This window comes from Oreochromis niloticus, linkage group LG22 (assembly GCF_001858045.2).
Source record: "Oreochromis niloticus isolate F11D_XX linkage group LG22, O_niloticus_UMD_NMBU, whole genome shotgun sequence".
NCBI lineage: Eukaryota > Metazoa > Chordata > Actinopteri > Cichliformes > Cichlidae > Oreochromis > Oreochromis niloticus.
Genome location: NC_031985.2, coordinates 14,839,511 through 14,950,867, shown reverse-complemented (window position 1 = coordinate 14,950,867; position 111,357 = coordinate 14,839,511). Strand labels below are relative to the sequence as shown.

Genomic DNA, 111,357 nt, shown 5'->3' with positions numbered 1-111,357 from the left:
GTATGAAAAGTGCATTTCCATATTTCATATGTGGCAGCCTCATCATGTTTCTGTGTTTGCACTGGTTCACATAATGAAGAAATGTCACCACATATAAGGAGGCTGGACCAAACATGGACTGGGTTAAAAAAACACTGTGTTGTCAGCTGGTTTGCCCTTTTCCTCATTTTCACATCAAGTCATGCGCTCCCACAGGAATTGAAAGGAATTAGGGTGTTCTGCTTTTGTTTTCTCGTTGCCTTTCACCACATCGATAATCACTCCATATAACATAAGGTTTTCCAGAGTTTCCCTTTTTTGTTTCCAGTCTGTGTTGTGACGATGACACAACCTTACTGCAGATAAACTGAACAAAAAAATCCAATATGTGATTCACATCTTCGGACATATCTCAACTAAATCTTAGGTCATCACATCAACTGGGATTAAAAAGGGCAACATTTTTATGTCTACAGTCAAATTCAATGTAGTTTGAAAAGCACAAGTCACATAATAACTTGCTAATGTGCCTGTAAAAGGAGGCTTTTACAAGCTCTTGGTTAAAGTCAACCAAAACATGAGCGCAAAAACACTGGAACCTTATTTGTTTTTACCATGTAGGGTGCAGAGATATTACTTGGTGACCAAACATACAGTATATGTGGCGATAGCACAGCACTGATTTTCTGCTGTGCGCTGCCAAACTCGGTACTGTGCCAAGATTTGATTTATAGCACTCTGAAAGGATATGTTTTGTAAAGGATATGCTTTCAATATTATATTTTTATAACAGCCATTTGGAAAACAGGACTCAACAGATACAGTACTGTGCAAAAGTCCTGAGCCAGCATTTATATCTTTATGTTTTGATAGGAAAATTGTAAATAGGTGCATGCATTGACTGAAAGATGTGCAACATATATATGTAAATATAGTTTATAAGGCAAAAGCAAATTCTGAACAATTCTAAATACCTTTATTCCACAACACAGCCTGAACTTTTTTAACCAAGCTTTCTTGTAATGTTTTCAAGTAGTTCTTCAAGCTACCTAAAGCACATCACAAAGCTCATCTTTGGATGCTGGCTGCCACTTACTCTGTTCGCTGTCGGGATGATCCCACACTGCTTCAATAATGTTGAGGTCCGAGATCCGTGGAGGCTAATCCATGACTGATGATGTTCCATTGTGTGTTTTTTTTCTATCTAGAGATGCTTTTACTGGACTTTTGCTGTGTTTGGGATCATTGTCTAAAAATTTAAGCTCCCGCTTTGGTGGATCACAATCTGATGATACTTTTTCTACAGCCCCAAGCCATAACAGAGCGTCCACCGCGTTCTCGCTGTTGTATCTCTCTCCTCACATTCTCAGAACATATTCCCAATGATTTGAATCAGGAATTTCCAATTTGGATTAATCATGCTACTGATTTTCCATCCAATTTGTGTGTAATTCATCATACTTCAGCCTGTTTACCTTTGACCAGAAAATCATTCAAATCAAGGGCCAGATTCATCTCTTGCATTCTGTGTCCAGTCTTCAGGGGATTTTTTCCCCTTTTCTTAAAGTTCATACATCTTCTTAAAGTTTTTCTGAAGTTGTCTGTTGTGAGGACACTGGTTCCTTGAGTTAAATGCCGTTTTTACGCTTAAACGATTCATAATTCAAGTAAGTGTTAAAGGGCTTAACAAAAACAAAACAAACAAAAAAAGTATTGTGTGACCACAACACTATGCACACTCATAAAGTCAAATACTGTTGAGCCAAAGTTCAAATGCCTGTTGCCAAAGTCAATCATGTGCACTAGAAAGAGTTTAGAAAGAGTCAAATAACACATTAAACTATTGCTGACAGTATCTCTTGCCCCTCATAAGTGGAGGCATCACATGTTTTACTACAAAGTCAGGGAGAAAACTGAAAAGAAAACATACAATATAATGCCAAAGTTAAATCAGTATTTCCACCTTGAGACATAGATATGGTTTTCAACAGCTTTTCTGCATAAGGAAAGAACCTATGAGGCGTCAGTGTCTGGTGACGCTTGCATCAACCTATAGAAACACAATGAGGTCAGGGGAGTGAGTGACACGGCGTAGCATGGACCCTCAATACCTCCCAGAAAGCAGTCCTATTAGTTGCCTATTAAAACTCAAATAGCATCAGAGCGTGTCTAACATGTCTGGCAGAGAACGGGCAATCATTCACCTGGTGATCTGGACGGGTATGTTTCAGTGATCTGTCAGAAACACTGAGTGTGCTACAAAAACCAGATCTTCACGCCCCTCTTCACACTTTACGCACTGAAACACTTGAGGTGCTTCTCAGTGGTGATTTTCATGGCTGCTGATCAGAAACAAATGTCTCATTAAACTGTCAGAATTGATGAATTGATTTCCTCAAACCGGAGTGATTCGTGCTCACGTAAGTGATAACTTAACTTTATCAGTTTCATGTCACGAAGTCAGTTGGAAGGTGGGGAATGGTCTAAACTTGCTCTTGCTGTGTATATGTTTACAAGAAATATGTCACATTAGATTAAGCCAGAAGTGCAACAAAGGTTTACATCATGTCACATTGTTGTATGGGTCAAAGGGCCAGCACTAAACACAATCAATGACTGCCTCGCCTCCAGGACACACGACAGAGGTCCTTAGTGGTTATTTGAGTATTTGTCTATGAACTTGTCACGCACTAAAGCCGCTATTACCAAGTGAAAATAAATGGAAACTAATTTAGCAAATGGGAAGCAAAAGCTCTACCACATGGTACTTGACCTCCGCAACACACTGGTTTGACCAACTTACCGATCCTTCTGGTTCTGTTTGTTGCTTCTAGTGTTTTAACAGTTGACAGAGCTTGGGCTTGGAGGTGCACAGCACTTTCCACTTCTCACAGATGGCTAGGCAGCTCCGGCACATTGCCTGCCATGCCTATAATGTCCCAGTGAGAGCCACCCACCGCTCTACAGTACAAGTTCAGTTGTACAGACAGCTGACTGAGCCAAATCCTCTGCATTTTAGCACTAGTACTGAACTATTTTTTTAGATTCTTAAAGAAGATTGGATTTAATTATTTTACTGCATTATGATTGTATAATTCAGTGATATGTTTACACAGAATGCTGTGTAATTGCAGTTATCCCATACTGCATAGCCTCTGTTGCTGGAAAGTTGGTGGGTGTCTGGGTGAAATCTGTTGCAAAGAGGGTTTGCCAAAAACCTCCATGTGATTTCTTTGGGTCACTAGGGGATTGCTGCGGTCAGCTGTAGTTTGCAGGGAGGACGCCAACTCTCCTGCAAGCACTCATTAACTAACCACAAAGTGGTGGTAAAACTGTGAAAATTGTACTGAAATTGAGTACATTCACATTCAAGTTTTGTGTTACCACTGAAATCAACACTTTAAAAAGACCAACTTTTACTCTGAAATCAAACATTCTTGCGTTTTGTGTATATGCACCTAATTTCTTGTAGCAGCAGCCATCAAACTCCTGCAACCACTTGCCAACCTGTTGCAGTGACCAGTTGTTGGAAGACTATTACCAAGCAGTCTCGAGGCTTGCAACACTGGGGCATTAGCTATCAATTTCACAGCAACAGCAAGAGGCCTAAAGCAACCATTCCCCAAAGGTCAGCGAATACTCATATTTCCCTGGTGGCTGGTGGTTGCCAAGCAGTTGCCAACTGGTCTCTTGCCTGTGTGACTGGGCCCCATATGTACACTGACCAAATGTAGTGGGGGCCAGACAGCTTAGCTTAGATCGCTGTTAGTATTCGCTGACCTTTCAAATGTGAAAAATCACACGGCACACCACCAAAAAAATATGTCACAAAAAGCCTATTAATAATTTTTCCAGCATACTAGATATAGCGGAATTGGAGTCATCTCACAACACAGTCCAGTTTTTTTTCTACTAACTATATCCATCAATCATATAAAGCAAGAATTCAGCTAACATTACGGCTCACTTGAGGGGAGATATTGTAAATGTTTACATTCTGTTACACTGCTGTGAGCCTCTCGACTCAAACACTTTGTCCTGTAGAGCGATCCAGCTGGTGGGTGTAGTTCACTAAAAGAGAAAATGCTCCCTACTTTAAAATGCTCACAAGGTGTTTTTTTTTGTGTGTGCTTTGGGCAATACTAGTCAAGAACCGTTTAGTTCCATTATAGTCATGAAATACCAGATATCACCAAACCAGAATAATCTGGGTGGATAAACAGCCCCACAGCCCAAAGGCAAAGTACAGAAATGTTATTTGGGGGGAAATTCTTTCTTTAACAATCAGACATGTTGACTGGCCTCACTCGGAGGCTTATATGTTGAGCTATTTCATGACTGGGTGGAAGAAACTCTTGGTAAGTAAACAGGTAAAGTGTAGTACCAAAAATATTTAACCGCTATTTTAGCTTATTTTTATTCGATGGATTTGTGATGGCGTGGTCTGTCCAAGCTTTGACTTTTGAGCATTTCTGTGAAATACATATGCTCGGCAATGACAGATTGATGCGAAGCATATTGTTGTCTGTAGAAAGATCACAGCTGAGCTCACGAGGAACTGAAGACGTAACCATCAAAATGTTGTTTTGATGATGTTTTATTGAAAGCCAATGAACCACACCCAGTTTCTTGGGTGTGGATGGGAATAGTGTTTTCTTTCACTGCCATACTAAAGTACTAAGAGTCGTCTAGTATAAAGTAAGATTTTTGGAAAAAGTGAGCGCCAATTGATCATTGGAATTTATTTCTTTTTTGTGTGTTTCCCTCCAAAACTCAAATAGATAAAACATCTCTAAAGGTCTTTTCTAGCCAGCTTTCGTCTTAACCCATTTGAAGTCTACATTTAGAAGCAGAGTTGTATTTATTTGAGGCAAAAGTAAAAGTTAGTTTGCCTGCCGCTAACAAAGGCTTGTGAAAAGCTTTTGGATTGTTATACTTTTTCAACACAAAAGTGCATTTTCAATTCCTGACCTTTCACACTTAAATTGTAATCACATTTGGGCATACAGCATTCGCCATACGTCTTCTTAATGATGCCAGATTTTATGATTTCTATATCTGACAACACAGAATACATATGCATCAATCAGGACCCACCAAGCAGATAATCAACAACAAATGTGTGGGGTGGAACATTTTATGTCATCCGTATCTCGCCTATCACACAACACCACACGGGACACTGGAAACGAGCCAGCCTTTCAACACTACATCAAGTGGTTGCTACACATAACATGCTAGTCCTATTAATTCTCCTGCCACGGTGAGGAAGACATTTTGTACTAAATACCTTCATATGCTGTGTTCTGCTTGCCAAAAAAGCTCTTCATGTATGGAGATTGGCCTCTTTAAGGGCTATTAAATAGTCAGATTTGGCCTGTCAGTGCCATTTTTCAGGTTCGACAAAGACCATTCCATGCTGGATCTCCAACAGAAGAGGAGGAAGGAGATAGGTATAAATCCCAGAGTTACTAGCGACGTAACTACAATCGTCTATGCATGCCTTAGCAGGGCTGGCCAACTTGAGAAGGTGATGACCAGCCACTTGGCAAAGGCGCCACAGGAACTTATCTTAAGATCATAAATCTGTCGTGGTTCCTACCTTTGATACAGAATATGTTTTTGATTCCAGGAATAAAATTTACATCTGGAGATTTCAAAATGAAATGACACAGTTTTAAGAAAGGATTGTAAAGAATGAATCACTGTCTTGTCACTGTGCCCTTTTGATGGATGTTGATCAGCTCAAAGAAAAAGAGAGAAGATATGGTTACAATAGAGGTCTTGACCTCTGATAAATTATGTGGTCATCAGTGTGATTTAAAAGGAGCAAAACCATAAATTGGTGGAAAGCAAAAAGACAAAAGCCTAACAAATCCTAGTTCTCTCCATTTTTGGCTTCTCGAGCACACAATGCAACTTTTCTGTCAAGTTATTTTGTGGGAAATTGGCTGGCTTCAGTTATTATTGTGCAAGTTTAAAAAAAACCCGTCTACAATGACTAAAGGCTAAACATTTACTTCACAGAAAGGGGTGAAAAGCTAAGGACATTGTGTAAAACTTGACTTCCAAGGAAAATCTCCTCAGAGGGTTTGTGTGCAAATGAAGTGTTCCTCATTTTTATTCTGAGGTTGTTATATTTTATAACAGCAGTCATAACCAATACTGACTGCTCACCTTTCCCTGTGACTTCTCATAGAGTCCAACTTTCAGCCCGATTTGATTGTACTGAAAATCTTTAGTCTTTCTATCTAAAATAATTTACGGTTATATTTACATGGCTATCGTCATTACTCCCTGTTATGTTTGAATAAAGCATTTTATTCATTCGGTTCAAGTCCTTGGGATTACAACATGGGTTTCTTTAATTGTGCCATGAAAAGGAATGAGAGCCCACAATGTTTTCCTCCTAGACCGCCGACTGATGCTTAATTAATCATATGCGATGCTTGAATCATTCCATGTAAACATATTGTTTCTTTTGCAGCTATGATAAAGGTTTATTGAAAACAAATCTCACATGTGACGGGATGTTTAACAGGAAAACATTCCCGCCTTTGATTAATTTTGGGGCATCCTGTTATTATAACTACTGCTGGTGACAAGCGTCATCCTAAAAAAGAGCTAGCAAGGAATCTGTTACAGTTATAGCAACCCTTACAAACAAGACTTTCCATGAACTTGTAATGTTTTTTTAAGCCCACAAAAATGGCAGCAACATACAGACTAAAACGAGAAAAATGTTGGACACCAGTTGTGACTCATTACCTCTTCCCCTGGGCAAGACATTGGCAGGACAGAGCAGAAAATGGGATTATATTAATGTTCGGGTTGCATTTTTATATCAACCCACCCATCTCCGACTAACCACACAAACAAATAAATAAGCACACATGGCACAGCAGCAGGGAACTGGTGACAAGAGAAAGACAGAGAGATTAGGCTGGTGCATCACGCAAGATTTCCGAATGCAACGCCGTACAGTTCAGGAAATAACCGTTAAAAAGAAGATGGGAAGTTCAGTTCACTCCAGTTTAAAGTTCCTATGCAAATTTAAATTCCAATCTTACGTAACAGCCAAATAATATTATTTCAACCCAAATAGCAGCTCTGTAACAAATTCTCAGTAATGCATGTAGTTAAAACAGACCTCAAATGGCCCCGAAGAAGCTGGCATCAAGCTGCTTCCAGATGTTAAACTGACAAGGTTACTGCCAAAGACAAAGTCTAATGCTGACTCATTAAGAAGTAGGAGTAGATCTTTATCCTCGCTCCACTTAAACCCAATGGTTTGGATTTCAGGACAAAATAGTTAAAAGCCGTTGATTAATAATTGCAAGGTAACAGTTATTCATCAAGTCGAGGACAGTTAAATCTCGGGTCATCACCCAAGGTGTCATTGACAAAGTTGGATAGTGAAAGGAGCTTAAATAGTTTCCGTTTTGATAGTTTTATACTTTCTGTTTTGTGATGAATGAGCCACAAACTGGCACATCTGGCTCCAACAAGCAATTAATTGGAATTAAGTTCACAGCTAAGTTTTCTGGGTAACGGGGTTAAAAAAATATACAAAGGGATCGGCCACTGGGTTTTAGCATTTAAAAATGGTCCCCTGCAGCCAACTCTGTGGTCAACCTAGATTGTATTTAAGACAAGCTTAAGAAAATTACAGAGGCAGCCTGTTGACATTGGTGAGGAAAATGCAATTGCAAGCCCACAAGTTATTAATGTATGGAAATTAGATAATTTGACTGTGGCAGGAAAGTAATAGGGCATGAGATTGTGATTAAAACGTTTACTGACCACAATGGGCAAGGTTCCATTATTTGTTTTTATTTTGGTATGAATTATATTGTTTTCCTTCAATATTCCTGGTAGTCAGACAATGCTAGCCAATCAGCTGGTATGTTGGGCTCTGTGAAAGGTTTTAATTTGAGTCCCACTGTAGGCAGTGCAGGAAAATCTGCTCAACAATCAGAGAACAATAACGCTTCTAAGACTAAGCATGTTTGTCATTACAATTTAACAACCACAGCATTCACATTAATAAAATCCACATGAGGAGTTGCAGCCATTTACAGCTTTACTCTAGACAGTGCTGACAGGAAGTGCTTTTATTCTGAGTTCAGCTTGTCGTAAACCCCACCCTGCTTAATTGTCCTTCTGTATAATAATGAGGACAAAATAAACATCATGCTGTTTTACATTAAAGATTTTAAAACTAGTCACTGAGACCATAAACTAACCAGGAAAGTGTTTAGAGGTAATAAATCGAGGGTGTCAACAGCTGTTTTCCTATAGACTTCTACACAAACTGACTTATTTTTAGCAGCGAGACTAGCTGCCCCCTGCTGGTCATTATAAAAATGCAAATCGTTTATTTTTAAGTACAAAAGTCTGTTTGTAAACTTTGTTCTTTGTCACATAGTTGCAGGCATGTTAAGTCTGAATGACATAACTATTTGAAGCTTCCACTATGCACCATTTTTCTGATTTATTGATTGCTTATTGCACACTAGACCAGGGGTAGGCAACTCCAGGCTTCGAGGGCCGGTGTCCTGCAGGTTTTATATGTGTCCTTAATCCAACACAGCTGATTTAAATGTTTAAAAGACCTTCCCAACATGTCTTGAAGTTCTCCAGAGGCCTGGGAATGAACCAATCATTTGATTCAGGTGTGTTGACACAGGGTGAGATCTAAAACCTGCAGGACACCGGCCCTCGAGGCCTGGAGTTTGACACCTCTGAATAAATGGAACAGCAACTTCATTGCGACTAGGAAAATTTGGTTATTGCCTGGTGACTGCACTGACTTTCTTTTTCACCAATTACAAGTAGTTGCAGTGACCAACTGATTGCCTCATCTCAACCTCCTGGCAATCTGTCTCCAAACGACTGCTGCCCACTAACTGCAATCACTCTCCGCCCCAGTATCACAGCAAAGCGTGTAACCTGATTTCAGATTCCACTCTCAGACAGATTGTCAACATGCTGCAATCAGTCAGAGTCAGTCTAATGCTAATGAGTGCAACTCGACTGCAACATATCTCTTTGCAATAGCAGAGATAACTCAACTGGTTGTATTCTGTTTATATTTCTATATAAAAGCAATGTCTTGCAGTTAAATCATGATACGGCAGCAACTACATCACATTTTCTGAACAGACTTCTGAATTTACGTTTCAGATCTATGAGGTTCCGGCTTGAGTCTGAAAATACATAGTTTATTTTGAATTTCAGTGTTTACATAAACAGATTTGCAATTTTCATTACTCTAATCACAGTTAATTGCTGCTTTATTACAAACAGATTACATGTAGCACGTAGATTACAAGCTGACACAATTAAACTGCAAACTGAGTGCAGATTGCAGACTGATTCTATCTTATTGCCATTTTATTGACACACCAAAGTCACTTTGAAGACACCAACTGACTGCAAGTTGTCACAGACGTGGTCCCTGTCTAAAAAGCAACTGTTTTGAAAGTGAAATAATTGCAAGTTGATTGTGACACAACAATTGTGACTGCAGTATTGTGTGTGATTATACCACTACGCAGCACATCACACGGTCTTTACTGATATACATTATGTCATTTGTTGAGGAGAAAATGATGCACCAGCTGTAAATCAACAACAAAATCAACAACCCATTGATGGCTGGGTAAGGCTAAGGTTGCTCAAGTGTTTCCTTCATTTTTATCTTCAAACAGCTGAATGCTAATTCTTTAACGCATAGAAAATAATAATAAAAATGTAAACTAGTTTTTCACTGCTATTAAAAAAGTGGATTTAAATTGGTTTCTGTGTGTTTCTCTGCCTCTGTTTGCTCTTTGATGCTGTGTATGCTTACTAGCACCCTCTTGTGTCATCACTGCAGCCTTTTTGTCACCTTAAAGCTGTTTAATGGCCGGATAAAATCCAACTTTGCTTGGAAACTAAGAACCATACGCCAGTGCTAGCACTCGCTGCCAAGCTATTTGGTCTTTAGTCTGTTGATAATAGGCAGTCTCAGTGGCGCTGTGGGTGAACTTTGTGATTATACAGAAAGCTATCTCAAAAACATAATAAATGTCTCAGATATGGACCTTTCAGCTTGACCAACAGTTTCAAATGTGTTCTGATATAACCTAGTTACAAGGATTCATATCCTTTGCTCTGGCAAAAGCAACACTGCACTGTTAAAAACAAAATATTCCATGACTCCAAAATGTCCCACATAAACATGTATGCAGCACTTTAATGGTGTAGCCAGCTAAAGTCAAGCTCCTTGTAACTATATAATTCACCATTTTACAAAGTGGACTTAATGAAATTAAAATGTCGCATTTCATAGTCATATATCACAGTGCGGTTTGTATGTAAATACATGGAAACACCCATTTTAAAGCCATTTTCTGACATAACACTTTCAAAATGCTCATTTTACATCAATCGCTCAGTCCTGATGTAATTTTATTTCCGAGTCCTAACACCAACACCTTCCCTGTTTAACACAGGTAGAAAAAGAAAATAAGACATCAAGAGCACAATAAGCTCACAGGGGGAGTTTAGCATTAGCCAATATGCTATGGGGGCTATTTAATGAATAAGGCCATCTCTGAAGAAGGGAAACATGTAAATCAGAAATCAAACCAGATGCCATTTATGTGCAGGTTCTCGGTCGTGTGCATGTGTGTCAGGCGCTGGTGCTTATGTGCGTGTTCGATATGATAAAATAATTCAAAGTATCTGGAGGGGCTTTGGTTTATTCCACTCCCTAGTGCCTGGTGTTGTTGACGTGTTTGGAGATAATGTGCACACACTTTGACTTCCTTCTAAGTGTAAGGACGAAGTGCTCAATTAATTGTGTTTCATATCTGCTGAAAGGTCTCAGGATATCAGCAGCACGAACACCTTTTTCTTCTCTTACACCCTCTATTTTTACCGACCACTGACAGCCGTACAGCGCAGCTGATTTGGGTAGAGGCACCACATGGTATCCATTCCGACAGTTCGAGACCAACCGGATGCCTGACGCCTGTGCGCTCTGATCCCACTGGTGCAGATTAAATGATTCTCAAATATTGATGCAGTCCTGGTTTTATGCCTCGTGCAAAACCGACACCAGCGGACCACCTCTGCAACATCCTCATCAGTTTGAATTGCACCTTTGGGATGTAAGAACTCATTTCTCAGTGGTTACAGTCAAAGTAAAGTAAATATATAACACAACACTGGCCATCACGTTTCATTATAGAGGCTTGCATTTTATTTCCTAAACAATTCACTTCAATGGCCAATTTGTCCTAATCTATCTAGGAAGTCGTGCTGTGTTAACAAACTGCCCTTCAGAGCGCGCTGCTTTGGGAGAACCAGAGTGTGAGATGTCTTAGTTTATCTGCAATTATGCAATCACTTTCACAGCTGCTCGAGATTATGCTCAATTTGCGGCACAAACCTTGATATGAGCCCGCTGCACTGTGGCACACTCCACCTACGCAATGATGTATTTCATTTGGCATTAAGATGCACACAACTGTCTGCTTGACATCTCTAATGTGACAAGAATCGCTGAGCGTGCGCCACGGGCTCCGTCGGGGTCGGCGCGATCGATGCAGAGATTTAACTTGTAACTGCAGACCGGTCCCTTGACTCTGCCAGCATGTGTGGTGTGTGTCTGCACATGTAACCATGAGTAAATGTGATTAATCTGAAAACCTACACGTTCCCTTGAGTGGCCCTTAATAAATCTGATCTCAATTTAGCGGTTTCGTCCAGAGAGTTGCTTCATTTCATCTCAGTGTTGTGTTTTGCTCCCTTTTTCTCTCGACCACACATACCTGAGTTGTGTATGTCTGCAAGCTGCCAAAAGGTTTCCACGCTTGTTACAGCCACAGGCTCTTTCGCGTGTCCTGTATGTGACTTGGAGGGGTGGCATCTGCGTTGAAAGGATACTTCTGCCGTGGCAGCTGAATGGGCTCTTTGTGCGACCAGCTCAGACCTGCGCTCTGCAGAGTGTTATGAAAACTTCGACTCACGACCTTATCTGAAAACTGACAGAAATGAGTTCCAGACTTCTGCGGGACATTTGGAGGTAAAAGAGGAAAAAGCTTGCTATCTTAGATCTTCTAGGTGATTTGTCATTCCCCCTTTGAAGGCTGTTTTTAAATTCTGGCATCATGTTTTAAAATATTGTCATTGTGAGTCACACTGTAAGTGCTGAGGAGAGTTGCAAATTACATTTTCATTTGGGTTGGATTTGTTGGAAATCAGATGACTTGCGATGATAGAGGCAAAAGTAATTTTTCCGTAATTCAAAGCTGGTGGAGCGGGTCACTTTAAGGGCCTCTCGAGTACACATAGCATTCAACTTTACAATTCGTTGGGTTATTTTGCATTTGGAATTTGTGCTTTCATCAAGGCATAAACCTTTATAATCCTATCTTTTGGCAGCCAATTTGAAACAGTTTTACCTCCACTTGCACATCAGAACTTTCATTAAAGCCTCTAAATAATGAGCACATATTGGTACTGAAAAATGCTTAAGAACTAATTTTAGAGTGTTAGACTGCGAGGTACTTAAGATAAATAAAATCAAACCTTCAAAGTGCTTCATTCTGCAGAGCTGTTTACATAAAACTGAGTGTTGCTGCATATCCGCTAGGAAAATTGCCAACCATATATGGGAATTATTACCTAATTAGTTACTTTTCCTTCAATCACTTCTTCAATTCAATTGAATTTTATTTATACAGCACCAAAGCAAAACAAAAGTTGCATCAAGGCACTTTAGATTGTAAGGTAAAGACCCTACGGGAGGGGTGTCCAACTCCAGTACTCGAGAGTCCTGCAGCTTTTAGATGCGTCCCTACTCCATCACAGCTGAATCAAATGGTTGGATTACCTCATCAGCATGCCATCAAGTTTGGAAAGGCCTGATAACACGCCATTCATTTGATTCAGGTGTGTCGGAACAAGGATTCATCTAAAAGCTGCAGGACAGTGGCTCTCGAGGACTGGAGTTGGACACTCCTGCCCTACGGTAATAGAGAAAACCCCAATAATCAGCAAGCACTTGGTGACAGTGGGAAGGAATAACTCCCTTTTAACAAGAAGAAACCTCCGACAGGCTCAGGAAGGGGCAGCCGCCACCAGTTGGGGATGGAGGGAGGGAGACAGAACAAAAGACACAATGTGGAGACCAGAGATTAAAAATAACTAATGATTAAATGTATAGTGGTGTAAAAACACAAGGTGCGGTCTGCTATACTCTGTCTGCTTCAGGGCTTGAGGTGTTGTGCTTTCAAGGATGCTCTCCTGCATACCATGGCTGCATGCAGCTCCAAGTAGTCTGGCAAATCTTCTCTGATCTTTAGTATCAACAGGGCATCTTTTTCGCTGACACCTGGCGCTCACTGAATAAATTTTCTCCTTTTTTGGCCCAATACTAGCTACCATGCTACATTCAAAGTCACTTAAAGCTTGAACTTTGGCAGGTCACCTTTGCTAAATACACTGTTTACTTGTACAGGCTGAATTACATTAACAAACAGTTGAGCAGGCATACCTAATAAAGTGGCCAGTAAATTCATATGTCAACTGTTGTCTTGCAGTGGTCCATTTTATTTATTTAATAATATTACTGTTAATTTCATTTTCTATTAGCAATAACCAACCATAGTTATTTTAGGTATAAAAATGATTTGCTTCATGAATTCAGAATCTCTCTTCTATGTAACAATGATCCCAACAAATGCTCTAACATGGCATTTTCAGTCTGTTCAACTGGAATCGGATGTTCCAGGTTCATTTGTGCTTCACAAAATCAAAAAGCCAGACCAATATGAAATGCAAAAACTCTGCTTGATATGTTACCCTATACTGTCATTCCTGACCATGAACCATTTGACCTTTTAGGGAGTAAATTTAGTCATTATTAATAAAAGTGACTAAGAAAGATAGTTATCATGGTTAGCTCAGGAGGCCAAAAGTGAGCCCTAGAAGCTGTATCAGGGGAGAAAATGTCACAGGGAATTTAAATAAAATTAAAACAATTACATTTTTGTGTTAAACCAGTCGACCTGTAACATTTTTAATTTATATATTATACATAATTGGATAATTTAATAAAGTCATATGAATTAATAATCAAGGTTTTATAATTATTATAAAAAGTTTTATTAAGGCATCAGTGCTGATACAGATAATGGGATGAATGATGGGCTTCAAAGGAGTTCTGCACCCACTTTACATGATCAAATCTCTAAAATCTCCTTCTACTCAGCAGCACAATGTTGCCTACTACACTTTAAATGTCGTTAACATGAAAACTTCACAGAGACAAAGTTAAGCTGCGGATAAATACCTTGGTTTATATGGCTGAATAATTTCAACAGCAACAAGCTGATAATGATAGTTTCAGTAATGTGTGAGGTGGTCGGCACACAGCAAACTTCTTTGCACTAACAACTGTTGATTGCAGAGCTACGATGGATTTAAGGCAGCTGTTCAGAACTAGCAGCCGTGCTAAATGAACTCTAAAGGCTCTGAGCTTACAAACTCTGGCACGTTGCTGAGTTTTAACACTTGTGTTAAATTAACATTGACAATTTATTTGTGCTTTTGTGCACGAGTGAGAGAGAGAGGTGAAACCAAGTTTTCATGCTTGTTTAATCACTGACTCCACATCTGTCATCACTGATACAAAAATAGCAGCTATAAAACACAACATTCAAAAAGACCACCACCACCAGCCTAAATTCTGGAGGTTGAATGCAAATGTTAAATATAACTGGGGGAAATGCATTGCAGTACAGTGAATGTATATTTACTGTAAATTTACCATATTTTTTTTCCTTTGTTTTCTTTTTACAATATTTCAATTTTTCATTTTGTGTCAAGGTGCAGGTGTAGTAACAGTGTAGCAGTACAGGTTAACATAATTCCAATATGGAGCACAATGCGCTACACACAGAGAGTGTATCCTGTAGCTATTGCTAATAAAAACCTTGTCCCTTGTCGGGCTTTTGCAACAGTCAGTTTAATAAAACCATAATACACTATAAATAAAAAGCTTTAATAAATACATAAATTTTAAAATATAGTGTAAGAAAGACAGAAGGATAGTGAGATAGAGAAATTAAAATTATTTCCAAAAGTACAGATAGTTGTAAAATTATAATATAATCAGTTAAAATGACTACAGCTCTTTAACCAACCTTTGACCTTTACTGTGAAAGATTTAATTGGAAGTGTGTTCTATAGATGACAAGCTTGTTTGGAGAATGCCGACTGTCCAATCTTAGATCTGCAACGTCATATTTTACACTTGTCGTTCACCACGGTCCTTGTAATGTGATTACTGTCTTCTCCTTGAATGTACCTCAATTCTTACCTGAATTCATTTCTCCGTTTGTCATATTTTATATTTAACACAAATATATTTTATGAGCTTCTCATATTTTGGTTTTCAAATCTTACTCAGAGCAAAGTAAGAAAATGTATTTCCCAAATTTTTAACCTGTCTCAGGCTTGCTTAAGTAGAAATCTCTTCATTAGTTTGCATATTTCTTTTTGAACATCCTCAGTGGGAAACATTTGCAGACTAAATGAGACTTGGGAGCCTCGAGTGGTCAGGCAACATGAGTCCGAAACTACAAGTTTGAACATGAAAGATGTCTAAGGGTTCAAAAGTCTTAAGTTCAAAACAAATAATAAAAGCACGTCTTCACAGCCAAGTGGGGACAACATTCATTTAAATGAGTGCTTTAAAAAAACACTTTTCAGAAAAAAGATGTGCGACTTGAGGAGAGCAGTGCTTTATAGCGGTAGTAGCTGAACCATAGTAAGCCAGTTACACTGGGTCAAAGCTATATGTTGTACAACCATGAAGCAAAGTCTGATTGGAACGCTCCCTACAGAGATGACTGATTGGCGAATTCTATTTCAAATGATGTAATGGTTGCAGGGCCAAACCATCACCTTTATTTTCTTCAGTGCTATGTTTTTGTGTGTGTTTGTGTCACTTTGGATGCGGTTGGTTGGTGGGTGTGCATACGCATTAGTGCCACTCAATGTAGACGTCAGAACAGAGTGAGCTTAAGCCTGCAGTATCCAGGGCCTCAAATGTATTGCTTGGAGGCACGCAGCTGAATTGGGGTCAGAGGTGTGTGTGTGTGTATGTCAGATGAGATTATCTGGGATGATGACCAGACAACTGATAGTGCTGTGCAGCAAACCACGGTTTACTGGAGAGACACAGGGCCACCTGAGACAAACTGCCTAATTGTCATCCTTGAGTTAAACCCATTGAGGATGTTTGATCGTTAGCTTGAACAAATTGCTTTGCTCTTGTTGTCCAGGTTTAACTTTACTTTGCTGGTGAGAATCTCTTTTCCCTGTTTTCCCTCAGTGATTTTTTTTTTTCTTGCTAGATTTTAATGGGGTTAAATGAGCTGACATTTCAGAAACATGCATCTTCACTTTCTGGAGTTCTGTTTGATGCCATTTAAACCAAAATCTATAATTTGCTCAGTTTTGTCTATCGTAAAACCTAGCTTCATGTTTTGGATGAAGATAATGCGATTAGTCTCTTTAACAATCTTATCTGGCCTTGCTTTGAGCACAATGTGAATTTATGTACATAAGTATCGTGGAATGGAATAGAAATCAGTCAGGGAAATTACCATAACTCTCCCAAGTTAGAGTAAAAACAAAACAAATTATTAAACAAAAAGCTATTAGACATGTTAGGAACCAGGGTTCTGAACAATGCCTCGATTTCTGCAGTTACTCTGCAGGCACATTTCTGGTTTCCCGTTGAGTCACAGCCTGTTCTGTAAATGACTGAATCTAATCTGGAGGTAACGGCCTCCGAGTGCTCAGTGGCAGAGATCAAAGGAGTGTGTGTGTCTTGCAGCTTCGGTCCGACATGCCTTTGGGGCAGATGGGTCATAAAGACCTCTGATAACCACTGGTCCAGGAGTGGGGAAAAAAGAGGAGAGTTGAAAGTATTTATTAGGCCTGCATTATCTACGCAGATAGACAAAGGGTACCGCTAATAACAAGGAGATGGAGAAAAGAGAGAGAAAACTGAACTGGGTTACGATGGTCATTCTGCAGCTGGCCCACCTACACTACATGAGCCCGTAAAAGAACTTAAGCCAATAAATCATCTGCAGAACATATCTTTCCCCCGCCTCCTTTCTCCATCTGTCTCTATCTCTATTTGGAAATTCTGTATCTACCAAAAGAAAAGGGATTGAAGAGCTGTATTGTAAATCCTTGCTGTGGGAATGGAGTCAGTAAAAGGCAACAACGGAGACAAGGTTCTGATTTATTGATTTATCTGAGCTGTGGAAGAGATTACAGATAGGATATGGAGTAGCGCAGGGGAATATTTCGCATCAGTCACCGCAGCTGTCATTTGTTGGGAATCCTTTATGTTTCTGAAACGTTGTTGTTTTACAGTATAGGCTTAGGTTCTACGTGACATTAAAGGGAGTTTGTAAGCATAGAAGAACATAGGAATAGGAATTAATAGGAATTAAAATCTAATATGAAAATAAAACTCTAGTTTGAGTTTTCCTTTAACTGGTTTATTCACAAACTCAAATGTGGGTCAAGTGTTTCATGGGGGAAAAGAAACAGAGAAGCACAGTGAAGCATTGCCACCACCTGCTGACCAGAAAAGGTAATGTCAAACAAAGCTGAAATCACTTTAAAAATACTTTTCTACGCGCTGCAGTTTCGTTTGCTATCTCAGTAAACACACTCGACTCTCCTCCACAAACCCTGTCAAACTGACACAAGTAAACTGAAAACATAATAATTGTTTCATCTGGGCAAGTTCAGTAAAACATTACAAAAATACTGCATGCTTGTGAGATGAAGTGGGTTCATGACGACTTCACACACACACACATGCACACACAGCTGTGAACTATGTCACTGCTTAGGGAGTTAAGTCCCAGACATGCTGTCTAGAAGAGGGCTCATCACTCAGCAGCCTAGGGGGCTCTGCTGCTAGGCGTGTGTTGTAAATACGGGGCTATTAGGGGTTTTAACCTTTTGTCCGTGTGTGTGTGTGTGTGTGTGCAGAATTAATGTGAATATATGCATAAAAAATCCTTGTCGTTCTCAGCCTCAATATGTTAGCCGCTGTTTGAACTTTGCTGCATTGTTCAGGGACTTAGGGGCGAATAAAAAAATTATTTCTATTCATGTGAACGAATGCATGACAAACAAGGCCTATAGCATATATGAAATACTATCTATTCTTGCATGTGTATGGTAATAATCAGCATGTCTGCAGGCCAGGAAATTTCTGCTTATGTTATTTGTTTGAGGAAGTGGCTGCATTACTGAGGGATTTACCACTACTTCCCAAATATCCTTACTTACTTTCCCATAAGTATTACTACAGTTTGTTCTGGCTCTGCACCTCAGCATATTATATTGGAAATGAACAAAATTACTTGTACTTACTCTCGGGTTCGATCGCAGGGTGATTACATCCACACTCAGTAAACTGTAGTCATGTTTAAACATCCATTAAGGGAAATTTCATTATTGTCCACCCAGTAGGGATTTAAACAATTCTACATATGATACAGAAAAATAGAATTAACAACTGCAAACAGGTACAAATACATATGTATATATATATATATATATATATATATATGCACATTTACTCATCCAGCTGGAAATATGCTTCTGGTTTGAATGTCAGTCCAAAATGGACTGTCTTCTCTTAAAAAAGGAAAAAAAAATTGCTTCATGTTTTAAAGTGAAGAACAATTTTTCGAGTGTTTAAAGTCTGACTTTTTCTCTTGATTCAACTAGGAGATCGGGGATATGTTTAAAAAGGGTAAAAGCAGAAAATATAGATTTATTACATTGTTACTGTTGTGATTTGTGTGTGTGTGTGTGTGTGTGTGTGTGTGTGTGTGTAATCAGTCCTAATATGTCAGTTCAGTTTAAAGTTTTCTGATTAGCTTTTCCATTATTCATTGCTCGTTTATTGTTCATTACTTTCCCCTGTGAGTTTCTTCTTCTTTACTGAAGCTGGTTAACTTTGGCTCACTTTACCCTCATTTTATTTGATGAACACCAGCACAAAGAGTCATAAAGTAGCAGCTTTGGTAAGTCAAACACACAAGGCAAACTTTTCAGCAGGCCTGCGTATTTTAATCAAAGCACCGATACCTGACACCACTGTATAAATAGCTGTATCACGAGAGGAAGCATTATGATAAACTGTGAGATATTTCCACCCACAGTATGAAATATTTGGCTTTTAAGCTGCAAAATGCTTCATCGCCAGTGAAGCTTTCTCGAGATTAAACTGACACAGCAATGCTACACTTCCATTATGGCTCACATACCCTTAAAATCTATACTTTTAAAAGGTTTCACTTTTTTAAGTGTAGCACATGATCCAAGGTCAACGCTAACAGACTATTAAATGCAGTGTTTGTGGATCTAAAGAGATTCTGCTGGGTCAGGGTCACAGTGGAGGCAGAGGATTAGCTGGTCACTGTTAAGTACGATGATGAGTTATCTTCTGGGCGGCAGTAGTGCAACCTCCCACTTTTGCACACACTCAGATACACACACACGTACCTATTTCATTTCATGTCCCAGTAGGATTGAAGGAAACAGTTTTTCATTTCACCCCAAGGGAGCAAGAGGTGGTGGTGTTTAGTTTGCCTGTGTCCTGTCTAACCTTCCATAAGAGGGCAGCTAGGGCCCAAAAGATCCCAAAGTATCCCTGCGTGGATTGCTGGACAGAAACCAGACTGCGTGACTAGTAAAAACCGGAGAGGACAGAAAGGTTCTTGTGTGCCAGCGTTCATTTGTGTGTCCAGAAGCGATTTTAACAGCTACAGCTCACAACCACTAGATGGCACTACAGCACTGAGTTGCAAAACAAAACGTACTCCCATACATAGTCACACATACACAGAGGACATAGAGCGCAGTAAGCTCAAGATGCTTATGGCATATGTAAAGTCTGCTGCTTAATTCCAGTGTTCATAAAATATGCTGTCGATCAGATGGATTGGAATTTGCATTCAGTTTTGAGGGAAGCAAATATACATTGCATTAAAATGCAGAACGTAGCAAAAGTATCTGCATATAAAAGCGTTCTTGCGTGTTTGATGTTGATAAGGGTGGGAAGTGAGTGGGTGAAAACGCTGTGGTGATGCTTGGAGGAGAAGTTTTTTTGGGTTTTTTTACCTGTTTCTATGGCACAACAGGCGAGAGAATAAATCCACCCTTCAGCAATTTGACTGTGAATAAAACGAGCTGTTTTACTGTTTTGGAGGAGAAGGAACACAATAGTCTAATGTTTCGTCCCTGTAAGTCTGCTGTAGAGAGGCACTGGCCTGCTGCGTTATAAATGCCAATCCTGAAAGATGATATCTTAATAGTTGAGTGAAAGTGAATGTAAACACCATACACACATCCTGAGGGCCTAATAGCTCGGTAGTGGACGTAAAGCACTCACGGACTGCTCAGTTAGGTGAACGTGGTGAATTTATGTTTTATGCATTATTGTGTGAGCTTTGAGAAATAAAAGAGCAACTATTAAAAAGCACAAGTTCCTAATCTGTACAGTGTGTATATTTACTGATTTATATATATTAAAAAAAGATGAAAAAAGAATTCGTATTGAGTCAAAGGGCACCATTTGAGTTGTTTTAGTTGCCTTTTAGTTACAGAAACTACACAAGCAGATACACTGAAAAGCTTTACCTCTAAACCTGCTTAATTTTTTTTTTTTTTTTTTTTATCATATAAGCATTTGTTGGTATGGAAAGTTCCGAAAATCTTAGCTTTGGAGAAAATTCCTTGATTCCAGTCCAGAAATGAATGGCATAACATGTATCTCACTTGTCTTTGCAACTGTCTGGCATTCCACTAACAATGATTTACATTAAACTTTATGACTCTATCTATTTCTACATTAGAGGATATTTACTAAAAATCTACAGAAAAAACAATCTGGTTACTCACAACTGTAGTTGTTGTTTTTTATTATAATAACATGATAAACGTGCAGTAGAGAACTCTGGAGTGCAGGTAATTGTTGCTAAAAATGAACATATGTAGATAATATACTTGTAAATATTTATTAGATTAAAAGAATATGCAAAAAAAATTATTGAAAGGAAGCTTAACCAAATGAAGAGATATGCATTTTACTTCAAGTTAAAAGCTGATATGGAAGCAACTGGTTTCTGCTAAACTTCCTTTACTTATTATTTTGCTGTCACATGCCCGTTAATCATGTGACATTACATTGCTCATCATTTTGGATGTGTGACAAGCATGGTGACATGTGGATAAAGCTCCAGTCTTCGACCATCACCAGCAACAGGGAAAAGATTCTTGCAGTTGCCAGTAGTTTGAATGCAACATGCTGAGCTGTCAAACGCTTGCCAGCTTCCACAGACCATTTGGCTTCAAAGTAAAAGTTGCGCCTTTTGAAACAAGTTGGCACAACTTTTATTTTGAAGGCAAATTACCTCCGTTTCCAGCTTATGTTACAGTTTTCACAGTTTCACTACCACTTGATGGACAAGTCTGTTTCTGCCTTGCAAACTATGGATGATAGTGGCAATTTGCTAACAACCAAAGCAACAATCTTACAATGAGGCTGTTGGTTTAACACCCTCTCTATGAGTAGTTTCACCAAGCAACCTCACTTCTAGATTTTGCTTTTGTAAAACGAACTGTTTTAAAATCATGAAAACCTAACAAAATTGCAATTATGTACTTAAGTGCAGTAGCTCTGGTAGACAGCATACAGTCCAAAATCTTCCTGAATATTAAACTTTGTCAAGTTTGAATTAGGGGAGGAAGGCTACTGAGGATGCCTGTGCATAAACATCTGTGATGCACATACCGAACATTCAAAGTGCTTCTACAACCACCTTCCAAGCCTTCTACACTGCCCCAAAAATGTTGTTTTGGACGCGGGATCCTGTGTTGCTCTGCCAGTGGCACACAGGCCACAGAGCACTGCTCAAATATTTGAGCTCAAATGCAGCCAAGTAAACTTAGCTTGGAGCTCGGCGTTCCCAGAGCTTTGATGAGACGCCTCGTCCCGAGCATGGGCTTTTAGGCAGGCTGCACTGCTCGCCTCAGTTGCCTCACTCTACCTTGTGTCTGGTGGGTTTCAAAACAGACAGGCTGGGGCTGAGGGGCAGACAGCCACATGAGAGAGGACTGAGGTTTCCCCACCATCAGACACAGACGCAGGCACAGGACTTCAGATGCAGTGTTGTTAGCTGGTAAAGATCAAAGTTTTGGGTTCACAGTTTCAGAGGATGTCAGAGAAGGTAGGTTGCTTCAAAGTCTCTATTTTCAAGAACTGATGTGGTAAATTACATCCCAATACAGCGGTCTAGTTCTTAAGCCTCCGCGTGGCTGGGGAATTTTTTTATATTGTGCGTCTGTCCTGCTAACATTCGTCTGGCCATTCTTTAACGCCATAATACCAGAACACTTGGAGAGATTATGATCAGGGGTTAAAGTGGGATTTAACAGGAGGGGAAATCTTGAGATCTTGTGTAGCGTGGGGAAAAGAATTGGTTTGAAATACACCATGTAATAATTTGTTTTATGAAGTCCAGCAGAAATGCAGCAACTGTACATTTAATATACTGACACAGTTTGGGACAAACTCTCCAGAGACAGTTTGTTAAGCTTTTAAACAAGTTTCATTACCTGGAACTTCAACAATATTACTGTCATGACAATTTCCTGACCCGAGGAGCAGACTCAGACAGCTAATAAAAGGTTTTAAAGATTTATTTACAGAATGAAGGAAATTAATGGCCGGCAGGTGAGCAACTGGGCTGGAACTATTTCCATTAGGATTACTCAGGAAGGGTTTGTTAGCACTGGAATTTGATGCACAGGAGGGGTAACCAGTAGACAGGTTGGGGTCCAGACAGGACAGAAGAAGTTCAGCGGAGAGCAGGCAGACAGGTGGGTAGCAGGTAAGTGACGAGCGAAAGAGGAAAATGGCTGGCCATGATCTTCTGATACCTCATAGGAACACAGGTGAGTTCTCCAGAGAACCAACACTTAACTCCAGGCAGGAAACTAAAAAACAGAAATGGTGGAAGCAACAATCTGGTAGAGAATAAAAGCCCATCCTTAAATTCTCAGCCTTGATATGGCAATTCACTGCAAATGCATCAGTGCAGTATGAAAAGGCACAGGTAGGTTTGACTCTACACCCAAGAGAGTGAAGGAGGGAGAGTGGCCAAAAAGAAGAGAGAGAAAAAGCCTGCCAAGACTGACAATTACTCACCTAAGCTTACTCATCTTCTGCAGCTAGTTAGCTTAACTTAAGTACAGCGACTGTGACTTTATGTCTGCACCATGAACGCATCACAGGGATGAGAAGAAAAAAGAAAGGTGCTGAGGCTGTAAGTGGATCATGTCATTATTTGGTTATTATTGAGAAAGTATCTCCATGCCATCAGTGGAAGTAATGCCAAGCTGCAGCACATATAAAAGGAACTAATTCAAAAGTAACATGCATAAACCTGCCAATCAGATTTATTAAGCCCAGATCATATTTCACCCTTCACCTCAACATGAAATACCGGTGTTTGTATATTTGATTACATTTTCCTTTTTTCACTTCTTTGCATAGGGATTTTCTCTTTCTCTCTTTGCCAAGCACAAGAACACATCTAAGAAACATTACTGTTTTTATTCTCACAGCAAGGCTTATTTTATACCAATTCCTACATTACAAATCCGAAATGTTGCAATCTGTACAGAAAATGACATCATCCGTCGACAGCAGCCTTGCAATTATTGGGCAAAATGGAAACTTAAAACTGCAACATCGCTGGTTGGCAGATTTATTCAGCCACAAGGCTGTAATTCTACTTTCCAAACTAATGACCTTTCCAAGCCTTTTTACAATGACCAGCTCTGATGATCGCTTAAATGCCTTTGTACAGTTTCTTTACATGTATTTTTTGCAGTATATAAACTAAACAGCAGTACTGCAATGCATTTCCTTTTCACTGAACAGATTCTGAAGACTTCGAGGTTATTCTGAAAGACATCTGACATAAATTTGAGCTGACTCAAACTGAGTTCCCTTCAATACTGCTCAGCGTCTAGTAGTTTAAAAATCCATCAGTGTGATTCCCTTAACAGCAATTACTCAATGAGTTCAAATCAGTTGCACAGACTAAAAACACTCCTTTGACATCCTGAGGGGGGATACGGAGTACTTATTCAATATGTAAGGCCACAGTGAAAGCTTTGCCTCAGGCACATAGGCAGATTCTACCTCCCAGTGGTGATCTTGTCAATTATTTTCATGTCAGAAAATTGTTGAGGCACATTTCTGAGTTTGTTAAACCTCTAAAGTGGATCCTCATGTTGTTTTTCTTCCCGTACGGTCTAAGATTTAATGTTATGGTATATTGTGTGCTGAACTGACAGGCCTCCTTTGTGCTTTAAAACTTTCATGAACAATTTTAATATCAAGAGAAGAGACAAATCACAGTTAAATGATTAAGTATTTGAAATACAATGATGTTTTCTCCCACCCGGTTTCCAGAAAGCAGTGGGAAAAAAGTGACAATCAGTCAAACACATTTGACAGAGTGACAGTGGAATTTAAAGCTTGCATGGAGGCAGAGAAGAATAGAATGATAATAGACTCGTATTCCCACCAGCAAATTCTCTACAACAATAAGACGGAGAGGCTAAGTAGGCATAGCCGAGAGAATGAAATGCCCTCAATACCTATGAAAGGGTTTGATTTTCTCAGAAAGCCAAATCCATCTTGCTCACAGTCTAGGTTAAACAGAAGATGTTTGCAGTCCGAGGAAATTCCCTTGGTGGACTACAATCCTGTTGTTTTCACGAGAAAGAGGAAACCAGGCCTACGCAGATACAGCAGAGCGCTGCAGCCCACGGTGAGCGAGCTGGAGTTCATCCAGATGAGTCCTGCCAGAGGATCAGCACATATGTGTCAAACCATGTGTGGTGACAGAAAAGCCTTTTTTCTTGTATTGTTTCAATTAAAAAGAGAGACAACAAAGTGTCTGTCTTTATTGCTCACTTATTCATTTTTTTTCTTTCCTGTGCAGAGACACACGGCTAGCTGCATCTTGGATAAATTCTCCATTTGTCTTTTCTTGCGTGACTTAGTTTTCCAGTTACGGCTGTTTAACGTGTCATGTCTGATTTTAAGGGAAAGGTAGTGAAGTCTGGCTGCAGGGCGAAGTGAAGGTCCCACCTGTCCATCTCTGAATCAATATGAGTTCATGTGACCTCAATATGAACCCATATTTGCTCCTTTTCTTATGTTTTTTTGCAGAAACCTTTGCCCTAGAGTTTCACTGCTCTCATCGTCTCTCCTCAGATAAATAAGATATTTGATACATATCTCCTCAAACAGTTTCCTTCTTTAATCTAGTAACATTTAGCGAAAGAACACAGTGAGGTCAGTTTGGCTCTATGAGTCACTACAGCCACTACAACGGGCCACATTCGTTCTGACGAGTGCTCTGAAACCTCGATTTACTCCTGACTCATTTAAAGATAAATAAGTGGTAAAGAAATTGCATGCTTTCATTTCCTTAATTTCCTTCTCTCTGTGTATCGCCATCTTGTTTATCCCTTCTTTGCTGCATGTCAACTTCTATCACATCTTATATTTTTTAAGCCTTTATATGAAGTTTGACACAGTTTTGGAGTTATGCTCCAAAAACTCAAAGCTCTATATTAGGCTAACATTAGCATCACAGCTAGCTAAGATTATAAAAAAGCCACTGATTTCAATGGGATTCACATTTCTCTTTCCTGATACACCTTCAGTTTTATATACACTCAGTATACTTTATTAGATACACCTTGCTGGTACAGTGTTGGACCCTCTGTCAGAACTGCCTTAATTATTTGTGGCATAGCTTCAACAAGGGGCTGGAAACATTCCTCAGGTATTCCGGTCTATATCGACATGGTAGCATCACAAAGTTGCTGCAGATTTGACAGCTCCTGATACTAATCTCCTGTTTCACTACATCCCAAAGGCATTTTGATTGATTCTGGTGACTGTGGAGGTTTTTGAGCAGACTGAACTCATCGGAATGTTCAAGAAACCAGTTTAGCACGGTCGGAGTTTTGTGGCAGGGTGTAAACAGTCATCACAAGACTGTTACACTGTTGTCATAAATGGGTAGACATGGTCGGCAACAAAGCATGATATAAGGTGGGTTCATGTTTTTACGTTGTTTACAACAAATTCTGACCCTACCACCTGAACATGGCAGCAGAAATCAAGACTCAACAGACCAGTCAATGTTTTTTCAATCCTATACTGTCCAGTGTTAGTGAGCCCATGTGAATTGTTTCTCAGTTTTCAGCTCCCATACGGTAAAAAAATACATTTTTCCTGGCCAAAATATATTTCAAATATATGGTAAATATATTTTGTATTTGTGATGCTCCAAAAAATATATTTTTGAAATTGAAAATATATTTCTTTCAAACCAAAATACATTTCAAAACATATTTTAGGGTGAAGAAAATACATTTCCAACCTTGCAGTAGAATGTATATCAAAGTATCCTTTATTTAAAATGTATTTAGTGCAATAATGATGATAATGATAATAATACTAAAAGTAACATGTTTTATGCACATCTGCAAAAAACAGTTGGATTCAAACAAAACAGAGTCAAAGGTCTATCACGAATTATGTTGTTTATTCATTTGCTTACAGTATTTCACATTACACAATATCTCACTATAATGTAGCATTCATTGACTTTGAAATTATCTGTCAGTGATACAGTAAACAAGATACAACAACTGCTATGTACACTTTAGTTTTTGACAATATATACAATATAGTACTTAAAGGAACACACTCCACTTTTTTTGGAAATAGGCTCATTCTCCATCTCCCTCAGAGTTAAAAATGCAGCGTCTTCTTTTTAGATCCGTATGTTAATAGAACTCTGGAGCGTGATCTTACGGGATGGGGCGTAGCCAGGATTTTTGGTCGAGGCGCCATATTAGCAGGCCAAACAAATGCTTGCTGTGTGGCCGGTTGTAATGTTAGATTGCACTACCGGCAAAGGAATAAGCTTGAAAACAGGCTCTCTTTTCATTGTTTCCTCACCTGGAAGCATCATGAGGGAGCTTATGTGTTGGATGTTACCAAACAAAAGCGTCTAGCCTGGATAGCAGCTGCGAAACGAGCTGATATTCAGTTCTCTACCATCCACAGATATCTGTTGGTGTGCTTCAGTATTTTCATTCAGGTAAGTTCTAAATAAGTTCATATTATTCTTTATAGCCTGTTAGTTTTATTTTCAATGCGCTCTGAGATCATAGCACAAACTTAGAACAAACATGCAGAACTACCTTCTATTTATAGAGTTGCTAATTATTTGGCATTATTGCAGCAAACCAGCCTATGAAATGAATGAAACAAATCCTGACTGGGTTCCAACACTACACATGGGGCACTACGAAATCCCTGCTTCAAACTACATGCTACATACCACCATACCAATCAGATTACTTCTTCCATGTGTAGGTAAAAAGGTGACCCTCCTGGATAAGATGGCAAAGGTTTGCTGCGTTTTGGTGAACATGTGCCCCAGTGTGGTAGTAAAACCAGGGAAAAATGCTCTTGTTAAATACTCTTAAGTCTTGTGCTGTTTATGTAGTGATAAGTTTTCAAAAGAGACAGTAAATTACAGAATGCTAGTAGTGGGTGATATTATTTAAATGCTGTCATGATTTTATGTGAACATTTTGTCATTTGTAAACTATACATGACATTGATTCTACATTGTAACTGATTTGATGTTCTACAAAGTGCTTTTAATTAAAAATAGGCAAACATTTCTTTGTTTCTTTATTCAACTTTTGAACAGTGTTACTTAGTAAGTACATATTCAGTAAATGCAAATTATTTACATGCCCCCCTAAATTAAAACATTATGGGTTATTCAGAACAGAACTATGCTTGGAAAATATTGTCCCATCAGTTGATCCAACTCCTCCACAGTAGCAGGTGGAACTTTTCTTTTTTGAGGACGGCTTCTTTTACCTGTCACTACAGATGGTCTGTTTATGTTTTGATCGAGAGCCTTTTTTGGGCAGCTGAAGAGGAGAAGTCTATCTTATGGCCAACCTCTGGCTGTGTCTTGGTCATATTACCAGGCAAAACCCAGTATGCAGGTTCATCTGTAACAGTCCTTGTGCCACAGATCAACACTGTTGCTTCTACATTAAACAGAAGAGCAGGGACATGGCTGCAGGTCTCCACGACTCCGGCCATAAAGGTGCAGTGGGCGGCTTCAACCTTCCCTGTGATGCTCACAATCACCTGTGGCTGCAATGCTGCAATTCAGTCTTTAAGAGTGCAGTACCTGAAACACACACAGACAAAGTTCATTTAAAGACAAGAACTTTAATAAGCCAAGGCCGACATGAATGTGTTTTATCTACTTTCATATCCATTTATCATAAATGTAACAAATAAAGTGTTTTTATGTATCCATCTATAGAACGCTGCATGTTATATTCTAAATCTGCCTGTTTCTTTTTAGAAACCTAGCAGCAGAAAATGAACCTAAAGTATGTAATGCAAGGATGTCATCACTTTCAAGAGGGAGAAAGCATAAAGTTCGACTTTAAGTGACAATTATGGACACCTAATATGATAAGGAGATTCTGCAGGTCATTAATCAATGTATAAAACTAAAACAGAATGTATTTTTAGTGACACAGGACACAAACAAGGAAGCAAGATGTGTAATTAGGATTATTTATAATAAATATGAATTAATTAGGGCAATTTCTTTAACCATAAAGAATAACTAAATCCTTCAGGACAATGTCACATCAATGCACTGAACTCACTATGTTATCCCTCTAACAGAGCCTCCACATGTTCTCACTGTAATTTCCCCCTCATGAATGAATTTATGCTGCACTAATCTGAATGTTCGGGGGGAATCAAACGCATTTTACTCGCAGTACTCAAGCTGACTTACCTTTGCTTGAATGACGGCGTACTCACAACGTGGAGGCTTAAAAATAGCCAAATCTTGTACCCAGTCCTTGGTGACTTGGATGTGCGCCTCCAGAGATTTATAATTGCGAAATTGGTGCGCCGTGTATGCGCTGACTCCACAGACAAGGTACCAGAGTAGATCATGCTAAGTCAATAGCGGTTTGGTCTTCAGGGTTTCTACTCCACGGCCGTATTTCATACGGGTCCACATTTCAGCAATCAAGTACCATCTCTTTGCATCTGGACACAATCTGTCTCTATACCGTCATTTTCTTTTGAGCTACGTTTCAGAATGGTTCGTGGCAATCTTGTTTTGATTCGCAGCCTGCCAAGATGGTGCTGCGCTCCCACAATGCATTGCGACATTACGTCAACTCCAAAGCCCTTTGCGTGCAGGAGTATGCGCATGTGCATTGCCATGGTGGTTTAAAAAATAAAGATATAATGAAAAGTAATTAATAAAAATTTAATATTTAAACATTCCCACAAATGTGCAATGAACGTGCAAAAACTCTCTTTATTAGTTGTTGCTGTTTCTTTCTTTTTTCTTTCTTTTTTTTTTTTTTGAAAAATAACGACGTCTCTGAGGCGCGAATTCCGACAGCGAGAGGAACGGCCGGATACAGGAGACGGGAAGAAACAAGCCGATTATGTTCGCGTTAATTAAGTGGTTGGAAGATGTAAAATTCTCAATCCTGCCAACTGAACATATACGAGATTTTAATGAGGATGAATAATTAGCCGGCATGGAGGAAACGGACCTTTATTTGGTGGAGTGGCGACAAGGAGCCAAAAGACGGGTGGCCGGTCTATGAAGCCTCCATCATCAAGCTAGCAGGTGCCTTTTCTCATATAATATTACTTTATTCTCGCTTATTTGGCACGGAAGCGTAGAGCTGCCACCCAGGACAAAGAGAAATATAAGTATATCACGTTATAACGTGAAAAGTTTATCGTTCTAACAATATACTATCATGTTTATACAATATACTTTTCGTGTTTGGACATTGTATGAACAATGTACATAATTATCACATCCGTACAATATTGTGCGAACGTGATAATTATGTATATTGTAATAACGTGATATTATATTATACAAACATGCAAAGCATAATGTTAGAACAATAAACATTTCACGTTATAACGTGATATAGCTCTATTTGCTTTTGCCTGGGTGGCAGCTCCACGCTTCCATAATTTGGTAATCAAAATATGTAACTTAATTAATTATGTTGTGACGTACTTTTGCCTTTTCTTATTATTCTGCCTTCTCAGAAAGGGAAAAAAATACAAATAATATTGTTTACACTTGTTATATACAATAACTATCAAAACCTATTCACATTTAATTTGGCTTTCACAGAAATCCCACCTCTCCTTCTGGCTACAGAGCACTTACTTACCAAGGTTAGAAACAAAGTACAGTTATGCTTTATTAATGTTCGCTAATTACAATGTTCCACATTTCCTTGCTTTTTAAGTCATTTTTAGGCTTTTTAGAGTTGTTGTTTTTTGTTTTTTAGCAGTAATGTTTCTGCCTATTATTTCAGCCCATGAAATCGAATGCAGATCTTCCTGATGTGAGATTTACATAAATGTAAGTAATTTTGTTTGTCATTGTCATTAATGTTGTTGCTGTTGTTGTTTTTGTGAAGTTTGCAATATAAACCTAGCAAGCATCAGTCAGCACAGTGACTAACCTAAACAGATTCTTGCTTTATTCACATATATTATATGTAATTATATATACCTGCACATTGTACCTAGGGTTGCAGCCACTTGGCCCCACCCCATTGTTGTGACAGCCCTGACTGTACACTGCATCTGAACAGGGAACAGTCTGCCACATTAATGTATTTTTAAGTGACTTGTTTGTAATACATGAATTTTCTTCTTACAGATGTCAAAGTCTCAACCTCATGCTGCCCTCCCCCATCCTCCTAAAGTAAGTATTTGTTGTTGTAGTTTTTTATGCAGTGTCTGTGTCACATGCTAATCATAATTATTGAAATAACTGTTTTCTAACAGATTTTCCAAAACACTAGCTGTGTTTGTTGTCATTCAGACTAATACTACTGCTTAGACATTGCTTAGTGGTCATGCATGTTTGACAAGCTTGTTATGATACCAAAACAGTAGGCCTATCACAATAATCGATATATTGACTTAACACACAATACATGTACATGACCTCAATAATTGTTGATGATGCAATTTATCTGCCATTATATTAAAAAAAAATATAATAATAACAACACAATAACATTAAATAACATTGTTTTCTATTTGTTAGAAAATTTACTATTTATTCAATTTTTATGGTATCTAATATTTTGATACCTAATTTCCATGATCTAAATATTTTCAGAATTAGATGTTGGTTTGTCAATTGAAAGTGTGTAGATCTTGCATTATTATGGTGTTATATTATGATTATACATTCAAAGACATAAAATGGTCTTAAAATCACAATGACATAACTTGTCGCAATTGTTTATGGGGCAATATACAAACCAACAAAAAGTTGTTATCGTAACAGGCCTTCAAAACAGACGGTTTTATGATTGATAAATTCAAAAAATAAATACATTTAATTTCTCTGAGATTCTCTAATATTCAGTTACAGTTCACAACACAGCTACCTGTACATGCAGTATTATACTGTAAATATAAATCTCTGCATTTAGCATCCCACTAGAAGAGTCACAGTTACTGCCTCTTTTTTTTTTTTTTTACAAATACCTGTACTATTACTAACACATTTACTGTTTTACTTTTAGCCTGTGGATACAAATGCAGATTTCCTTAATGTAAGTTGTGCATTTTAATTACATCATGTTATTTTTATTATTATTTATTTATTTTATTTGACATTCAAATATTTCAAGCTTCTTGGTTAAAGAAGCTTGATTGCTAGTAGGTAAAGAATAGTTCACCTATAATTGATATTCCCAATTAATTTCTCACCTCTGATTGAATGCCTTTGTTTGTTTGCCTTTTTTGACTATAACAAAACATTTTTGCAGGATATATATGGTGAATTTATATGCATAGATACAGTCGTAGTGCTTGACACATGCACACAGCAGTAGATGTACTAAAAAGGAAATAGTTACAATCATGATGTTGATTGCTGATGTCAGTATATATATTTTAGAGGAATGTTTTGTTTTTCACCCAAAATGAACTATATTGCTTCAGAAGAGATTTATTACCCTACCTGACTCTTATATATTGTTTTTTGTTTGTTTTTGTTATTTTCAGGTTCAATGGTGCGTGTTCTTCTAATGGCCGCCTTCCCACTGGAGGTTTTGATCCACAGCAATTTAAAAGGTAAACAGCTTTGAAAGTCAGTTCAAATGGTTAGCTAATAGTATTCTAAAAAGCCTACTTCTCTGTCACCAGTTTCTTTACCAAAAAGTACCCATAAAAGTATCTCTCAATAGCATATCATTGTAGTTCAAATGTTTAGTTGTACAAATGTCAGATTTTTGGAAATCTAAAACTAGTCAAACACTCAAATGTTTATGCCTTTTATAGGAGGACAGAGCAAAACGGACATCGGCACAGAGTGAAGAACTGCCCTTCACAAGGACACTATGACAGCCATATATAGTAAGTGAAGACTTTCTGTGTATCTAAAATTGCATACAGCACAAGTAACTTACTGTTAGCGCCATTTATAGTTATTACATGTTTTATTTTGAAAAGCCTGAAAAAGATGTGGTGCTTTTGTTGTGAAAGGTTTTGTGAGAAATAAAACAAGCGAATGGCGGAGCGACACGATGGTTTTACTTAATGTAATGGCTATGTTGTTTCTTCTTGGAGTTCTCTATTTTTCTTATATCTAAAATAAGAGTCTGGATGGACAAGAGGCTGTTTTACGCGTCGTTGTTGTACAAACCGACGCGTAAAACAGCCTCTTGTCCATCCAGACTCTTATTTTAGATATAAGAAAAATAGAGAACTCCAAGAAGAAACAACATAGCCATTACACTTGCTTTGCAACCATTAAAATAGGTTGTAAAGTAAGTTACCAATACAAATAGGTGATGATGCATTGTGGTGGGTGGTCTCAGACAAAGAAGGTCAACAGATTTATGAATGCTGGAGGGTAAGGAGAGACAACCAAAAGGGGTGTTAGCATTACTGTAATGTGAACTGGATAGACTTTCCATCTAGGAAAAAAAAGAGGTAAAATTATGCGTAAAATATATCTGTATTAATATCTGTATCTATATAAACAGAAATATCTGTTTGCTAAATGAAGCCAGCTAACATAAATCATATTTTTATTTTAACTCTGATAAAAGTAATAGAACTGTGACTTTTGTTTGTTACAGTGGCGGTAAGGAAGAGGTTTCCCAATGTGTCCAGAAGGGCTTTGAGGATTGCAGTGAAAGCTGGGGGAACTGAGACTGCTGGAGAAGGAAAAGAAATTACATTTTAAGTATGTTGACTTATGTTAATACAATCACACAGAAAATATACACATACACACACACACACATATATATATATGTATATATGTGTGTGTGTGTGTGTGTGTGTTTCTTTTAGAATGTTTAAGTATGTAATGAGAATAAAATTATAAAATGAATATTCTTTGCTTGATTGATATGCTATATGTATGTTTTAAACATCAAATAAAGATTTCTTTCAGCTGTTACATGTGAATGTGTTTTCTTAGAAATATATGAAGGGTTAAATTGATATATTTTTGAATGATTTTAAATAAGTTTAAATTGTATTTTGAAATATATTTTATAAATATATTTCAAAATATAAAAAAATAGCCAAAAAATATATGTGTTAAAATACATTTCAAAATATATTATAAATATATTTTTAAAATATATTTTAAAATACATTTTGAAATATATTTCAAAATATACAAAAAATGGCCAAAAAATATATGTGCTAAAATATATTTATATTTTAAAATGTATTTTAGCACATATATTTTTTGGCCATTTTTTGTATATTTTGAAATATATTTCAAAATGTATTTTAAATATATTTATATATTTTGAAATATATTTTAGCACATATATTTTTTGGCCATTTTTTGTATATTTTGAAATATATTTCAAAATGTATTTTAAAATATATTTTTTTACCGTATGGGCTCTCCTGTTCTCTAGAGATGATTGTGTTTGAAAACCTCAGTAGACCAATAGGATAGACCGCAGGCTATCGTGAGCATGTAAAAATGGATTAATATGCTTCCATCCAACTGGCCTGCTAGACATTTGCATTAACAGTTGCGCCTAATAAAATATCTGGTGAGTGGGTGCAGCAGGCAATGATGTCACTCTTTGATTGGCTTTGGAGTCAGCATGAAGACTAGGGATCAGCTTTTTTTGGACAACCATTAATGTGTTATTGGTAACAGCCAATATACTTTGTACATACTCAGCTCTAAAGTGCATATGAAATTCATTAGAAGTGGAAAACACTTATCTGGCTATTCAACAAAAAAAGACCTTAGGCCTGTCTTTGAGATCTTTGCACAATGATTCTACAAACAAGGCAACTTTGTTCAAAATAACCAAGAGCTGATTAAATCAGAAATAGCAAAAATGGGGAAAATATTCATATAAACTGTAATGGCAGCAGAATAATAATCATTTTAAATTATTAAAACACTATGAATGCATCTTTAGCCATTGTTGTTGCTTCCCTAAACTATATCCCTGAACCAAACTGACACAGCAGTGATTCAGAGACAAATCTAATCTGAACATCTGTATAACAACACTAAATAGATCATCTCCATGTGGACAAAATCAGCATTTCTGGGACTAATCATTGTGCTGAAATGCTGAATTTCATATTTTAATCACTTTCTGACTTTTGAAAATCGCTGTAAATTACTGTAATGCATTACACTGAGTAGGAGACATCCACACTACAGATAATCTGTTACAGCGTGTTCCAACATTCTGTGTATCTGAGATGAAATGCGATTCTAGTCGCCCACAGGAAGTTTGTTCCAACCACTGTTAGTCTTCCCCTGCTGTTAAAATTGAGCTTCCTGTAGCAAAAATGTTTTCCAGCTTTCCTGTGAGGTACCTTGATGAGCCACATATTCCTGCATCTGCACTCCCCTCCCGCTTAGCAAAGCCAGCAGAGAGTAAGCAAGAAAAATGCGCACTTGTTAACTTCCCCCCAACACGCTTGAGTGGCTCACACTTTCCAAATGCTATTGGACCAGTCTTTTCATGTGGTTTGCAAATTTACAGCCGCTTCTTCTCAAGTGATTGTGTGGGAGAACTTCTCAGTGTCCATTGCATGATGAGTGTGAAAGGTGTGGTGAAGTGTTTGGGCCACTACACTAAACACAGCCCAGTCCAGAACTGTTCAAAGAGCTTTATTATCTGATTTGGAAAGTTCAATGAGTGACATCAGACTTGAGCCACTCCTCATGTTTTTTCATGTTTTGCTTCCAAGGAGCCAGACTTTCTGGTCTTTTTTTTTAACTAAGCTTGAGCAATAGTTCTCCATTCTTTCTGAGAGTCTTTCAGATTTTTTTTATTTGGCCATCAGGTGCTTTTTCACTCATTTTCAGTCTTGTCATACTATGCAACCATTTTCTAAGCCACTTCAGTTGATTCATCCACTTTTCACTGATGCCTCATCAGGAATTGTCTCAGTGGAAGGACGGCTGTCACGAAGCCATTTTCCAGGAAGGACAACAGGGAGAAAAGAAGGTCAGGAGATATACAGTAGTGAGTGCCTACAGCCATCTGTGCAACACTGTGGAGTCTTCTTCAAGTATCTTGGAGAGCTAGTCTTAAAGATAACGTAAAGAGATTACAAGAAAGCCTGCCTAAGAGCATTCAGGCTAAGTGGAAGAATAAAGGCGGTCATCCCAAATACTGACATTAGAATTTTTGTCTTGCCATGTATGTTTGCATGTGTCAATCAATCATTGTATGTATTTCTAATTTTTCTAGCAAAATATAAGAATTGCTAGGAAGTCAGAGCTTTGCACAGTACTAAACATAAAGATATTGTTATAGTTTAGCAGGACTAGTTTTCTTTTCTTTCCCCCTCCTTCCATTTCTCCTCTATGGTGGAACTGCCAGGCTGGCTCTGTTGGTGGTTTCCACCCTGGGGCGGAGCCTCTCGGTGTGACTGATACTTCCTGTACCTGTTTGTAATGAAGTCATCAGGCAGGGAGTATGTCAAGGGTAGGTGTTGCCAGACCGTCCCAATCTACCTGGTGACATTTAAGCTTCCTTTGTTTGAAATCTGTTTTTATAAAGACTAGTTTACTTAGCTTTTGTCTTGGCGCTTCCTGCAGTGGCCGACCTGGCAACCTTGTCTGGACCCCGTTTGTTTGCACCTGATCTGATATAGACATCTATCTGAGTTTAGTAACATGCCGTTTGAGACTTGCAGTTAAGACAAAACTGTCTCCTGAAATCTCACATTTTAAATATCAACACAAAATACAACACATCTGTTTTCCTTTAACATGATTTAAGTCGATTTTATCATACAGTGTCACAATTGTAAAATAAGGATCTTAATAAAGGACAGTGCTGTATAGTACAACAGCCTGCTAATGACTGCTGCTTCATCTAGCATTTCTGGAATGCATTTAATTCAGACATATGGCCTGATAAGAAAAAAAGTAGAATATGTAAATCAGTTTTTACTGACTAAAGTGATCAGAGGGAGCGCAAGGATGCAGAATGGAAATGTTACGGATTGTCACTCAGCGGAGTAACCGACTATGTCTGCAACCTTCGCAGTCTCCAGAGAATGTGCGGCAGCAAAACTTTCTGTTCTTTCCGCTCATTTAGCTGACAGCATAGCACGGCTGTTGACACTACCCTATATTTATCTTGATTTTGTCAAAATGATATCCACAATTAAAAAATAAATGCCACCCTGTCTGTTTCACAGCTTACGAGACACTGTTTAATTTTTACTTCTTGACTACTGAAAGCAAACAGTTCTAATTAAGGTAATTCTTAGAGTACACAATTAAAATGACATGGTGTAAAAGTAGGCCTCTTTTATACAGAAACAGGTTCTACTGCACTACCTGCATCTGATAAGCTGACCCAAACGAGCATCACACGAGGGTTAAATGTAGCTGAAGCTGCAGGGTACTCTGAAGGATATGTTGACTGACTAATTAGATCCAGTTAAGGCAATTTCTGTCAAGACCTTACTGTGGATGAAATGCTTTCAAAGAATTGTAAGAACCTGACACGTGAATGCCAGCTGCAGACATGCAGAGATTAATTTCAGCCTTTAAAGTCTGAGTGACATTAACAAAGTTTCATTAATTGTCCTTCCTTGCAATTTAATCATAAAACCTCACAAGTCGCCACTCAAACCGTTAGTTTGATTACCCACCTTCCAATAATACAGCCTCCGCACACACATGCACGTGGCACACACTGCTTTGTCCAGTTCCATGTCAGTTAATGTGTAATTAGAGGGAGCTTCATTTGCATTTTTAATCAAGAAGAGGATAATAGGGATACAAGGCTCAGATATTGGTCTGGTATTTAATGGTGTAGAGGCAATCTGAGAGATGACTGTTAATTACAGATACACACTCTGATTGCTTTCTGGTATTTAATGAATTGTCTGCCAGGATAAATGGCTTCGATCTAATGGACGTGGGACCCGATGAACCCAGCTGACCACCAGCTATAAAAGTTAAAGTTTACTTCCCTCCATGAGAGAAATCTCTTTTATTGATATTTAACAGAGAAATCACTGGTAGATAATTAGCAGCACTTATGTTTGATTTCTGGCAGAAGTCCTGCCAGAAAAATCCTACTTAAAGTAAAAGTATTCAAGTGTTGCCAGCCATGTGTGATTAAACAATTAAAACTATTTGATTGTCTCCTCTCAGTTAGTTATTATTATATGTGACAATATTAAAACTGAATCAAAGAGAAAACACAAATACTTTAGAAATGTGTTGAAATATATCAGAAATTGATCAAGCATATAATTCAACCACTAAACTGTTTTTTATGTCCAATAATCCAAGTAAATACCTGCAATTTGACATTTTAATAAAAATGATAATAATTATGTACTTTTTAATTTTTGTAAAATAGTACATTTCAGTATTAAAATATAATTCTGGATGGATTTGATTATAGAAACAAAAAGTCATAATTTTGGTAATTACCTTTGCTGTTACTTTAGGGCAGCTGTGGCATAAACCTTACACTGCGTGGTGTCTAATAATAAATGTAAATATGAGGGACTGTAAGATGATTCAGTGGCAAAACAGGAACAAATCCATGCACATCCTCAACACCATGTGGGGCACAGAGGCGAAGAGATATAACACTAATCGTTTGATCCAACTGTCTTATTTATTGCATCTAGTAGTGACATTTTGAGCAATGAAGCACAATGATTAAGTGGACAGTAAGTTATCTGCTTTTGGTTGTTATTTTTGTGAGATTTTTAGAGAGAGAAAAAAATTAGTATTTTGCTGTCCCATAATTGTAACAACTGCAAGCAACTTGTTAATGAAACAAGTTGCAGGGGGAAAATGATTGAGGTAGCAGTGGCACTCACAAAGGCAGCGATAAGTTTAGAGCAGCAGGAGCAGCAACAAACATGATTTATTCACAAAATAAAACAGGAAGTAAATGTAACACACAATACACACTGTTATCACTTGTATGTGAAGTTATATATATGCGATATTTCTATAAAACGTTCCAGTCAAGCCAAATTTATATAAACATTCCAAGTACAGCAGGATCTACATATCATATAAGGAGAGACAGAGAAAATGAAACAGGACAAAAGAAATACAATCCTTTGAAAAAGAACATTTTCACTGGATTTTGTGTCTTCCTGTTAAAAAATGAGTACATCCTTACTGCTTCCAGAGTAGGAGCCACAGACTGCTCATGAAATATACGTGATTAACTGATCATCAGCATGAGTGACTGCCCTGACCACTCAACAAACCGAAGCTGTGGCTGGTTGGATCAGGTGTGTGCTAACACAGTCCAAAGGAGGAAAGAGGAAAGACACCTTAGAGAAGCAATTGTGGCCAGTGAGTGCAAGTTCTCACAATGTATACCTGATGGGTTTATGACAAAACGGTAAAACACAAAAAAACTTTATCATTCATTTAAAAAACTTTATTCAGTGTAGCTCATCTTTAGACTTTAGTGCCACTTTGTAAAGTGTAATAACACTTTATAATTTCATACAGCCAGTGACTAAGTGTGTCATTTCCTCAGATGTACTGTAACATTTTTGTAAAACTTGGATGTGATTTAAAGGTTCTAAAATGACTTATGTAAGTACACTTCAATTCACACTTTTACAGGAAAAACAAAGAACTTTTACTGTAAGTCAGAATTAACTATACCATATTATACTGTAATACTATACTGTAACTATACTGTAATCAGAATTTAACTCATCTTGCATTGCAAATATGCTGTACTTTCAAGGGTGCAGAGTAGCTTACATTTTTCTCTCTCCTGTAAAAAAACCTATGGTAAGAATTTTCAAGTGATTTGATGAGACCCTAATTTAACAAAAATCACATCGACATTTCATTTTAAATGCGGGGGAATTACACCCTTAGTTTCAGGGCAATATTACAAAGTGCTACCGAAACTCTAAGTTTCCTGTATTCAACAGTCATCTTAAAATTTCCCACAACTGCTTTGAACGTCTGTCCCCAGCTCATCCCCCCCCACAGCCTTTTGTGGGGGAAGATGACACTGAAAGCAAAATAAAGATGTTTTTTTAGGGCATATCGGTGGCAGGTTTTTTGCACTGAAAGCATGTCCTTTTCTCCCTGTTTTCAGTATGAAGCAATTTATTCCATGATGATTTGAAAGATGATGACATATGGCAAGATGACTTTGCAAGAACGCACAATAAACCCGTATGTTTATTCACAGTGGTGAGGTCAGGATGATCTGACATACAGGATGTCAGGTTGTGTGAATGTCATCATTCCACACTCAACATTTCTGTGCCAGCTTACATTACACACTCATTCTGACACGTGCCTTGACAGAGGTAACACCGATATACAAAAACTGAGTATAAAAAGCTTAGATGATACGGTCCTTTGGCCTATTTCGTCAGTATTTTTCCTTTACAGACAAAAACCATGAGCAGCACTCTTACACGAGTACATGCATATGCAGTACACACAAAAGCAGAGCTTCCAACATGCATATCCCTCTGCTCTTGTTAAAAATGCATGTGGTGCTGGTATTCCATTTGGATAGTGGAAATAGAACGGCAAGGCGGTGAAGAGTGGAAAGGGGTAAGTGACATTGTAGAAAAAAAAAAGTCAGTCTCAGACATCTTTCTAAATTGCTCTAAGGGGGATGAAATTAAATTAGGATGATGGCTAAAAGAATACCTTAGTGGCTTATTTAAAAGAGGAGAAAAGAAAAATAGAGGCAATTATGGTTAAATAGTGCGACAGGTGGAGAACACCCTCATCAGCCTCCGTCACGGTGAATATGCGCGTTTAGGGAGCGCTAAAGAGAGGCAGCCAATCAGGATGGGAAGTTGATTTCTGGGACAGAGACGGATCAAGGAATTATAAATTAAAGCCGGCAGAGAGCTGTTATGAAACGGAAAGGCAATTTGTGTTTAATGTTGAGTGATTATCAATGATTTAAGATTTTTGCCCACTTTTTCAGGCCTTTGGTTAGTTCAGATGTTGTGGGGCAAAAAGTGACATTCTGTCAGTGAAACACCTCAGCTGAATATTTCAGATGCACTAAATAGTATTACACAGCAAGTTTGTATATTTATATATTTTTCATGCTACATGATGCTTAGTGGCATGAAATACTGAACAAAAAAGATATTCTTCAGCAGCAAAAACTATGAAAAAAACCCTAAATGCTTGTAGCAATGAGCTAAACGTTTATCTTTATTCAATCAGTTCTATTCAATTCCAACCAGATGTATTTCTCAATAAAGTAGCTGTTGTGTAGCATATGTATCAATGTAGAGGTTTTATGTATGTGTTATCCGTGATTGGTGACTGTCTGTGTTTCATGCTATAGTCACACCTGGGAAAGCAGTGGTCAGAGTTTGTGAAACCAAGGCAATTATTGCAACCATGTGCAATAAAGTTGCAATTTCATTGCTATCGAAATGAATTCTTCAAAGACAAGAATCAGGTCTGTGACCACTTGCAGTGGTTGCTGTCTTTAAACCATCGACACAGTGATAAAACAGCAATAACATGTAGTCAGTCTGCCATCTGTTTCCAACTGAACGAGGTCAAGTTGCCAATTAGATGCAATAGTTGTGTTAATATTCTGATTAACAGTGATAAATTGGTGAAAGTTCCAAATCTGTTGTTTGCAACTTTACATTAACTACTTACATTCAGAGTCCAGTCAGAACCTTATAGATTTGAGACATAAATTCAGATGTTCCTCCTCAAACAGTGAGGCGGTTGCTACATGATGCAAATTTGACTGCAAACTGACATAGGCACTCAGCAACCTCACTTAGAAAGGAAAACAGAAAGCAAGCAGTTGGCAACCAGACGTGTCGAGTCCCTTGCTGCAAAGAGACCCTTCCCAGCTGAGTTGCACTTACTGATCCAGACTCACTCAGAGTCTTTGCAACGTGCAATCTGTCTGTGTCTATAAATTATACAGCAGTTATTAGAGAGTCTGCAATTGTTTGCAGACAGATTGCCTCCCATCCAGCAACCTGTGTAAATACCTTGGAATCAAAAGTGGTCACCCAGAAGTTGAGGGTGTTGCATGCTAAACCACTAGGTTGCCGAATGCGAAAAGATTCAAGGAAATCACCAAGCAACTACCAGTTTTTCCAAGTTGCAAGGGGGTTGCCATTCTATTTTTACTCCAGTGTTACTCAGCTATAAATCACAGAGCTCTCCAAATATCTGCAAAAGTGGTTAGTAATAGTTAAAAGCAGCATTATCAGATTGTAATAGCTTATTTTAATGGGAAAAGCACCATGTTTTCCTCTAAAGTTGCTGCCCACTGTCTATATATTTAACCAGCTAAATACATAAATAAATGCAATTAAGGCCAGGCAAAGACGGTCTCTTGGAGACAGGGTAAAGTATTTTTGCTGTCATGCATTTGAATGTTCCAGGTTATTTTTGCAGGCAAACCATCACGTAATTGTCAGTCAGGCTAAAATTACCAGTGTTCCTGTGTGTCATGGTCAAGAGCTCAGTCACTCTGAAAATTGCTAACAGCAGCTTTAATACATCTTTACTAAAAGCAGTTGTTGCGCTGAGTCACTTTTCTAAACGCTACGCTAAACGCTACATACTTTCATCTGCAGCTGAGTACACTCCCCAATAAAATGTGCTATTTACAAGAGTTTCTGTTTTAGAAACATTTGCTTAAGATTACATTCTTGGTTAATAATCTAACTCTAAAAAAAAAGGATTCTGGTCTTCAGGATGTATGAAGGGGTTATGACTCTTTGTTCCAGGCAAGGTAGGGAAACTTGAGACTCCAAAGAAAATAAATCTAGTCTCGTCATTCATTCTGCACTGGAGTTGACCATTTCAAATGTATTAAATGCAAAAAGTGTGATAACAGCTAAACTTCTGGAGTCATGTCATCACACAATAGCTCTCTTGCTACAGGTGCTTGTGTGTTTTAGTAGTAGAAGTTTCTTTAAAAGCTGTCTGTGGTGGAGAAGTGATGACTGATATTGCTGTCTGGTAAATGGAAGTCAAAGACGAGAGTCATGTAGGCTTAAAGATTTGTCACAGTGTTTTGCCAGCTGGTTCCGCCTGAGATTTGATACTTCACATTTACTTGTCCTGTAGCTGCACCCACTGACAGTCTGCCCGAGGACCTGAGCAGCCAAGGCTCTTCTTTTTGAGAGCCCTCACCGGAGACAAGCCTTGGATGGTGTTTCTTGACATGTGGCTGGCTAGGTGGCTGGCTGGCCGGCTGGCTTTGACATGGACCCTGCGGCTTGTAAAGGAAAGAATTCGGCCTACGCCTCAATTTGCACAGCCTCTGAGCACGTTTCTTTCCTTTGAGTTGCCAAGGTAACCCCAGGGCTGGAAGGAAAACATCCCACTTACTGTCGACACTGCTGAGAGAAAGAAAAAGGGAGAAAAACTGACAGCGAGAAAGAGCAGACCAGGCTAAACGGACTATGATTTTGGTCTAGTAAGTGTGTTGATCACACTGGTATGTGGCGCTGTTTATTTCCAGTCCAGCCCTGCAGTGGTTTTTATTGTCCTCTTTCCAGTTCTATAAAACACATTCTCATAAACTGACAGAATTTAAACTCTTCGTGGTGCACCTGTAGACCAGTGAATGTGGTCTTTCTTAACATGAAAAACCACACACGCTGAAGCAGGCTAAAATGGGAGAACAAACTGCCAGGTCCCAGGTTTTGAGAACGTCTTCAGTGAAATAACATCCTTCCCTCCATGAAAAGCAGACGATTCTACACGCAAGTCATCTGAATAGACTGTGTAAAGCAAAATGCATAGAAATCATTCAGTGCAGACATGAATTCTACATGTCATCTGTTTTATTTTTGTGGTTTAACCATGTCAGTGGGTTATTGGTCAGTCTCTCTAAATATGGCTGAATATTCTTTTGTTTTCTGCAGCAATCTGCCAAAAATAACCACCAGTATTTACACTGAGAGAGAGTTGCTTATACAATCATTCTTGACCCTATATCTTGCCTTGTGGTTTTTCCTAAAATTCTAGTTACCACCAGCATGTCACAGGAGGTGCACAATCAGTGGAAATTCAATTCCTGCCAGAAACTGCTAGGCGAGCTTTCTTTCGAAGGAGGGGAAACAAGATGAATTAAAGCGTTGTAACCTGAAATTTTTACTCATCATTGCTCCGCATCCAAAACTCTTTCGGTTTTGTGGCAGAAGATATGGATGTAACCTGTAAATATATTCTATTAAAAAGACTGAAGGTGGAAACAGTTTTTCAGCTCTAAGCTTTCTATTCATACTCGACTACAAATGAATGAAAATGCTGACAGTTCAATTCGCAGGTTGCTGCCTTTTTGTCAGATGCTTTTCAGCATATTGCTGAGTGTCAAAATAACACAACATTTAGGTGTAACAAATTATATGATGGAGTTTAGGAGCTTTTGTTTCCATTTATCATCTTAGGCTACAAATGTACAATACTGTAAGAACTGACTGCAGTGTTTGATGGAAGGATTTACGTTGCATGAGGTACATAAATGTGAACGTTACTGCAAAAAAGTCCTATTTGCTGTCAACAGCAGCAAATATCCCACTTGACCATCATTTTTCATAGTGAGACCTTGATTTCTCACTAAATTAAATACAGTTTGACATGGTGTGGTTTTCTCACTGGTTTCTCCAGTGAAGGGGAAAGATCCCCTGTGAACCCAAAGGTATTTTTCTTGCAGACCACCATGGCTCTGTCACCCCCAAACAAGGTTGTTTTGTGCTCTAGGCTATTAATTGTGAATTTTCGAACCATGGGAGTTTTACACCTGTCCCTAGTTTGGTAATTAAGATCCCAGTCACACAGGCATAGAGGCGAGCCAGCGCCCATCGAGGTTGCTGAATCAGGTGGGAAGTGGTTGGTGGAGGTTACTGGTAGTCACTGTGAAAATGAAAGCGTCATTCACAGTGACCACAATGGCAACCACCAGTTGCTAGGGAAAAGTATTTATTCTTCAAAAGACTAGCGAGTGGTTGCTGGCAGTTGTTAGAGTTATACTGTTTGCAAAGAGATGTACAGTGCTGCACTCATGGCAGTTGTTTTGGTCACCAGCAGGTTGCCTTGGTTTCCAGTAGTTTGCATTGAAGACACCAACGTGTTTGAAAAAGCTTGCAAACCTCTTGCCTAAAAGTGTGAATCTGTGAAAATTGTGACGCAAACCAGAAGCGGAGAACGTTCAACTTCAAAGGAAAAAATGGGCCTTTTTGAAATGATGGTTGTGGCTGTAAGGCATGCTTTTAATCTGAAAGTAAATCTTTTCCATTTCCTTTTTTTTTAAGTTTCACTAAAGCTCAAGGAGTAAATGAAGCAAAGGTTTCTTTCCAAGTAGCTAACATTCATGTTTTTCCTTTTCTTTTCTGTTTTTTTTAAGAGAACCCTGCAAGAGTTAATTGTAAAAAAAAAAAAAAAAAGTGGAAACAGCGTCATTTGACACTGAAGGTGTTACAAATACCACAAAGATGCTGTTTTGTGAGTTAATGGGTTTTAGTAGATATTATAACCAAGCATCAACAATATTCCCAAAGGGAGATTTTATATTATGAATACTTATTCATTCATTTTAGTGCTGTTAGTGCTGCTTGGATAAAGCTTCAAAAAACACCAATATTTAATGTCACTTCTACTGACACAGTGTAAATCATATTCACACTGTGACTGAAGCACAGTAGAAGAAAACACTCAGCATTTCAAAGTTTTTAGTTTTTAGTGTCAAATACTTGTTCTTAGACCACCCTGGTGAGACAGAAGTGTCAGTTTGTAGCATTATTTTCCCTCCAGGCTGGAAGCAGAAAAGGAAAATTTAGATAGCGTCAACTCAAGCAGATAGCAGCAAATGCCACAAATACCTTCACAGGCCAAATTCACTCAGAGACAGATGGACTTGGGTTCTCGTGGTAGTCCTCTCGAGTTAGCATTCATGCAACCAGCTCATGCAGTATTTGACAACAGATTTTAAATACTGGATTACACTGTTGTGTGAATAAGTCCACTCAAAATGTGCAAATACAGTTTCAAATGGGTCACAGAAACTTTTAATCTGTGCCGCAATTTTTTGGAAGATACAGTTGGAGCTAGTTTTATGTGACCTAATCATGCCCAAATATAAACACAATATCTAGTAATATAGTGGCATTTCTCTCTCTGTTTAAAGCTGTTTATCTTTTTCCCTTCAATTATTCATTCCAAGGACTTATTTTAATCTTATGTCAGGTTTTTATTTCATATTTCCTACATAAATGAGTATTGGGATAAAAAAAAAAAATTTTTCCTATGGGTATTACAGTCTCTTGCCTGAACAGACTGAACAAATTGGTAAAATAATTTGCCTGTCACTGCTATTATATTGTTTCCTCCCACAGTCTGCTGTCAATTCTAATACGGCCAAAGATGTGCATGTGAGTGTGAATTATTGGCTGACTCTGTGTAATATCTGGCAACCTGTCCAGGGTAAACCCTGCCTTTACAGCCTACTGCTTAAGAAAATGGATGAATGGATGCTGGGATATATTTTCGGTAGCACTGGCAATATGCAGAATTAATCCATCTCCACACTGCTGGATGTCTCAGATCAACAGAGGGCTAGGCCTCATTGGTCAGGGTGGAGTTGAGTCAGAGCAGGTGTCCAACTCCAAAATAGTCAAAACACCTTTATGCTTTAATATTCCCACCAGTATTTTTAGTGTTTAGTTTTGAATTATTTCATATCACTCTCTTCTGTTTCTCTTCTTGCACTTACTCCTTGTGTTACCAAAAAAGTCAAACTTGGGCTGATCAGGACATAAAACTTTTTTTCCAGTCATCCACTGTGGTATGCTGACATTAGGCCACACAAAGCGTTTTGTTAGCTTTACCCGCCAGGCCTGAGTGGTTTAGAAAGTATTAGACAGTCTGACTGGACCTCTGATATCTATATTCAGCAAAATCAGGAAAAATCTAAAAACAGTTAGAAAGCAACACACAAGGAGTTCAACAGAAACATAAGAGAAATCAAACGGACCATTGGAAATTACTGCACTACTTGACTACCAGGAGCACAACCACTTCAGGTGAAAAGACGTGACGTGAATGTAATCATGGTGCTATTTTAGCATGAAAACTACCACTAATTAAATAAAAGAGAAATGCAAATCATCACATTTCAAGGAGACCAATGAAAGCCCCCATAAACACTTTTGAGTTTCACTTATGCACAAGGTCTGCCGTCTCACTTCCAGCAGTTGGAAAGACAAAGCTTGCTGTAAAAGTTCATTGGGCTTGGAGCAGCTTCTGTGATAAACACTCCTGTGGAGAAAAATTAATCCCAACCTGACCATCGTTTGGAAAGGTTGAAAGTGCACTAAAAAGCCAAATCACATATTTATGGATTTTCAAACTCACAAAGGCACCGTTGATGTCAATAAATGAACAGGGTGCCTCATTCCCTGTCTGGAGATTTTCAGATGTGGTTGACAGAGGGTGACACGCTGGAGACGATGCTCCACAGCATCATCTAAGAAAAACCTGTTTTCTTTTGAATTTACTGTAACATACTTACATACTTTATTTATTATTTCATGAACTGAAACTGATTTGATTTTGTGCATTTGCATTCTGATGTTATTTCATATTACAGTAAATGCTGACGTTCAGTGTTACCGCTGGGGAAAATAGTCATCCAATCCAAAGTGGAAGTTAAGCAGGGAGATTTAATTCTGCAGCGTTAGACTGTTTGTTTTATTACATTTAACTGGATTAAAGACTGAGAATATTGTGCATAATATTATTTTTATGTCAAAATATTCTTGTAAATGCTGCAGTTTTATGCTGAAGTTCTAAAATTGTTTACTTCAAGTTCATAGTTATTACACATAGACATCAGTAATAAATACTCTAATATGATTCAGAATATAAAGGGCCGCTCTGGCTCCTTAATTCTATCAAGGGGACAAAAAAGCTATTTTTTATTATATATTTATATATTTTTTAGTTGTTTTTTTCTCCACAAATAACACCTTGTATATTGTACACAGTGGGGAACAAGTCCTGCAGATTAAACATAAACTAACAAGGACAGCATAGACAACAAAAAAGAACCAGACGAGGGGGGAAACTTCTAAAAACAGGAAGTAAAACTGACAACAGTGTAAAAATACAATTACAACCTGTAATTATAAGTAAATACAAGTATAAAATTAGCCAAAAGATAACTCAAAACTATGGCAGCCTGCAAGTTGTAGGGTCAGAAAAGATACTTCTGCTATTCCTTGTAGTTTGACGGCTAGGGTTTTTTTCCCCCCACTCATGTGGTCTTTTTCAACAGTTTCCTGTTTAGCATCAAATAATTACTCATTTTGCTCGCGTAAGCTATAAAGTGTAAGTAGCAGCACTTGTGCTTCTGAGAGGATCACTGATACCCTTTCCAACCATGGTCAGCAATTTGGAAAAAAGTAATTTTGTCATCACTTGCTGGAGGTTTGTACTCTATCAGACTGCTGGAGTTTCTGACCTCAATTACTGTTTTAAATCTGCGTCAAGAAACAAACAACTGTCCACTTTTAATGAGGGAGTGTTGCGTTTTGCATAGTTTGTTTCAAGACAAAATAAGAATTTGTAAATCAGTATGTTATGGAATGTTTTTCTTTCTGTGTGGAGGCCTTAAGAAACTGAGCCTTTATTCATATTTATCACACCTCTCACTCTGGTGATTTAGGATCAACTGCCATGTCCCGTGAGCCTCTTTCAGTCATTACACTCGTAACCACAAAACAGAGACTAAATCATGGTGTCATGCTCTGCAGCGCTTAGGTTACAGTGACTAGTTAAAGTGTTCACCGAGCCTTGAGGGTCAGAGGAGACCGAACCATATAACAAGCTGTCAGCAGAGGAGGGAGGGTATGTCAACATGTGGTTACACACCTGTAATAACACACTGTCCACGTTTTATATACACTGTCGCACACCTGTGAGCCACAGTCTGCCTCAGTCAGCTTTTTATTTGCTTGCATAGCCCTGCTTTTTGTAGCTGAGGTAGTCGTCTGTATGTATTTTACCCTGTGGCCGACAGACAGCACATTTATTCCGTTGAAACTGTATTTGATTGAGGGCTAACTCCCTGAACTGAACGAACGGGAATGCAGTGGTGCTTGGAGAATTTTCCATCATTCTACAGACAGGGTATTGTTACATGGTTAAAGCAGATTTTGGAAAAGCCTAAATCGTGGAAAACTGTAATTAACATAAGAAATATAGGCATGCTGGTCTCCATTTTCTAAACTCTTACTGGGCTCAAAATAATCTGGCAAGATGAGTGCATCGACTGTGCTCCCAGAGAAGAATTACATTATGTCTTGCCGCATAGAGCGCTGTGGAGGATTCTTTATTATTACAAAAAACATAAGTCTGTGTGCATGCATGATTTATGTCCTTTCACTAATAACAATGACTCACCCAAACCAATGTTTCTGCAGGTAGGAAAATCAGCAAGTGGACCTCACAGGCAGACCATAATTACATGTGTGAAGATGGGAGATCTTAGACTAATACTATTACACTGTGTTATCAAATTCTGGCCAGGATGGTCTGATGATCATTGTGAATTGATAGTTTGCTAAAGCCATCCCTTGAATAGCAATTTTCCAATCACAGCTTAGCAATCCTTATGGCTAACCTCATCCTTATGGTGGTGGATTTCTGCAGATACTGAAGCTGTTCACATGAGGATGCAATAATGATTTATGCAAAAAAAGAAAAAAAAGATATAGGCATGGTGTTTATTTTGCCATTTCTGAATTATAACCTTAGAAGCTAACCTCAGGCGATATGGCATTATACCAAAATACCATGAAAAGTACATTATCCTCATTCTTTTTTCTGGGGTTACTGTAGCTCTGGAGGTAGAGAGGTCATCTACTAATGGGAAGGTTGGTGGTCTAATCCCCCGACTGCTCCAGTCTGCGTGCCAAAGAATCCTCGAGCAAGATACTGAACCACTAGTTGCTCTCCGATGCATTCGACAGAGTGTGAATGTGTGTGAATGTTCGACAGAAAGCACTTAGGCATAGAAAAAAAGGGCTTATATGAATGCGTGTGAATGCGCAAATAAGACATGCTGTAAGTACTTTGAATGCTCGACTAGAGTAGAAAACTGCTATATGAGAATCAGTTCATTTACCATTTTAAACTTATACTGAGATGCTGTATTGAAGTGATTTGTTGCTATAAACTGCACAGCACGCACCACCAGCGGGAAGCCTGTTGGTAAAAACAGGCAGCAGTTGTTGTGAAGCAGATGAATGTGAGTATTTCAGACAATGTTGCAAGTCTAGTAAAACAGGAAATGTATCTGACCCGGTCTTATAGTATTTTTGGATTTGTGATGATAAAATGAGCTAGCCAACATATTACCAAAATAGTTTATTTGTCATATTACTCATCATCATTTCCATTTAGCCCACTGATGTGTCATCGTGTCCTCCAGGAAGAGTATACGGACGGAGGACACTCACTGTTATACTTAGTGCCAGAAAAATAATAGCCGGAAACAACAAAGCTGACTGTGTGTATTAGAGCCTTTTGTTAATTTAGTGCTATTAACCTGCTATAACTCATCCTGTGTAGAATAAATGAAAAGCCTGAGGTGCATACATACAGCTCTTAGTGGTGTTTTTGTGTGTTACTGATGACAGGAAAAACACTGCGAGACACTAAAAAACTGACTGACCAATTAAAATGAGGAAAACATAAGTAGTAAATGGAAAGACATGTAAAAAATTGTATTTTTATACGTTAAGGCACATTCATGCATTTACACATGCTTTATGCTATAGGTGCATCATTAGATATAAGCACATCTAATCTAATGCAGACTTGTTGTGGTGTGTCCGCATCTAATGCAGACTTGTTGTGGTGTGTCCGCATCTAATGCAGACTTGTTGTGGTGTGTCCGCATCTAATGCAGACTTGCACACCTATGGATGCATCATGAGCAATGCGGCATGAGGATTCAGGATCTTGCTCAAGGACATATAGTAATGGTGTAGCACTCTATTACTATATGTCCTTGAAATATGATGCAAATCTCCCATTCCCCCTCATCCCAAAGGTGATTTACTGGATTGAGATCTGGTGACAGTGAAGGCCATTTGGGTACAGTGAATTCATTGACTGAGATAATCTGAGCTTTGTGACATGATGCACTATCCTGCTGGAAGCAGCCATCGGATGTCAGTATACTGTGGACATAAAAGGATGGACATGGTCAGTTACATGTCCATCTTTATTATTACAAAAAACATAAGTCTGTGTGCATGCATGATTTATGTCCTTTTGCTAATAACAATGACTTGGGTAGGCTGTGGCATTATAGGCAGGATAGATTTCATATTGTTTAGACTAAATTCTACCATGCAACTGCTTCAACAGATAAGTGAGACTCATCAGACCAGACAGCCTTTTTTCCATTTTTCTGATTCTGATGAGCTTGGGTGAGTAGTAACCTTAGTTTCTTGTTATTGACAGGAGTGATACCCAGTGTGGTCTTCTGCTGGTCTAGCTCATCTGCCTCAAGGTTTGATATGTGAGATGCTCTTCTGCATACCTTGGTTGTAAGAAGTGAGAATTTAAATTATCTTGCAACTCAAAGCAGTATGACCATTCTCCTCTGACCTCTGATATCAGTTGTGCATTTTCACCCAGAGAATTGACGCTCACTGAATGTTTTCTCATTTTTGGACCACTGTCTATAAAGATATGGTTGTGTGGGAAAATCCAAGCAGATTAAAAGTTTCTAAAATACTCGGACCAGCCCATCTGGCTCCAACAACTGTTGCAAGTTCAAATTAACTGAAAGCATCATTCTTCATTTTGAACTTCAGCAGGTCATCTTACCCATGTCTACTTCCTTAAAGGCACTAAGTTACTGCCATGTGATAAATGGATTAGACATTCGTGTTAACGACTACTTGAACAACTGTGCCTAATAAAATGGCCAGTATGTGATGCTACATTTGTTTTTCCTTATGCAGCCGATACAACAACTTGGCTTTGTTCCTAGGATATGCACCTTTTGCTCAAGTGTGTTGCTGCAAAACTTGTCCAAAGAAAATATAAAAATAAATCTTGACTGACTTTTCTGATTTTATCATGTCTGGGACATCACATTAGTGTTTAGAAATTCGCAAATTAAGAAATAAAATTGACTTTCCAAAAAAAGGCTCCTCAAACAAATGCCCTCTTTCCATAGCTCTTCCAGTTCCCATGAAGTACAGTCCGGGCAGGGAAATATCAAGTAAGATGATGTTTTATACTCCCTGGCATGCTCAGCAAACTATATGTCAACTTGAATGAACATTATACCCTCAAAAGGCGACGAACAGAACAAGTTAGTAATGTATTTAGATTTTTTTCCCCCTTTTTGTAAAAGAATCTGACTCGTTCCATTTCCCTCAATAATGAGCTGGAGGAAAATCAATACACCCTCACTCATTCAGTGTGTGTGTTTGGTCTATAATTAGCTTATAAAACATGGTAACTTCTGCAGTGGTTTTGTGTGGCTCAGAACACACAATCTGCATCTCAGAGGCAATAAAATGCCCATAATAAAGAAATAGTTTAAAGCTGAAACAGATAAATATTTCTGCAGATTGTTCATTATTTTGCCAAGTACTTTATCTCCCTTTTTTTGCCCACCAAACAGGCCCTGGTGGTTGTAAGTGGTTATAATTGTACATCTGGTAGCAGTTAGAGCTGCGTACTTGGCACCACCGAGGTTTCTGTCGCTCTAGGAGAGCGGCACGCATTCCAAGAGAAACTCGGGCCAGCCCTTTTCTCTCACTTCATGTCCTGGATAGAAGCTAAAGAGCTGTTTGATTCAAATGACTGTTCATGGGAGGGGAATATGGAAGAAAGAAGTCGTCAGCTTCCCTTCATATCTTTGATTGCTTTTGTGAATCCTCAGGTGATACTGAGTGAGCACACAGGATAAAAAATGGAGATTGAAAGCAGGAAGTTTGAATGTAAACATGAGATAGTAAGACAAGGGATGAAGACAACAGTGGAGATAAATGATGGCAATGTTCAAGGCCTGGCCCATGCTGTGGAAGAGGTCATACCTCATACCTAAAAAAAAATCTGGGGCTCCCCACCATTTGACGTTAGAACTGAAGAAGCATCTCGGATAAGAGGTGAAATATCTTCAAGAAACTTAAGGAGGTCCAGACGCTTTTCCTTCCAAGCTCCTTAAACTGCAATGACATGGGTGACTGAGAACCTCATACCTGTGTTAAAAATGGACATCCCATTGGGCCTAAGGACTACAAACCCATGGAACTTACATGACACATTATGAAGACCATGAAGACCATGGGGAGACTCATCCTGCACCAGCTGCAGCCCATAGGCTGCCCACTCCAGTTTGCTTACCAGCCCCAACTTGGAGTTGAGAACACCATCCTCTACCCACTCAACCATATCTACACCCACCTGGACAAGCCATCCAGCACTTTGAGAATCATGTTATTTTTACTTCTTCAGTGCCTTTAATACCGTCAGGCCTTCTCTGGGTGATCCCTCCCAACTTGACTATGTGACCAGTGGTAGACCACAGTATGTTCACCTGCTGCCACCTGTGTTGGACAGCGTAGTCAACAACAGAGGACCCCACAGAGGAAAATCCTTTGACCCTTCATCTTCTCCCTATACACCACTGAGTGTAGCTACTGGACAGAGACATGACGCCTTGAGAAGTTTTCAGATGAGTCTGCAGTCATGGGATGTATCAGAGAGGATGACGAGGAAGAGTACAGGGCTACAACTTTGTTACATGGTGCAAGCAAATCCATCCTCAGCTTAACGTGGCAAAAACTAAGGAACTGGTTGTGGACATGAGAAGGAACAGAAGACTGGTAGCCTCTGTTTCCATCTATGGGGGTCTTTGTGGAGACAGCAGACAATTACAATACCTCAGTGTTTACATTGTTAATGAACTGGACTTCATTTAAATCACAGAAGCCCTCTACAAGAAGGGTCATCTCTACTATCTAGCCATTGCCATTTTCTGAGATGACTGAGGTCCTTCATCTACAGGATGATGCTCAGGATGTTATATTAGTCAGTTGTGGTGAGTGCTATCAGTGCTATCTATGCTGTGGTGTGCTTGGAAGGAACCTGAGAGTAGTGGACACCAACAGACTCAGTAAATTGATCCGCAATATCGGTAACATTGTGAGTTTGGAACTTGACTTTGTGACAATGTCCAAGTTGAAGTCAGTATTGGACCATTGCTCCTTATGACTCCTGGGTTATTTTCAATATTAACATCATAATTACATTGTACATTGTATTGTTTAACTCTGACATATTTAATTTGACATTACACTTGGAGTGCCTGCTATTCCTTATTTTTTATCGTTCATATTTATATTTTAATTGTGCTTCTGTAACAACCCCCCACCCCCCCACCCTGGAAAAATAGGTATTTCTAGTGTGATTATCATGTTCTGGCAATGTCTCCTAATGGTAGGAAGGGGCTGTGTTTTTCTATATGCAGCTGACTCTGAGAATCCCTGTCACTTTAACAGGCTTTGTTTGTGCTCTTCTTCCACCATTTTTAACAACCTTGTCTGATAAGAGCAGTTAGCTATTGCATCCAAACAAAATGACTTTCCAAAGATGAAATAGATAGACCTCGTACGTAGTGCAAATGGCATCATCCCCAATAGTGTCATTACTATTTGGGTTATTTTGTGCCATTTCTCATCGCAGATGAGTCCCCTGGCTTTTAGCTAAAGCCAATGTTTGCTGGAATAAAACAAGTCTGTGTGCAACGCCAGCCACGAGGCACAACACCATGTAAACATAAATCACACACCAGTACATAGCAACAAACCAATTACAGACAATAAAAACAACACTTTTAAGAATCCAGATGTTGCTTAATTCAAGTGTTTGAATCAAAACATTATACAATATACCTACAGCAGACCTAATCATTAACATGTATAATAAAAAATAAATATTCAGGGATCATTTCATAGCTCTGGGTTACCTAATAATAAGGAGAAGAAATAGTGAAGCTTATCCTTTGAGGTGGAAGTTAAAGTTTACTCGAGTACTGTAGTCTAAGGAGTTTGGAAAGAAAAGCGTCTGGACTTCTTTTAGTTGCTCGAAGACGTTTCACCTCTCATCCAAGAAGCTTCTTCAGTTCTGCGGTCAAATGGTGGAGAGTCCCAGATTTTATGCCCTATGGGAGTGTCCCCAAGAGGGTCATGGACCCTCTACCTACCTACCTCTACCTAATCACATGAGCCAAGGTGTGAAAACGGGTTTTAAGTCACAATCAGCCAAGATTTCAGGTGAACCGGCTGTGAAACCTAGCTGCACCCTATCATGTGATTTCCTGAGGTCAGAAAGCCCAGGATGTACTGTATTTCCATTTTTATTGGCCATTTTACAAGGCTTAAGCTTGTGATCTTCCCCTAATTCTACATTAAGATGTAACAATTAAATTGTACATGGTACTTAGATAAAGGTTGTAACTGAACTGTAACACTAAATTTCCAATTACAAGGTGATATGTTAACATTTTAATATGGAGAGAAGAACTGGGAAGAATTGAACAAAATAACATTTCTACTGTTTTCTAGAAAACAGTAGAAATGTACATTTTTTTTCACAAATGATCGATGTGTGTTCATTGTGTTTTAGCTTCTCAAACACAATTACCTTATTTTCATAGGTTTCTTTTAGCTGGACAGAACTGGCACGGATGCAAAGTGACTACCATTACAGGGCGCATTAATGTTTGCTTTGAGCTGTCAGTGAACAGGCTCCACTCGTCTGCCTCGTACTGAAAACCCACTGCACCCAAAAGACCTTCAGCATCAGCTCAATAGACAAAGTCATCATCCATTTGAAAGAAAGGAATAACATCCTTCACATGAAGCCTGTAAAAAGAAAACATGGTTCCTGAAGCCAGCAGGTTTTCCCCACTGAGCCTAGACCCAATCAATCCAGCTGCTTCCTTTGACAAATCAACATCTTGTGCCAAGTCATTTAAGTCTGGCTGAGTGAATAACTGGGGGACAGATGAGCTAATAGAAGCTGGATCTCCACAGTTCCCATCTCTAGAATGTAGTGCAACTCTTCTCTCTTATCGAATAAGCCAGTAAAAATGGGTAGTGTGTCTTTCATCCGAATGTCCATCATTGCTGATGGAAGGTTAGGCTAACTGACTGGCTAACTGATTTAGTTTGACAACTGTATCCAGAAATATTCACTAAACAGAAGTGTCTGTCATCAAAGTGATTCTGTGGCTCCCTGTACACCACTGGATCACCAAAACCTAAGGTCTTTCTCTTTCCTCTAGTCTTTGCTCAGAGAGCTTTTCAAAACATACTGGGATAACTGAATGACATGCCCATAGCTTGTCCTGGTCTCCCAATTTCATACCAAAATAAGCAAAGTATACATTTTTCACAAGATCTGTTCTGGAAAAAAAATAGTAAAAAGTTTCATTACTGTTTGTATGCATCCACAGATATAGCAAAAAAGTCATGTGGGTCCTGTTTAGAATTGCCAGATGTGGAAAAAATGTGATGTAGGAGAACAACATGGATATTATTTTTGAAATCAACAATCAGCTGGTGTTGGTGGATATGACCAGGGTGAGGCGGTGATAGGAAGAAGGTGGATGGCATGAACGCCAATCTGAAAGGCAGAATGGCAGAGGAGCACTTAATGCACACAGAACAGAGGCTGATTGGCTCGCAGAAATGATGCAAGGAAATCACTGGACTACAGTAATGATGTCAGAGCTGAGTTTGACAGCATGAGGAAGCAGAAGTGCTGTAAAGAACAGACTATAGATCTTCCTTAGGGAACTTAGATGTAAGCATCATTTTCTGCAGACTAACAATCTCACTTTTGATTCAGTGATATATTTTATCCGTTTACCTAAAGTGCCCATCCCACAGTGTATTCAAAAGGTCTGCAAAGATTTCAAGCCCAAATCCATCCCACAGTCAGTCTCTCAAATAAAAACCTTTTTCCTGAACTGCCTGAGATGCTGCACTGGAGTGCAGTGTTTTCCTCAGTGACCTGTCTCCGTCACTATGTAACACATTTATATAATAGTTGCTGGTTTTACCACAGACACTTCAAATATGGCCACAATAACGAGGATTTTGATAGTGGTTCATGCTGTAACCACCCTTTGCCCAAAGTCAGCACAAACTTTGTGCTGCTAAATGATTCTCTTTGTTGTTCAGCGAGTCGCTAATTGTTTCTGCTTGTTTTTTTAAAGCCGAGCAGGTAGTGTACTGTGGGTGATTTGGCTTTTTTGCAGAAAAAAAGCTTTCTGCTGTGACCGAAAACAGCATGCAGCGTGAACCTAAACGGTAAAGTTGCATAACAAGAGGTAAACAATGAGCTGTAAACCATTAGGAAGCTTTTTAAAGCTTAGAGCTGGAGATTGAGCTGATAATTATTTGTAGCTCCATCTTCAGACGTTACACAAGTGTGCGGGTTATCATCAGGTTTTTAAAATGTGTTTCTATATGTAATTTGCAGCTTATGCAGGCCTCTAATTCCAGAGGCCAGCATGACCTACCGTCAAGTGAAGTAGGTGATAGCCAGGGAAAAAAAAAATGCTATGATCACCCAATCATAATTCAACTGTGTTGAAATGTAATTATAAAAGCATTATGAGGTGCTGAGAGCAGCAAGAACAAGGCATGCGAGGGAGAACAGCCTAGTCTCTCCGTGCCACCAGGCTACTTTACATATCTGCAAAGCAAGCAGCTTAGCACTCCCACCACCCCTCTGGCTCCTTACTGTGGTAATGGGTAGGAGTCTCCTTGGCAGAGCCCATCTGTTGTTTTTGTTTTTCAGATGGAGAGGTTAGAGGGGAGTGGGTTGATGAGTGGGTTGGTGTTGGCCAGGGTGAGGAATGAGAAAATGATGGGTGCCTCTAACCGCAAACTGTTGCTGGCTTGTTATTACAGTAGGTTGGACGTTAGCAACGGTTGCATACCCTAACAGTCTGACACAATGGTCATCTCTAAATAAAGGTTTAGCCTTCTGACGCAGTTGCTCGGCCACTTTAGACTCAGTGACAAGGATAAAAGGGAGGAAGAAATGTAGCCTGACTGTGTTTAAGATTTCCACTGAAACAAACATGGAGACTGTCCAAAAAAGTTTGAGATGTCGCATGAAATGCAAATGCACAATAAACACAATGACTTGCAATTCAGTTAAAACACAAATTTATTCAAAACAGAGTACCAATGAAACAATTAGGCACTCTAGTTACATGATTGCACATAAAAAGAACATCTTAGAGAGTCTTTAGGTAGAAAAGTGGAGAAGGCATCTCAAATAGTTTCATGAGAACATTTAAGAATAATGTTTCTCTGCATTAAATTGCAGAGGATCTGTATTTATGTGCCATAGATGATGAAAATACCAGACTCTAGTCTCTGTAGAGACATGGCTGAAACCCAAAACTGAACATCTGTTATCCTTGGGAAAATTAATTACCCACCCTTGATTCAGAACCATCTCAGCGAACATCGTTCATCACTGTGTTCACAAATGCTTGATATTAGTGCACAATTCAAAAGTCTGTATATATAAATTGTTGCAGAAACCGACTGTATCTACTTAAGGCTACTCCTGGCTACTAAACATGGTGGGGCGAACATTATGGAGGCTGAAACATCAACTAGCACAGCTAGTTTGGCAGTGGGTCAGTAATAGTATTGGAAGGCACATCCTGGGAAAGTCACACAGACATCCACATGCTAGACATCAGTGACTGACTCCTGTCAGGTAGAGTGCAAACCCCTTTGACAGACAGTCAGAACCATGCACAAGTAGGCTGCTGGATTTTTCTTTTGTTGGGATCTCACCGTGTTCCTCGTTGCCCAAAGGAGCAGATACAGATCCCGCTGCCTGGTCAGTGCCCTTCTACATCCCTGTCCAGTTCTTCCAGTGTGATCACTCATCTTCTGGTATCTTCTCTATAATCTTGAGTCTGTGTTAAGAGAATCAGCAAACCTTATTTTGTCTGCATGCATGGATGTGGCATCCGAAAGCAGTGCACTTACACAAACACACTGGGCCTGGGCACATGTTTCTCCCTGCTTCCAGTGTGGCGTTTACTTTAAAATCTTATAGGCAATCTCTTTCCAAAAAAGGTCTGCCTTTTACTCTGAGGACTCCACATGTAGTTTTCATTGTGCCTTTTCATTTTGTATTTCCAGATGCTGACTTTTTATGTATGACTAGAGAGATACAAAGATAGTGAAGAGGCTACAGCAGCAGAGACGGGGAGTTACAACTGAAAGACTCCTTGATGAAATCCCACACTGTACCTTTCCCCTCAGGGTTTTAAATTTGGTTCCTTGAGCTAGTGATACTCCTGCAAAACTCTAACCTTCTCCTTCTGGACAAACTTGCTTTTGTTTGCAATGTAAGCACACCACCGGTTCCTCGCTTGCTCTCTTTGTCTCACACACAGTCCCTATTAAAGCCAGCCATTGTTCCAGGCTAAGATAATAGTATCAGTCCTTGATGAGAGAGTTATACTTGGACTGGCACCAGCTGTTAAAGCAGTCATACTTTGTCAAACAGATTAGATTACAAAATTACACACAATCTCGTCTGGCTTTAATTATCAGACCACACTTCATAAGTTACCCCGCACAGTGCTTTACAACCCAGAACTGCAAACAAATTGCGCGGCGCAGTTCATCATGTCCACAGTTAAATTAAGAGAGACATGTTAATCTGTTGTCATATTGTCCAGAGATTTGGTGGCTAATGTACTGTGGAGGGTTTAATGGGGGAATTCAGACAGCTTAATCGGCATGCACCCGTCCCCAATCACAAATTCCCAAGAAAAGCAGAATGCTTTACATTGTTGTTTCCAGGCCACCTTCTGCGACTGTTCCACATGTCGAGGAGCTGCTGAGAGCTTGTGTTTCTTCACTAGTGGACCGTGCCAGTTAAGCTGAGCTGAAATTCAACAATTTCCTCCTGTTTGCATAGTGATATAACTACATCAGTGTGTGTTTAAACGCATGTTTATCTACAGTGGTTAAAGCCTTGTCGCAGGACTATTGTGTTATGATCTGGCCAGATGGCAGATTCATGGTGCTACACACCAAAAATACTGAAGAGGGATAAATGATGTTTCTATGTCAGAGAGGAAGCAACGGAGTCATTTAATTATAGGGCATTGTAGATGTCACACGAAGCTGAAAACAGGTAAAGTGATATGTATGAAAGGTGTATAGGTTATATATTAGAGAGAAAGAGGTGACGTAAAGTGGCTATTAAAGGTAATTAAGTGGGCATTTGGATCCCATTATACATTTGTTTTATTCATGTTTCTTTCATCAGATTAATCATCTCTCTTATCCCTATTTTTATTTTTATTTCAAAATATAATATGGAACAAGGAGTCAGGGCTAACCCTTATTTCTTTATATTTTGCTTACAAAGAGCTAGATATTCTTGGGCATTAGCTGCCTTTTTGCGCACAAGAGTGAATTTAAATCGGATGTTTACGTCATTTTTAACTTGGACTCTGCCTCAAAAACACAATTTGTTCCAGTTTCTTTATTTAAAAAGATGAAAAATGTCAAAGGTAACTCAGTTTGAAGGCACCAAATGTTATTTTTTATACCAACAAGGTCATTCCCAAAGAGCCATTAGCCAAAAACCTGACACACTCCTTGTCATGATGTGCTATGTCTTTAAAATAATTTGGAGAAACTGGAGAAGTGGAAGATGAAATGTAGAGGTAGGCCAAATTACTCAAAAACTAATTACTCAAAAAACTAGCAACAGGCCTTATAAAGCGATGAATCCAGATTTCAAACAGTTCAAAACTGTTGTCAGTGTATTGACAAGATTAGCAGCGTGTCTGCAGCCATCTGTAAAACACAGTGGAAGCTCTGTCATGGTTTGTGGCTGAATTTCAGGCAGTTGTGTTGGAGATTTTGTTTAAAATTGATGGAATTATGAACGCAGAAAAGCAGCGTGAAATTTTGATCCATCTGGAAATCATCTGATTGAGAACAGCTTCTTTGTTCAGCATTACAATGATCCCAAATACACTGCCAATGGACTAAGAGCATACCTGGACAGAAAAACACAATAGAACAGTATTTGGCATTCATGGGCCTCCTCAGAGCTCAGACATCAACAGTATTGAAGCAGTGTGGTATCATGTTGACAGAGAACAGAACAAAACGCAGACATTTAAAGAAAAGCTTTGAATGCCCTTCAAGATCCCTGGAGAACGACTCCTGAACAATATTTAATAATTTAAAAAAAATTACAAGAAAGCTTGATCTATTTTGATTGGAAAATATAAAAAAAAAAAATCGGGATGGTTAAAGTCTTTTGTACAATAATTTAGTAAGACAATTGAAAATATTCTGTGTACAGAGTTACAACATTTTACTGTTTTGAATTATGTGTCATATTTGAATTTCATTTTACCTCCAGGCAGAAAGTTAGAATGTAACAGAAGCGCTTCATGAGCCAACAACACAAAAAGCCTTTGACACTGATCATGTTGGCCTGTAACAAATGATGAAACACAGATAAAACCATGACCAAAAAGAAAAATTACCATATTAGTAATGGCATGCACTCAGCTTGATATGACTAAATCACTAAAAGGGCAACTTTAAAAACCAACCAACGCACCATCTGGCATAAACAGCACACATCTTGAACACGGCCCTGTTCTTCTGTAACCTGATATAAACAGTCTCTCTAATTATTACAGCCTACAAGATCCACGGTGAAGAACAGACAACAGGCAGCAAGAAGAAATGTATGAAGTTCAAGGAAGAGGCAGCGGGAGAATTACTGAGTGTTCCAGTGGAGAGCATTGCCTCAGATCTGCTGTCACTGAAGCAGAGACACCTCTAGAGACGAGCCGGCTCATTTCTATAAAGATTAATAACGCTAGTGGTAAGGCCCAGATCAGCCCTCGGAGTCCCAAGGCCCTCCCGGTGCAAAACCGCTGGCACAAGACAGCGGAGGTGGTGACAGAGATGAGGGAAAGACCCGTGTAGAGTGTGGGAGTAATGGAGTGAGGAAACAGTGAGTGCCTCATTGCATAGATACATCAGAGCTTATTTTATGATGCGTTTAATTTAAAAACCGATGCAAAACTTAATTTTATTTCATTGTATAATGTTCAGTGAAAGGTGCTAAACCTTTTAAACTCACGAATTTGCTTTTATTTGAAGGAAACTAGCACTCTATTAAATGTAAGACCAACAGCCACTTGGCTTGGGGGAAAGAGTGGAAACCTCAAAGTAAGAAAACATAACTACCATCATCTCTACAGCTTATTACTTCTACGCTCATCCCATTGGGAAAAAAAAAAGATGTTAAAATAATTGCTGGTAACCTGGCAACTTCACTATAAAGATTAGATCTAACTTGTTAAAATTATTGTGGTGTATTTCTGAAGAACATTTGTGCAGAAACACTTTTTAATGTGTGTGAAGGTGAAGGTGTTTGACATGCAGGCATAAACGCAAAAGAGACAAAAGTGTTATCTTCAATAAATACAGTGGTTTTATTTACATGGTTTAGTTGCTGTAAGAAATATATGACCTTGTTGTTAATATTTTACGTTGTGATTAAAAAGTTGATACATACTACGTGATTATGTAATACAAAAAAACTTGAATTCACCAAAACACATGAAGGCATCTGATTCAGTGTCTCCTTATGAAGGTGTTTTCTCTAAAAGTCTTGGATTGAATAAAGAAACATGAGCACGGTGCAGTTTACTTACTTTTGCAGAGTAGTTCAAATCCTGTACACTGAAAGGAATACATCTAGTCTAATAGTTGTATTCTATTACACTGTAAGGCATTTTTCTTACTGGTGAGACTCTGATTGAAATGAAGCCTTTTTCTCTTCGTCACTCTCCAGTGGAGCATAGTCGAAGTCACTTGGCTCTAAAAGATTGAGATTTGCCTGCACTGCGACAAGTTTCTGCACCCTCTCGGGTGAGACAAAGCCTTTCACCTTCATACTACGGAGGTGCTGCCACAGGCGCTCGCACGCACCTGTTGTCGGTGGGATCTGGAGTATAGCGAAGGCTACGGCAGACAGCGGCTCAGAAGAGCACAGGCCTTTCCACCACGTGGATGCGGACACGTGCTGACACGAGCTCCATATTCCGGCCCCCTTCCACAGTCCCTGCTTGGCCGAGAACCTGGCAAAGCTGCCGAGCACTTTACCCTCGTCGAGATTCAAATGGTGCGACAGGTTGGATATCACGTAGTAAGCGCTGTTTATCTGCTCCCCGGTGAGCGTCTGCTGTCCGACGTGCTTTGGATCGAGCATGTACGCTGCTGCGTGGATAGGTTTCACGCAGAACTCCTGACACCTGTCTAATGATACCATGACCGCTTTCTGCTCGGCGCTGTGCAGCACAGATGCTGACAGAGAAGTCCCGATGACGTATCTTAGCTGACTGAACATGTCGACAACACCAGAGAGCGCGGCATCTTCTCTTTTCAAGAAATCAATATAATTCCCAATCAAGTACAGTAAGTTCCGACTGCTGCTCAGCCCTTTCCAAAACGCGGCATCCTGCAAGGTAGCCCTGACAGTCACTTCAATATCCAGTGTGGTAGAGACTGCCATCTCTCGTAGAGAGTTCTGACCCTCGAGGAGGCTGCTGAACATGTTAACCACACCAGTCCAGTTTGTGCCAGAGGGCAGTTCCAGTGCTGTCCCTTTAAAAGTGTGGTTTCTTATTTTTGTAGTCTGCCAGCACCTAAAAGTCTCACTTAACATTTGCCGCTCTTGAACACACCTCACTACCTGCTCAGCTCTCCTGCACAGTGACTTCATAGACGGCTGCGCCACTATGTCGTCAAAGAGACGCTCGACACCGGACGCTGTGCAGCCAATAGCTGATATGTGCGGGAAAGCTTCCTCCACTTGAGCCCACGCTGCCATCATTTCCGGGACATCGTCGGTGACGACAGCGAAAACCTTTTGTGAGCCGACTTCATTTATGACGCCTTTAAGTTCCTCAGCAATAAATGCGCTTGTGTGTGTCTGCTCCTTTGTCATCGTGCATTTGTAAAACAGCGGTACGGGAGTAGCAACAGCATAGATAATAGTCCCAGTTTCTTTCACGTTAGACCAGCCACTGCTGATGATGGCGACGCAGTCTGCTTTCCCTATGCTCTCATGAACCTGGCTTTGTACTCTGTCAAACTCACAGTCCAACAGATGTGAGGAAAGAGCCTCTCTAGGGGGCGGACAATAAGCCGGCCGAAGCACACTGAAAAATCGTTTCCAGTAAATATTGTCTGTGAGAGTGAGGGGTGAAGATGTGGCGTACACAGCTCTCGCCAGGCACTCGTCGGCATACGCCTGGCTGCGCTGGTCCACAGAATCAATGAGGAACTGTCCCCCAGGAGTGGCAGATGGCAAGAACGATAAGGAGGGAACAGGGATGGAGGCAGAGGAGCTCCCATCTGGGCCCGGCGACTGCTGCGAAACCACAGAGTACTCCTTGCATTTGTCTAAATGCATCTGCATCTTAGTCGCGTTCTTTGTGTATGTCTTTGAGCAGTAGTTGCACATGAAGGTCTCTCTTCCATCTTTGATGGCTGGGGTAAAATGCTTCCACACACCGGACTGCAAGCGTGGCATCGTTCTGTATTAGCACAATAAAGAAAATCATTAATCACAAATCTTGCTGCTGTACAGGCACGCCTAATCACAATGACTGTGCCCCGAAATAATTTCCTCCTTAAGCACATACCTCAGTGTGGATAAGAAAAACCTTTTAATATAATACAGCGCAGATTGATAGGACCAGACTCCACGGACATGAAGATAAATTAAGCACCCTCCTCACAGAATATAATAATCTCCATGATTAAACAGCTTTAATTTTAGACACAGACGGTGTTTCTGTTAAATTTGAGCAAAACATTTACCTCTGTTTATAATGCATGATTAAACAGACCCATTAGGAAATAAATTAAATTAAGGCAAACATGAAAACATATATTTTACAATATATTTGCTAGTCATAAAAGCCAAAGGTCAAAGTCAAACGTCAGTGAGTCTAAGTATTTTCTGTTGGACTATTAGGCTGAAAATACTTTCATTGGCCACTTCATTAGGTACACCTCTTCAACTGCTTGTTACCAGAGCTATCTAATGAGCAAAACACAAGGCAGCAACTCAGTGACATAGACATGAGTGGCAGTTCTGTGGGTGAAAAGACTACTGTGATTGTGACTCAAAGTGACAACTACTTCGAGCTGATAGGAAGGCAACAGTAACTCAGGAGCACATTCGTTACAACCACGGTATGCAGAAGAGCATATCTGAACAGACAGCACCTCAAACAAGAAGACCATAAAGAGCGCCACTCCTTTCAGTTGAAAACGGGAAACTGATGGTACAGTTCACAAAAGATCACCAACATCGAACAATAGAAGACTGGAAAAAAAAAAATGTTGCCTGGTCTGATGAGTCTTTATTTTTGCCGTGACATTCAGATGGTAGAGTCAGAATTCTGTGTAAACAACATGAAAGCATGAATCCAGCTTGCCTTCTCTCAACAGTTCAGTCTGCTGGTGATGGTGTAGGGGATATTGTCTTGGCACAATTTGCACCCCTTAGTACCAGCTGACCATGATTTAACCAGCACAGCCTACCCCAGTATTGTAGCCATTTCAATCTCTTTACGATCACAGTGTACTCATCTTCTGATAACTGCTTCCAGCAAGATAACGCGCCAAGTCAAAAAGAACAAATTACCTCAAACTAGTTTCATGGACAAAACAATGAGTTCACTGTACCCAGTCACCAGATCTCAATCTAGTGACCTTTGGGATGTGGCGAAACAGGAAATTTGCAACATAGATTTCCAGCCGACACTTCTGCAAGCAACTGCGATGGTATCACATCAATGTAAGTATCAAAGTATCTGAGGAATGTTTCCAGCACCTTGAATCTGTGCCACAACAAATTAAAGTAGTTCTAAAGGAAAAAATGGGTCCAACGTGATACTTAAAGTGTACTTAACAAAGTGATGTACAGTGAAGTGTAGAATGATAGCTTTGGTGTTCAAACTTGTCATTACGTGGTTGCTTTCTGTTTGAGAATTCCAAAGGATGGAGTCCCAAAGGTTTTAGATTTATTTTTAGCTTTTTCAAACACTAAGGCATAACCTATCTTCTGATTCGTAACTAAATAAAATAAAATATTACACATGGAAAAAACTTTTTCCTTCTCAGTTTTGGGACTCTTGCACATCTCAACCTGCAGGTTAACAATCTTTGCTCTTACTGTCCAGTTCTTGCAATAGTACATTGTTTATTTCTACAGTAAGCACTTTCACTTCCCTGGAATGAAATCAAAATATAACACAAGTTGATGTTAAAAAACAAACCAGAAAATCAAAGAAACAGTAGCTTATTTTACCCACCTCTATGAACACACACTACTCCACTTTTACTGGAAGGTGCTTCAGTTTCATCGGATGCCCAGACTTGATGGAAAATCTTCCTCCAACTTAAGTCACTGGAGGATTTAAGTTAGCCGTTTCGGCTAACTCTGTAGCCTGCCAGAGACCTTAGCAAAGTGGTCTAAATATACGAAATAACAGCACATTGTTCAGACGGTAAACTTTGACAAGATAACAGACCGTCTGCATACTGAAAGAAGTTCACGTTACAGACTGACTGACGATAAAAGACCGGGAAATGGAACATAACTTGTCAACAAACGGCGTTTCTTAACGCTTTTGTTATGATAGTGAAGCTGCTTCCTGAATCCCCAATGCAGCAAGTAAGGGAGCTCAAATGGCTCAAAAAGTTGGATTTGACTCACAGGGAAAGTTGACGAGAAACAAACTGTTTGAACTCAATACTGTTAAATGCAAAATATAGCAATAAAATTGTTCAGCATAACATGAAACAACATGAATAAAAATATCAACAGACCTGCTAGTTTGCAGAAGAGAAAAATGCACAGTTGCTCCTGTAGTTTTCGTGCAGTGTTACCTTACAAATACATTTACTCTCACAGCGAGGTTAAGCGTTATAATTAACCGTTTTATTCTCATTTGACCAGCTCTGGCCTTTGCGTGCATTGAATATAACCTCTTTCTCTACTATCTTTGCTTCTGCCACACCTTTTTGATTCAAGGTTAATAAGATGATAAAGGTCTTAAATGGATTAAATGGGAAACGCCTGGCACTCTCATTATGTTTCTGATATGAAGGGAAACGCTGACTTGTCATTTGAATGTCTTTATCCTTAACAAGGTTTCCCACATCATGACATGTTGGAAAGCACGGCTGTAACTGATAAGATAAATTATGCCCAGGTTTTCTTTACTTTGGCATGGTAGCTGGTTTAACTTCTTCAAAGTGTCTACTCAGACAAAGTAATTCTTTTACTAATTAAACACTATATTTTTTAGACATCAGCTATGACAATTTTTTACAACTTGATTTAAAAAACTTTTTTGATTTTAAACATGATGTAAAAATTAATGAACAGCTATGCTTACACATTGCTTCCAAACGCACGTATGTAATGTTTGAACTGGTGGCTGTGGATTGCTTCTGTATTGCTTCTTTGATGATGGATGGGGTTAAAGAGACATTCATATTAGCAGCTACAGGTTGACATCATCAAATATTTTTAAAATTTAATTAAAGAGCATAGGTATTTATTTGTTTTGCACAACAACAACTAAATATTTGCTAATGCATTTTACATTATAAAACACCCGTTTTACATTGTGGTGCTCGTAAAGCCCAGTTTGATCTTAGGTGGGCCAAATCAGTGAAACTCCAAATTATTTCAGTGTAACTACACATTTAATTAATAATATCTTAGCAGAAGACAAGCAAGAGCAATTTTAACAGTCTGTCACAGGATTTCTATATGATAAAGAAAAAATGTGCAGTAAATGAAAGATATGTGTCAGTATGACTTTTTGGGGTTAAACCGTAAAAAGAAAATGTGTAAAATTAAAGAAATCTATCTTTCTATTATTTTATTATATAAGAATTATATAAATACTTTTGTGTATTGTGAAGTGCCATGGGGGATTTTATCAGTAGGAAAAGCTGTAAAACTTGTGAAAATACACTTAATGTCCCAAATTTATCTCTTCTTGCAGTAGCTGGTCAATTGAATGCTGTTCTGCAACTATCAGTGTTTATATCGATGACAAGCAGTAATAGATCCACTAGCACTGTAACTGAATGGTTGTATTCATACTTGGTTAATCTGAAACTCTTTTCTCAATTAACCCATGAAATATTAGCTCTATTAAAGGTAAAAAACATAAAAAAGAGTCTACCAATAAAGTCCAGTATCTCCAATCACATCTTTACCAACAATGCCTTTAGACCCACACCCATTCACTCAGTACATGATCTACACTGCCAAATATTTAAATCGATCAATTGATCAGTCTTAGTAGAAAGTCAGTTTCATGTTTGTGCCTTTCCTGTCTCTAACAATCGATTTTTTAAAAAAGGATTTCAGTAAATGCTTAGAAATTGCACTCATTTTTGCACAGCCCCCAAATTTCAGAGGCTAAAAATGAATTTCACAATCATATTTTTAAATATAAGGATTGCTTGGCTGAAAGTCCTTGGCAGTTAATGGCTGTCTGGTGCCCTGCCAGACCTTTACTGCAGCCACCTTCAGTTGCTGCTTGTTTGTGGCCCTCTCTGCATTGTCTTTTCTTCGCTCATTGAAAAGCATGCTCTGTTGGGTTTAGATCAGGTGACTGATTTGGCCATTGAAGAGTACCTTTCTTTTAATGTTGTGTCTTGAGAAACTGTTGGGTTGTTTTTGCAGTATGCTTTGGGTTATTATCCATTTGCACTGTGAATCAGTGCTTCACATGCAGATTTCACCCTGCTGCTTCTATCAGCCATCACATCATCAAAAAACACTAAGGACCTGGTTCCACTGGCAGCCGTACATGCCCATAACATCACGCTGTCTCAGCCATGTTTGACATCCTTTGGATAATGAGCCGTACCTTTCCTACTTCATACTTTCTCCTTCAGTCGTTCTGGTACCAGCAAATCTTGGTTTCAGCTGTAGAGAAGCTGCATGCTTTTTAGATGTTATCAGGCAAAATCTAATCTGTCCTTCTTTGTTAAACCCCCTGAATTAAAGCCTAAAGTCTGCACTTCAATCACATATTGACTGTTTATTTTAAAATCCACTGTGGTTGTGTACAGAGGCAAAAAGGTAAAAAGAAATCTGTATTTTTGTCCAACAAATTACGGCCCCAACTGTATGTTAGAGGTATAAGTATGAAGTATGTCGTGAGTTGCACTAATTTAACTGTTTGTCATGGATGACAGCAATAAAACTGGGTATATTTTAGACAATTTTAAGCACCATAATCAAATTAACCAAACTGATCTTTTACTGCTGGTGTAGGCCTGTACTGGTCTGGGTGTTAATGGTCGACTCATTTGCTGTAACATTAAATGACAGTGATTACCTCTAGCTCAGGGGTACATTTCTGTACCATATGTCTGTCATTAGAGACATTTCTGGAGTTTATGCAGTATCCAGGTTTTTGTGGAGCGGCGAGTGCTGCCAAAGCAAACTAACTCTATCTAATTTGGGGGCACTCCAAGTTGGTAATGTCAGGTTGTATCGCAGCACTCTTCAGAGGAGGAATATTCATGCTGACACACAGCAGAGAGACAGAAAAGGCAAGAGGACCTCACTAAAGCTGAGCACTATTATTTTCTTGTCTCTCATCGTTGGATTAATTCGCCAAGCCCGTTTGAGAACTTCAGTGTTTAAGCCAGAGATTTAGGAGTCCAGACCACAGGGACACCAGCAGAGAGGAAGCAGGATGATGTCATGGCATGGCAGTGATGGAGGGTGATGTTGGTTTCCTGGTTAGCTGGTGGATTTGGCTTTTCCCAAACATCCTCTGGTCTCATAGGAATTATCATTTACTCTACTTGTATCTAAATTTCTTGATATAGGAAAAAGAATCCACTTGGGAAAGAAAAGAGGCGCAGAAAGAGATCTCACAGTAACAGGATTTAATTCAAAGCAAATGTTGAACTATAATAAATGTTTCTTTTCTCCCTTTTTGTTTCTTTGGTTCCACATTATGTTTTCCTTGAGCAAAATCTTGATTTCCACTCACATTAAACGCTAAAGATGATGGAAAGACGGCACACTGAAAGCTGGTTCTTGTTGCCATTTTGATTTAAGTGTCGCTCTCACACACAAGTAGCCTGTTTTCTTTTTTGTTGGAATACAATCAAATCTGCCAAAACTGCAACGATGACACATAAGCTCCATTTATCTGGAGGTTGTTGTGGGAAATTTGGCTCCGAGATTAAAGTTATCACCGAAGATCCAAGAAATGCTTTCATGTGTTCTCTGTGAAATGCCCCCCTCTTTGTAATGCTCAGAGTCTGGCTTAATCCATCAGTGCGAGCTTTGGACTCAAAACATTTTGTGACATAAAAGCCTTTCAATTACTGCTGTAAAATGCACTTCTTTAAACATGAAACAGCGCCACACGCTCTTGACTTAAGAAAGCAGTAGGTCAGCGAAAAGCCAATTAAATCGTATCATTTCATTTCTCTTTAATGGCCAATCTTTGCGTTCTTTGAGCTCGAAGCTAAAATAACATCATGGGACTCTGTTAGCAATTACTTGATTTATATCAGCGCTTGGCTACTACTAAACAGGCTGAAAATAGCTTTAGTGAGGTCTTTCAGAGCACTTTATGGGAAAGCATCTTTTACTGTATGTGTATGCCGTGTTTTCAGACAATAGCATTTGTTGCCGTGGGAGTTTTGCTTTTAACGGCAATTTCATTTGTTCCCTCTGTCTGTGGTTGACATTTATTCTCATAAAAGTATTTCCATGTTGTCATAAAGTTTGGCTTCAAACACACTGCTAAATAGATTGTTGGAACATCTGGATGTACTCTTGCTGCTTTTCTTGTGTCGTGCCAGATATTAGCATTTCATATTTTCCACCGTGATAAGATCCTGTGAGAATATATGCTTGATTCCCATATTTGACAACAGTTTAGATATAATTTGATGAGGCGCATTCACAACTGTCTTCTGATTCAGTCGTGCAAACGCCACTGCATTCCGCTTCAATTAAAAAAGCCAAACACTGCTGTCATCACTCTACAGCAGCTGTGCAAAGGCAGGACAGATGCATCCCACAGCTTCTCCCAGTAAGCAGTTGGGATCCATCCATGTCAATTATATTCCGCCACAACAGTTGGCTGAGCGTGATTCATTATCTTAAGGTAATCATGAGCGCATAGTTTAATAAAGGATTAAACCAATTAGTGATCATCAACCCATTTTCAAATAAATGCCAAGGCTGCGCTGCTTCACGCTTAAAACTCTCAACCTACCTCTGCCCGCAGTACATTTACCCGTCAGCAGAGGCCACTGTGGCCAAGCACCTCTACAGGATGTTTGCCGTCTCTCTTTTCAGTCTCAATAGTGACCTCAGCTTGATACCCACTGGCAGAAATTCAGGGACCTGAAAATGACTTCAACACATAATAACTCAATGCACTTCTCCTGAAGTAGATGCCAATTTGGTGAAGCACATAATGTTTTTATTTGTCTCAGAGCAAAACTTCACCATGTTTGAGGCTGTAGATTGCAGTGCCTTTGCCATGTCTTTGATCTGTCTATATCGTCATGACTTTTAGAGACCTATGCCCTGGTCCGACAGAAGAAAATGTGCATCTTTGAGTGAACTATAGTTCACTCAAAGTTCACCATCAGCAATTGAAGAGTGACTGCTGGGAAAGTTGCACTGACACAGGCGGCTACAAAGGTGAGTCATAATCAAGTTTAGCATTTAGCCAGGGGTGTTCTGGGAATCCATCCTACCTGACAAACCATCCTACCCATTGTTTCTACGCATGCGCACAACTCGAAACTAAGTGGCGAACCGTCCTACCTTTGTGAATGTGACCTACAAGCATACTTTAACAGCTAAAATTAAGTGGCAAATCATCCTACCTTTGTTAATAAGAGCTAGAAACATACTCTCACGGGTAAAATTAAGTGCCAAACCATGCTACCTTTGTGAATGTGACCTACAAGCATACTACGGGTAAAATGAAGTGGCAAACCGTCCTGGCTTTATGAATATGAGCTACAAGCATACTCTGATGGGCAAAGTTAAGTGCCAAATCGTCATACCTACATAAATTTGTGCTGGAATTACTCTGTGACAGCAGAAATGTGCATAAACTACTTACGGTAGGACATTTTGCCAAAGTAGGATGGTTTGTCAGAACCAGATCCGTCCTTCTTTAACAAATATTTAGGCTAAATGGGCCCAAATAGGATCTCATCCTTAGCTCCATGTACTGTGTATCAATATTCAAAATTGAAGTTGGTGACCTACAGCTCGAAGTTCAACAAAAATGCTTTATTTGACTTTTATTACATTTTCCAACCATTAATGCCTGTTTAAAATATTGGTTCACAATTTAAAGCATTAGCCAACCATTTATAGCTATAATAATTCCTCCTGTTTGCAATAGCCATTAAGCTGATTCTGCTTTGTGCTGCTGTCTATGTTTTCTCCCTCTCTCTCTCTCTGGGTTATTTTGGTTCAGCCACATTTTGGAATATATTTCAGTGAACAAAAGCAATAATGTCAGTCTTTCTTCAAACAACAATTGGCACGGGTACCATAGCTCTCTGTTCACAGAGCAGCTGTAGACATGAGTTTGAGGCATTGACAAACAGAGGCTGAGAGGTAGCACACCTAGCGTTCCATAAGAAAGCAGGTTTGTTAAGCTGGGCAGTTCAGGACTGAAAGGTAAAGTGTAATGGACCCTCCATCTGTATTTTTGTTTTCTGCATGAGAATGACAAGCTTGGGCGCCTCAATGACTCATCACTTCATTCAATCTATGTGGTGGAAAACATCATAGCCGTTTCTTTTGGAAATGATCTCGTATCCAAATGGAGTTTTATGTGTGCACCCGACCGGCTACGAAATCTCCTAACAACCTGGAGATCTCGCTGAAATGGAGCAACATGAATGATTAAAGCAAATTCACAGTTGAACCGTCTGTGCAGATAAACAGCAAATCGTTTGCTGCAGCAGGCAGAGAGGCGATGTCTTCGTCATGTCCTGGACTCTAAAAAGAAGGAAGAAAAAAGAGAGTAGAGTCTACAAGAGAAGTCCTAACCGCATTGTCTCTGTTAGTAATGGGTTTGAAGCAGCAGCCTGCTTTGTTCTATAGTAAATTCAGGCGGGAATCATTCTGTATGAAATGAAGAACAATATTTAAATAACAAAGTGAGTTGAACTGCCAAGAAATGTGAAATAATTGAACAGAATAATTTTCCCACATTGTTCTTCCAGTAAAGCCAGAATGTTTTCTTTTTAGAGCCATAACGCCAGCATGGGTGAGGGCATAATTAACATGTGCACACACGCATGCCATTATTCCATTCTTGGATAAATTAACCTTCCTAAGAGTGTTAATATTAATAATGGATGTAATATGGAAGGTAACATTGTAAACAAGGAGTGTTAAATCTGACGGACAGTGCATACACGGCTGGATTATGATGATGAAATGATGTAGAATTGGAGCAGATCTGCAGATTTTGGATAAATCCCGTGTTCGTGAGTATATTTGCTCTTCCTGCCACAGTGCAGAAGCACGGGATCTGATGTGGAGCCAGACAGTTGTTTGTTGTCAGTCTTATCGCTCTCTAAGACATTAAACACATACTGATAGCACCGAGGTCCCGAAAGCATCGCCACATCTACAGTCTGATTCTCAGACGTTGGGGGGAAAAAAAGTATGTGAAAGTTTCATCGTCACACCTTTTCATCTGGGAAGAATAAAGAAAGAGAAAGCAGCAAAAGAAAATCAGTGACCACATCAGACACATTCTTGAAGTGTCAAGGGTTAAAAGGAACCCGTTGGGTTGAGTGCACATGCTTCCAATTAAGTCTTAAATAGGCAAGAGGAAACAGTTGATTTAGGAATATTACTGAAGAATGACTTTAATTAGCCCAGAGACCAAGGGGCCCTGAATGTGGGCACCGCTGTCAGCACCAAACACTACACAGCATTAATCAGCAGCACCAACAGGGGCTCACTGGGGGCTGAACTCTCCAAATAAGACAATGAGCAACGATATTTGTTTATCGTTATTGTCCTGGCAAGTCATATCTATTGACTGCAGGTTGAAAAGGAAAGATGAAAGTATAGTAGGTGGAAGAGGTGATGATTGTACGAGAGGAACCAAGATTCAGCCCTGCTTGTTGTGTTTTACTCCGCAGTAGAAACCACGGCGTTGTCGTTTCCCACTGACACAGCTGGATTGCGACCGCTGTGACTTTCAAACCATCAATAGGCTCATTTGAAAGGCAAATAGGACTAAATTGAATGTCACTATATTGCTTCATGCAAAGCCTTTTTATTAGATTGCAAAAGCTGTGATTCATATTTCGAGCACTTCCAAATGCGGTGTTGTTTCTTGATGTACGGGAAATTAGGCACTGTTTTTGATTGTTTTCATTAACCTAAGCTGCTTTGTTTCTTCAATCAGTTTGTTTTGTGTGTGTGTGAAATGCTTCATTGACGGATTTCAGCAGGCTTAAGTCTATTTAGATGAAGATTATAGTGATGCTCAAAGAGGATCTCATTCCCGGGAAAATTTTCCTCTGTTGGTTTGTCAGTTCAAAGAAGTCGTCGTGATTTATCAACTTAAATAATATTTTCTTGTAACATACTGATGTTTGGTCAGGATCCTTTAGCTTTTTTGGCTGTTTGCCTTCCAGAAGGAATGCTAAAATATAAAGCATACCACAAAACTGGTGTACTAAAATATTTCTCCTGTGCCACAGCTAAAGCAACATTTGTGTTTTTGCAGCATTTCAGTTCCGACTTACTGATCTCTTCTTCTTCCTTTGACTGCTTCACTTAGGGATCACCACAGCAGATCATGATTGTCTCCTCCTTACTACATCAGTCAGTCTCCATTATGGTCTTTCTCTCTCTGTGCCTCTGAATATGCCTTCGCCCTCACTTTTACTTTGTTTAACCTATTAAAATGTTTCCAGCTGTACTGAAGTCATCAATTCCCATTTATAAATACCAAAACAGTCTCATATAACATACCACTATGTGTTTTTAAAGTCTCGCTGTTTCTGTGTCTTTGCAGTAAGGATAGCCGAAACGGTCACATGCCTGAGATGACAGCTAATTCAATCGAAAACCATACGATTTGTATGCACAAAGATTAGCTGCCCACACCTCTTAAATCAAGCTGCGAGTAGCCTGAGGCTGCTCTGACAAATGGGCTGAAACTGTTTTTAGTGTATAATCAATCTGATAACTTGGGTAACATTAGACAATGCAGAAAATACAGTGGTTCGTGTAGTGCTGTTTCTCTAAATAAAATTTGAGGGTCTTGTAAATTCTGGGAGTTTCCCAGGAAAATTTGTTAAAAACAGAAGGCCTGGAGGAGGTGGTCTCAAAATATGGGAGTAATATGGGAAAAATGGGAATATGCCTTGCATTGTTAATTCTGATATGCAAAAGTGACAACACCAGCAGAAGATTTTTGACCACAATCTCATGCTTCATTTGCTGCTAACCTTGGAGCTTTCCTGGCTTTCATGAGCTGATTGCACCCAGCGCCTTCATCTAAAATAAGTTAAAAGATGCTAAAAGATATCAGAAATACCAGCTTTGTATCTTTTGTATTACCCCGCCATCTCCCCCATGTTTTTGTGTTTAATATCAGTAATTACATAGCAAGCTTCTTCTTATTTGAGCAACCTGGCTAATAGTTTGTAGTGCTTGAAATTAGTCATATAATCTGTTGTCACAGTCATTCCTTTTAACTGTAGTTATTTTGAATGAATGCCATTTACGGCTTTTTGCTGTCAAGGCCTGTCAGTGGTGAAGAGCAGCTAAAGCTGCGTCTACTAGGTTTTTATTTGCAATTACGTTCTTTTTTATTCTCTTCCAGAGTGTTTCTTTTAACGCACTCTTTGTACATCATCTTCACTATATTACAAGGGGGAGTTTTTGTTCCGTGTACGGCTATAGATGATACTAATGGTTACATTTATCTGAGCCTCTGTCAGCAACAGGAGTAAAATATACGACAGGTAATGAAACCATAATCCAATACAGTAGCGTAATACACACTTTCTTGGCTAAATTTCAAGTAAATTTTCTGAATGTACTTTTACCACCATTGCAATTTACATTTCACTGGGAGTATTTGCCATCTGTAGTATTGTATTAATTTTAAACAATGTTCTTCTTACAAAAGTTTTAAAACATGATACATTGTTTCAGAAGTTTAAAACAGGAAAATTTTTGAATAGTTTAATTCTGTAGTTCTGCCAACTGAGCAATTTATTACAAGTAATGCCAAAAAAATAAACTTAATGCATGTAGCTGATCAAATCTCCGGGTCCCTTTAATTTTAAGATTCATACTTTTAGTTGGGTAAATAAGATATTTGGATGAGTTCTGGCATTTTTCACTTTTTTATTTATATTTTTTTTGTTTATATCACTCATTCAATTAATTAATTAAGAAAATAACCATAATTATTAACCATATTTTACTTGTAATGAAATTTCTTTACACATTCAGTACGTTTACTTAAGTAAATGATCTCAGTATTTCCACCAGCAATGCTTGTTTCCATTTTTCCCTCCCTCGCAAATCAAATGTGTCAGTGCCTTTTGAAGCTCTTCTCTGATTTCATCTCATCTTGTTGCAGGTGCACTGCTAATCATCACTTTATCAATTCAGTTGTATTATGTATTCCTCTGATGGCTCCCATGAGAAGTGCTTTGCTTTCAAACAAGTCACCCGAAACTAACTTTCTACACATTTATATTCAGGCGTGGACTTAACCAGGTAGAGAGCTACCGAAGATGATTCTGGGTAATTATGTAGCAATTACTCAGGCGATTCAGTGGGCCAGTGAAAGAAGCAGCACATTAAAACCATTATGGGGCTTTGACAGCTTCTCTTAATTGATTGATGCACAGCAACTAGCTGGTGATTACCATGCTGTGTGCTCATATGAATCATCTCACATTAAAAAAAAAAAGGATTTCAGCCATACCTCACACTGCGGAGAGCAGACGAACATGGATTAAAAAATTTACATGTAAGGGAGGGCGTTAATGAATCCACAGATGTTAGAATATTATCATCATGATGGTGTGTTAGCGTGTGTGTGTGTGTGCATTCACACAGGTGTGTCTTTGTGAATATGCTGGTCCATTATGTGTAATAACCGCAGAGTTTCCTGTCAGAACATTTTGTCTCTTCGCTTGACTTCACACTCTGACTGTTTTTATAAAAACCTGCAATTTTCTTTCCTGTCCCTAAATAGACTTTGTCTCCGAGGAATGGTTTCTCTCAAGACTGATGAACAAGCGAAGTCAGAGTGAATGATCACAAAAGCTCACGAGGCTTTGTAAAGTTGATAATTGCATACATGAAACAGGTCGGACAGTAGTGAAACTGAGACGGTCTTAGAAGGTTTTCTTCTTACTTTTTAAGTACAGACTGTGTCGTTTCATTCATAGGCCTTTTTAAACCAATAAAGCGGTGCTGTAGCCTAGTTACCAAGAGTCCTTCAAGGTCACATAGTCAACAAGAAGCAAAACTCCACTGAACCAGTTCACTGTGTGGGCAGCATTTATTTTTTTATTTTGTATATATTCAATTTTTTTTTCTTTAAGTAGTTTCTAGTGCAGTTAAAAAGAGTGCAAAATGCATGCTTTTGTTATTTGCCCTGTTTAAACCCATTTTGATATACTTGGTATCATTTTGAGTATAATTACTTGCAGCATTCATTTCACTTTTTAGCAAAATTGACATTACACGCCACACTTGTAACAATCATAAGGCAGAGCAAGGCAAGTTTATTTCTTTATTTTTTATTTATATAGCACAATTCAACAACAAGGTGATTCAAAGTGCTTTACAGAGACGTTAAAAAATAAAAGCATTTAAAAAGCATTTAAAATGAAAAAAGAAAAAGAAAGGAGCAGTAGATAAAATCAGTAGTTAAAATGTAAGTTTTAGAATTTAAGCTTAAAAGTAAAACAGTGCGGATTTGGTACTTTATTCAAATGCAGCTGAGAACAGGTGAGTCTTCAACCTGGATTTAAATAAACTGAGTGTTTCAGCTGATCTGAGGCTTTCTGGGAGTTTGTTCCAGATATATGGAGCATAAAAGCTGAATGCAGTTTCTCCATGTTTGGTTCTGACTCTGGGAACTAATAAAAAACTGGATCCAGATGGCCTGAGGGATCTGGAAGGTTCATACTGTGTCAGGAGGTCACTGATGCATTTTGGTCCTAAACCATTCAGAGCTTTATAGACCAGCATCAGAACTTTAAAGTCTATCCTCTGACGGACAGGCAGCCAGTGTAAAGACCTCAGAGCTGGACTGATGTGGTCCACTTTTTTGGTCTTGGTAAGAACTCGAGCAGCAGAGCTCTGAATGAGCTGTAGTTGTCTGACTGATTTTTTAGGTAGACCTGTAAAGATGCTGTTACAATAATCAAGCCTACTAAAAATGAATGCATGGACTAGTTTTTCCAGGTCCTGTTGATACATCAGATCTTTTATCCTTTTATCCTTGAAATATAGTTTAAGTAAATCATTAAGTTGCCCTTAATGGATGTAAACCAAATTTATATGGATTGTTAACATGATCCACTATGCACCCCTACAAAATGATATGAGAATTTATTCAAAACTTCAAGATATCAGGTTTACAGACAGCAGGACATGCATGCATGCAAATGCTACTAAGCACACAGCCTCCTTTGTATAAGTTAATGCGCCACAACATAAGATGCTACAATTGTAGACTGTTGTTAAAACAATTTGTTCACTTTCTTGTGAGAAGTTTGGTGTGACAGAACAGAGGTGATGCCCTCCCTCTCATGGTTTTTATTTAAAAAGAAGTAGAACCTATATTCTTTACATATAACTGAATGTGATTGTCACTATACAAGCATTTCAAACTTGATGTGATAGCAAAATTCTTGATGCTTGCTATCATTTGAATACCGCAGTGACAAATGGCAAATTAAGAAGTCTAACAGTGCTTCATTCTGGGAGTTTTATTTACTTTTTAGACACAATTAATTGTGTTATTCTGTCAAATTAACACGATTAGTGGTGGTCAAGATGGATAACATTTTCTGCCTAGTGCCAACAACAATATCATTTTATTACAGGGAGTGCAGAATTATTAGGCAAGTTGTATTTTTGAGGAATAATTTTATCATTGAACAACAACCATGTTCTCAATGAACCCAAAAAACTCATTAATATCAAAGCTGAATGTTTTTGGAAGTAGTTTTTAGTTTGTTTTTAGTTTTAGCTATTTTAGGGGGATATCTGTGTGTGCAGGTGACTATTACTGTGCATAATTATTAGGCAACTTAACAAAAAACAAATATATACCCATTTCAATTATTTATTTTTACCAGTGAAACCAATATAACATCTCCACATTCACAAATATACATTTCTGACATTCAAAAACAAAACAAAAACAAATCAGCGACCAATATAGCCACCTTTCTTTGCAAGGACACTCAAAAGCCTGCCATCCATGGATTCTGTCAGTGTTTTGATCTGTTCACCATCAACATTGCGTGCAGCAGCAACCACAGCCTCCCAGACACTGTTCAGAGAGGTGTACTGTTTTCCCTCCTTGTAAATCTCACATTTGATGATGGACCACAGGTTCTCAATGGGGTTCAGATCAGGTGAACAAGGAGGCCATGTCATTAGTTTTTCTTCTTTTATACCCTTTCTTGCCAGCCACGCTGTGGAGTACTTGGACGCGTGTGATGGAGCATTGTCCTGCATGAAAATCATGTTTTTCTTGAAGGATGCAGACTTCTTCCTGTACCACTGCTTGAAGAAGGTGTCTTCCAGAAACTGGCAGTAGGACTGGGAGTTGAGCTTGACTCCATCCTCAACCCGAAAAGGCCCCACAAGCTCATCTTTGATGATACCAGCCCAAACCAGTACTCCACCTCCACCTTGCTGGCGTCTGAGTCGGACTGGAGCTCTCTGCCCTTTACCAGTCCAGCCACGGGCCCATCCATCTGGCCCATCAAGACTCACTCTCATTTCATCAGTCCATAAAACCTTAGAAAAATCAGTCTTGAGATATTTCTTGGTCCAGTCTTGACGTTTCAGCTTGTGTGTCTTGTTCAGTGGTGGTCGTCTTTCAGCCTTTCTTACCTTGGCCATGTCTCTGAGTATTGCACACCTTGTGCTTTTGGGCACTCCAGTGATGTTGCAGCTCTGAAATATGGCCAAACTGGTGGCAAGTGGCATCTTGGCAGCTGCACGCTTGACTTTTCTCAGTTCATGGGCAGTTATTTTGCGCCTTGGTTTTTCCACACGCTTCTTGCGACCCTGTTGACTATTTTGAATGAAACGCTTGATTGTTCGATGATCACGCTTCAGAAGCTTTGCAATTTTAAGACTGCTGCATCCCTCTGCAAGATATCTCACTATTTTTGACTTTTCTGAGCCTGTCAAGTCCTTCTTTTGACCCATTTTGCCAAAGGAAAGGAAGTTGCCTAATAATTATGCACACCTGATATAGGGTGTTGATGTCATTAGACCACACCCCTTCTCATTACAGAGATGCACATCACCTAATATGCTTAATTGGTAGTGGGCTTTCGAGCCTATACAGCTTGGAGTAAGACAACATGCATGAAGAGGATGATGTGGACAAAATACTCATTTGCCTAATAATTCTGCACTCCCTGTATCAGCCATATCTGCTATTAACTTAATGGTAACAGTGCAAATGTATCATTTTCACTCAGTGGATCAGAGAAAATCTAATTTGTGCAATTTGTCTAATTTGTTCTTTTTTTTTCATCCTGGAAAAAAAATAGTTTAAAGAAATTTTAAAACCCAAAGCATATGTAAACTTGCAGACCATAACTGTAAACATCAGCTCTCATGACTTACTAGGGTGAGTAAATAAAGAGTTTCGGTAATCTAGTGTTTATTGTATTAAACTACAGTTCTAAATATTGTACATTTATATTTGGAGATATTTTCTAAAACAAGAGAATATTATTGTCCAAATCCTGAAGCCCATAATGATGCAGCTAATATAGAGTGGCCAAAGGAGCCGTATCCCCTCCGTTTGTGTGGACTTTGTCCTACATATTTTTACTGTACATTTCTCAGAAGCAGCTCCTCTGGCTTCAACTGCTTCCACATGTGGAATGCCAGAGATAATCTGTCCTACTGGATGTCAATGAAAGGGGGTGTCTCGCAGAAGAGTCAGATCCCACTTCCAGATTGTAACCACCCTGCACGTGCGCATGCTAAGTAGAAACGCACACCTGGGCCTTGTACATACACACACACATACTAATGCTTAGGACAACGTCTCAAATCTTTAAATCTGAAAAAACAAGCTGAGTACTTTAAGATGTATTATACTTAACCAATAAATACGTGTACATTGTTATTTAAAGGCAAAGGCAGATTTGGTGGCTCCAGAACTGGCTGTATAGTACGCCCACCGATACTTTGAGAAAAAAGCACACTGACTGAAAACAAGTGACACACTCATACACTCCTTCAAACCCAATTTCTTGGTATACTTCTGTTTCGTGTTTTTTCACATAACAGGACACATAACAAACATGGCTTTTGTCAACAAGAGGAATAACTTCCTTGTGTTTAAGAGAGATTTTTTGACGAGGAAGAAGTCACATTTTCCAAACACTGAAGATGGTGAGTATTTATGGGGGGGGGGTTTCTGTTTTGGTCTTTGATTACTATTTATTCATCCCACTTTACCTAAAGGTTTGTTTTAGACTGTTGCTTTTGAAGTGGTGTTTTGCTGATGGTTAACAGATGCTTTGAAATAGAGGATACAGACAGAGAACACAGGAAGCTCCGAAAACTGGATGCCTGTCAAAACGAAACAACCCTGCCTATTTAATGTGCGTCATCGCAATAAGCGCTCTTTGAGCAATTTGTTTGCCACTTCTGGTTGCTAGTGACGCAAGCATCTGCACTGCATGGTAACACAGAGGTAGATTTTCTAGATTTATTTTTAGTAAATGCTGTTTATGTAGTACCACTGGCCTCCAGTACTGATAGATGAAATAACCAGTGCTGCAAGCTGGGTGCAGCACAGAACTCCAACATGTATATGGGAATAGAATAGAACACAACACAGGTAGCTGGGTCACTCATTGTCCAATCAGAATAAAGGTTTCCAGACTGGAAAAACTGCCTGAGATAATTATACTAGTTTGTGGGGTAAAGGCATTTAGCAACAGACTAAACAAGAAATTAAGGAAAATACAACCTTGCAGAACTACAGAATTATTGTTATTACTGTAAAGTTTGGTATTTTGCTGGCTGTCGAAAGATTGGCTTAATGTGATTGACTTTTACAGATCAAATTAGCAAAATTACCCATTAATTCATTCCGAATGATGTAAGGTGGGATTATCCTCTTTTAAACAGACAGAAACAGCTGAAAATACATGTCCAGCTTCAACCAGCCTTTTGTGTTTGAGGCTGCACGCGACATTGAGTTATATTATTGAAGGGATTTTTTGTTGAAGGGCAGGCAAAATGTCAATAAGATAGCAGACTGCAGATCATAAAGCATAACTAGCTCACATTTCTCCAAACAGTCTTTTTAAGCTTGAGGGGAAAAAGGAAGTTCATGTGAGAGAAAAGAGGAAGTGAAAATATTCTGATAGATGTTGGACTCCAGACAATGTGACTGAATATTGTTTTTGCTGAAAGTGTAGCAAGATTTCCGGCACTATTCAGTCTCTTGTATAAAAAAAAAAAAAGAGAGAGAGACGATGATGAGACTGCTTTGAAATCAGCTGCTAAAGCAGTAGAGAATGGTAAGTGGCGACCTTGTAAACGCCAGTTGCTAGTTGAATGTGTATATTGCGACTGTTTGGCAAGTGGTTACTGGAGGATTGCTGGACATGCTATCGTGAGTTTTTGCTTGCAAAGAGGTTTATGGTGGACCTTGTCTGTTCTCCACATGTTCTCTCTGGGTGCTCCAGCTTCCACACACAGGCTGGATGGATGGAGGATGGTGGGAGCTCTTTATGTGATTGCTTTGGTTACTACCAGGTTGCCCACGGTCAGCTAGTTTCAATGCTGACTTGTCTGCAAACCACGTGCCGAGCAGTAGTAGAACATAAAAAGCAGAACATAAGCTGGAAATGAAGAATATTTGCCTTCAGAGTAAAAGTTGCAACTTTTACTTTGAAGGCAAACGGCCTGCATTTCTACTTTGTGTTTCACTACTGCTTGGACAGTCGGCGTCTTTGATGCAAGCCATGTTTGACCACAGTGAACAGATAGCAACCAAATAAAGCACAAGGAGGTTTTTGGTGTAGCACCCTACACCAACCGATTGCAACCGATTTCACCTGGCAGCAGCCAGCAACTCGCTCACCAACCAGTTTGGGAGTACACATTTCCCCCTAGCAACTGTAGGTTGCCATGAGGTCATCGACCTTACTCTTACTTTAGAAAATTGAGATGATCCACGCAGAGGTGGCTGTTTTTGAGCTTTTAGTTCTACAGACCCGATAGTCTTAAAGGCTGGCTGAAACTACACACTGTGCACAGGATACGGAAGTACTACACAATGGATGTGGTGGATGTAAACTCGAACCTGTCCCAATACTCTACAGATAAATATAGTTAGCTACTCAAATGTTAACGCTTTGCTTTGGAAGTAATGCTGCGTTACTACTGTGAGGTGTGAGCTCTTTGGTTTATTTTTATCTTTGAAGAGTTGAAATAAGATTACAAAGAGTACAAAGGGGCGAAATCTTAGTTTTTCTTGTGCCTTACCTTTCCCTGCTGCTCACCATTTTCAATCTCAAGCTGTCTTTTAGTTTTTCATCTTCATCTTTTCTCCCACCCTCTATGCCACCTCTCTAAAAACTCTTATCTTCAATCATTCCTGCAGTGCGCTTCTAATATTTTCCTTTCTTCTTGCTCGAGCTTGATTCTTGCTCTCTCATCTAGTTTTCGATTCCTCTCATCATGTCCGGTCTGGTCTCATCTCACCGCTCGCTCTCTTTTACTCCCTCGCCTCCTTTCCTCCTCTCACAGAGACGTTAGGAGCGCTGCCCTGGATTCTGGCTTTGGAACAAGCGCTTGCCTTGTGAAGTTCTGTTTGCATTGCGAGGTGTTTTCTCACATAGCAGCATTTCGCAGCCTTGCCCGGAAGATCACACCTCTGTGTGTTTGGCTGTTTGCGCATGTGTTTGGGAATCCTCTGTAAAACTCCAACCCTGTGAATTCATCCAGAGTTTTTGTGCATATTTAAGTGCATGGACATAAACATGCATCTGTACTATATGCATTTCCCTGCTTCTTTACTTGATTCAACATGTGGGTATGAATATGTTAATATTACTGAAATGCAGTGTGTGCCTTGAGTGAAATTACGCCTGGGAAGCTTTACCTACAGCTTTACTTGCTGGATAACTAATGAACTAAGGTATGCCTGCTTTCCTGTTTTCGCAATCAACAGACATTTGAAAGAATTCAGTGAGTGTTTGCAAGGCTTCATTAGATAAATTAAGAGAAAAACAGTATCTACCTCAAGTGCTCTTAGATAAAAATCAGAAGAAAAGTCAATTCACAGAAGCAGGGATTATCCAGGTGGCAACCCTGGGAGTTGCAAAATAAAGCCAGCACAGTGCCTAACACTGAAGTTCCTTCAACGGTCACTTGAGGCTGGCCATTAAGCAAACTTAATGTAACATCCTTTGAAAATAATTAGCTTGGTGTACAGTTAAAGAGCCCAAACAAAACAATGCTCCACTTTTGCTTAGTAAAGTTACAGTATTCTATGTTCTTCTGTGTCTTTGCAAGCAGCCATACAGTCTATAGATGCAAGTCTATGGACTTGCTAACTGTGCTAGCTAGCATTAGCTGATAACTTAGCACTTTATCTTGTTGTCATTATCATTTTTTTGGCTTTATTAACAAAGATGACCATAAATAAAGTCAAAGTTTCAACCCTAGTGCTCACAAACCAATGGTTGTTTAAGGAGCCCATTTACATCATTTATATACAGTCTGTGGAACTATCGCATTTCTGTCTTTCTCAGGTTTTATGAAATAATGACAAAATATAATTTATCAAATTGAAAAGGAACAGAGCTACAAATGATAAATATACAGTCATTTCAAAAGAACTCTAGTGACTAAGAGCTGGCTCTCTAAGACCTGTCAGCGGTTGATAGCTCTGATTTAACATTTTAATTCAATTCATTTCGATTTTTGAATCCATTATTCTGCTGGTTACATCCCTGAGGTGATTATTTATAACAAAGTAGAAGAAAATAGTCAACCAGTAAAGCTTTTCAGAGAATTCTTTTTTCTCGCACGCTCTTGTTCGTGTGCCAGGCAACAGATTGCTTGAAGAAATCTTCCACATTTGGAGAGCTCACACATTCACAGCTTTTCTCTGTCATGGTCTTTTCATTAATTAATACACACATCCACAAATCACAGCTGCAGGCATTCTCCACTGAGCAGCTCAAATTGATACTAAATGCTTCTGCAGGTATATCTACTTTTCTGCTTTTGTCACATGGTGGGCAGCATTTTGTACCTCTTGAATCCACAAAAATCCATCAGTTCTCCTTGATTACACCGGACTCACGGGTAATAGGTTTTCTGTAGTGCGTTGGTTTCATAAGCACATGAATATTGTTTACCATTTTAGAGGCAGGTTGCAATTTTTGTAGCAAATTATGTGACACATTTTGAGCAATGGCACTTTTTCATTACAGATTTGCTCAGAGGCATTTAGCTGGTATTGATTTTGTCCTTTTTGCCAAACTCTGTCCATGTTGAAGGTCATGCTGCTTATTGATTTTGCCTCAAAATGGTGCCACAGGGTATTGGCAAGAAACTCAGACAAAGACATTTATATACTCTGCTCAATTAAAATGTGTCATTGTGGGGAAAAAAGTGCACAAGTTTTGATTCTTATAGTTTCTTTTTTTATGTTGGATTTTTTAAAAATGAAATACAGATATGAAGAAAAATGTTTCGGAAATTTTTTAGTTTTGCAAACGTGTGTGAAAGTGTTCATCTGTACTAAATGTGTAGGAGTAAGTGTCAACAGATATATAAATATTGTGTATGTCTCAGCGAGTGCAAAGAATAATGCATTACATCACTTCAAAACCATGACACAGAGCCAGTGAACCGCATCTGACGAAGTAGCGTTCCTGTATTATATGTGTTTATCACACCTGCCTGCTCGGCGGCCATGGCCCCTCCTGAGATGTCTGAGCTGATGCATGCCGAGATGTTAGCATTCCCAGACTCGACTCGGTCTCAAAACATTTGGCACAAAATGACCTAAGGGATGGGATTTCCCCAAGATAATCAGAGGCAGCAGAGGAAGGCAGTGCATAAGCGCTTGTGTTTGGTGATCTACACAAGAATCAAAAATACACATTCTGTCGAAGCGGCTCATACTAACGAGGCTCAAGCTGACTTGCTGAAGATGACATTATAAACTGTGCCTCTCCTTATTTTAATATAATTGTTTTCACAAGAGAAATTTTAACCGGAGATGCATGCGAAAGATTAGAAGACAGACAAACCCCGATGCCACTATTATCCCAGCTCCCATCCACCATAACCTCCCTGTCTCTTCTTTTTTCATACTAACAGAGACTGAGTGGTTGGAATCAGTCAAAAACACACACACACACACAGTGAGGTGGCCAAAACTCGGAGACTAGAGCAGAGAACACATTGCATGTCGATGCAGTTTTTGAGCTCACAATGATACCAGGCTCACACTGACAACAGGTTTTCACAGGATTGGGTAATATCCACTGCTTCTGCAAGAGGAACACACAGATAACTGAGGTCTCCTGGAGTCAGTGCATCAGTCACTCATGTTGCTAAAAGGACAAAGAGGCTTACATCATGTCTTTCTTTTTTTTCTAGTAGACTCTTGCTTTGCGCCCAAATCAGAAAATCAGCCACCAGCATGGTGTGTGCATATTCTGAACTATGTTGAAGTAGTTATTTATTACTGCTTTTATAGAATATTAAAAAAAACTTCAACTAAACTAGTTCAGAAATTGAACATCTAACCGCTTCAACAGCAAAATATACTGTCAATAAAAAAAGGAACTACTCTGCTGCAAGAAAAATGCTTCGATGACAGACTCTGCTTCTTTCCTGCAGAGCACCATCCATAACGCATTGCCCTCTTTTGCACACGACTGTAAATCTCCCGTACAGGGAATGAGGCTATCCTGTTACATTTACTGAGATCTATCAGCGCGCAATTTGTTGCAAAGCCAACAAACCGTGCATGTAAGATTTCTTCAATGTTTTCTAACTGCAGGATATCACACATAGCAGCCCTGGTGTATAAGTTGCAGTTCAACAAGTTAAGAAAGGAAGCTGCAGATCACACCTTAACAGGGAATTCTGGTGTAGATGAGTGTGATACTGTAATCTTTTAACACTCAGCTGGAATATTTCTAGGATAGTTTTTGTGAGTTTCCACTAAAGTGTTATTCTCTGAATCCTTTCCATTTTGCTTTTATTCTTGTTCATTCGAAAGGGGTTGAATCACCCCCCTGTAGTGTCTAGAGGTGAGTAGATGGATCCAAATATTGATACAATGCCAGCAATGATATTGTTATAGTATTGATTATGGGTATGCTCCATTTTCAGTATATAGCCCGCTGAACTGTGTTGGTTTTTCAGGGGTTTTTTTAAATGAAAAAATACACCTCATATATGAATTTTTAATAATGTCAGAGCCTTCTTATGGTGACTGTCTCGTCTGTTTCATTTATACTCTGTAGCACATTTAAACATCAGAAAGTGACCCAAAGTGCTTTAGAACAGACACATTTAAATCATACACTGGTTTCCCTTCATAAACTGCCTTTATATTTTAAAAGTATTTGTATTGTTATGTGCAATACTGGCCCTATCGATAATTGATAGCATAATTTGCAGTATCGTGCAGCACTAGTAGTCTCCTCTGTAATTTCCTAAGCGTTGTACTTTGCTCAAAAACAAAAATGCCTGCTTTCTATTTCTGCTGCAACTTTCAAAGAATCAGGAGGTCAAATAAAAACAAACAAAGAATTATGTAGTGAGTTGTTAGCAAATGAAGAGGAGACTTCATCTTCCCCACTAGCCATTTGATTCGGGCTCTGCACTGATCAACACATCCGTCTGACAGCCTGCAGGCTCCAACAGCACAAGTTCCCATTTTAGCAACTCTTGCCCACACATTTTCCTTCGCCTCTTTTCCCACACCCTGCACCTCTGTTTTTCTGTCTCACTCCTTTTCTAAACTTGCTTCCTCTAACATTTTTTTTTTCCAAACACTCACACACACACACATATATATATATATGTGTGTGTGTATGTATACACACAAGCCGTTTCCTGTACTCAACTCCCCTTCCCAGCAGAGTGATGCAGCTTTGCTTTTATGAGATACCAAACTTGGGCTTGCGGCAGAATGACTGACCGACTTGTAGGGAGGACAGAGGAGCCATTTTGTGCCCTGCCGCCTCACTGGATCCCTTTAAAATATTCATTCATAAACTCCTGGAGCCTTTTACTCCACATCAAACAGTAGACCCATAGGAAAAGCACTGAGCTGATGCATCCAGAGAGGAAAACAAAAATAAAGGGTAAACAGGACTACGGGTGAAAACCAAAATTAATCTAAATATTTATGCGCTAAATATACACTGATATATTCATTGTGTTTTTAGGGAAATGATTTGGACCGAAAGTAAATCAAGAGGATTTGAATTTGGCAAAATATGCAGAAGCGCTTAGAACTGCTGTGTCATTTTACACAGCAGCTGTGTTTTTCTCTGTTAAATAGTCCCAAGCAATGATTTAGAAAATATACTTGATTAAATAGCCAATAATTTCCCAAGTGACAATCGGAAAATAAACCTGTATGAACTGTTCATTTGCTGTGAAATACAAGATTTAAAAAGTATAGTTTTTGTTCGCCGTCGCCTCACAGCAAGAAAAGATCCTGGGTTCAAATCCACATATTCGATGGTGGCTGTGTGCGGTTCCCTGGTACTCCAGCTTTCTCCCACAACCAAAGACATGCGTCTAATTTTTTGAAGAGTCTGAACTTAAATAATTGTCTGTCTGCTTCTGTGTAGGTCTGGTGACCTACCCAGGGTGTACCCTGCCTCTCGCCCTATGCCAACTTGGATAGACTCTAGCCCAGGGTGTACAGGGTCTGCAGCAATGCTTGGGTAGGTGGTACAAAGTAACATCCTCATGGATGGCTGAACCCAAGGTTTCCCAGCAGAACACCGCCCAAAACATCACACTGCCTCTGCAGGCTTACCCTCTTCCCATAGTGCACCCTGTTGTCAGGTGTTCTTCGCTGTCGGTTGCCACATTGCAAATGACCTCTTTAAAGAATTCCAGTGTCGCCTGAATAAACTCTCTGCTTGCAAGTTGCATGGCACCTGTTTAGTATTTACTGAACAAAATATACAAAAATTCTAATTTATGAGCTGAACTGTCACAATTAATAGGTCTTTGCATGACATAAATGGTTTTAATCAGAATGCTGCTATAGTATGAGGGCTAGTTCTACAGGAAGAGAAAGCAGGAAACTGAGAGGAAATCGGGGTGATTGTGATTGGAGTCAAGCCCAGGGTGAAAGGAGGAAATGCATGGGTGATTGATGGGAGAACAGTAGGGAGCAAACGACCTGTCTAGTTGGTCAAAGCTGTCATTCTAATGCCATCTAATCAAAAATAATAATAATAAAATCCTATTAAAGCTTTTAAGCTGTAGGTGTGCAATGTCTCTTAACAATTCTGAAATTAGCTGCTTGGAAAGGAGATTTATTTAAAAAATAAATGTCACATATAGAAAAAAATGGGTGGAGGTGGTTTGGTGTGTATATGTGTGTGTGTTGTTTTTTTGCCCCTAGTTTCCTGTTCCTGAAAGCACCTTGGCCGTCGACACAGTTGACACAGATTACAAGTATGCAGGCTTGCAAAACATCCCATTTTGGATGGGGTGTTATATGCCCCCACCCCTCGCACCCACTTCTCTCACCCTCTTCCTCCTTCCTGTGTCCCCCACCTTCCTCCAAATACTATAAATCACTCTATATCTGCTCTCTCTCTCTCCCTTCGAGGTTGACCTGCCGATGAACTACTCGCTTAAAAAAAAAAGAAAAAGTAATTTAAATGGCATTTAAAGCAGCGGCCACACACATGCATATGCTTCTCTGAGGTCAGAAGTTTAATATTTAATAATACCTTACGACTGTAACCAGGCAGCTACTTGGAGAAGCCAATAAAACTCTGGCACCAGCAGTGGCTCGACGACAGGGAAGTAGGTTAAGTCAGAATTTGAAACAGGGCTTGTATGTGAGCTGGCTGCAGATTTGCCCAAAGTCATGTGGTTCATATTTGATTCAAAAAGCCATTTGCTATGCTTGATTTAGGAACTACATCATCAGTGTATCATTAATGTATTTTGTTCTGACAGCATGAGAGATTTGGAAGGTTCCGGTGGGTCACCGTGAGAGAGAGAGGGAAATAAAATAGAAGCAAGTCAGAAATATGGACACGGCAACAAGAGGCACGCAGAGAGAACATGGGAAGGAAAAGTACAGAAAGAGAAAAACAGAGGAATGAGAAAGCAGACACAAGCGTCCTGGGGTGAGGCTCGCAGGAAATGAAGTCAACAGTCTTGGAGAGAGAAGAATGCGAAAAGCAGCTGTGGGGCTGCTTGCTCAATCTCCAAGGTCTCCAAAGACCAACTCTTCTCAATCTGACACCACTTCACAGTTAATGGGTGAATCCATAAAATTATAGTGTCAGACTATCACTAAGTGCTGATTACACTGCGATTCCATCTTTCCATATGCTGCAAGTGGCCTAACCTTGGCAAATAAACAATACCAATGTCAAAGTTTCACCGGGGCTTAAATTTAGTCAATGCCAGCTTACCGTGAGGCAGATTTTAATGCAGAGGTTTGCAAGAGTCGAAATAAAATACAAGTGTGTTTTTAAAAAAAAAATAGATATGCATTGCTGGCTGGGATAATTGGATTATTTGACTTTGTAGCAGTAAATCCAAGCTTAAGAGTTTCATTAACCATGTTTTAAAAAGTAAACACTTATGCAAACATTGACTCTATAAAGCGAGATAACAATAAAACTGGTTTGCATCCTGAATCTCATTACATTTAAAACACATTTATTATTATTTTCATCATTTGGTTCAAAATGTCTCCAATCCAAAGAGGATTAAAAACGTTGCTTGTATAACAGCAGGAAGCAAAAACTGCTGCATAAAAGACCAAACAAAGAGCGGAAGGACGGAGGGATGATTAGGGTGTTTTCAGCTGAGGATGAGCCCAAAAACAGATAGGTTGGGGCAGAAGGGGAGGGGGGCTGATTAATGATTAATCTACCTTGGCCACAACACAGAAGATGCAAACGCAGCCCGGGAGGAGAGAAACTTCAAACTCCGGCATAGAAATGAGAATCGCAAGCAAATATGCCATCATTCAACGTGCTCACTGGACCTAGTGCACATTGTATCCTTTAGTGATGGACCAGTGAAAGAGAAGGCTATTTAGGGCCTTGCAGAGCCCACCATTAAAATAACATAGTGGGTGATGGGTGATGGATATGTTTTGTGTGTGTATATGTGTCTTTGTGTGCAAGAAGAAAAAGAAACAGCCTTATGGGAGCAAACATTGCAAAAGAAAAACTACCTTTTTCATTATTTAGTTGTATTTGTTTTTCTAATTTCACTGCACTGAGGTGTTAACACTAAACTATCTCTAATGACTGAGAGTCTGTTAAATAAGACAGTCATTTTTAAATAGCTTCTTATACACTAGGATTGAAACAAAGGAAAATATTGCATAACGCAACTGCAACCACAGTTATTTAAGTTTATAGATGTAATTAAACATGGCCACTGTATACAGAACCAATACTAAGTGAGGTTAGGCATGTAATTAGACCTGTAAAACAGACATACATGCACACACAGACACATACTGCATATATCCAGCCCTGATGTATAAATAGTATATTTAGTTGGAATAATTCCAACTAGTTATACCAGGTTCAAACTTTTCTTATTGGCTTCTGTGGAGGTTTTGCCATTTTAGCCTTTATTGTATAACTCATCTCAGATGTGAATCATTACCTGCGTCATCTTGTGGTGGGCAGGTTATAACAGAAGAACATCCCATTTTAAGCCTGAGAGTAGTGGACCACAAATCAACCTTTTTAGGTGGGTTAAATTTCTCCCAGGCTTCACTTCTGTCACCAGATCTACACCAAAAACGACACAGCAGTTAAATCACTGCATTATACGTCCCTGTTGTTCCTATTGTCCGGCCAAAATGTATTTATTTGTTATATATTATATATACTATCTCGTCTATGGAAAATTGTCTTGTGTACACGGGCGGCATCACCTTTGTGCTGGAACAGAATTCCTTGGTTGTGCAACAAAATCGGATTCAGGTTCTGAAAACGTCTCTGAGGCCCTGTAGCATCGACACAGGGCCTTTCGAGGTGAGGTGTTCATGATATGTGGCTCTGGAATGTTCCTTTCAGCAGATCCTTTGGGTCCTGTAGGTTGCTGGGTGGATGCTCCATGGATCAGGCTTGTTTTGGCACATTCTGCAGATTGGAATCTGGGGAGGTTGGAATCCAAGTTATTATTTTGGGCTCTTTGCAGGTAGTTTTTGCAGTGCGGTGGAGTGATTTTTCCTGCTCGGGGAGAAACTATTTTTAATTGGGTGGTATATGTCAAAGTAGGCCCACGGTTTCATAGAAGAATGTTAAATTGACAAAATGATCATTATTCCACTCGCCTGTTAGTGGATTTAGTGTGTTTGTTTACGTATACGGTGTGTGAACAATGGAAATTTTCACATTAAAGTAAAGCTAACACAGTTGCTTTGTTAGCTGATTTTTCAGTTAATGCAGAAGTAATGAACAAACATGTTTCCTAAATTGAAATGTTTTATCTTTTGATGTAACGTTTAATTTAACAACCTCCTATTAGAAAATACCGTGAGTTTGAGTATGTGAGCCAGTATTCAGGGACAAATCCGTATTGATGTCGGCCTCGAAGGGAGCAGGGGTCGGGCTTGTTTTGCAGTCTTGGCTCATTTTTGTTCATTAAAGAATATTTTCCAAAGAGAAGCTGCAGCCCGGTGCATTCGACATTGTAAATCCAGGGTTGTTGTTCCGTTTGAGAACTCTTTAATGAGATGTATGTGGCCATTTCTGAATGCAATCTCCAACGCTAAAGCAGCGGAGGCTCCTGCTTCAGCTGTTGAATAGCGGGGCCATTGCGGATTCTTGTTACAGCTTCAATATCATTCATCTGACAGCAGTGTTTGCTACGGCAGAGCTAAGGTGATTACTTCTCTAGGAGATGGACAAATACTGAAAATAGATCATGATGTCGCCCTGCCAGGTGAGGATAGCAATAAAATCTCCAGGAGGAGAATGCTTGGTGGGAGGGAGACGGAGCCTCTGTGACGGTGGGGTGGGAGGGATATGAGTGTTTGTGTGCTTTTGAATGTTGGGTGTTTGCACATTGGTGTGTGGCGGCGGTGCAGGCGGGGCTTTCATATACCAGATTAAAATCAAAACAGAATGACATTCAAAATGAAGCCGAAAGGATCAGGCTCTAGCTGGCGTTTGTGGTTTGATGGACTGTCAAAACACTTTTGGTGAGATTACACACCTGTCACAGGAATGGCGTCGTCGACGTTATACAACACTGATAACATAATGGGATTCCTGTTATGAATTTTAGCTATGCTCCAAAAGTGGGGTGGGTGGGATAGAAGACAAACACCTTTCACTATTATTTAGCCCTCTGTCTGTTTCTTCAGTGCACCTGCCAAACTGAGCCAAGTCCTTAATAAGAAGCCCCATCAGGGCAGGTGGCAGCTGAGGCGCTCGCTGCCTACTTGCATGAATCCCCCCAAAAATGCAGTCTATTTAAACGGATTTATTGGAGTCTCCTCTTTTTCTTTATCTTCTTCTCCTGTTCCCATCTGTTCTCACTAGTAACTTTTGATCATCCAGAAGGAAAAGCTGCTAAATCGAATATACCCGCTCTGTCAGGCCAGTGTGGAAAATGCCAGATGCTGTCATATCGGCTCTCAAGTGATCGGGTTTCAACTGACTAATGCGAAATCAGCCCCACATATGCTCTCATGTAAGTTTATAGTTCATAAAAAGGAGGTAACTGAAATTAGCCAGCCTTTAAAGAAACAAGAAAAAAAATAAATAAAAAGCACAGACTGATCAAAAAGGACCAGTTGAACTTTTTTCAGGCATTTCACTTAGCATCTTTCAGCCCTTCACCTTTACCCAATATAGCTCATACGGATTTATTTCCCCCTTACAAATGTGCATTCCCTTATTTGCATTTGGTTTCACTCGTTTAACAAGCAAATGTAATATTTCCTGTGGCAATACTGTTTGTACCATCCGATGTGGGAAGCCATGGTTTATCTATACCTATAACTCTTGGGTTTAAGATCTCACTTTTATACTACTTGTTGTCCTAATATCACAATATCCATTGCTGCATTTTGCAGGTAAAATGGACAAAGAAATAACTGAAATTCAGGCACTTTCACTCATATTTTGTAAGCCACGGAGAGCAACGGTCTTGACATAGTCATCTGTGTTCCATCGGTAAGGAAGCAGGAAATTGGAAGTGACAGAAAGGTGTGTTTGAGTGGTTGCAGGTCATTTTATTGATGTCAGACATGGAGTGAATGAATAGTGAGGCCCACTTAGGCCCCACTGGGATTCCTTTTATGTAGTGTCTATTAGGCGAGCGAGAGGTGGATGGCAGCGCTATACAGGCGAGTCTGTGTATGTGTGCAAGTGTAGGAGACAGTCAAACTCTAAAGCTTCTGAGCTCCCATGGGGTCTTAAGGATCAGACAAAGGAAACCAATGGGTACCCAAGGGACACCAATAAAGTCCCATTTCAGGAACACCCACACATAAAGTGACTGTACAGACTCGGGCAAGTTACCACGCACACACACTTGTGGCTCATTGTGCACCGGGTCATTCAAGGGTGCTCGACATAGACATGTTGTGTCTGGAGCTCTGCTTTTTTTATGGCAGTTTCACTGCAACAGACGTCCTCCTTTTCACTTCCACTGTACCGTGGGAATAAACACACATGGTCGTACAGACAAAATACTAACGTGAGCAGCATCTTAAACTGCTATCTGAGTGCTTAAAGTACAAAACAAAAGTGTATGAACTGTTGGTGTACATATTGATGCAGTCGCCTGCAAACCATCCAGCTCTGTGGGTGATCGTACTGAAGGATGCTAATTTGGAACGGGTTAAATAAAGCGTGCCCCACGTGCAGCACTGCATCAAGTTTAACTGATTATCCATCTATTTATTTAGAACAGTTAACCTTATTATTCACTCATATCAACACTGGGATATTTTGCAGCACTAAATCATTCTGGTGGAATGCGTTTCCACTCACCTGTCTATAACGGCTACCGACACAGTATCTACTGAATGTCCAACAAGAATGAACACAGGCCTGTAAGTGACTGCAGGAACTCGCTTCTCATTGCTAAGTAACTACAGCTGTTCCTGCCTTCAGTTCATTTATATTAACATTCACACTGAGGCAGTAAACAGATTGTATAACATGCGCAACAAATGAATGCCAGCATTATCTACAGGCCCTCTTTTCCTTTTCACTCATTAGTTTTTTTCTTAAAGGGAGGGATTAATATCAGGTATAATAAATTACACAAACCAGAAAATCAAAACTTATCAAAACTTTTCACAGCAACTTCTTAAACTGATATTTTACTTAACTAATTCTCAGCTATTGGTTCCTCCCATTAGTCATAATTTGTGTGTAGCACATCTAAATGCATTACTTCCATGCCGTACCATCAGAAGGGGCTGCTGATGGATAGTGTGCTGCAGGAGTGGTTTAAGCAGTTTTGAGAGTGGTTTAGATATGCTTTGACATTTTTGCTGTGATTCATTGTAGCTGCTGTTAATCCAAGCTGACTGCAGTAAAGTTGCCATCCTACTTGAAATGAGCTTGTCCAAGAAAACCTCTATCCGTCATTTCAGCAAATGCCCAGTTATGATGTGTGTCTGTTTAAAATGTAAATGCTGCTTAAAGTTAATCAAGAGCACATAAGGACACAGAGCCATAATGTCTGCAGACTTCAGAAGTTTGGAGTGAATAAAAAACATGACTTTGATATACAAGATCACCGTTTTATTTCACACTCAGTTTTGTGTTCTTTTATCCAGAACCAGAATATTTTCTTGAACTAAATAGCCGTCTTGTGCACGATTGTGCTGAAAAGATTTGCATTTATTGTTTTCTGTCAGCAGTGAACTAAATGTTCACTGCACGTAATGCGCTGGGCAGTGGTACAGCTGGCAAGTGCTATTGGCAGACAATGCAGCCATCAGCAGTACTGTTGAAGCCAGTGTATAACAGCATTTATAGTCAAACAATCAGTGCAGATTCTGGAAAAAGCATTCAGTTTGAATCCAAATAGCACCTACTTGTTTTGAAGAAAACAAGTCAGAAGATCAGCCACACTGGCAATTACTTTATAACATCACACTGAGTGGAAATATCTATGAGTGACTGATGGATAACAGTCGGAAATCATTACCAAAGGCTGAGGCCACAAGCAAACAGATCCAAAAGGTCTAACAGAGCTGGGATCATTGGTAAACTCCTGTCACATGTTGTTTTAAATACAAAATGTATACTGACATTGGTTTGTTTGATTTTTAAGAGTAATCTGTTTGTGGAGGAGGGCTAAGCAGGGAAAAATCACTGGTACTTCCTGAACCTGAAGCAAACCTGTTTGTGTTTGGCAAGTGTCTTATAGAGAAATTAGCTGGTGCTCGGCACTAATTATCTGATATGTGTATGTGTACTCATACAATTTATAAATGTAGGTAGCTACCCAAGCTAACAAGCATTAGCTGATAAATTAGCACTCCACCTTTGTGTCCAAGGTAAATTCTTGCTTAATAAACTAATGCTAATTTATCAGCTAACGCTTATTAGCTTGGTTAGCTAATAAGCGTTAGCGTATAAATTAGCATCCAAGATAAATTCTTGCTTAATAAACTAATGCTAATTTATCAGCTAACCCTTATTAGCTTGGTTAGCTAATAAGTGTTAGCTGATAAATTAGCATCCAAAATAAATTCTTGCTTAATAAAACTAATACTAATGTTGGAGCTTCAAAAAGTAGAGTCGAAAACTGATGGGCGATGGCACCCTGGCTCCATCCATCTTTTATGTTGCTGATTTTAGCATGCAGAAAACAAAATCTATCGCTATTCTTTATAATGTGCCTGATTTGTAGAAGCTGTTTAGTAAATGCAAATGGTGAATAGCTGACACATGCTATCACATTTCTAACTAATTATATTTAAACACAGTGGGACTAATGACACTGAAGTTTATGAAACATGCTCGGAATTTTTCATGCCTGAAAAAGACAATAATGCCAATGTCTGTTGACACTCAGTGACACTTAACTTCAGAGGTGTGTGTGTGTGTGAGAGTTGAAGGCCACCGCATATTAGCTTAATGAATGCAAAAAAGTGACTGGTGTGGCTTGAGCACAACACATCCACGTGGCAAACTCATAAGCCAGCACCTCCCGCTGCATTAAGCCTACATCCCACTGTGGTATGCAGCTGCAGCTCACAGATCAGATGCCGGTTCTCTGTATTGAAATTCATATTCAGTCTCTCTTAATTCCACGCTGATATAAATACACTTTAATCAAAGTAAGACACATTAAGCCTCCCATTGCAACATGCAGTGAAGGAAAAAAAATCTGATAATAAAAAGCTGCCATGCAGTGAGCAGTAAGTCAATGAATCATAGGTCCAGGAGATTAGACAGGAGGTTCCACACTGATTCAGAAGAGATTACAGAGCATACATTAGAGGACAATGATTTACCAAAAAGATACAAATGATTTGATTATGTACAACTGAGAAAGTAGCAGTCCACATGCCTTTTGAGTTCCCTTCATGAACCTTGGTGCTGTTCAAAGTGTCACCTTCCTGACAGCAGTCACCCCTCTATGTGATTTACCTCACTCACCCAAACGTATCAGACTCCAAAGTTCAACTGGTGAAATTCAAGCTGACAAATCTCCCCTTCCCTCAGCTGTGCGCGGATACCGATACACATGTTTGAGGCAAATCCAAACGCACACATATGGGCGCATGCATGCATGCACACGAGGGCTTGCATGCGAACGCACGATCACCGTTTCAATCCCACTCACTCCTTTCTCTTTCTGCTACTTATGCAAGCTGAATGTTTGCGTCTGATATTCAGATTAACGGCGCTGCTAAATGTGCTACCAGTGTACTGTTGCGGCCTACTCTGGGTGGATGCACTACACTCTTCTCGGCAACCAGCAGCCAGCCAAGCCCAGGCAGACAGCTCAGAGACAAAACAATCCACTGTTATTAATGAGGACATTTTTCAACTCAGTTAGAAAGGTAAATACACGGCCTGAATGTTAAGCCATATGGGCTGCTTCAGAGAGCCTAGATCAAAGAGGGTTCAGTGATTCAGTCTGACATCAGGACAGCCTTGAAATAATAATGATCAGAGTGGGAATAACCACCCACATATTGTACTTGACTCTGCCTGGTTAACGAACATCACACGTAATACCTTTGATAAACTATGCGATTGCTTTAATAATGCATATGGTGATCGTTAGGCAAACAAACATATTGATATCTATTTTGAAGTCAACCACTATCACTCTTTTCACTAAGTACCTTTTTTTCATGCAGTACCGAATGTGTTGTAGCACATATTCAGTACACCATATTCAGAAGCTGAACAGAAATTTCCTAAGCTCAAGATGTTTGTTTTTTTTTTCATAAGATCTCCTGTTTTCCTGTATAGAAAAGCCCTAAAAGCTGTGGGTAAAAGTTTATTACTGGCCACTGGGAACAGCAGCGATGTTCATTTGTTAGATGTTCTCACGTTTTTAATAAAATCATGATTCTCATACAGATTACTTGGAGTTCCCATGAAACTGAACATATTGATGTAAATGCTCAAACATATTTATCCTTTTACTGTTTTTAAACTTCTTTGCCTTCTTTTAAGATTTTTACCCCTAAAACAAAATGCAAATCTTGTGATCTAAATCTGATTTTTTTCATAATATTGTATTTCAGATATTCAAATCTGTCACATCTATTTCAAAACATTTGCATCAAGCCACTCTCCTAAATCATTTTTCATATGAGAGGTTAGTATATGTAATTTCCTCAAAATAACATAGAAGATTCAGTCAAGGCAGCATAAGAGAAAAACTGTCTCGCTTTTGTACAATTTTGTTTTAGATTGTTTTTCTCCTGCAAGCAGCACACACAAAGACACACAAACCATCCACTTACTAACACCCACACACAATGTACTCTGACCTGTTCCTTCAAACTGAGCTGACTGTCCTGTGTCTCATGGGACAATAGCAGTACATCACAACACTTGACATTGCGTGAGCCACTGAGTGCACACTTGACTGCGTCTAGTATTTCTTTTTTACCCAGAGACCCCCAGTTTCAGGACTGTATAGTTTCAAACTCTGCACTTTCTGTTGTCTGTTGGATTATAACTGGGCGTTATTTTCAAAGTACAGCTTGCCATATGAAAAATGACACAGTAATCGAACTGAGAGATAGCAACATGGAAACACTCACCAGATAATCTTTTACTTATACATTACTTCTAATTTGCCTTAATTCTTTATGGCATAGATTCAACAAGGTGGTGGAAACATGCCTCAGATTTTGGTCCATTACATGTTGATATAAGATAAGATAAGAAAAGATAAGATGACCTTTATTAGTCCCACAGGTGGGAAATTTGTGATGATATGAAATGATATGATATGATAGCATCACACAGCTGCTGCATGTTTGTCAGCTGTACATCCACGATGTGAATCTCCCGTTCCACCACAACCCAAAGGTGCTCTATTGGGATAAGATCTAAGTAGACTGAACTCACTGACATGTGCAAGAAACCAGTTTGTTTGGAGCTTTGTGACAGATCCTGATGGAAGCAGCCATCAGAAGATGGGCACGCTGTGGTCGTAAAGGGATGGACATGATCGGCGGCAGTACTCAGGGGAGATGTGGCATTTAAATGATGCTCGGCTGGTATTAACAGGCCAAGAAAATAACCCGATACCATTACACCAGCATCACCACCAATCAAAAGGAGCCTGAGCCACTGATGCAAGGCAGGATGGATCCATACCATCTGTTCACACCAGACTGGGCCTGAGACTTATTGTTCACACCGGATTCCCATCCTACTATGTGAATTGCAGGATCCCGTGGGGATTGTTTTGACATTTTACTGTTCTTAGCTGTAGGTGCAGCACCCGGTGTGGTCTTGTGCTTCAAAGTTAAATTTGTTGTATGTTCAAAGGCACTCTCCTACATATCTTGGTTGTGGTTGAGGTACTGATTTGCCTTCCTCAAAGCAGTCTTGATCATTCTCCTCCTCCTCTGACCTGACATCACCAAGACATGTTCAGTCAGAGAACTGCTGCTCTATGGATGAAGGTTGAGAGAAAATCAGATCAGACGTTTCTAAAATACTCAGACCAGCACCAACAACTATGACACGTTCAAAGTCGCTTAAATCAGTTGTCTAAATGCACCGAGTTCCTGCCTTCTGATTGGCTGATTAGATTTTTGCGTTAACGAGCAGGTTTAATTGAACAGGTGTGCCTAACAAAGGCTATATTATGGCTGAAGTCAAAAGTTGATGTAAGCGCCCGTTAAAGTAAACCCTGACAAAACTCTGGAAAGAGAGGTGAAAGTTTCGGTCAGAACAAGGTGGCGCATGTGTTTTATTCAGGACAAGTCAGCTTATCTATTCTGAGCACTCGCTTCACTGCACATGTTTGCAGGAAAAAGCGCAGATCGATTAAAGGTTGTCATGCTTATATTCTCTAAGGCTAACCCAAATGTCTCGCCATTTGTCAAGGGCAGCGACACATTTAGCCAGCATGTACCCTAGTTTTTTGGGTTTTTTTGTCTGCAGAGTGTTTTTGAAGGATGGAGAACTGCTCCAAGCACAATGCTCTATGAGAATTTGACAAGCAGAGAAAAATACAGTATCGTAAAATATTTCATACATTTGCTAATAAATCACACAGCATTTATTTTTTTTTTGATGACGCTGTTAAATTTTGCACTGCAGCCCTAAGTTGGAAAAATAAACATGTATACCTAAAAATGTGCTTTTGAATTACACCCAGAGTTGTCAGTTACTACCTGTGAGGTTGAGTACACACAGTGCCGCTCCAGGCCACAGTGACATTTTCACAGACGCACGTCAGAAGATTATATTACCAGCGCACATCAACCAGATCCATCTTTAAATCTGCCCACCGCTCTCCCCACTAGCCCAAGGCCACATGGCTTCTGAACAATGAGAGGACTATTACATTGCAGGGAGGGCAATAAAACCGTCATGGTTATTAAATAGCTGGGGTAAAAAAGAATAAATGTTGAATAAAAGCCAGTAATGATGATGGTTTTCATTGTTTTTATTGTGTGTTCCAATAAGTCCTTGTAAATTAAATCAATTGAATCTGACAGTTGTGGACAATTACTTCAGTAAGTGTTCGGCTAAAAATGCTGATGGAAAGATACAGGGGGAGGGGAAAAAACTGCGAGGAGTTAAATCTGTGTGGTTCACGAAGAGTTGATGACAACAGCCTTTTACTTTAAATGGGAAAAAAATGTAGGAGTGCAGCTTTGCAGCTTTGTTGCTATGCGATGAGAAGAACAGAGCTAAGATTATAGGCATCAAAGTGTAGATTAAGAAGAAATCTTTTTCTTCACCTGTTTGTATATTTATAGCACGTCCTCAGACATAAACAACAAAATGGGCAATATTTTAAGTGCAATACAACAGTGCAAGGTGGCCCCCAGTGGACTTAGGTGAGTGTGTTATGTGTTTTCAGCTTAATGCTTCTGTAATCAGTAAGGATTGGACTGAATGGCTGGGTTTGGGAGGGGGGTTATGTTTTGTTTTGCTTGCCCATCAGTGTACCAGTTTTCTACCTAGATTAACTCAGTCAAGCATTTAGCACCTTAAGACCTAGATTTCCCCCTATAAGTCCAATACAGAGTTAAAGGAGAGTGAATATTGGACTTATATTCACCAGGATAACAGAAACACGGCTGTGCAGCATTTCAGCAGCTTGTTTTTGCCACTAATGAGTTTTCTTTAACATGAGGTCAAATATAGGCCACACCAAAAAGCCTTGATCTTAGCATATCTTTATAATATCTTTATAACAGCTGATGAGAACATAGCACTAACCGTGATGTCACACAGGTTAGAGTTTAACCTGGCCGGAGCCGAGGAGACGCTCTGAGTCTGGGTCATAATTAGTCACAGCACAGGAAGAGCTAAAAGACACAAAGGAGTCATTTGTCAGTCTTCGAGAAGAAATCAGTTAAATGCATCATTATCAAAACAGTGACGTAATGAGATAAATGGTCAGCCAGGCACAGGGTGATGTCATTCTTGTGCTTTGTGTTAAGACGCGTAAATGATCAAATGAAAGCTGCAGGATGATGCCGAAAACAGCCGGTTATTTTTGGGCACATAGCGGCTAAAAATATCACACGGTACAGACGCTTTTCTTCGCTTTCTGACAATGTGTTCCGGCAAATCCAGTGACCTCCTTTTATTCCAAGGTGCCACCACGAGTTATGTTTAGATCGTAACTTGAAGTCATACAGAGGTCACGCCCCAGGGAACACAGCAGGTCACAGCCCCACTGACCTGTCTACATTTCATGTTATTATTCAGGTATGCAGGGAGGAGGCAGGGATCGGGTTACAGTGGACTGCCAATTCATCAAGGAAATGAGGAGAGAGAGCGAGAGAGATGGTGTTTGGGGCATGATAAATATCAGCCGGAGCCAAATATAAACCGTAATAAGAGTGAAGATCCAAAAGCCAGAGTATTAAAACACACGGGGAGGAAAAAAATATGATAAAAGTAGAAGGAAATGAGAGAGCAGTGCGGTAAGAAAATGACACGAGTACCCCGCAGAGAGCCTGTCGGGCCTTCGACTTATTGGCACAAATCAGTCCCCGTGGCTAAGCTGACCATAAGACCTGCAAGCTAATTTACAGATCAGTTTAAGTTTTCTTTGTCTGCCTGGAACCTTTCACTCTATTGTCAAATCTTTTGGGAAAGGAGATGCTGTGACTGGAAACATAGTAACTCGTCTTTTTCTGCCGCAAGTGTTGTAACACTCCCTTTTTTTAGCATTCACTCTCAGCCGGAGTGTTTGTTAAGTGAGAATGCTCCAAAATGCACCTTTTACCAAGTGTCAGTGGATCCATAATGATCTCATTAAAATGCATACACATCGCAGTAGTTTTGCAGTACTGCTTTGCGTATTTTTGGGCATCTTTAATGCTTCCTCTCCTATACAATCAGAGGCTTTATAGTTGCAGTTATATGAATATTAATGATCCAAAAACTGTACATACTTACTAAATAATACTGGTCATTGCAGAGTCATTGCCTGAGTTGTCGTCATTTGTCAGCTCTGGAAACTTCTCTGCTCTTTTTTTAATTTTTTTTTTTATTGGTGTGTGTCTGCCTTTAGGGCAGATCCAGATCTCTTCTTCAGGAAGAGACTAGACAGATTTAAACACTGCTCGTTGTCCTGGCTGTCTGCCCAAACCTCTGATGACTTCAGGGACAGGAATTTAAAACAGGATAAAGACGAAGAAAAAGAGAGCGGAGGAGGGGGAATTGATGTCAGGTTAGGAGGCAACCCTAAAGACTTAAAAACTGCAAAGAACTGTATGCGGCTCATTCAGAGTGTGACACTGGTGGCAGGGATATACTGTCACATTCTGGATGAGCCACAAAACTCACTTCTCTGATCTGTTTTCAAAGGGAAGTTGTCTTTTGTAGAAAGTAACTGCAGGTAGTTTGGGCAAACTAACAGACCTTTTTGCTGTTGCATAGACTTCTCCGCTTTCGGATACTGTAGCTACCACCAAATGCAAATACACTCACCAAGTATGTCTTGATGCAAGTTCAATCATCCAGGTAATTAAATCCCAAAGGGTTGATTCTATTCATCTGGACGTAGCGTTTTCAGAAACATTTCATCACTATCTAAGTGACTATTTACACCTACAGGCAGTGGACACTCTTTCAATGATGAGGATGTACACATCCTGGACAGGGAGGAACGCTGGTTTGAGCGAGTCAAGGAGGCCATTTATGTGAAAAGGGAAAAACCATCTCTGAATCGAGGAGGGGGCCTAAGGGTACATCTGTCACCATCTTAAAATGCTGTGATTGCAGCCATTTCCCAACTCTCTGTCAATGGTACTCATGGCCATTGATCAGTGGGCTTTGATCAGTGGTCATGACAATTTGCATCTTAATGATCAAGGAACTGACCTCACAGCCCATTGTTCCTTCAGTGGTGCTAGTTTCAGTCATTGTGCAAATGTACTGTTTATAAGATTGGGGAAAACCTGCAGTCAGCTGAGACTGAAGAAGACACTTTAATGAGTGATGAAACGTTTCTCCCACTGAAAACGCTACGTCCAGATGAACAGAATCAACCTTTTGGGATGCACCAAGTGCATGCATTGCAGTACAAAGATATAAACATAGACGTGCGAGTGGAACCGAAGCCTGTTGTTTAAATAAGTCCCGTATATTTATGCAGGAAAAGAAATTGCATTAAAAAGAACTAAAAGCACATGCGTGAGTGCAGCTTCTTATTTATGTGGTTTAGTTGTGGTAGGATGTGTACCCACCTGCTGAATGGATTCTATAGTGGAATACTTTGCGGCATCTCTGTGGGCAAGCGTTTCTGTAGTGATATGCATCCCGTCTGGAATAGTTTTCCATCGGAGGAATTATGTACGCCCTTAATTAATGTTTGTTTTCGTGTGTGTGTGCGTGTGTTGTCTCAAGGTAGACTCTTTTCAGCTAGTGGTCCCTTGCAGTCTCATTAAATGCGGTCTCTGGCACGGAGTGTAGTGCTGCACATTCTCAGGGTGTGGTGGTGAGAGCTGGCTTAAATTTCACTTTTCTATGAATGCGTGTACATGTGAACATGTTTGTTTGACTCCAAGTGTGTGTGTGTGTGTGTGTGTAGAGAGTATGTTTGGCTTGTTAGCTGTAGTTGCCATTCTGATTGATCCCATAAACATCCACTGATTGCCCCTCCACCAAACACATGGCTTGGTTTTTATAAGATGAACATACGCAAGTAAGTTTCTTTTGTTTTGCTTTGGACAGACTGCATATGAGTGCATTTGCTGCAGTGTGTGTGTGTGCACATTTATATGTGGAACAGAAACACTCACAGGTCTTTAAATAAAACGTACAGCTCACTGAAAAGGTCTCTGGACCGCAACATAAACCAATGCTGCCACAAAGAAATGGAAAAAACAGCAGAGGCAGTTTTGGTCTGGAAGCCTTGTGAATTGCTGGAAGAGAGGAAATTATTTTATACATTTTTATCCTTCTTGTGAGCGTCTGTCTCAATAGCTCTTGTGTTATTTTTTCCAGCTCATGCTAATTAAAAAGCCTTGCCCTTGTCTCTGTTGCTTTGCCTTCCATACCTCCGCGGCTGCTTCATCTCAGTAGAAGTTTGTGATTTTCGTGTGTTGGTGTGGAGACTGCCACTCTGGCGCTACTTGGTGGGAGCATCTGACAAAACACAACCTCAGCCGTGGGTGTCAGAGGCCTGTGATGTCTGGAGCAGCAAGAGAATAAAGCTCTCAGAGAGCAAGAAATAGCATGGCCTGTAACAGTCACATACACACACATAAAAGCACAAACAACCTCTGTTAAGATGGGACAGAGTCTTAAATGCAAGTCTTAAATGAGTCAGTGTGATCTGAGTGTTTCTTGGTCAGGCACATCATTTAACAATGGAGGAGCAGACGTTTATATGATACCTGATATCAAAATAGAGAAAGCAGGTTTTTTTAGCAAAGTTATGAACCTCGCTGCTCCTGTGGAACATCATGTGATCAATTACATAACAATTTAAAGAGGAGAAATGCTAAATGTAATTAGAAAGGCATTGTAATTGATCACCACATGAGTCTCAATAAAGGACTGGAAAGCTGCCCAGCCAGGGCACATCATGTGAACATCTGTGAAACCTCATGGGACCGATTATATAATATTTTACAAAGGAGAAATGCTAAATGTTATTAGGAAAAATTGCAATTGACGACCACATGAGTGTCAATAAAGAAGGACTGGAAAGCTGCCCAGCTAGGGATTTGTTTAACCTACCACTGTTTAGTCTAGCCCTCCACTTCCTGATACACTGCCCATTTTGTTTATTCCACAAACCACCAGTGTCAGGAATTGCTGAGAACTGGAGTAGATTCTTCAAAAGAGCCTTTTTCAGTTTGGTAGTTTGAGGATTTCTATACTGTTGTGTTTGGAGGTGGAAAATCCAAAGCAGCAGAGTGCACAATAGAAGTGAAGATCATACAGGCAGAGTGTCTGATTTAGTGATTTGCAACAAAAGGAAAGCAGCAAGGGTGAAAAGAAAGGTTTACAAGATCATAGTGAGCCCCTTTTATGATATATGGTTTGGAGATGATGGCACTATGAAAAAGACATGAGGCAGAGCTGGAGGAAGCAGATTTGAAGATTTTTACTGGGAGTGACCAGGATAGATTAGATTAGATGTGAGTGTATCAGAGCAACAGCTGAGGTTGAATGATTTGGATACAAAGTTAGCAAGCTTAGGGTGGTTTGAACATGTGCATTAAAAAGAGATGATTAAAGTGAAGGAGGGTGTGCAGAGGAGGATGCTATGTAAATGTTGAGATCGAGGCTCATGAAGCTCAGAAGTAACTTGAGCATCCTACCTTTTTAGATTTTTGGTGTTTTGAGATGCTACTATTAGCTTTGCAACATCCTCTACTCTGGTGTTACCTCGTCATCTATTGGCCGACTACAGCTGGTTCAAAACGCTGCGGCAAGGCTTCTGACTGGCATGCGCAAACGAGAGCACATATCTCCTATACTTGCCTCGCTACACTGGTTGCCAGTTAGTTTTCGAATTGATTTTAAGATTTTGATACTTGTTTTTAAATCATTGCATGGACTAGCTCCTATTTATCTTTCTGATCTTTTAAATTGGTATACTCCAGAGAGATCTTTGAGGTCTGTGGACCAAAATGCTGCTAGTTGTCCCTAGGTCTAGATTAAAACACAGAGGAGATCAGGATTTTGCTGCGACTGCTCCGAAACTATGGAATAACTGCCTTTACATATCAGGACCTCTTCGACACTGGATACTTTTAAAACTCGTCTAAAGATCCATTTTTACTCCTTGGCTTTTAATTCTGTATGAGTCTGTCATTATTTTATTCTTATTTTTCTCTTATCTTTGATTTTACTTTCTTTTTAAAATTTTATAGAATTTTATTCTATTGTACAGTACTTTGTTCAACAGCTGTTGTTTTTAAAAGTGCCATATAAATAAAACTGATTTGATTTGATAGCCAGTTAGCCTTCTAGTTACAATAAATTAAGAAGATGTTTCTTTATTTTTAATTTTTCAGAAACAGTGGGGCCAAAAAGCACCAATTACAAAGATAATAGACAGTACAGAGAGACTAGGACCAAGGAACGATAGCAGTTGAGGAAGGCACCTTTGTAGCCCTCATCTTTGCCAGTTTTGACCCTGAAACCTGAATGTATGTACATGAATGTTTTAGCTGATTTTTAAATGTTTTACTCTACTTCTATTTTCCTATTTTTACAGCACTTTTTAAAGAAAGTTCAAAATTGAAAAGGAAATTTAAAATATAAAAAAGGTCTGCAGAATTAAAAGCAATTTCAAATTAGTGAAAACTAAGGGGGACAAAATGACACAATCAATCCCACACATTCAACAAAAGAAAAATAGATAAAAGCATCGACAAGGCATTAATTGGCCTTTTGCACAGTCGTGGGGTACGAGATGCAAAGGCTTGGACACCTTTATTGAGCAGACGAGTCTTTGGAACCACTATGAAGGCCATATCAGAAAGCTCATATTAGACAGTGCTTAGAATGTAAACAGGAGCCTGACCCTATAGAGATTTAAATACAAGCAATAAAATCTTACATCCATTCTAAAACCAGGTAGCCAATGATAGACTGGAAGGACTGATGTACTGTGGTCACCAATTTTTTCGATTTCAGCATTTTAAGATAACTGTAGTCTGTGTAAATCACAGTGACTGATGCCAGAGAAAAGTGCATTACAGTAGTCAAGTCTGGAAGAAATAAAAACACTGATAACCTTTTCTGGGGCAGAATGAGACAGGAATGAGCAGATTTTGGATATCTCTCTAAGCTGAACGAAACAGAAATGCATAACTGTAGACTGTTAGGGTACCTGGGTCTGGTGACCCAGTGTTTATGACGTAGACACCTGTAAATCAAAAGTTATGTCAGAGTTAAAGATTACTCAGACCAGAGGAAAGATCTTCAGTGTTGATAGTGCTGGGGGAGGAAGATGAAGTTATATGACTTATTATTTAATTTGCCTACTTCAGAATTTCATCAGATTTAGAGTCATTGAATCTTAGACAGGAAATGGATTTACCAAAACTTCAGATGAAAACGATCTAATATTTGAGACATCAGTAGCGCCAGGCTTTAATGGTTCATAGAGTTCTGTATCGTCTATGTAGCAGTGAAAATCTAGGCCATGTCTCAGCAGGATTTTCCTGAGGGGTAGCATTTAGTTAATAAATAAAACAGGGACCCAAAATAGATCCCTGGGGAACCCCGCAAGATAGAAGAACTAACACATTAGACCCATTCATGAAGGCACCATTTTTTGCAGGATTGTTTACCTACACTTGGTGTACCTACTAAACTAGAAGCTGAGTTTCTGTGTTTATCTTTAAAGCCTGTGTTTGCTTTTCCTGTCAGCCGCCTCTGTCTGAGCAGTTTGTGACATTTACAGCTGTTGTATGTGGCAAGAATTGTTGTCTTGACGTGCAGCAGGGTCAGTGTAAACAGCCAGCGGTGAGCAGCTGTGGCAAAAAGCTAACATAACTAAGAAGGTGAGGCGGTGATGTATGAGGCTCCAGCTCTTGTAGCCTTACAGGGCACATACACACATGTATACTAGAACACTAACCATCTCAGTCACACATACCTAAGCATGCAAGTATTTGGAGACGCACACCCACCACATACCAGGTGTGCACTTGACACATGGTGATAATGGCACACAGGCATGACTAATACACACAGCCTTATTGGTGAGTATATGGGTTAGCCTGGGCATATGGAGATCATCACTCACACCTAGAGAGCTAGCAATAGCGCTGTGAGAAAATCTATGGATTTCAGTGAGGGCCTGGGCCCTGGCCTTTCACTGCCAGACCACATTACCAGCAATCACTTACTCCAAATAAGCACAGCAAAGGCTGATTAAAGGAGAGCGGCTGAGATTTAAAAAAAAAAAAAATCAGATGACTGAGAGTAAAAAAGAAGCTACATAAATCACAGTGAGATTTGTAAGGAAAGAAACACCACACCTTCACCGGAGCTCGTCATAACGAAGCACGTAGCATCTGCTGGGACGAAAGAGGTGTCGTCCCAATTTATTTGACAACACCCCGGCTGAGTCACCGGCGTTTTAAACTTGTCTTTTATCTTTAGATCTATCCATTCCACAAAAGGGCCACATCGCTCAGCGAGCCCCTGAAAAAGATAAGCAAGGCAGATTAGAGTCAGATGAGCAGAGGAGAGGAAAAGATGAAAGGATTAAAAGGAGGAAAAGGAGGGGGAGTGTTAGATCTATGCGCTGGTTAAGAGAGGTGCTGTCATTACATGATGATCCCTATAGAAGTATTCAGGCTGAAGCAGCAGGGCCATACAGGTCTTCCTATGATTTGCAGGCATGAGATCGAACACTTTAAAAAGCACTTGACAGTATGTTTGAGACCCGTTAGCTCTATGTGACTTAAAACTGCCAGTTGAATTGCCATGTAATACACTTTGATTCAGACAGTCAAGGACCAATTGGGATTTAATAGAATAATTTCCTGACTTTTTTCTTTTTATCACCACCATCACAGCCCAGTTTTGATTGGGTCATTGTAGCTACAAAATTAAGCATAACATCAACCATTTGAAATACACTTTCCAGCAACTTGGTCACAGAACAACCTGACACTTCTGGTGCTCATCCTCATGTCAGCACAATTTGCTATCCCCAACCAGATCCATATGCCATAGCTCGTATTGTTAATTTAGCTTGATGGTCATGTATGTGTTTATTAAGCTTATTAACACTCTAGGGACTGATGAACAGATATCTTGAGAGCTCCTTCTAACAGCAAATGTTACCAGTACTTTATGTTCTTGTCAGCCCTAGCTGTACTTTAATGCTAATTAGCATGCTAACACGCTAAACCTAGATTATGAATTTGGTAAATATTGTTACTAACATTTTAAATACAAATGAGTTAAGAATTAAAGGATGAAAAGCATGAACCTATGGCCCCTTCAGTGAGGGGATAGGGTGGTCTGTTTTTTTTCTGGCATGGTTTGGGTTCACCATGCCATCTGATGTGCTGAGTGATCACCTTTAATAAAGTTTCCATGCTGAATAGATTGGAGTCTTCCTAGATGACGACGTCTCCATCCACAGAGCACAGGAACGATGTGATGAGGATGAAAACGATCTAAGTCGTATGATCTTAATCCAGCTGGACATCTATAGGGGCTTTTTGTCAGACAGCACTCTCTGCCATCATCAAATGTCATAGAAGGAATATATTGTGAAAGAATTACATTACAGTTGTGTTTAAATTCACTTTTCATTGATGTTATTGATATTTTTTGAGACAAAGATTACAACTAATAAGAAACAGGTTTGGCCATCCCCATCATGTAGAGAATGGCCTTTGCATGCCACATGAGCCTAAAGGAGTAGTTTAATTGCTTCCACAGTCTATATAGTCCAGGAATATATTGCCTTAACATTTCTCTATTTACCTGCAGAAAAACATCTGTGCTGTTGAGTTATTCTCCATCTGTGAATGGAGAGTACAGAATTAAGCATAAGGCTTCTGCACTAATAGCTGCTGATTGAAGAAGAGGAATTTTAATGCTATAAATGATTAGAGGAGAAATATGCCAGAAAGGCGGTGTGCATTATAACATGTTTTGATAAAATGCATATTTATGAGGTTGTTTTCAGCTTTTTTTTCATTGTGCGTCTATGCCTATTTAATTTACACCTGCTCTCACAT

The 111,357-nt window shown here is 39.3% G+C and overlaps 1 protein-coding gene and 3 long non-coding RNA genes across 6 annotated transcripts in view; 2 read left to right on the top strand and 2 right to left on the bottom strand.

Annotated features, from left to right (window-relative positions):
- Positions 1 to 11,475: 11,475 nt before the first annotated feature.
- LOC112843520 (uncharacterized) lies at positions 11,476 to 62,483 on the top strand. Of its 2 annotated transcripts, none has more exons than XR_003215923.1 (2): positions 11,476 to 12,055; positions 61,561 to 62,483. It is a non-coding gene; the product is annotated as an uncharacterized LOC112843520 (long non-coding RNA). The 2 variants fall into 2 exon arrangements; XR_003215922.1 differs by having other exon boundaries at positions 59,021 to 62,158.
- On the bottom strand, positions 62,341 to 67,044 carry LOC102077212 (uncharacterized). Its single transcript, XM_005452724.4, has 3 exons — positions 66,779 to 67,044; positions 66,262 to 66,421; positions 62,341 to 64,473 (listed from the first exon to the last, which is right to left on the bottom strand). The coding sequence occupies exon 3, from the start codon at positions 64,467 to 64,469 to the stop codon at positions 62,673 to 62,675; it is 1,797 nt and encodes a 598-aa protein (XP_005452781.1). The 5' UTR covers positions 64,470 to 64,473; positions 66,262 to 66,421; positions 66,779 to 67,044; the 3' UTR covers positions 62,341 to 62,672.
- LOC109196659 (uncharacterized) lies at positions 64,487 to 75,019 on the top strand. 2 transcript variants are annotated; one of them, XR_003215925.1, is made up of 3 exons: positions 64,487 to 65,744; positions 71,533 to 71,660; positions 74,737 to 75,019. It is a non-coding gene; the product is annotated as an uncharacterized LOC109196659 (long non-coding RNA). The 2 variants fall into 2 exon arrangements; XR_003215924.1 differs by lacking the exon at positions 64,487 to 65,744 and adding an exon at positions 71,299 to 71,418.
- A 26,913-nt stretch (positions 75,020 to 101,932) lies between these two features.
- LOC112843521 (uncharacterized) overlaps positions 101,933 to 111,357 on the bottom strand; it is a 16,128-nt gene continuing 6,703 nt past the window's right edge. Inside the window, exons 3-4 of the long non-coding RNA XR_003215926.1 lie at positions 109,636 to 109,801; positions 101,933 to 102,480 (exon numbers count right to left, since the gene is read on the bottom strand). This is a non-coding gene — a long non-coding RNA (uncharacterized LOC112843521). The remainder of the gene's footprint in view (positions 102,481 to 109,635; positions 109,802 to 111,357) is intronic.

Coding starts and splice junctions, on each gene's coding strand:
- LOC102077212 (XM_005452724.4), bottom strand. CDS start 64,469: ATGCCACGCTTGCAGTCCGGTGTGTGGAAGCATTTTACCCCAGCCATC.